The sequence below is a fragment of the Muscardinus avellanarius genome, assembly GCF_963383645.1.
Source record: "Muscardinus avellanarius genome assembly, chromosome: 6".
Classification (NCBI taxonomy): domain Eukaryota; kingdom Metazoa; phylum Chordata; class Mammalia; order Rodentia; family Gliridae; genus Muscardinus; species Muscardinus avellanarius.
In genome coordinates this window covers 101221688-101365866 of record NC_137791.1, presented here as the reverse complement: position 1 = coordinate 101365866, position 144179 = coordinate 101221688, and the positions used below count along the sequence as shown (strand labels likewise).

The window sequence follows — 144179 nt, the reverse complement described above, 5'->3', positions numbered from 1 at the left end:
ATACTGTGAATAACTGCGTGTCATATGGTGGTAGTAATTGGGAAAAAATGACTCAAATACTTCCCAAATTTGCAAAGTATTCATTGTCAGTTTCAGGACCCCTGCTCTTTGAGTGTTCTGGAGTATGCTTTTTAAAGCAACTATTTTCTCTGGCTATTGAGCTGTGAACAAATTTTCTATTTTAAATCTGTTTTCATATGGTAAAAGAACATTGGAAGAGAGTAGAAGAAAGATCAAATTTAGTTGAGACAACTTTATATTGAGTAAAATTAAGTTTTTATTACTTAGAAAATTTCCATGTTTTTAAACTGAAAAAATATACAATTTATGTTTTAGCTTATTTTTTAAAAAAGAGTTCTCTCTTTTTTTTCTTTTTTTTTTTTTTGAACCAGGGATCAAACCCAGAGCACCACACCTGCAAAGCAGGCACTTTGCCATTGAGCTACATCCTGGCCCCCAATTTATGTTTTAATATATTAAGAGAAGAGAAATTGTTATGTTATAGGGGAAAATAGCCTATTATTTTTCTGTGTGTTTTATTCTATTCCAGAATTTTCAGTGTTAAAATATGCAGTTTTTTTGTTATAATAGCTTACATTTATTGAGTACTTACCATATGCTAGGGATTATTCACAGTGAATTATATTATATGACATTTTATCAACATGACAATCTGTGAATTCTTTTTTATTTCTTTTTCTATTTTTATATGTAACCTATTGAAAATGGCATACATTCAGACTGTACTTGGTGCCCTTTCACCCACCCAATTGTCCTTTCCCCCCAACAATGAGTGTCCAGGTTAACCATGCTATATTCATACTTTTACACATATTTGGATGTAGCTCCTCCAATAATCAACCACCACCTTCTTCCTCTCCTATCCTTCCATTCTAGCTTTGCTGAGGTTTCCCCTCAATTATCTGGAGTCCCTCTGGTATCCCTAATACTCCCTAATTTGGGCATATTAGAAAAAAACTATGTCCCTTCTCTTTCTGTGCTTGGCTGATCTCACTTAACATAATGTTCTCCAGGTCTTTCCATCTTCTTGAAAACGACATGATTTTGTTCTTTATAGCTGAGAAGAATTCAATTGTGTTTATTTCCCATAATTTTGCAACCCACTCATTTGTTGATGGAGACCTAGGTTGGTTTCATATTTTGGCTATTATGAATTGTGTATGTTCTGTATGTTTTAAAGAAGAAGGGGAATGAACCTACAATATGATACAGCATTACCACTTCTGAATATACACCCAAAAGAATGAAAACCAAACTACCAAACTAATACATGTATATCTATGTTCATAGTTGCACAATTCATAATTGTCAAACTGTAGAATCAGCCAAGATGTCCACCAACAATGAATGAATCACAAAACTATGGGCTGTGTATAAAATGGAATTTTACTCAGCCATAAAGAGGAGCAAAATTATGTCATTTGTGGGAAAATGGATGAAACTGGAGAACATTATACTAAGGTTAGTCTGTCACAAAAAGTAAAAAAATCAGAAGCTTTCCCTAATGTGTAGAAGCTAGGAAGAAAATGGGTCGTAGGAACCTGGGCGTGGTGGTGCACACTTATAATCCTCGCCTTTGGGAGGCTGAGACAGGAGGATCCTGGTTTACGGACAGCCTCAGCTACTTGGTGAGGCCCTTTGCAACTCAGTGAGATTCTGTTTTAAAGTAAAGAATTAAAAAAAAAAAAAAAGGCTGAAGGTGTAGCTCAGAGGTAGAATGCCCCTGGGTTCCATCCACAGTACAAAAAAAAAATAAAAAAATAAAAAAATAAATCAGGAGAAACTCTAGACAAAGAAGGAGAAACTACAGATAAGCAAATAAGGTGACCTGAGAGCGATGAGATGGGGGTAGAGGGATATTCCCTAATGTACATGATGTATATTCACAAACATATCAATCACTAAGCCAAACAAAAAGCAGGGAAGAAAGAGGGAGTAGGGTGGGAAGTGGGAAGGGTTAAAGGAGTGATGTGAGCTTGTTTGCCTCCACCGTCTTGTACCCCACTAAGATGTATGCTTATAATGTACCAGGAATTGGTCTTAATATCTAGAGATTGCTCACTGTTCCTTCATTTTCAATTTTGATGATATAATTTTATGATTTAGAATTTGTTCATTCTCAAATGAGTACAAAAATATTTTGAGTTTCCAACAGATAACAACCTTAGAAAAAAGAGTAATGGAATATTAATTTTTAGGACTCTTAGGAAACTATGGCTAGTATTTAGAGAAATAGAGGAATCAATATATAAGCCTTTCCTTTCCATATCCCACAGCGATGATTCCCTGGCTCTGAAAGTGTTGTTTTGTTTTAGCTCTGTATTTTCTGCATCTGGACTTTTTTTTAAATTGGAGATTGAACTCAGAAATAGTCTAATTCTAGCTAAACCCTAGACCCTTAGCCCTTTTTATTTTTTATTTTGAAACAGGGTTCCACTAAGTTGCTGTGGGTCTCATGAAATTGAGGCTGGCCTAAAATCTGCAATCCTCTGCACCACCACGCCTGGCATTCTGTGACTCATTGTAAAAACAGTTAAAACCAAAAGATGCTGCAAGTAACCATAGCTTATGAACCTTTTCTTTTTAAAGTGTCTGGAGTCTGAAACCAAAAGCATCCTACCTCTGAGTTACACCCCCAGCCCGTTTTTTTTTAATTTTTATTGTTTTGCTTTCTTTTCAAATTTTTAATGCTGGTCTCAAATCTGAGATCTTCCTGTCTTAGCCTCTCTAGTACTGGGAATACAGACATATACCACTACATTCAACTTGCATAATTACCACTGCATTCAACTTGCATCTGAGTCTTGATAATTACATGCTTTTATATACATCAACATTGTCTTGTGAGTCTTTCAGGGTAGAATCCTTACCTGATTCTTTTTCTTTGCTCTTTTTTTCTTTTTTAACTCTCAAGTAATATGTGTTAAAACGTGGGAATTAAACACACTATATAAACAGTCAGAAATAGTGATGGTTGGCATGTTTTTTTTTTTTTTATATTGGGAGAAGGGCAATAAAAATGATTATATAGGCTGGGCATGGTGGCTCTCGCTTGTAATCCCGCACTTGGGAGGTGGAGACAGGATGATTCCGCAGGTTTGAAACCAGCTTCGCTGGTTTAAGAGACCCTGTTTCCAAATAAAAATATAAAATAGGTCTTGGGGTGTAGCCTGGAGAAGGGTTTTCAGGAACCCCAGTGCCACCAAAAAAAAAAAAAAAAAAGATTATATTATCAGAACCCTCTGGAAGTAGAGGTAATTTGGAAATGCTTTATTTAAATTCTCCATACTCAGGTTTTAAGGAAATAAAATTTGAGAAAGCTTAAAGGCTTTATCTGTGATATAAGGTTAATAAGTAGCATATTTATGTGTCCTTTGTAACTTTTTGAGTCAGTGATAAACTAATCGTAACAGGCAGATGAATATCAGTCAAATAAACACTATTAGATAAGGGTTTAAAACCAGTGTTTTTTTTCTACGGGGCACAAAGTTTGCCTGTTTTATACAAGTAGTATTATATAAATTTTTTTTTGGCTTTAAACTAACAAAGCTGGTTTAGAAAGCAGTTTGTGACATATGAAATGTGTGTGTGTGTGTGTGTGTGTGTGTGTGTGTGTGTGTATGTGTGTGTGTGTGTGTGTGTGGCTTTCTGGATAGCCTTTCAGAAAATGGTAAAATATGGTTTGTAAATCATTGCACAATAATCAATGCTATAGACCATGTGGGAAATAGTATTGTGTATATCAGAGCCATATGAGTCCAACAGGGTGGACAAAAAGAGTCATCTTTGCAAAGCTACTGCCCAGCAGGATGGCTTTTGCAAGGATATGGATGACACAGTTTTTTTCTTCTCCTGTGGACAAAGAGCTTGTCACCTCCTCAGCACATTCATCCTCCTCTGCATGGGGTTGTGCGATCCATGCTGATTTTCAAACCTTAACCTGAAAACAGAATCCCTTTTGAAATACTTCTTATTGTGATTATTTTTTAGAGAAACTTGCAAGTGGAATTTAATAGTGAGTCATAGTCCTTTGCTAACAGCTTACTCTTCCTTTTTATATTAAAGATACACTTTATCCAAAAGACTATGTGTGTAAATTACATTACATATCTGTGTCTTTCTCCTCTGAATCAATAATCATTTACGTTCAATATTCATTAGACAACACATTTTCTATTAATATTTACTACTGATGATTTTCAGAGTGCAGTTTTAGCAGCTTTATAACTGCAAAATAAGTCTCTTCGATCAATTTATTCACCTTTTCATTCAACTTTTTAAGGTTCAACAAGAAGTCAGACAATGTCATTTCACTAACCTTTATATGAGGCACTGCATTCCTGTAAGCCCAGTACAAGCGAGGCTGAAACAGGAGGATCGCAGGTTCTTGGCCAACTTCATATACTTATTGAGGCCCTCTGTAACTTAGTGAGACTCTGTTCAAAAAAATAAATAAAAACGCTAGGGATATAGCTCAGAGATAAATTGCCTCTGGGCTTGATCCCCAGTAACATTTAAGAAGAAAAACGAACTAAGATGCATTCTAGAAATTCTAATGTGTGCTCTTTATTTAGAATCTCAACATAAATGATGGCAAAAAACTATTGTGGACCAAATGATTGATGATATTAAAGAATTATTTTTATTCACTTTGGTATGTAATGGAATTATCATTACATTATACATCTCATGGTACCTTCTCAATATTTACTGGAGCAATTATATTGTTTCACAATAATCTGGTGAGCCCAGTTTGGTGGCACACACCTGTAATCCCAATACTTGAAAGGCTGAGAAGTGAGGATCTCAACTCTGAGACTAGCCTCAGCAAATGAGTGAAGCCCTCAACAACCTGGCAAGATCTTGTTTCAAAACAAAAATAAATAAAAATTCAAAGAATCTGAGGATATAGCCTGGAGGTAGAATAATTCCCTGAGTTGAATGCCCAGTGCCACACACAAAATACAAAAAAAAAAAAAAAGAAAGGAGGAAGATAAAATGAATCTGGGGAGGATGGAGGCAGTGACAAAATAGATTAAGTATCATTAGTCCTAGATGAAAAAGGAAATCCTATAGAGGAGCAAACAAGACAACCTAAAGGAGGAGAAAGGAGGGGTGAAGAAGGAAAATCTCTAAAACATGCAATGTACTTAAACATATTGAAGTCAACCACTAAGCCAAGCAAGGGAAGGAGATATAGGAAGGGAGTGGGGTGGGAATTGGGTAGGGGTTAAATTAGTGATGTGTACATGTATGTACACACAAGTTTTCTACCCCAATATGATGTATGAATATAATGCACCAATAAAAAATTAAAAACAAACAAAAAGCAAGTGTGAAAAAAATAAAAAAAGTTGAGGCTACATGCTGAGTTATGAGTTATGGTCTTTCATTATACTTCTTTCTCTTACTTTATATATGTTTTAGCTTATTTATAATAAAATGCTAAAAATTCAAAATTTGCATTCATGTAATATTGACTTTGAAGGCAGTTTAATGTGTATATGTTTTTAATAATTTGAGTATAGCATAATTTTCTATTGAAGGGTTCTGAAGGTTCACATTAAAAAAATCATTAGTTTTTATATCAGAGGAATTTGCCTTAATGTCTTGCACATGCAGTAACACATGCAACCCAAATTCTAAATATTATACTGAAAAATCCATCATTTAGGGTAGTTATTAGAATATAAAATGTAAAGAATAAGCTAATTAATTATGATTATTGGGATAATAATGATGATAATAATCACCAAAATAAAGTTTTTATATATGTTTTTCTCCTTAGTCATGATTTCTCCTTAACTAGGGGAAAATTATTTTGTGCTTTGAAAGTCTTATGCCCAATCTAAATTGTAGAAGCCATAATGAGAGAAGATGAATGAATAAATACATAAAGAAGGGAGACAAAACATACAGCAATGTGATTTAGACTACCATCACTTATATAAAACATACTGTGGTAGGTTTGGTAAGGTAACCAAATATTTAAGTAGACATAAGGCAAATATTTGAAATTCTAGAAGTTTTGTCATTTCAAAGGGTTTTACCAGAGCATCCTAAGTCTACAAATGTTGGGAGGTGGCTTAGTTTATAAGAAGTTTATCTAGAACTTTAAGTCAGATTTATGAATGCAGAAAATGTCTGTCTCATTCTAAACCACTGTGATTTCTCACCTCCTTAATTGAAGGAGAGCAAACAGAGTCTATAAAAACATAAAGATAAATTGTCTTCTCATGTTTTAAGAAATGTGTTGTAAAGTAAAAAAGCTAACAAACCAGAGGCTGGAGTGATAGCTGTTGAAGTTTTATTTGAAGAAGAGTGATCTGCCACCTCCATATTTAATACAAATACAACATTCAAATACTAACAAATGGTTAACAAATATTAACTAGGTATTTACTATGTGGCCAGCAACTTTCTGGGATCTGAATCTATTCACAATAATGCACAAGAAAAACAAAGCCCTTGCTTAATTTAAGTGTGGTTCTAATTTTGAATGTGAAATATAAGGAGGTGAAGATAGATAATAAATATTTAATAAATAATGTAATTACAGGTAATGATGACTATTATAATTTAAATAGAGTCAGGTAAATGACAAAGATTATTGGAGAGTGAGCGGTGGGAAATTGCTTTAGGTAGAAGTCTCCAGATGGGTGTTTCTGAAGGGTTTTACTAGAGGTGAAGTCTAGTGAGATGAGGAGCTTTCTTCTTAACTGAGGAAGAAGGTGTTGGAGAAAAAGAAAGTGAGTGAGGATGGCCAAATATACTTTTCCTCAAAGCTTTTACATTTTTAAAAATCTCTGTTCATAAGTAATTTGAGATTGGAAAGTGGACAGGGCTCTAGCATACCGAAACTTTTGGGAGTCTTTTCTTACTTAAAATACAAGGAGCACCACTTGTAGAGTTTTAAGACAAGAAGAAATAAGAGATTTTTTTTTTATTTTTGAAGAACATTTGGACACCTGTGTGAAAAATATGAAAAATATGAAGCAATCCATCAAGAAGTAGATAAACCTGTCTACTCTGATGAGAGAAGACAGGAACTTAGAGTGAAGTAGATATCTTCTGCAAATATATTGTAGATCGAGTCTAAGGAACTTCTGTGATTTGTTGGGAAAGGGCAGATATTGTGACAGTATGCAGTAATAAGTTCTGTGATCGAGCTTTTGGAAAAAAACAGTTGTCAGAATGTCTTAATATTGAATATGACAGCATCATCTGTAATTATGTAAAGAATATTTGTCTCCAGTAAGTAGAGCAAAGTGGAAATGTTACCAGTTCCCTGGAATCTAATCTGGGCAATAGTGTCCCCTCCAATTTTTAAAATTTTATATTGTATGCAAAACCCTGTTCCAGATGCTGTAAATAGAAGACCAGCTGCAAATTATTAATAGCTTCAATTTGACAGATGTTAACTTAAATGCTATCTGTTCATTTATTTTGTACTCAACACAAGCCTTAGGCATATTCACCAATACTGTTACTCCTATCTTAAATATGAAGAAATTGAAATGCAGAAAAGTTATGTGAACTTTCCAAAGTCCACCAGGCATAAAAGGTGAAGCCACAACTTAACCTTGACAATTTGTCCCTCAGGCACCACAGAAAACTGCCTCTCACATTACAGGATTAAGAACATTCCACATTTTTATCATGCTTCAAGACTTTTCTATGCATATTAAGTCACATTTTTTCATTTTATTCTCATCCTAATCCTGTTAATAGCCAGAATATCTCTCTGTGCATGTGAGATTTTATTTGGCAAACTAATGTTTCTGATGTTCTCTATAATAATTGCTACAAGTGCCATAGATGCTTGAATCTTCTCACACCTGTTAGGCAACATGAACTATACACACACACACACACACACACACACACACACACACACCACACATATATATATATACACACTTTTTTTTAGATTTTTCCCCTCAACTAACTGTGAAATAAAATTTATATCCAGTAGTCTTATCCAGTTTTATAAGTATAGAGTGATTTTTAACAAGGCTGTCACTTGATAAAGCAAAGCAGCCAGAGATAAGACTAAAACAAAATCAATAACTTTTTCCCATGAATTTGAAATAAGCAAATTAAAAGTATAATTATCATAATAATAAAAATTATTTATTATTTTCACATTAGTAACAGGAAGTCTCAAGTATTGAGCAAATGAATAGCCTAATATTTCTAATAATCTTAATGTGTCATTCTGGGAAAATGTTTAAAAACATTTAGGAAGAAATACATTAAGAAACCTGAATAAATAAAAAATTATTGTACTTATTGAAGAAAATCTCAATATTATGAGATAGAGATATCAATCATTTCTAAATTTATCTGTACTGTAAATAATCTCAATTAATTATGGTATGGAATTTTCTAAACAGTTTTAAAAATTTTTATTGAAGCATAATATTGATAATAAAAGTTCATAAAAGAACAAAGCAGAGTGACTTGTTCTACCAGATGACAATATACTGTAAAGCTATGGAAATGAATAATATTAGAACTTAGTATGTGACTGGACAACTATTTTAATAGAATAAAAAGTTAATATATAGTCATGTGTATGTATATGTAAATGTATATATTTAAATGTATATGTATCAGTAAAATAAATGAGAATGTAAAATATAATAGAAAAACATTTCAATGAATGTTAAGGTCATTATAATAAAATTTTTATTCATATCTTATATATAACTGACATCTAGGTAAATTTAACATCTAAACATAAACAAATAATTAAAGATAACTAAGGAAACAGAGATTAAGACAAGAATGGTATTAATCTTAACAAAATTTAAACAATTAATAAAAGCAGCTGTATGTGGGCTTCTCAGAAAAGGGACCATTCATACACTGAAGAGTAGTTGTGACTTAAAAATAAATTAGAAGGCATTTTGACAATATAATTTAAAACAAAAATTGCATTGACTTCATGTAAGTAATTTTCTCTTCATGTAAGTATTTTCTCTGTTTATTTAACATATTTTGATAAAAAAGTAATTTGCAAATATTTGTTATAGGATAATATAATTTATGTAAAAGTGAGCATCGTACGTACACTTTCTATTCACTATGATTAGGTATGCCAAAACATGCTAAGAGAGGCCAATGGCCTACACAGTGTGGGATAGGGTGGAATTTCCTTACCTGTTAGAGATAGCAAAAGATCCACAAATAACATTGCTGCCTCCAGTTTATTCCATTGCATTCAACAAATCTCCAACTTCTGTGTTAATCTAATCTGTGGATCACCATTTTCTAAAAGCCACATTAAAGTCTAAATTTCAAAAGCTCTAGGTGATTCTCCAGATGTGTTTATTATTATGTAACCAATATTTAATAAACTGTATGTTTATTAAATGCATCAGGAAACCAAATTTGCTTCCAACCTGTGTCCTTGACTTTGACATGCTGTTTGGGGGAAAAAAGAAGCAAAGAAGCACTAAAAATTACTTCTAAGTTAAAGACACTTAAGTACAGTTTTAATTCTTGAAGTATAGATTTGTATATCTGTTTACTTAGGGTGTTTAATAAGCATTTGTTTCTTGACTTATGCCACCCTCCTTGAAATTTCATATCTGGTCCTTGTACTATCTCCTCCATTTTATAAAATGGCATTATCATCCATCACATACAATTGCTCAGAATAACTCCCTAGGGATTATCAAATTTTTTAATCTTTTTCTTATGCTTTTAGTTAGCCGATCATTGAGTTCTTTGAGTTATTTTATGAAGTTAAGGTCAAGTATTGCTTTTAGTCATAATTTTCACCATTACTTCACTAATTTAGCCTACAAACCTTTGAACTATTGTAGTTAGCATCTCTACTTTCATTCCTGTACCACTAAAATTGATTAACCAATCAACAGTCTAATGTTTTATTTTTTAATTTTATTTTTAAAATTTTTATTGATGCATTGTAGTCATACATCTTGATGGGGTACAAGATAGTAGAGGCATACATGTACACATCACTCAATTAGCCCTTCCCTGATTTCCACCCCATTCTCTTCCCCTCCCTCCTTCCCCTGTTTGGCTGAGTGATTGACTTTGATATGTTTGTGAATGTACATCATGTACATTAGGATTTTCCCCCTTCCCCCTTTCCCATCACCCCCAGTTAGTTCTCCTTATTTGCTCATCTTTGGTTTCTCCTCTTTTGTCTAGAGTTCCTCTTATAATCCCTTTTCTTCCTAACTTCTGCATATTAGGGAGAGAATCTGATTTATTACTTTTTGTGGCTGACTAATCTCACTTAGCATAATGTTCTCCAGTTCCATCTATTTCCCTGTAAATGATGTAATTTTATTCTTTATGACAGAAACCAAACAGGAGACATCACAATACCTGACTTTATATTATAAAGCCATAGCAATAAAAACAGCATGGTACTGGCACAAAAGCAGACATATAGCTCAATGGAGAAGCATGGAAGATTCAGAAACAAATCCACACATAAGGTCCAAAAACATACGCTGAAATAAAGGCAGCCTCTTCAACAAATGGTTGGCAAACTGGTCAACTATATGCAGAAAAAATGGAAATAAACCTTATTTTCTCATCCCACATAAGAGTCAATTGAAGATGAATGAAAGACTTAGAAATCAGATCAGAGACCTTGCAGCTCTTAGAAGAGGGAATAGGTCCAATACAGCAATACATAAGCACAGGTAAAAACTTTCTCAACAACACCTCTAAAGGCATAAGAATTTAAGAGGCAGATCAGTACATGGGATTGCATGAAACGGAAGAGCTTCTGTAAAGCAAAGGAAATTATCAACAAAGAGGAAACAACAGAACCTCAACAGAGAGAGGACAGAATGGGAGAGAATTTTTGCCAATATTTTAAAATATAGACCAAAATATATTACTTTATTATTTAAATTTCTTCCAAAGTTTTTCCTCATATTACACATGGCCATCTTATTGGCCTTTGCTTATCTCGTATAATATGTCTCCTGCCCCTATCCTATTTTTATTATTCTCACAGCTTTGGTCCAGTTGAATTTCTTGCTCCTTCTTTAATAAGCTCTTTCTTCTTTCTGGGATTTTGTATTTGCTGTTTCCTCTGATTTTTTTTCTAGTCCTTTATGTACTCACACCATTCATATCTTCTCAGAAATTATTTCCTAAGGAAAACCTTCTCTAATAAGAGTGTGAATTTCATATTCATTTAACTATTCACTGTACAAAATGTACCTTGTCCACTCATATTATCACTATAGCCTTATTCTGTTTATTTTTTATTAGAATACTAAATTTTTACACATGGTTAGAGTATATACTGATTTATTTTTAATGTTTCCCTGTAAATTACAAGCACTGTAGGTCAGGAAACTTATCTTATTTGCTAAGTATTTTGCATAGTAAGCATAAGAAAATATTTGTTAAATAAATGAATAGGTACAGAAATTAGAACCTTATGTATCTGTGTGATCTATCATGAATAAAGGTTCAATTAAAATTAATATTTTAAATAAAAGCTTAGCATGGGCTTGATTAACCAACTTTCTTGGCCAATTTTCGGGTATCTTTCAGGTACCTACAAGTCAGATATTGGCCATGAATTTCTGAGATACAGGCTAGGTACATTTTGTTGGAAAGGATAGTCAGAAAATATCTGGAATCAAGTCTACTACATTAGTCAGAATATTTTTTTTCTGCAAGTAATGAATTTTTTTCACTTGCATTAATTTAAAGTTACCTTTAAGAGAGTGTTTCAGTCAAAGAAGACAATAAAAAAGTTCCAAGCTAAGCATGGTGGCCCATGCTTGTAATCCCAGCGTTTGAGAGCCTGAAACAGGAGGATCTGGGTTTGAGGACAGCCTTAGATACTACTTAGTGAGGCCTTTTGTAACTCAGTGAGACCCTGTTTCAAAATAAAAACTAAAAAAAATAAAATAAAATAGGGCTGGTGTTGTAGCTTGGAGGTAGAATGCTTCTGGGTTCCATCCCCAGTACCATACACAAAAAATACAAATGGTAGAGTTTCATATGTAAGTTATATGTAACAAATTCATTTAAAGAACCTTACTCTGAACAATTGGTTGAGGTGGATTTACCACAAGACTACCGAAACTTAAGTTTTAAAAAACTTCACTTTTCTCCAACTCCTTTTTTTTTTTTTTTTGGTGGTACTGGGGATGGAACCCTTCAACCTCCGAGCTACACTCCCAGACCTATTTTTTATATTTTATTTGGAAACAGGGTCTCTTAAGCCAGCGAATGGCTTTGAACCTGCATGATCCTCCTGTCTCCGCCTTCCAAGGTGGAGATTAAAAGTGTGAGCCACCACACCAGGCCTCCAGACTCCTTTTAATGAGCAGAAGTGGGCCTTGGAGAAAAATCTTAATCATGAAAAACTATTATTAATTTTATTTTATTTATTTTCTAATGTTTTTTATTGTCACATTGTAGTCATACATCTTTTGTGTGTGGGTGTGTGGTACTGGGGTTCCTGGAAATCCTTCTAACTCCGGGTTACACTCCCAGACCTATTTTTATGCTTTTTTATTCAGAAACAGGGTCTCTTAAGCCAGAGCAGCTGGCTTCAAACCTGCATGATTCTCCTGTTTCTGCCTCCCAAGTGCGGGGATTACAAGCGTGCGCCACCACGCCTGGCTGTAGTCATACATCTTAATGGTGTACAAGATGGTAGAGGCATACATACACACATCACTCAATTAGCCCTTACCCAAATCCCACCCCATTTCCTTCCCTCTTCCTCCTTCTCATGTTTTGCTTAGTGATTGATTTTGATATGCCTGTTAATATACTTCATGTAATTAGAAAATTTCCCTCTTATCCCCTCCAATCCCCCTCAGTTAGGTAACCTTATTTGCTCATCTATACTATCCCCTTCTTCATCCCATATTTTCATAGTTCCTGGGTTTGTGTTTCTGATGTCTTTTCATCATCTTCTTCCTCTTTGTGTGTGAGTCATGTTTTTATTTGCTATTTTTTAATAATAAGGTCTATGCTTGGGGAAAATATTCACCTCTACCAATTTGACTCAAATACTCAAACTTTTTAGTTTTTCCCCCGGAATCATTTAAAATAAATACAGTTCTTGATGCAGGTAAGCAGTAGTCTCATATTAGCTTCAGGTCACTGTGCTGCCCTGCTTCAAACTCCACAGGACCAAGAGTATGATGCTTTATTCAGGGCCTGCCATCTGCTGGTTGGATCTTCATGCATTTCAGATACTACTGCTATGCTGCTGATTGTGAGCCCATGTGCAGAGCGCTGACCTCCAGCTTCTGTGACCAGTAGGTTTAGGCTCAGCAAAACCAGAAATTGCTATGTTCCAAACTTATGCTATGGCCTACTGCTCTGATGGCCCCTGGGACACCACTCTATATCTACTTGTTATGGTCACATGAGGGGCAAACTCTGCTGGTTGTCAGAGTGTTGAATTCTCAGATCTGTGATCAAGCGGTTCCCTGGCCTCTTGGTACAGTCTGGCCCATACGACACCTTTGTCACAATCCAACCAAGGCCCAATGTCTGGCAGAAAGAGTGTGTGATTGGTTCCAAGCCAGGAGTTTGAGTGGCTCAGTTCCTTGTCTCCCTGACTTGGGGAGGTCACTCTCAGGTGCCTTTGCTGGATTCAGGTGCTGGCGCTTTGTTGCTCCCAGACACAAGTAAGCATGAGTTTACTGCTTTTGTAGCCTGCAACTCGGTAGGCTGTGCTATTTCTCCCTGGAACCACTAGTGGTTGTACCACAGCAATCTCTACAGTCTTTACTATGGCTCCCCAGACTGCAGGCTGTCTCTAAGAGCTATTTACTAATTCAAATTTTCACTACATCGGATAGAAAACACCCATGATCTCAAGCCTCCCACAAGTCTATTTCCTTGCCACATATGCTCCTGTGGCCTGTTATGGCCAAGTTTATTCACAGGTATGGTTTCTTAATTTATGTTGATGGGTGCTGCTCCAGAATGCGGCTGGAAGAGATGAGTTCAGGTACTGCTGAGGTGTCTGGCTGAATCTTCTATTCTTTTGGGTCAGTCCCTGCCTGCTGTGTGTAGGGCAGAATGCTGACTGCTTTAGATGATGGTCTGTTGTCAGATTCACAACAGTCCAGTTTCTTCCTGGATGTCTCTGGAATCTGCAGTTTTGGCAGCTGCCAGCTCCTCTGGTATAGCCTGTCTCAGGTGAGACTGTCACTGGTCTCCAGTCTCTGTTTCCTGGGCAGGTCCCGCAGAGCACTTTATAGGTTTATGTTAGTTATTCTGGTTCTGGTTCCACTGTTTTTCAACTTTTGTTTTTGTTGTTGTTGTTGTTGTTGTTGACATTTTTACTGTTTTTCTTCCCTGATGGAGAAGCAGTTTTTCCAGTGGTTTAGTTGTAGATCTCAGAACACTGAAGTGCTGTCTCAAAGTCATCATCTTGAATCTACTGGTGTTGAGCACCTCCCTGGATCTCTGGAAGATACGGTGAGCTTGGTAGCCACTGTTGCAGGTTGGGTCTGGGCAGGAGGTGCCAACTGCTTACAGTTTGGATGAGCTGTAGCCTCTTACTTTGTTTCCAGTCACTGGGTTTTTTTTTTTTTGCTGGGGGTCTCTGGCAGTCCCGGTACAGTGAGGCAATATGGTGCCACCACGGTGCCCAAGGCTGCAGCCGTTGGAAGTGGGTGAGGAACTTTTCTGCTCTCTCTTCTGCCTTCTAGCCTTGTTTTCAATTCCTTTCAATTCCTAGCAATCTGTTCAAATTAATGTGTATTTCTTTCTTTTGTCAAGACACTGTTTTCAGTGAGATCAATTGTCAATAGGAGCAAGAGAGATCAATTGTCAGTAGCAGTGATATGCGCTACGTCCCTCAGTTGCCATCTTCCCAGAAGTCCCCATCAATTTTTAAAAAGTATGATTATCAATGATTTCTGTAGGTAAGGGTTCACATTCATGTCTATTATTACTTACTTTTATGTCCTTTTATTTAAAGAAAGCTCACTTTGAACTGTGTAAGTCTTTAGCCTCTAAAGGACTTTCACCTGGTGATGAATGAGTATAATGTTATGAACGTTTCCATGTTATGCAATAAAATTGCTGTTCACGACTTCTGCTTGTCCCAGACGTGCAAAAACAAAGCGTGCAAACTAACTGTGGGCTATGGAACAGAAGACAGTTTAGGATAATTTATTTATTTATTTATTTTGGTGGTACTGGGGTTCCTGGAAACCCTTCTACCTCCAGGCTACACTCCCAGACCCATTTTGTATATATATTTTTTTAAATTTTGAAACAGGGTCTCTTAAGCCAGCGAGGCTGGCTTCCAACCTGCGCCATCCTCCTGTCTCCGCCTCCCAAGCACAGGGATTACAAGTGTGCGCCACCAGGCCTGGCTCAATCTAGGATTATAATTCCTGAGAAAACAAAGCACCCGGAAGTGAACCATGAAGCTCTCTTGCCTGGACGTACTTTCTGACAATAACAGGAGGAAGATGATTCTATAGAGTATGATGATCTCACCAAGGATGGGAGGCAAGGAAGGAAGGTGGAGACTTATGTAGCTGTAGTTTGCAGGGCAGGGAATCAGAGAACAGGGAAGAATGCAGATTTAAGTGGTGAGACTCCTTGAGGCCTGACAGAGAACAGCAGCAAATCGTGAAACAACCAAATAGGAATTCTATTTGTTGTATATTTCCGGGAGATGTAGAAGTTAAAAAAAAAAAAAATGGGAGTGGAAAATCTCACCAAAAACTCAGGACATTAAAAAGAGACATTAAAAAAGCTATGGACGATGGTCAATTTTATATGTTCACTTGATTGTGCCAGATTAAATTCAGATTAAACTTTTTTTGGGAATGTGTCTTTAAGTGTATTTTCAGGTGGGACCAGCATTTGAATAGTGAAAGGGCCTAATCATCCAAACTGATGGGCATAGTCTTATCTGTTGAGGCCCCATACAACAAAAACACAGAGAAAGAAGAAATTCTACCTTTTTTCTTCCTATTTGTCTGACTAAGCTGGGACATCAGTCTCTTTCCCTGGACCAAGATTTACACCATCGATTCTTTTGGCTCTTAGGTCTTCAGATTCAAATGTAATTTTTGCCACCAACTTTTCTGGTCTTCCAGCATGCAGACAGCTGGTCTGCTTTTAGGATTTCTCACCCTCCATAATCATGTGAGCTAATTCTTTTTTTTGTTGTTGTTTGTTTGTTTGTTTGTTTATTTGTTTTTTTGGTGGTACTGGGGTTCCTGGAAGCCCTTCTACCTCCAGGCTACACTCCCAGACCTATTTTATATTTTTGAAACAGGGTCTCTTACGCCAGCGTGGCTGGCTTCGAACCTGCTCAATCCTCCTGTCTCTGCCTCCCAAGCGCGGGGATTACAAGCGTGTGCCAACATGCCCGGCTACCTAATTCTTTAAAATAAAGTTCTTCATATTAATATATATAGGTCTATATATACATATGCATATATACACACATATATATATTCTCTTAATAGCTTGTTGGTTCTGTTTCTTTGGTAACTCTAATACATATTACAGCTTTAGGATTAAATTGTTTAGATTAGCATAATTAAACAAATAGCTTTTAAAGGCCAGGAGATCTGCCATAAAATTAGTTACTTATTGAAAAAGAAACACTATTTAGAATCATCCACATAGTTTCCATAATGCTCATTGTCCAATCAAAATTAAAAAAAGCAAGAAAACTAGTCGGACATGGTAGTGCACACTTGTAATCCCAATACTTGGGAGGCTAGACAGGAGGATTGCACAGGTTTGAAACCAGCCTCAGCTACTTAGTGAGGCTCTCAGCAACTTAGTGAGACCCTTTTTCTAAACAAGAATATAAAATAAATCTGAAAATGTAGCCTGGAGGTAGAAGGCCCCTGGGTCCCATCTCTAGTACTACAAAAAAAAAAAAAAAAAAAAAAAGAAGCAAGAAAACCTGTTTTATATTAGGAAAATAAGCAACAAAATCAATTCAAAAGATACAAAGTGCATAAACTAGCAACTTAAACCATTAAATAGTATTTCTAAATATATTAGGTGTTTTTTTTTCTCTTTTTTTTTTTTCAAAATGGCGACTGAGGGACATAGCACTTCTCAGTAGCTGAAGCAAATAAAGTTTAAATACTTAGAAAGCAGTGTCTAAATCAACAAAATAAATACATACCAGGAACCAAAACACATCCAGGTACCTCGGCGGAACCCTGAACTTGAAGAAGAAGAACAAAGATCGGACACGGGACCGGCTACAAATACATTCGGAACACTGGTCGGAACGCTGACGGCGGCGGGCTGCCTTTGCAGCTGCCCAAGGAGCTGCCTGCCCGAAATTACCACGGAAAGATAATTCGGGACTAAAAACGGGCTTAGGACCGCATCTTAAACAGCGAGCAGCAGCCTCCAGAATTCTGTGTGCCCACCAGCGACAAGATCACAACTGCATAGAGACTTCCACGGACTCCTGCACCAATTCAGGTACCTGAGGGCGCCCTGGTAAGTTGGGGTCCTAGCGTGTGCCCAGCACGGGCTCAAGCCTCAGACCCCAGCACTCTCCTCGCGCACCTTACCTGCGCCACGGTCCCCTGCTGGTAGTCAGTACCTGTACACTGCTGCCTCTAAATTGAAGTCTGCTTGTGTGTCTAGCCCCTGCCACCTTGCCAGAGCCGGCCTTCCAGGCTGCAAAAACCCTGGGTGACCCGGAAATCTCCGTGGGGCACCCCCAGCTTCTACGTCCCACAGGAGGCAGAGACCATTGCTGGACAACGCGCACTGGACCCTTGAGCACCTACCCTGCACCCCTGGCCCACCGCTGGGTGTTCCCACCCTCCTGGTAACCAGAGGCTTAGTGCTAAGAAAAGAACACAGCTCAATACACCTTGGAAGAGCATACCAGCAGCAATAGACAGCTGCATCCACTCTCACTTGGGTCCAGTATTAGCAGCGCATCCAGCCTGCACTCTTGGAATAGGCAGAGCTCTGGCAGTAAGTGTGGGCATCCAGGAACCAGCACCCATTTGCCCAGGGTACATCTTGGGACCACACCGGCTAGCCCAGCTGGAATTTCTAGAGACACAAGAAAATCCATCGGGCCACAAAATCTGCTCAGGACCTCAGGGGGAGGTTTCAACTATACTTTGGTCATTCTCCACCCCTGCTGTAGGGACGCTCAGGCTGGAGGCTAGGGTGGTGAGTGCAGAGGTGCTGACCACAGGTTAGAATTTCGCAGAACCTGTGAATTGTACAGAATCAAATAACAGTGAAATCAGACATCCGGACACATGAACCTAAAGCAGCTAAAGGAGAGAAAGGTGTCCAAACACCCAGAGTGACTTAAGAAGATAAAAATAGAGTAAAAAGAAAACTAAGAGACATTGGATGGTATTCTGAAAGCTACCAAAGCAATCAGATACACACATATTATTTGGACCTGACCCCAAATGCGTAAATAAGGAGGACTGTTTGTTTTACTTTTAATGTGGATGTTTTGTTGTATTTTGCTTTTATAGTGCTTTTGTTTTGGTAGGGTTATTGCTGACTTATTTTTTTTTCTTTTAACCCACACTTCTTTTACTTTAACTTGTTGTGATATATATATATATATATATATATATATATATATATATATATATATATATACATACACATTGGATAGTTTGCCTTATTTTTTTATTTCACACAGCTGCTAGTTCCTTTTACTTTTTTCTTGTTCTTTTTCCTCTTTCTTCCTCTTCCCTTCCTTTTTTTTTCTCTTCACTCTCCTCCTTTTATTGGTTTTCCTTCATTTTTCTTGGATTACATAAAAGTCTTGGTATCTTGGGTGGATTCTTTTTTTTTTTTATGTCTGTCTGCTCCTCCCATCATCCCTATTTACAAACCTACCCACACTAACCTACATACTTTTCTCCCCCCAAACTTTTCCCCATAATATACCTCCTGGTTTAATACTCAAAGTATCTCTTATATCCATAATTACTCTACCAACGACAAGAGCCCTAGTAGTTAACTCTCTCTCATTCCTAACAAGTTATTACCTTATCATACTTTAAGTCTTTCTCAACCTAACATATCCTCTACGTAACCCGACTCCTTTACCAATCACCCCAGCTCCTTGCACATCACCCACCCTCAACACTGGAAAGGCTCTGCTGACTAACCAATACCCCCAAACTCCTAATATTAAGATTTGACTAAGCACAGTACTCACGAACGATGGGTAGAAATCAGAAAAACAAGACAGAAAACGCTATAAATATGAGAACCAGGAATTATGAAGAGACATCAGAAATCACGAATACTGACCTACTAGAAATGCAAGAAGGGGAGTTCAGAATCTTGATGTTCAATATGATGAAAGGATTTAAAACGAGTATAGAGGAGGTTAAAGGTGAACTAGAAACACTAAAAAAGAATCAGAAAGAGGTCTGGAACGAAATGAAAGAGGCAATAAGTGAAATGAAGACAGCAATAGAAAGAAATTCTGGAAGATTAGATGAAATGGAAAACAGAATATCAACATTAGAAGACAGTACATCCCAAACCGAAAACACAGTCAGCGATATACAGAAATCTTTACAGCAACAAAACCTAAACATCCAGCAATTATGGGATAATATGAAGCGCCCTAATTTACGGATAATAGGCATCGAGGAAGGGATAGAGGTACAGACCAAGGGCATCTGTAATATCTTCAAGGAAATAATCTCAGAGAATTTTCCAAATATGGAAAGAGACTTGAATCTTCAAGTCCAGGAGGCATACAGAACTCCACTGAGACAGGACCAAAGAAAAACCACTCCACGCCACATAATAACCAAATTGACCAGCATAGAGGCCAAGGAAGGAATCTTAAAAGCAGTGAGAAAAAAAGGACTGGTGACATATAGAGGCAAAACAATAAGAATCACCCCAGACTATACAACCCCGGTTAGGAATGCTAGGAGAGACTGGTACGACGTGATTCAGACCCTGGAAGAAAATAACTTCCAGCCAAGGCTCATCTATCCAGCAAAACTATTATTCAAGATCAATGGGGAAGTCAAAGTCTTCCAGGATAAACAGAATCTCAAAAAATTCATGAATTCAAAGCCAACACTAGAGAAAATTCTTAAAGAAATAAATCATAAGGAAGAAAAAAGAAGCAGACTTCAGAATCAGAGAAGAGAGGAAGTTAATAAGTGGGCCATTTAAGTAAAGAAGAAAGATCACACCACCCAAGAGTAGACAGAACACAAAATGACAGAAAACAAAAATCATATTTCAATAATATCTCTTAATGTCAAAGGACTTAACTCACCAATCAAAAGACATAGACTGGCAATGTGGATTAGGAAACATAATCCAAATATATGCTGTCTGCAAGAAACTCACCTCACAGCCAAAGACATTCACAGGCTGAAGGTGAAAGGATGGAAAAAGATATACCATGCCACCAGTGACCAAAAAAGAGCAGGGGTAGCAACCCTGATATCCAACAAAACAGACTTTAAACTAAAACACATCAAAAGAGACAAATCAGGGCACTTCCTTTTATTAAAAGGAACAATACACCAAGAAGATATAATGATAGTAAATATTTATGCCCCAAATGTGGGTGCAACCACATTTGTAAAAGAAACCCTACTGGACATAAGATCCCAAGTAGACCCAAATACAATAATTCTGGGAGATTTTAATACGCCTCTCACACCACTGGATCGATCTTCAAGTCAAAAGATGAGTAAAGATGCTTTAGAACTAAAGGAAACCATAAACCAAATGGACCTAATAGACGTTTTCAGAGTATTTCAACCAGGAACTACAGAATACACTTTCTTCTCAGCAGCCCATGGAACCTTCTCCAAAATAGATCACATCCTGGGACACAAAGAAAATACCAGCAAATTCAAAAAATGTAATATAATTCCATGCATCTTTTCAGACCACAATGGAATCAAAGTAGAAATCAACAACAGGAAACTCAAAAGAAAGTACTCAAATTCATGGAGAATGAATGATACACTATTGAATGATGAATGGGTAAGGGCAGAAATTAGGGAAGAAATAAAGAAATTTATGGAAACAAATGAAAACAGAGACACAACTTACCAAAACCTATGGGACACCATGAAGGCAGTTCTAAGAGGAAAGTTTATTGCATTGAGTGCCCACATAAGAAGGACAGAGAACCTCCAAGTAAAGAACCTAATGACACAACTAAAGGACCTAGAAAGACTGCAACAGTCTATTCCCAAAGCCAGCAGAAGGCAAGAAATCATCAAAATTAGGGCAGAAATAAATGAAATAGAGAACAAAAAAACAATTCAAAGAATCAATAAAACAAAAAGTTGGTTCTTTGAAAAGATTAATAGAATTGATAAACCCCTGGCCAACCTAACCAAAAGAAAAAGAGAATCAACTCAAATTATCAAAATTAGAAATGAAAAAGGAGATATCACCACGGATAGTGAAGAAATTCAAAATATTATCAGAAACTACTTTAAAAATTTATACTCCAATAGATCTGAAAACCTGGATGAAATTGACAGATTTCTAAGCACAGTTAACCTTCCTACACTCAACCAAGAGGACATAGCAAGCCTAAACCAACCAATAACAACCAAAGAAATAGAAATGGCAATAAAAAATCTTCCACCAAAGAAAAGCCCAGGCCCAGATGGGTTCCCAGCTGAATTCTACAAAACCTTCAGTGAACAACTAATACCAATACTTCATAACATGTTCCGGGAAATTGAAAGAGAAGGAACTCTTCCAAATTCCTTCTATGAGGCCAGTATCACATTAATCCCCAAACCAAATAAAGATACCTCAAGAAAGGAAAACTACAGACCAATATCCTTAATGAACATAGATGCAAAAATTCTAAACAAAATACTAGCTATACGCATTCAAAACTATATCAAGAGAATAATACATCATGACCAAGTCGGTTTCATCCCAGAAAAACAAGGCTGGTTCAACATACGCAAATCAATACATGTTATTCACCACATAAATAGAACCAAGAACAAAAACCACATCATCATAGCAATAGATGCTGAAAAAGCATTCGACAAAATCCAACACCCATTTATGTTAAAAACACTGCAAAAAATTGGGATAGAAGGAAAATACTTCAACATCATCAAGGCAATATACTGCAAACCCAAAGCCAACATTATATTGAATGGGGAAAAACTGCAAGAATTTCCGCTTCAGTCAGGAACAAGACAAGGATGCCCACTATCACCACTCCTTTTCAATATAGTCCTTGAGACTCTTGCTGCAGCAATCAGACAAGAGAAGGAAATCAAAGGAATCCACATAGGAAGAGAGGAAGTAAAACTATCCTTATTTGCAGATGACATGATCCTTTATCTGGAAGACCCAAAGAACTCAACCAAAAGACTTCTGGAGCTGATCGACAAATTCAGCAAAGTCGCAGGTTACAAAATCAACCTAAAGAAATCAGTGGCCTTTCTTTACGCCAACAACGAATCCACAATGAAAGAAACAAAAACAACAATTCCATTCACTATAACCTCAAAACCTATAAAATACCTAGGAATAAACCTAACCCAAGATGTAAAAGACCTCTACAACAAAAACTATAAAACATTAAAGAAAGAAATAGAAGAAGATCTTGGAAGATGGAAAGATCTCCCGTGCTCATGGATAGGCAGAATAAATATCATCAAAATGGCCATTCTGCCAAAACTGATCTATAGGTTCAATGCAATTCCCATTAAAATACCAGTGACATTCTTCAAAGACCTAGAAAAATCAATCATGAACTTCATATGGAGAAGGAAAAGACCTAGAATAGCCAAAGCAATTCTCAATAACAAGAAACATGCAGGAGGCATTACAATCCCAGACTTCAAACTATACTATAGAGCAATAGCAGTAAAAACAGCATGGTACTGGCACAAAAACAGATATACTGACCAGTGGATTAGAATAGAAGATACAGAAACAAACCCACACATCTTTAGTCAATTAATCTTTGACAAAGGGGCCAAATACATACGCTGGAGAAAAGACAGCCTTTTCAACAAGTGGTGCTGGGAGAACTGGCTAACCATTTGTAAAAAGATGAATCTAAACCCCTATATCTCACCCAACACAGGAATCAACTCAAGATGGATTAAAGACTTAGAAATTAGACCTGAGACGGTGAAGTTAGTAGAGGAGAACATAGGTTCAACACTACAACATATTGGCACAGGCAGTAACTTTCTCAACAAAACCTCCAAAGCTCAGGAAATTAAAGCAAGAATAAACGAATGGGACAACATCAAACTAAAAAGTTTCTTCTCATCAAAGGAAACTATCAGTAACCTAAAGAGGAAGCCTACAGAATGGGAAAGGATCTTTACCAGCCACCATTCTGATAGGGGGCTAATATCCAGAGTATACAAAGAGCTCAAAAGGCTCTACACTAGCAAAACAAACAACCCAATCAAGAAATGGGCAAATGAACTAAATAGACACTTCACAAAAGAAGAGATACAAAGGGCTAATAGATACATGAAAAGATGTTCTTCATCACTGGCCATCAGGGAGATGCAAATCAAAACTACACTGAGATTCCATCTAACCCCAGTCAGAGTAGCAAGCATAAAGAAATCAAACAACAACAAATGCTGGCGAGGATGTGGGGAAAGAGGAACTCTTTTACACTGTTGGTGGGAGTGCAAACTAGTTCAGCCACTATGGAGATCTGTGTGGAGATTCCTGAGAAAGTTGGGAATAGATCCACCATATGATCCAGCTATACCACTCCTAGGTATCTTACCAAAGGGGTTGAATTCAGAGAAATACAGCAACGTATGCATACCTATGTTCATAGCAGCACAATTTGTAATAGCCAAAATATGGAACCAACCCAGATCACCATCAACAGATGAATGGATAGCAAAACTGTGGGAAATACACACAATGGAATTCTATTCAGCCATAAAGAAGAACAAAATTACATCATTTGCAAGAAGATGGAAAGCCCTGGAGAACATCATGTTAAGTGAGATCAGCCAAGCACAGAAGGAGAAGATACACATGTTTCCTCTAATATGCCCAAACTAGAAAACACAAAGGATACCAGTAGGACCCCAGATATTAGAGGGGAAATACTAGCTAAGTTTTAATGGAAAGATAGGAGAGGAGAAAGACCGATCTGGATTAATGAGGGTCTACACCTGAACATGTGTAAAATTATGAATAAGACATGGTTAACCTGGACAACCATTGGTGGGGGGGGAGGGGGAGGGGGGGAGAGGGCACCAAATATAGTATAAATGTATACTACTTATGTTCAATAAAAAATTGTTTAAAAAAATAAATATATTAGGTGTTTATAAAAAAAGAAAAATGGGAAATATGGAAAAATAAAACTATAGCAAAAATATAAATTTTTACATAAAATTTTATGGCAGGTAAAGCTGGCATAAGAAATCAGAAGAGGATTATGTAATTTCTGCAGATGGAGTGGAGATTGGACACCCCATAACAAGAGAACATATGTACCTAGATATCTACCATTTGTTTGTTTTGGTGGTACTGGGGTTCCTGGAAGCCCTTCTACTTCTGGGCTACACTCCCAGACCTATTTTTACATTTTTATTTGGAAACAGGGTCTCCTAAGCCAGCGCATGCGGCTGGTTTCGAACCTGCGCGATCCTCCTGTCTCAGCCTCCCAAGCGCGGGGATTACAAGCGTGCGCCACCACGCCCGGCTTTTGTTTTTATTTTAATCAGTAATTATAAAGTTGAAATTCCCATAGTCTCAACAGATAAAATGATTTAATCATAGTTAACTTTATATGGTGTTATCTAAAGTGTTTCATACTAAAAGTTTATGATCTGAGAGTGTATGTTGTTTTTGCTCTGAAGTATTCTATTGCTTGACTTGTTGAAACACTCACATGTTTATTTATTCAGTTGACCATTAGGAAAATGCAATGTTCCATTTTGAGGAATAATTTGATATTGCTCCTCACTCACCAATTACCACAATTCTAAACAAACATGCACTGTTGGCTTAATCCCCAATTCTAATATAATATTACTCTAGAAATGATTATACGGTGTATAAGCCTAATACTCTTCCCATCATTTTATGGCACTCAGATTTCATGCATTTTGGAGACAGCTTTTTGATGTCAAATGTGTTTTTAGTTTTCCCAAGCAGCCCATTTCTTGAAGGATGGACAAAAAGAAGCTATTCTGTCAATTTGGCTGAACTCATTGAAATTTCAGGCTGGGCCAGATGGCAAGATTCAGCGGTTGTGAGAAACAGGTAAAGGCGGCATTTGAAATGCGACTGGCAGTTTTCCTGAGCCTTGACAACAACAGGTGTTCCAGGTTTCCTTTTGCTAAAGCAGACTCCCAAATCACAAATTATGCATCATTATGTTTGTTTTGCAAACAAAGAAACCTTTACCCCTCTCCCCACTAGAGTGACAAGTGATTGTGATTGCTTTAATCATACTGTCAGAGCTCCACCTTTAAATTCAGTATGATTGAGATAGGGTGCAATTTAATTTGTTCTTCACTAGGATGAGGCTATGTAAGGAATATGGATAGTGCAATTCATTATTATGATGGGCCGTCAAAAATGATAGATGGCGATCATGCAATGCGATTGTGAGGGAGGAACTGTGTGTGGACTGTGTCCATCAAGGAACAGTCTCAGATGTGTTTTGTTTGTGAATACGTGTTGACATTGCAGCCAAGCCCTGAGATATGTCAATTTTTCACAATTGAATTGTATTTGTCATTTTAATCACCCAAATTACCAGCACTATTGGAGTTAGCTGGTCATTAAAGTGCCTAAATTAGATCAACTGCTCTTGGTCTGATTGCTCACTTGGAAATTGATCTTGCAAGAGATAATCCACGCAACTGTGATAACAAGCCATGATGATGTCCTGCCAAAAAGCTGGGGACTGGGAGCTCTTCTCATGAGCTTAGCTTTTTTTCCCCTCAGAAAAGAGCCATGGGAACTTACAAATGCTTTGTAGAAATTACCAAAGTTAACGCTTGCTGTTTTATGAAATCTTGGCTTACTGCAAGAATCTAGCTAGCTAACTGCATGTAAAAAAAAAAAAAAGTTCAGTTTCTATCCATTAATTCTTAATTTTCTTCTTTTATGTACTATTATTTTCTTCTTTGACTGACTATTTTGTGGAATAAAAAATATTCAAGAAATAATTCTAGCACTACTTGGTAAATCTTACTTTTCAAACTTCCAATCTCAAGGAGTCCAGGAAAAAAACAACAAAATAGGCGATAAGTAAACTATAATTGAACAGGTGCAAAGTTTAAAAGGAAGCTGTTAGAGGCATGACTCCAGGTTTGAATATATTTAATAATTAATCTTTTATTTCTTGTTGATTTTTTTCAAACTGCTATCCTCCCACGCTGTCACGCAGTTCTTCGCTGGTATGTGAACCCTCGGCCCTTCTTAGATCATCTAACTATATGTATTGTTTCTATTTCTGGGTGAACACATCTGCCATAATTGTCTAGGAATTTTGTCTGCAGAAGCAACTGCTGTAGTTTATCCTCTTCACCTTATCTGTTCTTTCTACGCATGAATATGGATGATTTACTGCTGTGCTGGTATCTTGAAGGACAAATTGACTATATTGCTGCTGATATTGATTCGTGATATTGGTTAAATACTTCAATACTTTTCGGCCCTTGCGCATGCTTTTAATTACTGTTTTATATAAAATTTTTCTTTAAATTAGATGGCCATTATTAACTTTCTTCTTACTTAGGGAGCAGATGACCTTCAGTAGAAATGTAGCTACTTTGCTTCAGCTCAGACCAAAGCTTTGTTTCAGACAGTAGCTCACAGCCAACTGTAGAAAGTGTTAGTTATTATGCTGGAAAAGTAGGCTTCTTTCTGGATTTAAGAGATTCTGAAAAATGCTGTTTTTCTTTTCCTGAGTATTTGAGCAGTTAAAAGACATAAAGGCACAAGACAAATAAGGGACAAAATATAATCTTTTTATAGATGAAGTAAATATTAAGAATATGGCTCCTATTTTCAGCTAAGTGAGATGTAGGCAGATTTACCTACTCAGTTCAAGGACAGAAAAATAGTTCTGTAAAATATCTATTAAGCTGCATCCAACAGAGCAGTAATTTTTTATCGAAAAAGGAGGGAGATGCACATACCCAGTTTATTCAATTAAGTTGTTCCTTGTCTCTGGGGAGTACTTTGGTGAAGGACCTGGGAATGAGGCCAGAAGGATTTAGAGGGTCTTCTACAGAAGGAAATAGAAGAGTGCAGGAGAAACCTTCTTTCCTCCAATAGAATCAATTATAGTCATCTTTTCTCTACCCTGTGGTAGGGGAGGAGGAGCTTCCACTTCTACCTATTTTGTTCTTTCCTAGAAACTAGTATTTCCCTCCCCAGCTTCCATTCACAGATTCTTGGTGGTAGTTGGGTGGAGAGGAAAGCTAGTCTAATCCAGGGGGACAGTAGTAGCCTTGGGTGCAATTGGGGGCCCTTGAATAAAAATAAGGGATGGTGGAAGTGTCCATGGGAATGCTGATTTTTTTTTTTCTTTTCTGAAAAACCAGTAAGTTTGCGGACCTCTGCAAAGTTAGCTATTAGTTTCATAAATTACCTTCTGGAAATAGGATTTAAGCCAAGACATAAATGATGAAAAGGAACAAGGCTTGAGAAAGTTTAGGTTGGTCTGGGAAGATGAACCAGAAAGTAAAAGGCTTTCTTAAAGGGAACACGAGGTACAGAAAATAGGCCTGCCTGCTTAGAGTTGAGAGCAGAGCATGCCATGAACCCGGAGATCAAACAGCAGGCATCTCATTGACTGTTAATTGAAGAATTGAATTTTTTTTAATTTAGAGTATGAAATCCTGGGAAGATAATAAACAGGAAATCTAAGGATGAACTTGCTATTCTGGGAATGCATTAATGAGAAGACATTGAGTACAAGAAAGGCAGACACTGTCTTCAATATCCAGCTGCATACTGGATAGTGAGAGTTGGTATAACACGTTTGTCTCAAATTCTTTGTTCTAATCACTTTCATTAATTTAATATCTGCATCTCTTACTATATTTTCTCAGTTTTCAAGGGAGAAAAGAAACTCGGGGTAGAAAAGGGAAATTTCTATTGACACATTTTGAATCAAGATGTTAGAAACTTCATCCCTCCCTATAATTGAACTGTATTTAACAATCTTAGTAGATCTTGTCCGAATATTCAGATATTTTTATTATGTTACAAAAAGATTCTGTCCCAAATGTGGAAAAATTTCAAACACAGTGAAGACTTTCCTTTGCCATTGGGCATAATTTCCCTGGAGAACATAGCAAACATTCATTCTGTTTATTGAATCAGCTAAATAATATAATCATGACCATATCCTAAGGGAATTTCAACAAGTAGAATCCAGTATAATATCCTTGACATGGAAAATGAATATTCATTAGTTGTAATAAGGATTAGTTATACCTCTGACTGTTCTGGGAAAACTTTAGCTTGAATTTAAATGTCAATTTGCATTCCCAAGGGTTTCTAAATTGAAAAAAAAGTGCAATATAACAGTTTAAAAAGAAAATCTACCTTTTAAAAATTGACATATTTAGGCAGTGTTCATGCCATCTGCATTCATTATCCTGAAAAGTTCATTCAAGTAGTTATACTGATTAAAAATGTGACTTTCAAAAGTGACCTTTGGTATTTTTTTTTGTGTGTGTGGGTCTGGGGATAGAACCCAGGGATATTCCAACTCTGAGCTACACCCCCTGCCATGTTTTTATTCTTTATTTTGAAACAGGGTCTCAATAAGTTGCAGAGGGCCTCACTAAGTAGCTGAGGCTGTCCGCGAACCGCAATCCTCTGGTTTCAGCCTCCTGAATGCTGGGATTACAAGCATGTGCCACCACGCCTGGCTTGACATTTGGTATTATAAGAATAGTAAGAAATATTTATGTGGTGGTGTGGGATGCATACATGTCCCTGGTCTGGCTATCTAGTTTTTTTGTGTGTTGGTCTGAAATCAGGACTGACAAAATCTTTTTTGGGGGTATGTTTAAACTTCTTTAGAATTCAGTGTCTCTGCCTGTAGAATATAGTGGCCTAAAACTATATTCAGTTTCTGATCATGGCATTTAACATTTTAACAAACTTTAACTTGTGAGGGATACTGTTCTGAAATATAATGCAATCAGATAATTAACCTAATATCTTCCTGGCCACCTGCACTAATTATGTGGCTGACAACCTGACCGAGACTTTTCACATAATGTCTCAATGAAGAATCCCAAGAATTTTATGCTTTAAGTATTATTTTCATATTATGAAGGAAAGAACCTAACCTCAACTAGTTCAGGTAGTTTGCCCATGTTACAAAGCAAACAATTTCTAGGCCCATTTAATATCCATGTCCATATACTGTTCTACCAACCTTCTATTTGAGGTCCAAAAATCCAAGGGTGGTGGTAGTATTGACAGAAACATTTGAAAGGGGATTGGGAAAGGTTGGCATGAAGGGAAAGGGGAAAAACTGGAAATAAAACAGACCAAATACTGTTACAGGCATATGTGATTGTATGACTGTTAATCTTGCTATCAGGCATGTGCAGAGGAGGGGAGGGAAAAGGACAATATGGGGAAGGAAACAGGCGAAATAATGACATGTGCACATATGTGTATCCCTATCAATTTAACTATCATGAGCAATTGCAATGCTCCAATAAAACCAAACTTCATGTAAAAATAATAAACCTTTTAAAAGACTTTAAGGGCTATGCAAATTTATTTGAAGACCCTTGGTGCAATCTTTAAAATAGGAAAATAAATTCCTTCTCTCAAATCTCTCCATAATTTTATCATTTTATCAAACTAAATATAAATGTGGGATTCCTAGAAGAGCTTATAAAATACAAATAAAGCTATTTAAGAGGTGAATATTTGTCCATAAATCCCCAATATTCCATTTCTGGGAAAGCAGAACTGTAAGTATACAATAGTATATATATATATATATATATATATATATATATATGTATACATTATTATATATATATAAATTATATATATACATTATTTATATATATACATTATTTATATATAATTATATATATGTATATAATTATATATATATACATATATATATATATATATATATATATATACACACATTATTATTTTTTTTTTTGGTGGTAATGGGGTTCCTGGAAGCCCTTCTATCTCCGGGCTACACTCCCAGACCTATTTTTACATTTTTTTTATTTGGAAACAGGGTCTCCTAAGCCAGCTCGCGCGGCTAGCTTCGAACCTGCGCGATCCTCCTGTCTCTGCCTCCCAAGCGTGGGGATTACAAGCGTGCGCCACCACGCCCGGCCCTACAATAGTATATTTTAATGCTGTAAGACAAATGAGGTTTTTATGAAGATTTTTGAGGTGAACTCCAAGGCAAGTAGCACAGTGGTCGGCCAGCACAGCTCTGCTCTGTGCCTCTAGTCAGAATTAGTGGTGGGGCAGGCTGCAGTCGGCTTTTTCAGCAAACTATGTCCTCCCATCTACATTCTGTTTCTAGAAAATAGTATGAATGTTAATACGGTGAGGGCCATAATGTGATAAAAAAAAGACCTAGAAGAAAAAGTGTATAGGTTCTGTGAATTAGAAAAAATTTCATATCTATATTGTCTTTGAAGAAGGCACATCTCTTGAATTTACCACCAACTGCATATATATATATATATATATATATATATATATATATATATATATATCTTTGGATATTTGACTCTAACGTTACAAATAAGAAAGCTCTATCACAGAGTACACTGACCATGGACGCTAAAGTATTTCTTGTTTACCACATTTGAGCAAACTTAAACAAGTCCAAGTCATTGTATTTTTCTATTTCTTTCTTCTTCAGATGCTTAGACAATATATTTTTTTGTCTTCTTTGAATCAACTTCTCATGCTTTTTTCTCTAAACTGTTTAATAAAATACTACCACTCACATCCAGGGTGCATAAAACATTCATTCCCATCTCTATGAGAGGTAGACGAAAATATTAAATTCTTCCAAGTATCAAATTAACATTAAATTTTAAAATATTAAATTATCTTCTTGAAATTTATACCAACCTGCATTGTTTTAAAATATAAATTTTAGCTGAATGTGGTGGCAAATGCTTTATAATCTCACTATTTGAGAGGCTGAGATGGGAAGATTACCAGTTCACAGCCAGCCTCAGCAACTTAGTGAGGCGCTCAGCAACTTGGTGAAATCCTATTGCAAAATAAAATTAAAATAGGGTTGGAAATATAACTCAGAGTTAGAATGTCCTGGAAGTTTTTGTACCCCCAAAATATATACACATACATACATACACACACACAAACACACAAACACACACCTTTTAGAGTTGTTTTCGATATACATAAAATTTTGGGTGTTAATATCAATTCTCATATGCCTATCACCTAATTTTTATTTATAATAGTATCTGCTATTAGTGTGGTATATTTGTCATAATTACAAGTCAATATTAATATATCATTATAACTAAATTCCATACATTTTTCAGCTTTCATAAGTTTTTACCTAATTTTTTCCCTATCCGAGGTTCCCATCCAGGATACCATTTACATTTAGCCACCATGTCTCCTTAGATTCCTTTATACTGAAACAGTTTCTCTGATTTTCATTACTTTTGATAATTTTGACTGTTTTGAGAACTATTGGTTGAGTACTTTGCAGAATCTTTCACAACTAGAGCTTTGTAGATGCTCCCCAGTTACATGGGAGTTTGAAAGCTTGGAGTTTGGGAGGAATATCACAGGTATAAAATTCCATTCACATAATTTAATGTTAAAGCTACATGACTTACCACTGTTTAAGTTAACCTTGATCACCTGCCTGAGAGAGAGTTCATCAAACCGCCTTACTATAAAGTTATTTTTTCCTTCATCCTATATAAAGTTTTTGGAAAGAAGTCATTTGTGAACTCCACACTTAAAAGAATGGGGACCTATATCCTGCTTGCTTGCTTGCTTTCTCTCTGTTTTTCTCCCTCCTTCTTCTCCTTCTCATTCTCTCTTCTCTCTTCTCTCTTCTCTCTTCTCTCTTCTCTCTTCTCCTCTCTCTCTCTCTCTCTCTCTCTCTCTCTCTCTCTCTCTCTCTCTCTCTCTCTCTCTCTCTCTCTCTCTCTCTCTCTCTCAATTTTTTTTGTAGTACCAGAAACCAGGGGCATTGGAATAGATGTATCCCAAGGACATTGTACCTCTGAGCTACACCCGCAGCCCTAGTTTTTGGTCTTTTTATTTTTTGAAACAGAGTCTCACTGAGTTGCAAAGGCCTCACAAAGTAGCTGAGGCTGTCTGTGAACCTCAGTCCTCTGTTGGGTCTCTGCCTCCTGAATGCTGGGATTACAAGCATGTGCCAGCAAGCTGGGCTTTATCCTGTTTTCTTGAATCAGAGCATCTACATATATACATATATTTTTTATGTAAGGTTTGTTATTCTTCCATTTTTAAAAAATTCATCCAAACATTTGCTTATATTAGTATAGCTTCATGAATTTCTCTTTGTGCTTTGATTTAATCAAGTAATACTACACTACACACATCTGTACACACACACACACACACACACACACACACACACACACACACACTTCTTAAATTGTTAAATTGGGAGGATTTTTCAATGCCTATGCCCCTTCAACACACCTCATTGTTTTGTGTTGCTTGTGTGTGAGTATGTACTTACTTCAGACACTACAAATTTCTCCAGGCTTGTTTTGCTGCCCGACACATTTCTTCAAAGAGCTCTGTTTACTATTGAATGTAGGCTCATTTTATTTCAAGGAATTTGTTTTCTTTTGGCTTCTGACACTGTGATTATAATGGGAAGCTAAAGAGATTGGTATCGAAAAGGCAGAATTCAATTCAGATGAAGAATTTTTCCAACACACACTATTTCTATTTTTTTCTGTAGAACAGGAAAGTAAAATTCATACAATGTGCCATGAATCAAAGAATATATATTGGCCAGCACAATCTGACTAAATAAGTATTCTGATTCATTACATGAGATAGAACAGTTATGTCAGTAGTAATTGAACGCTTACTACTTCCACTGAGTCGTTTTGTAGTGAGATGAAATTCACATACAGTATTCACATTCACAGTTCTAAAAAGTATAAATCAATGCTTTTTGGCATATTTACAAAATTGTGTAATTATTACCACTATCTAATTCTATACCATTTCATAATCCCAAAAAGACACCTCATAAAATTAGCAGTCAATCTAGATGGTCTCCACCCCTTAGCTCCTGGCAACCATTAATCTATTCTTTTGGAGTTGCCTATTCCAGAAATTTTATTTAAATGGGATCATACTAATATGCTTAGTTAAAGCTTTTCTTGAAGTTATTTAACAATATAAGTATGGTAAGAAACATTTTCCAAAGTATTGAAATAACATGAATAAATTAATCCTACACAAGTTGAAGTTTAAAATATTTAATTTTTAGATTTTAATTCAGATGTTCTTGAGAGATAATGCTTTTAAAAATGGGCTTGCAGTAGTATTCCAGAAATATTCTCCGGAGGAGATGATGGGGTATAGAGAGAGAATGTGGCTTTGTAGTACAAGAATTGACAATGGCAACAACAAAATCTCCTAGGGTCAATCACTTTAATTCAGTTCATTATCTATTAGAGATTCAAATATGTATCTCAAAAAGAGTTACACACAATTGCTATAATAATTGTATCTCTTCTAAGTTCTATGTGAAGGAAGAATCAAATTACGTCATTATCTAAGGAAAGCTGTGCCCAAACCTTGCTTTGTACGTACTTGCACTAAAATCCTTTGTTTTTTCCCAATACTTTGAATTTCCTTCCATTGTAAGTAAATCAGACCCTATTATGAAGATTATTAGGAGATTTTGGAATCAGCACTAGTGATGTTTTTAAATAAGGTTTGAAGGGGAAAGTTACATATTTTATTGTTATGGTAATCATGCCTCAGTTATATTAGCACTTAGTTATCCTTTCTCGTCTTTACCAAAAGCCTCTGATATCTATGAAATAAGCAAAATCTTTCTGTAAGCAAAAAAAAAAAAAAAAAAAAGGGCTGTAAAACATTTGCTTAATTGCAAACCTATGTACTTTACAGGCAGACAGGCCTCAAAAATCTTAGTCAGAGATTGGTATATTTTGCAGTCAGATTCAATATGTCTGTTTAGTGCCATTAAAATGCTCATAAAGTTTGATAAACAAGTGTCTTTTGAGGGTGCCAGATCAGAGCAGTGGTGGCCTACAAGGCTATATGTTATGTAAAGCACCAAATCAGCTGGGCGTTGTGATGCATGCTTGTAATTCCAGTAGTTGGGAGGCTGAGACAGGAGGATCACAGGTTCAAAGGCAGCCTCAGCTTCATGAGGCCCTCCACAACTTAGTGAGACTCTTTAAAAAAAAAAAAAAGTCCTGGGGATGTAGCTCAGAGGTAGAATGGCCCTGAGTTTAATATCCAGTAACACACACACACACACACACACACACACACACACACACACGTACGCAAGTACCAAGTCTGAATTCTAAACCTTTGGAAAAGAATAATTAAAGAATCATTTTCTAGCCAGGCGTGGTGGCGCACGATTATAATCCCCGCGCTTGGGAGGCGGAGACAGGAGGATCGCGCAGGTTTGAAGCCAGCCTCGCTGGCTTAAGACACCCTGTTTCCAAATAAAAAGTATAAAAATAGGCCTGGGAGTGTAGCCCTGAGGTAGAAGGGTTTTCAGGAACCCCAGTACCACAAAAAAAAAAAAAAATCATCTTCTGAAAAAAATTTAAATATCTATTTGTACACAAGCTACTTTCACATGCAAAATATGTAAAACTAGGAATATGAAACAAACAAAATCTTTTTGACTCCTTTCATAATTTCATAACCTTAGAGGTAGAGGCAGATACATTAAAGAATGTACAGATAGCCTAGCGTGATGGTACCTGCCTGTGATCCCTACTACTGAGGAGGCTGAGATAAAAGGGTCACAAGTTCAAGGTCAGTTTGAGTGACTCAGGGAGACAATGTCTCAAAACAAAAATAAATAAATAAATAAATAAATAAATAAATAAATAAATAAATAAATGTATGTGTGGGAATGCGGCCCCACATTGAAACTCACTATGATACATCAGAATAATGCACTATGAAAATAAATTTTAAACAATTATACCATTTAGCTAATAAAGTTTTGGGAATTATGAGTAAAGCTGCTTATAAACACCAGTGCGTAGGCTTTTGTATAGACATAAATTTTCAACTCTTTTGAGTATCTACCAATTTAGCATGATTGTTGACTGAATGGCAAGAGAATGTTGTGTTTAATAAAACGGTGCCACAATGTCTTCTTGAGTAGCTGTAACATTTTGCATTCCCACCAAAAATTAATGAGAATTCCTCTTGCTCCACATTCTCACCGACATTTGTTGTAACTGTTACAGATTTTGACTATTATAATATGTATGTAGTATATCTCATTGATTTTTAACTTAAATTTTTATAATTACATATAATGTGGTGGATCTTTTTATATGCTAGTGTTTTATCTGTTATGTCATTTGGTTAGCTGCTGTTAAGATCTTTGGCCTATTATTTGAGTTGTCATTTTCTTACTGTTGGTTTTTAAGAGTTCTTGACATATTTTGGATAAAAAATCTTTATCAACTATGTGTTTTCAAATACTGTCTCCTATTCTCTGACCTTTTCCATTCTCTTGATATATTTTGTATAGCAAAACTTAAATTTTAATGAAGTCCATCTCATAGATTTGTTCTTTCATTGACTGTAGCTTTTATTACATATAAAATTCATTGTCAAATTCAGTTATTTATAAAGTTTGTCTTATTTTTTTCTAGGAATTTTATAATTTTGATTTTAAGTTGAGTCTATGATTTACTTAGAATAAATTTTTGTTTATAGCACAAGATTTTTATGTAGTTTTATTTCATTGTATATGGATGTCTACTTGTTCTAGTACTGTGTCAAATAAAATATCTTTTCTCAATTGCATTATCTTTGATCTTTTGTGAAAGAGAAGCTGGTTAAACTTAGGTGTATACTTTTCATTCTGTTACATTGATCTATTTATCTGCTATTACATCATACCATGCTGTCTTAAATATTGTTGCATGATAATACAGATCAAAAATGGGTTGCATCAACCTTCCAAATTTGCTCATTTTTATCAGTATCATGCTGGTTATTCTGGATTTTTTGCCTTTTCATGTAAACTTGCAATCAGTTTGTCAACAGGTAAAAAGTGACTTGCTTGAATTTTAATTGGAATTGTTGAGTATATATTGGGAAGAACTACCATTTTGATAGAACTGAGTCTTTTTATGCACAGTCTTGAAATATTTGTTCATTTATTTCTTTTTTTGAGTTATGTTATCCGAATTTTGTAGCTTTTCCACAAATATCTTGTAGATATTTTGTTATGTTTGTAACTAAGTTTTTCATTTTTGGAGGTGCTAATGTAAATGGTACTGTGCTTTTGATTTCAAACCCACTTGATATTGCTTTTATATAGAAAGCAATTGACTTTGGCATATTAATTTTGAATTTTGATTCTTGGTTATAATAGCTTATTAGTTCTAGAAGATTTTTAAATTTTTGTTTTTAATTTAAATGTTCTAAATAGATGGTCATATCACCTATGAAGATATACAGTTATATTTCTTTCTTCTTAATCTTGTCTCCTTGCATTAACTACAACTTCTTTTCCTTTTATAAAGGAAAAACCCCTATGTGCCTTATTCCCAAAACTAAAATGTTTCTGTTTTCTCACCTGTAGGTTTCATATAGTCTTTATCAAGTTGAGGAAATTTTCTGTATTCCTAGTTTATTGAAAGTGATTTAATTAATTAATTAATTTATTTATTGTAGTTCTAGGGATTAAACCCAAGGGCATTCTGCCTCCTAGCTATATCCCCAGCCTTTTCATTCATTTGAAAATAAGGTCTTGTTAAATTTCTGAAAGTCACACTGTGTTGCTGAGGCTGCCTTTGAATCTGCAATCCCTTTGTCTTAACCACTCAAGTACTGGGATTATAGGCAGATGACACTAAGCCCAACAAAAGTGTATTGTATCACTAACAGGTACTAGATCCCATCCAATGCATGTGCTACCTTTATTGATATGATCATGCGATTTTTCTTCTGTATCACTTTTTAAGGAATTGCTAGATCATCTTGGCTGCTGTCTTGCATCCATGGCCAGAATACATGTTTAAGACTATAAAATGGAATCCAATCCCTACAGCTTCTTTCATTTTATTATTGTCCTTTAAATGTATTCTTGCAATTTTGTGATTTACCCATGTTGCATTTGTTGCCCTGCCTTCCCTTTCAGTTTTCTTTATTACACATGGACATTCCGATTTATCAGGACCAGCAACATGCCGTGGCTTGCTCTAGCAGGTCAATTGACAAACGGTCAATTGACTGAAAAAAACTCCACTCCACACATTAAGGTTTTCAAAAATTGTGGCCACATTCAAATCACTAAGTTATTTTAGTATAATCTTTTCAAATAATAATAAACCAAAGTTTGAATTAAAGAATTGGTTTTAATTGTAAGAATATTGAGAATAAACCACTTCAGGTGGATGTGTGTAGAACTTCTTGCCTATTTTGAATAATTCATAATTATACCTTAAGGATAGAAACCTCAAACTGGGAAAATATACAGATTTCATGTTTACATAGCTATGATGCCAGGAAAACAGATTTTGTGTTCCATCAATTATTGGTTAGGATTCCAGCTTACATAATTTGAATTCTAGAAAGAGATTTCCACTCTGAGGGCAGTGTTCAGCAAATTCAAAAGCACACAGTTAACCTCTTCAGTTCAGGTTCTTGGACACTGTGTCAGCGTGTGCTAGAATAGTAAGTGCCTGTGTTAATGCTCTTCATCTCTACCTTATGTGATTTGAATGCATTCTGTTTATACTGAAATAAAAATATGTCACTCACTGTTGAGTGCATCATTCTGAAAATGCAGTCTCAGTGCTATTCAATTTCAGGTGAAAACAATTCCAGCTCTTCTGGGCACAAAGAGGCCTCTTGTAACCATGGAGACGTACCGTGAGTTTTGGACTTTAACTCATACGGTCCAGATCAAAAGAAAATAGCTCTGGGAAAATCACAGAAGTCACAGTGCAGCATACAGAAAGGGGAGTGTCAGACAATACACACCCAAGATATTTTGGACTCACATATTTTAGATTCACACACATTGGCTCTGATGCCTGATGCTTTAGTTTAACTGTATTCAGAATCGCCACAAAGAGGCAAAGCAAATTGAAAAATTAAAGATTTATTTGAGTAAGAAAACATTAGAAGATAGTTACTTTTTGTTACTAAGGATATACTGAAGTAAAATCTATTACCTACAAACCAACCATTTCTTTGAACTACTTTGAAATAGTTCCCTTAATTTTATAGTCCATTTGAACTTTGATCTTTTCATCCATTCTACACTTGTTTAAAAATATTTGAAAGAAACTTATTAGTTACAAGATATTACATGATCTCACCCTCTAATAATTTTTTTTCTATCTTTTCTTTTTGCAACTGATACTGACTCTGCCTGCAGAATATTTTGCCAACTGTATTTACAGCTCATTTCCTCTATACCTCCATCATTCTAGTGTGTGTGTGTGTGGCAGGGGGGGGGTACTGGGGATTGAAGCCAGAGGCTTTCTATCTCTGAGCTATGCCCCTAAACATTTTTTTAATTTTGATTTTTTCAAAATAAAAATACAGGGTCTCAATAGATTGCTAACAGTCTTGCTAAGCTATGGAAGCTCATCCTGAACCTACAACACTCCTATTTTAGCTTCACAGATACTGAGATTACAGGCTGAAATGAATGATCACACCGCGCTTTCTCCATTATTCTTTGCCCTACTTTCTCTGTTCTGTTTATATGCTCCATTCTCTCCATTCTAACATTTCTCTAAGTGTGTGTATGTATGTGTGAATAATATGTGTGTATGTGTGTGAGTGTATAATGTTTTATTAGAGTTATCTTTTAATATACTTTTACTGGTACATTGAAATCTCACACTATTACAAGTATTTTAAACCAATACAGTTTATCATATTTTCATTATAACTTGAATTTGGTACAATTAATATTTCAGTAATTTAACTAAACTGGTTACTTATTTAGTGGATTGTTTTTAAGAGTTGGCTTTTTCAGCTCTATTGTTTGGTTTAGAGATATTACGTTATTGTAAAATTATTTCAGATATCATTTTTGCTTTTCTGTCACTACCCTGTTTGAAAACTCTTGAAAAACTGATGCTTTTTTACTCTCATCTGACTGCAGAGTATTATAACTGCAAAACACAATGACAATATTCAAATCACTCATCCATTCATTTAGCACATATAAATAAATGTATATGTATATATTCATTATTTAACACATACCTACTATACTCCCCCAAAAGAAAATTTTCTTAAGGGTAAATATCTTTTATGTATTGCATGCTATCACATCTTCATTACTTATAAAAATATTTAGCATATGATAGGTATTAAATATAGATTAATGAATAGGACCCCTAACGCTCAGGAAGTAAAACCAGAAATCCATAAACGAGATAACTTCAAGTTAAAAAGCTTCTTAACTGTAAAGAGAATACTCAAGAACATGAAGAGAGAACCTACAGAATGAAGGAAAATCTTTGTCAGCTAATTCTCTAACAAAGGTCTTACATCTAGAATATACAAAGAAAAAATAATCCAATTGAAAATGGGCAAGTGAATTAAATAGGAACTTTTCAAAAGAAGAAATACAAACAGACAAAAATATATGAAAATAGTGTTCAACATTATTAGCAATAAAGGAAATGCAAATCAAAACTATGTCAAGATTCCAAGTTAGAAATGAAGTCATAAAGAATACAAACAAGACAAATTTCTGGTGAAAATATGAAGAAATATAAACTCTTACACACAATTTGTGGGATTTTAAATTGGGACAACCACAGTGGAGACCAGTATGAAGGTTTCTAAAAAGTCTAGAAATGGAACCATTATATACCCAGCTACATCACTCTTTGGAATCTTTCTCAAATATTAGTCATAATACTCTAGTGATATATGCATACCAATGTTTTTACTAAAATAATTCACAATAGCCAAAATATAGACTCCATTTAGGTGTCCATCAATAGATTAATGGAGAAAATGTGTTGTATACATATATTGGAACAAATTTTATCATTTGCAGGAAAATGTATAGAACTAGAGGTCATTAATCTGAATGAAATCTTCCAGTTTCAGAAAGTCAAGGGGCATATGTTTTCTCTCATACATAAGAGAGAAAGGGAAAAAAATAAAAAAAGGACCCTGTGATAATGAATGACACAGTGGAGTAATAGCAGGCACCCAGTGGAGGGGAAAAAAGGAGTCTTGAAGAAGGAAACAGACCACATAGTATATATATATGCAGATTTCACTAATGACCTCACTTTTTCTCTGCTTTTGTCTCCACATACACACACTCAGTGTGTGTGTGTGTGTGTGTGTGTGTGTATGTGTGTGTGTATGTGTGTGTATGTGTGTGTGTGTATTCCTACATAGGGTGTATCACTTTAGTAGCCATAATGGCTAATATGAATGTATCACTTTCCATTCGCCATAATATATAATTATGCCACTCCAATAAAATTGTAATATATATAAAATATGTATAGCACCAAGTTATATTTGAATTTCAAATAAGTAGTACATACTTAGTACATATTAGAAATTAATCATATCTTAAATATGTCATGGAATATATTTTAGCTATAATTATTCAGATAATTTTCAGTATAAGAACATTAAATATGGCATAGTACATATATTTAAAGTACTCATCGTTTCTCTGAAATTTCTATTTATCATTTGACCTTTTTGTTTTATAAATCTGACAATTCTGCACTGGTTCCAATTCCTGAGAACAAAAGAAATCTCTTTATGATGGCCTGTACAGTCCAATGTGGTCAGGCCTCTGGGACCTGGCTGTGACTCTTCCTACTCTTCTCTTGCTTTGCTTACTGTTTCCTGATAGTCTGACACTCATTCTGGAGCCTTTGTTATAATTGCCTTTTCTACCTAGAAACTACACGAATAATACTTTTAATAATCACTTTAATGCAAGATGATGGAATTAACTGTGAATTTGAACTATAATTTGGTAATCTTTAGGCAACAAGTTGTAGGAAAAGATAATTGCTTATTCAAGTGATCATCAGGCAACCCAAAATGCAGAATAAGGTCAAGAAACATATGCCTGGCCAATAGATTTAGCTCTCTCACTAAATAAAACTCAAACTTCTTTTTTAGAAAAGGTAAACTGTTATGTCAGGAGACAGCAATACATAAAGATTTTGTCATCAGTTTTCACTGAATCGACTGTGTTTAGTTGTCTCAATTGTGATAAACACATTTACATAACCAGCTGAGCTTGAGCCTTCTTTGCCAGAAGCTTTAGCTCTGAGGTGCACTTGGCAATTTTCCCTTTTCTTGCTGTGCAGAGATGCTGTGCACCCCATGTTTTTCCACCCAGTATATCATGTAGTTCTGTTTCTTTCAATGCATTATATTCTGCACAAAGTTATAACAGTCCAGGCGATTCTTTACCTCTGTATACACTCCATTTAGCCATTCCAGACAAGTAACCTCCAAGCCCATAGTAATGTTATTTCTCTGGACATCAATAAGGTAGGGGTAGCCGGGCGTGGTGGCACACACTTGTAATCCCAGCATTCGGGAGACTGAGACCGGAAGATAGCAGTTCGCGGACAGCCTCAGCTACTTAGTGAGGCCCTCTGTAACTCGGTGAAAATGGTTTCAATATAAAGAATAAGAAATAGGGCAAGGGGTGTAGCTTGGAAGTCAAATGCCCCTGGATTTCATCCCCAGACCTGCCAAAAAAAAAAAAAAAAAAAAAAAAAAAGGTAGTGGTGCTTCTGAACCAAGGCATGCTGTGACTTTTCCATTTCAATTGCACCCTGAATTTGTTTGATGGATGCCTGCTTTACCTCTTGTAGTTGGACAATTTTTGCTCATTGAGTTTATCAATGAAGTCTACAATAGAGGCACCATGTTTTTTAGTTACATAAATAATTAACCCTAGTATTGATATGCTCGAAAAGGTCTCTAGGGTAATCACCTATATTTCTTTAAACAGAAAATACAAAAAAGTCAGATTCCAAGCATGTAGGGTCCTGTTACACCAGTTTTAAAAAAGAGAAACTAGAAGAATTTTTCAGGGATCAGCCCGTGATGTACTTTCCTTCCATATTCAGGCAGAGGTGGTTTACGGGCAAGTTCTTTCTGGTTGCCCTTTGTAAAAGATCCTTGTTGCCTGTAATAACCCTGGTGCTAGGAGGGCTGAACTCTTCAGACAGGGGGCCACTGTGGCAGCAGCAGAAAGTACCACTGGAACAGCCTGGCCAGAAAAGGTCTAGGCAGCGGTCTCAGTATCCTGGAGACCCAGAGCAGAGATTCTGATGGGCATAGTGGTGCCTGTTTGTAATCCCAGTACTTGTGAGGCTGAGACAGGAGGATCCACTTTCACAGCAAGCCTCAGCTACTTAGTGAGGGCTTCTGCAACTTAGTGAGACCCTGTTTCAAAATAAAGAATAAAAACATCGGGCTGGGAGCCTAGCTTGGAGGTAGAATGTCCCTGGGTTCAGTCACCAGCACCACACATGCACACACAAAATTAATGTCCCAAACCGTCCTTCCAAGCATTCCTGACTGTCCTTACTCTTTTTTATTCATTTTTACGTAGCATGCACCTTTTATTATAATCTATATTTATTAGTTTTATTGTTTATATTCTGTCTTTCCTATTCAAAAGAAAGCTTTACAAATGCAGAAATCTTTGTTTACCACTATGCACCAGTTGCCTAGAATAGTGTCTGCCATATAGAAGTCATTCAATAATTATTTGTTAAATGAATGGCTACTTAAATGTATGAATACAAGGGTTGCAAATTGGAAAATAAAATAATAATTTTTATATATTAGGGAGGTGTAGAATGTAAGTACTTATGGATAAAAATTAAAGCTAAAACACATACTGTTACTAACCTATTCATAGACTTATTTGTGAAGAAAACGGTTCTTATGTAAGAAATAAATGCCGATCACATTTTTTTTTCCATGAAATGTGATAAATACCACTTTGGAAACCACAGTTGCCTAAGTGTACCATTCTTTTTGTTAGATTTTTTTTCCTTTGTGTTTTTAGAACTGGAGTGTTTCTGTATGGCTTTATTGATGTCAGTAAAATAACAAAAATGTTCAAATGAAGAAAAGAGAACAGTAGACTTGTTTGATATTTCTACTCTAATCTCCTTTTTAGAAGGGTCACCATTATTTTTCTGGGCAAGTGTGGCAGAACAGTCTGTACTAAATGTTGCAACTTCTAAAAGTCCTCTATGTTTATGTTCAAATGTATTTGTGTACTGTAAAATATTATCATATTCATGTCTTAGAATGTAGGTCTCAGGACTAAAGATTAGACAACATTCTTTTAAAAGCTTGCAAAGGAAATTAAAGTCTTCATATTGCTGACTAGGGTGGGAGAAAAACAAAGACTGATACCAATCTACTTCTTAGAGAATGAGAAAATACTTTTATGTTTCTTGGGTATACAGATAAATCATACATTTATAAAGGTCAAGGCATTAACTAAGATAAATTGAGGTACTTTAATAAATAACTGCAGGATTATCTCATGTCAGTTCTTTTTATAGTTATCAGATGACAGGATATAGATTTAACTAATATATACCTTATTTTTAGGGCCATACAAAATAGGTAGGTGAAAAAAGGCTGGAAGGCAAAATAGAAGATCATTTAAGTGGAAGAATGAATGTTTTCTAGGTTTTCTAAATTTGCTCTTAAGTTATTGCTTGATATTGTAAGTTAAAATGATAAGGTGATATAAAACAAAAGTCACAGGGCAATGCCGGAGCTTATGGCATATGGCTCTTATAGCTCAAGGCCCTATTTGGCATGATGTAGTAATAAACTTCTATAGGAAAAATCTTGCACTTGCTGAGCTTTCCTGAACAAAGTTATGGCCGGCAAATTTTAGAAAGAGAGCCTTATGAATCCAATAAAGTCCTGTTTTCTTCCTTTAAAAAGAAACATTGATCAGGCTTTACAGATATATAAAGGCCAAATTTTAGTGATTTTATTTTAATTTCTTTATTGTTGCATTGTAGTCAGACATCTTAATGGGATAGAAGATGGTAGAGGCATACATGCACCCATCACTCATTTAGCCCTTCCTCACTTTCCATGCCATTCCCTCTCCCCCTTCTTCTCATGTTTGGTTTAGTGATTGATTTTGATATGTTTATCAATGTACATCATTTTTATTAGGGAATTTTCCTCTTTCCCTAGCATCTCCCTCAGTTATGTCGTCTTATTTGCTCATCTATGGTGTTTTTCTCCTTCTATGATTCTTTTTCTCCCTAGTGTCTGTATATTAAGGAGAACATCTGATATTTTCCTTTTTGTGACTGACTAATCTCAGTTAGCATAATATTCTCTAGTTCCATTGATTTCCCTGCAAATGACATAACTTAGTTCTTCCCTTTTTTTAAGATTTAAAGAAGTTTATTAGAAAGATAAAAATACAGAAAATAGAAGTACATCCCCATGCCAAAATGGCATAGGGGGTGACCCGAAATGAATACACCCTAGTTCTTCCTTATAGCTGAGTTAAATTCCATTGTGTTCATATTCCATAGTTTTTTAATCAATTCATCTTTTGGTGGACATCCTGGCTGGTTCCATAGTTAAGATACTCAGTGCCCAAATTTGCCAGATTTAAATGAATATAAAGATTAGTTATAGCATTGAAATATTTATATTATTTATATTTATATTATTTAATATAAAAGTATGGTGTATTAATTGGCTGTCCAATATTATAATGTAAAGACGTGAGACGATTAACTTACAAAGAGAAGATATTTACATTGGGTTATGGTTCTGGAAGTTCCATTCCATCCAAGATCAGGTGGCATCACATGCTTTCCATTCTGGTGAAGGTGACACATTATGTTGGGAATGTGTCAGCAAATCATTTACATCATAGGCCTGGAAACAAAGAAGGATTGGGTGACATCCCATGATCACTTTGTGGCTACACCCTCAATGACTTAAGGACTTCCCATAAGATCCTGATTACCACAGATACTACCACCCTGAAGACCAAGACATGGGCCGTTGGGGAAATTTAACATCAAAACCATAGAATACATTCATTATACCAGTTAATCATTCTATATATCCACTGGTCCATAATCTCTTTCTATACTTTTTCTTCTCCAAGAAATATTTGTTCCTAACCTAGCACAAAATCAGTTTTAAATCATCTTGAAATGATATTCTCTAAGAGTAGCAGTAATCATCATTATTTAATAGTATCCTCTTTTTAAAAACATGGCTAATACACTTTTAGTTGGAAAAATCCTACATATCAGTTTCTACATTGAAAAAATGAGAACCCTGAACTAGAGTTCTAAGTTAACTTTTCTTCTTACAAGGCCATTTATCTATTATTATATTATCTCCTTAGGCCTTTATAATGCAAAATCCAACTAATAATGGAGATTCTAACTTAAAACACTTCAAGAATATTAAATAAATAGTAAGCATTCAAAAAATAAAATTATAGCATACGCTAGTAATATGTGACAACAAATCACATTTAAGAAGAAATATGAAAATGTAATTGACAAATTAAAGGATGATTACATTGATTCTTTTAAAGAATAAAATATAGAACACTGAAAATATATTATTGTTCTTAAGAAAAGCTACTTATTTCAATACAAAAATTAGAAGTGTTTCTTACCTTATTCTTTCTACCAATACACATAGAAAGCCAGGCAGCTATACGAGGAACAGAAATAGACACAGAGAAAATAATCAGAGAGAATAAACCTACTGTACTTAAATTGGATTGCCCTATAATTCCAAAATAGAATGCCTTACTCCTGGCTTTAAAAATAATCTCATTCTTCATTTAAATTATTTTGAGCACTTTATATTCTATTAATAACATATCTAAAATGCATTGTAGAATTGTAGGAAGAACATGCTGTTACAATCAAATGATGTCTTTCATTCCATTATTACCACAAATGAGCTCCATTACCTTAAAAAATGACTTTATCACTTTAAAAATATGAAACTCTCTTTTGTAGAACACTGATTTTTGCTTTACTCGAAGAAATACAATTTCATTGACTTTGACAAGGTAAAACTAATGAACCATAAGCTATTTTATATTAGAATTGATATTTAAGGGTGAGATTGTAGGCTATACTTAATCTCAGATTGGTTCTTTTTGCCCATAAAAGTACTGAGAGTCTAGATAATCATAAATACATTTGTATGAAGTGCTTCTTTAGTTAATTGCCACTAATGGTGTTTGAAACATTCTTGATTTTGTCTGAAATGGCCCAGAACATTCAAACCAATCACATTCATGAGCAAGACTTGGAAAATTTGCACAATTATTCAAATTTTATTTAAATGTGTTCCTATCGCTTCTCAGCCTTTTGGCTAAGATCAAGTGTAAATGTGCACCTACATAGTATCTGGGTAACCAATACTTTATACAAGTTGTTTGTCATTCATCTTCAGTTTAACTAAGGCAAAATTTATTCTTTGTTTATAGAAAACATCTTTCCTGATAATAAAATCAGAAGTTTGATGGATATCCAAAGCTAATATTATATCTAGGTGAATAGCTATGTTTATAAGCAGTACACAAAGAAATAGCACTAAAAGCAGAAATATTTTCTACAAGAGAAGAAAACATGTCGAGCATTTGCATTATATTTATAAAATGTCCATTTTTATAATTTCAAATTTATTGTTTTTTATTATTTATGTATTTATTTACTTATTTATCTTTTTTGCAGTACTGGGGATTGAACTCAGGGGCAGTCTACCTTCAAGTTATACCCCTAGTCCTGTTCTTTTAGTCTCTATTTTGGAACAGGGTTTCACTAAGTTTCAGAGGGCCTAAGTAGCTGAGTCTGGTGGGGCAAACCTGAGATCCTCCTGTCTTAGCCTCCAAAGTACTGGGATTATAACGTGTGCCACCATACCTGGCTTCATTCCATATTTAAATAGAATAAAATGTCAAGCTCAGAAACAACTTTTACATTTTGATTTTATAAAAGGATCAGATAGCATAAAAAGATTATATCAATTATTCCTCATAGGGTATTTTTTATTATTACTGCAGAATGTTGACTGATTTCTTGTGACTATATTTTCTTCATTATAAAACCTGGGTTCAATCCCCAGCACCACAAAAATAAAATTCCATTGTGTACATACCCCATAGTTTTGTAATCCATTCATCTGCTAATGAACATCTTGCCTGGTTCTATAGTATGGTAATTGTGAATTGTGCAACTATAAAAATAGGTATGCATGAATTACTATGGTAATTTGGTTTCCATTCTTTTGGATAAATACTCAGAAGTGGTATAGTTGGATCATACAGTAAGTTCTTTCTCAGTTTTCTGAAGATCCTCCATACTGTTTTTCAAAGTAGTTGTACTAATTTGCATCCCACAAATGCATGAGTTCACACTTCTCCACATCCTTGTCAGCAGTTGTTATTGTGTTATTAATTATTATCATTATATGGGGTTAGGTGAAATCTCAGGGTAGTTTTGATTTGCATCTCTCTGATTTCTACAGATGTTGAACATTTTTTGATGCTTTATTGACTATTTGTATTTCCTCTTTTATGAAGTGTCTATTTAATTTTCTTGCCCATTTTGATTGGGTTATTTGGGTATTTTTGGCAGTGAGTTTCTTGAGTTCTTCATATATTCTAGATATTAGTATTCTATTAGAGGAGTAGCTGGCAAAAATCTTCTATTGTGTAGAGGTCTCCTTCACTGGTTCTTTTGCTGCATAGAAACATTTCAAATTAATGCAATACCACATATCAATCCTCTTTTTAATTTTTTGTACCTTGTTGAAGAAGTTTTTACCTGTGCCTATATGTTGGAGTGTTGGATCTATGCCCTCTTCAAGTAATTGCAAGGTCTCTAGTCTGTGTTCCAGGTCTTTTTGACCTATCTTGAGTTGATTATCAGAGTGAGAAAGTGAAGTTTATTTCCATTTTCTGCATATCAATAACCAGTTTTTCCAGAACCATTTGTTGAAAAGGCTATCCTTTTTTCTCTGAATATTTTTGGCCCCTTTGTCAAATATCAATTGACTGTAAGTGTATGGATTTGATTCTGAATCTTCTATTTGGCTCCATTGGTCTATGAGTCTGCTTTTGGCTAATACCATGCTGTTTTTATTACTATGACGCTGCCTAGTGAATGTATTTATCAAATACAAAGAGGAAATAAAAATCTTCCATGACAAGCAGAAGAGAAACAATCCAACAATTGGATATAAATGTAGTCAATATTTATGCTGTGAATATGGGTCCAACCACTTTTATAAAACAAACTCTTCAGGAAATTAAGTCTCACATAGATCTAAATAGATAATATAAAGAGATTTCAATACTCCTATCACACTATTAGACAAAATTTCTAGACAAAGATTAATAAAGATGCTTCAGACCTAAGGAACACCATAAACCAAATGGACCTACTAGACACATACACAATATTCTATCCAACTATAGCTGAACACACCTTCTTTTCAGCTGCTCATGAAACCTTCTCCAAAATAGACCTATCCTGGTCCACAAAGCAAGCACTAGCAAATTCAAAAAATGTGACCTAACCCTCTGTATCTTTTCAGACCATGATGGAATGATACTAGAAATCAACTATAATAAGACTCAGAATAACTTCATTACTACATGGAGACTGAACACCGCACTTCTGAATGAGGAATAGTCATAGGAGAAATAAGAGAAAAAGAAATTCCTATAAACAAATGAAAATAGAGACAATGTATCAAATCTCTGGAACACTTTCAAGGCAAAATTTAAAAAAAAGATAAAATTCATAGCACTGACTGTTCACATAAGAAGAACAGAAAATTACCAAATAAATAGCCTAATGAGACAACTCAAATTCTTTGAAAATCAGAAACAGAACTAACATAAGTGCAAAATATTGAGAACAACAAATGTGTAGATTAATATAAAAGATGCAATTAAATTGACATAGCTTCTGGCACATAATAAGAATTCAATGAATGTAATAACAATGAAGAATCCTTTATTAACATAATTTATAATTTATAAAAAGACTTATGAGAATATACAATATACTGTATTAAAACAGAGTAAATCCAAAGGTATAAAATGAATTTCTCGCCAGGCGTGTTGGTGCACACTTGTAATCCCCGTGCTTGGGAGGCTGAGACAGGAGGATCACACAGGTTGGAAGCCAGCCTTAGTTACTTAGTAGGTTCTCAGCAACTTAGTGATACCCTGTTTTCAAATAAAATATAAAATAGGTCAGGGAGTATAGCCTGGAAGAAGAAAGCCTCTGGGTTCCACCCCCAATACCACCAAAAAAAAAGAAAAAGTCTTCCTCACCCCAGCCTCATTTACAGATTTCACTAAGTGTGATCACAAGCCAAATGATAATATTTTTTTATCCCCATATTTTGAAATTTTAGATAAGGCCCTAAAATATAGAAAAGACTTCTTGTATCTAGCTTAGATCCAAATATTATTAAACTTATTCAATTTTTCTAAACTCTATGAAATATTTTTTATCCTTATGCATTTATGCATAACCAAAGGAAACAAATTAAATATGAAAAGATTCCATTGATTTTATAAAAATATCCCATGTATTAAAACAAATATTATGCCGGGCGTGGTGGCGCTTGCTTGTAATCCCCGCTCTTGGGAGGCAGAGACAGGAGGATTGCGCAGGTTCGAAGCCAGCCGTGTGCGCTGGCTTAGGAGACCCTGTTTCCAAATAAAAATGTAAAAATAGGTCGGGGAGTGTAGCCCGGAGGTAGAAGGGCTTCCAGGAACCCCAGTACCATATATGTATATATATATACACATATATATATATTTCAATATATATAAATAGAATTCAAGTTTATGATCTCAGCAACACAAAATAAATTTAAAGAATGTTTCATATCTTGGCCATTGTTATGTAGAATATTCAGCATCTAAACCTGCCTATGATGGAAAACAAAAGAGAAGAATGTGTCAGGTGTGGTGCTCATGCTGGAATCCCAGTACTTGGGAAGCTGAGACAGGAGGATCTGGGTTTGAGGCCAGCCTCAGTACTTAGTGAGGCTATCTGCAACGTAGTGAGACCCTGTTTCAAAATAAAGAATAAAAAGTAGGGCTGGGGATGTAGCTTGGAGGTAGAATGCTCCTGAGTTCAATCCTTGGTACTATAAAAGAGAGAGGGGGGTAGGGGAGGAGAGGAGAGGAGAGAGAAGAGAGAGAGAAGAGAGAGAGAGAGAATGGCTCTTTCAGGACAGCCAGTCCCAAAACTGTGGAGACTCAACACTTTTAACAAGAAATGTTTTTCTTTTGCTTTTGTTTTTGTTTTTCCCTTGAGATTTGTCAAGCCAGAACTTCTACAGATCCTTTGATAAAAAGTTTATTTGCACAAATGACTCAATTATTTTACTAATTCTAGAGAGTTTGAATAAGCGTGGCAAAGGAAACGCAGAGCACTACTGCTTCTCTTTTCACGTGGATACACCACACTGATAAAGGTATTGTGGTCAAAACAGAATCAAAGAAAAATGTTTCAGAAAAATCATCCCCCTGTTTTATAATTAATGATAAGGCATCTTTTCCATCATATCTCGAGTTGAGTTCTACTAACCAGGGTAAAATTTGAGGTGGAGACAAGATAACAGAAAATAAGAATGTCAAATGGAGAGTTTTATTTATGTGTTTATGATTAGCATGCTAAAAGTTTTAAATAGGTCTTGCAGCATTTCACATTGATTTAACATCTATAGCATATTAGGAGATAAGATTTTCACTTGTATCAAACCCCTTTAATTTAATCATTAGCTTAAAGAATACATATTGGGCCATGGTGGACATAGAAGCCTCTTAATTACAGAGCATCTTGTGATGGGTAATTTTGAGTCAACTTGACTGGGCCCAGATAGTTGGTTAAACATTATTTCCGAGTGCCTTTGGTTGTTTGTGGAAGAGATTAGCATTTGAATTGGTGGACAGAGTAAAGCAGATGGTTCTCCCCAAAGTGGGCAGGCATCATCTAAATCCACTGAGGGCCTGAACAGAATAGAAAAACAGAGGAAGAGTAAATTCCCTCTCCCTGCCTGCCTGACTGGTTGACTAGTTGATCTTGGCATTGATCTTCTGCCTCCTGTGTTTCTGAATCTCATGCCCTTAGGCTTGGACTGGAATCTATACAATTGACTGTATCTCAAGCTTTTGAACTAGCCTTGGACTCCAGCCTGAAGAGAAGAGATCATGGTATTTCTCTGCTTCTATAGTCATAAGTCAAAATCTCATAATAAATCTACTTTTGGACAAATGGACAAACAGATACACGCATATATGTGTAAGCATATGCATTAACACTGTTGATTCTGTTTCTCTGGAGAACCCTAATATACATATTTTATGACAATATAATAATTTATGGAAAACCATTTACAGCTTGTTATAAAATGGTTTAATCCAACGACTTTCCCATAAAATAATTAAAATGTCTTCTTGATACTATTCATTATATTAACATAGTATTCTTAAAAGTTTAGACAAATAGAACACACTGGAGACTTGGTTGCACAGCATGAACACAGGAGACACATTATGGTAGTCCAAATAGCACAATCCCATGAAATAGAAACGTGCACATAAGTAGAGAAAAATTCAACTGCAAGTGTCAACTTAAGCTTTGTGGAAATTTGAGTCCAGGGCCTATTGTGCACTCTGGCTATTTTTGTGGCTGATTAAGTCAATTCAATGGATTATAATGAGACAGATAAAATTTCGTCTGCACTGCCAGCGCCTATTCAATAAATGTCCAGTGCTGACAGATGAGGTGCAAAGCCAAGATGTGCCAGGTCACCAGCTTTCATGGGGTCTGATAGATGTTGCCATGTGAACAACACTCTGTCAGAATATGCTTGGTGAAGGACACTGACTGTTTTCTATGAAGAAGCATAAAGCCTACTGATATATTTTGTACCTAACCCCAAATAAGACACCCCAAGGGGAATTGCACTGCTAAATGTTTTGTTAATGGGTGTCAACATGCTTTTGATGAATTTGAGGGTATTTTAGTGCACACCTGCAGCAGATGGCTTGTGCTTTTTCAGCTGCTCTTATAATTTAGCTACATGTACTTTAAATCCCAGCTGTCAGCCTATAAGCACTGACCGTGAATGTTAAAATTCACAAGCACATTGCTCGTGGCAAAAAACCCACTTGTGAGGGTCATCTTGTTGTGGGAATATGACTCAGCTGACCTCTTTGCTCTGGGTTACTTAAAGATGTCAGGACACATTTTAAAAGAAAGATGACTTTATCCATTTCAGGGCACTTGCCAGGGCCATGTATAGATCTTTTCTCCTGAGAAAAGAACATTTTTTAAAATGAGCCAATAGAGCATTTTGGTATAGTTTCTAAAGTGATTCTAATTTTAATCATTTACATCTGCATAAGACTTTTGTCAGTCCCAAAATACTTTGTATATCAATTGTCTCATTTTATCACTAAAATAACCTTGCCAAATAAACAGGGAAAGCATCATCACTTCTATTTAATAGCTGAGAAAAGAGAGGCTCAGAAAGGTCTTCTGTAATTTTTTTCTTATTTTTTATTATTTTTATTTTTTAAAATTTTTTATTGGTGCATTGTATTCATACATCATATTGGGGTAGAAATCTTGTGTGTACATACATGTACACATCACTGATTTAACCCCTACCCAATTCCCACCCCATTCCCTCCCCATCCCTCCCTCCCTTGCTTGGCTTAATGGGTCTCCTGTAATTTTAATTCTTGTTTGTATTTAATGATGTTCACAAAGGCATCTTGAATAAAATAAGAGAAACCAAACTAAAAAGTCTATTTAGGATCCAGAGCTTAATATTTATTTATTTATTTATTTATTTTATTTTGGTGGTACTGGGGTTCCTGGAAGCCCTTCTACCGCCGGGCTACACTCCCAGACCTATTTTATATTTTTTTAAATTTAGAAACAGGGTCTTCTAAGCCAGCACACGCGGCTGGCTTTGAACCTGCGCAATCCTTCTGTCCCTGCTGCCCAAGCGCGGGGATTACAAGCGTGCGCCACCATGCCCGGCCAGAGCCTAATATTTAGAAAATTTCTTTCATAGTCATAAGGTAGTCATTTTCTTTAGTTTTAAGGTTTTGTTCTCCCTAATATAGTGCGTAAAAAATAACTTAAAGGAGATCATGAGAAAAAAGAGATGACCAAACCAAACCAAACAAAACAAAATAAAAATTTTAAAAACAAGAAAAAGATTTAAAAGAAAAGATTATTTACTTGAGACAGAAATTGCTTGTTGTCACTGGAATCTACCCTCTCCTTTTTTAGTGACAGAACTCGTGACTTTTAAGTTGGCTCATAGCCAGGAATATAGGGAGCCTATGTCCTGAAAAACAACAGTATTTTTCATCTTCCATTGCACTCAGTTCTTTTGAAAGTAATATGATTAGCTTCTTGAAAGTATCCTTAATGGGAATATATTACTCAATAAGCAAAAAATTTTCTATTTATTCCAGGAATTATGTAAATTATTGTGGAGAATTAGGAGCTTACCTGGTAACTGAGAAAGCAGGGGGAACAGAAGACAAGGAACTACCAGTGATTTTCTTAGCACAAAGTAAGAAATGGATTAGTTCTTCAGAGCTTTATAGAAAAGTGCAGAAATTATAGAGAATCTCTGAAAAATCCCTACCAGCTTTTTATTTGTCAGTAGCAGCAGCAGCAGCAGCAAAACAAGTAGGTGACAGCTCCTGAGGAAGCTGCTGAGAATACACCTGACACCCTGTCTGGCCATCATTGCCTCTAGCCGTCGTGGCCTTTCCTTTCTTTGCCCTTAAGTCTCAAATGAGCACTTCTCATTTGAAAACTCTAACCTCAAATCATTGGGAAAAGGCTTTAGGGAAAGGCAATTCCTGACTTTTCTTTCCTGTTGCAGAGAAACCTATAATAAGGTTGTGCCAATACTGTCTTGTCAGCAGACACTGCAGCACCTTCTACCTTCTTGTTCAACTCCACATTCATAAATGAAATTAACTCATTTTTAAACTTCCGAATAAAGACATTAACGAGGCCATACTCATACTTATCATAGTGCAACTCCCACGTGACACATGTCCACTTCCAGATTATGCTCACTGCTTGTCTAGATCCTTCACTCTCTAAAAATACTATAATTTAAGTACTTAATGTAACTATTATTAACATACCATAACTCGATAGAAAACAGGTATGAAAAGAAAAATCAATTTACATCTACAAATATGTACACATAATGGCATAAAAATATGCAGAGTGACTATCATTCTTCAGTTACTTAGCTGTAGTTTTACATTTAGAACTTCTTTGACTATTATTTTCTTTGTTTCAGATAGTACCTCAGTTGATTATGGCTCTTTTTCTACCAGGATAGCTTTCAAAGTATGTATGGCATTTGTCATCCTGTATAAATTGCACTGTTATGGCTTTTCATTACCTTTACCACTGGATATAAGAATGCTAAGTGGTTCTTTGGAGTTCTGAATTTTATATATGCCCCCTCTATTACATCATATGTGGTAGCAACTTTTTTTTTTTTTTTTGTCAGTACTCAGGGGCATTCTACCTCACAGTTACTTCCTTAGCCCTATTTTGTATTTTTTTGTTTTTGAAACAAGATCTTCCTAGGTTGCTGAAGGCCTTGTTAAATTGGTGAGGTTGGCTTTGAACCTAAAATTCTCCTGTCTCAGCCCTTTAGGTACTCGGATCAAAGGCATGTGCCACCATTTCTTCTTGTTAATCAGGATTAACCACCCAAACCAGAAGAATGACTCTCTTATTTGACTGCAGATTCAGTGATACAAAAGTCAAAAGTGGCCAAGTGAAAATTTAAGCTCAAAATTCAAAAGAGCTAATGTTGTTCCCTTTGGTAAACAAATTTCTCTTTTAAGAACTCCAGTCTCTAAAATCAACAAAGTTGTAGGGAGATAAAACAATTATTCTGCCGGGCGTGGTGGCGCACGCTTGTAATCCCCGTGCTTGGGAGGCGGAGACAGGAGGATCGCGCTGGTTCTGAGCCAGCCTCGCTGGTTTAAGAGACCCTGTTTCCAAATTAAGAAAATATAAAAAATAGGTCTGGGAGTGTAGCCAGGAGGTAGAAGGGCTTCCAGGAAACCCAGTACCACCAAAAAACCAAACCAAAACAAAAAAATAAATTAAAAAAAATTATTTTCCCAGTCAGGCCTTAAATTTACTAGTAGAGAAGTTGATCCCATTTCTGCCTTTTTATATCCAGATTCAAGATTTCTGACTATGGGGAACAGATCAAAACACCATTCAATGTTTCCTGAGATGTCATTGGGCAAGCAGGCATTAAAATTAACTTATTTTTTTTGCTCTTTTTTAGTGATCATTTTCACTTGAAACTGTTATTCATTTGCATATCAATGGTGAGTCATTGATGTTTTTGAAAATGTAGTGCTCTTATCCTGTAAAAAAAAATAAAAAATCCATTCCTGAATTCCTAAATTAAAATTTATTCTCAGTTTTATGTAAGAGTTATTAGTCTGATAAAGGGTAAGATAAGGTAATTGTTGCTATCATTCAGAATTTTTCACACTAATCTTACTGGTCATTTTTTTTTTTTCCATTTTAACAAGCCTTGGAAGAGGGAATGGAGTACCATGGATGGGTTCATGTACCAACCCCATAGGGAAAATAGTATTGGAAGAGGAGTAGATATAAAGCAGATAGAAGTAACATGACAATTCTTCTCATGTTTATTTAGATACAAATCAGCACTCTTATTTAAAAAACATGGATGTGGTGGTGCATACCTGTAATTCCAACACTTGGGAAGCTGAGACAGGAAGATCACAAGTTCAAGTAGAGTCTCAGCAACTTGGGAGACCCTCAGAAAGCTAGCGAGATCCTATTCCAATACAAAATAAAAAGGATTGGGGGGTGAAGCTCAGAGAAAAAAATCCCCTCAGGTTCAATTTCCAGTAACACACACACACACACACACACACACACACACACACACACAGTCATGGCCATTTATTATTCTCTCATTGAATCTTTTCATCCACAGATATCTTCCCATGATTTCAAAATAATTATATGCATAATTTATAATTCTGGCCAATCCTCTGAGATCAAGGGTTTTTATCTTTTAGTAGACATATATAGATTTTAATTATGACATATAATCAAATTCATAAATAATTATAAGTAGTGATATTCAACAATAGAGTGCTTTATAGGGCATTTAGCACACAATAAATAAGTGCTGGTTAAAAACGTTGATAAAACTATATTCATTGCTTTCAAATGCTATTATCAAAAGGCCTGAGCTTGTTATAAACATATATTTAATATACATCTAAAGTCTGACATTATCTCCTTTTAAACAAAGGCAGTTTGCTCAACTTTACATTACCTGTAAGGATGTAAGTTGAAGTCAACAATTCTTGGGGGAACTACTATTTTGGGGAAGCTTATTTCTTGGGAAAATTTTGGTCATGATCCTTTTATAGTTAACCTTGTTAGTTCTCACTGGGAGCCAAGTCCTATTTCTTGCATATTAATATGTTTTCTCATTTAATTTTCAAGTGACCCCTATGTAATAAGTAATATTGCTCATCTCATTTTGTAGGTGAGGAAACAAAAGTGTAAGGGGATCCTATAAATCAGCTTCTGTTACATAACAAATTCCTTCCCGACTTGGTGGCTTATATAACAGCCGTTTATTTACTTAGTTCATGATCCTCTGGTTCAGCAAATTAGTCTGGGCTCATCAGACTGTTGTTCTGTTGTGGTTGGGCTCCCTTCTGCTTTTGAGGTTTGATGCGCATGTCAGTTAAGGAGCTCTTCTTTTGGACTTTGGGGAGCTGTCAGCTGGGGTGACAATGAGGATTGGGATACATCCCCCTCATCATTCAGCAGATCACCCTGGGCTTGCTCACATGGAAGTACTTAGGAGAAGAAAACAGTAGATGAGAGCAGGGCCTAAATTTGGAACTGGCACAACTTCAATTCTACCACATTCCATTAGTAAAGAGTCAAAATGCTAGCCAAAACACAAGGGATAAAGCAATGTACTTAATACTTGATGGGAGGGGATGCAAAGTCACATTGGAATGAAATTTAGTACTGGGAAGAATGCATAATTGTGGCCATTTTTTTCTGTGCACTCAAGCTTAAAGGGGAACAGACAGAATTTAAGTTTATGTTGAATTCTTTAAGGTATTAAATCCAAATCTTTAAATGACCAGTCAAGAAACAATCTAAAAGTTATAGTGAAACAGATATCCTCTATATTAGCATTTGTCTTCTATAGGATTCTCTATCAGTACAGATTGTATTAAGTTTTCTCAAAGTAGCTTCCTAATTTTTAACATCAAGCTCTATTTCACAAAGCACAGATGGACATATGTGAAATAGATAAATGGAGGTCTAGAGCTAGATGAAAGTGTATTTCTAAAATAAATTAGTAATCTGTAGTTTTTATAGGTATATAATGGGTTTTCATAGATATTTTATTGCTACTTATAGGCTACATACTTTACACTGTCTTAGTATTATGTTAACTTTTTCAATACCATTAAATATTCTAAAGAACACATGTTTTTATAATGATACTATACCATTCTATCATATGATGATTTCATATTTTAATATTTTTTCAATGTATTTTACCACACCACTCTCTAAGTAAAGGATGGCCTATTTTTGACATTCATTCACCATTATTCTCCTTACAGAAGAGGATAGCTATCCTGTCACTTGTTGGGGTACACTTAAAGCATGCCTGACCTCTTGAAACACAAGGGTTCTGACTCTGTTTCTTCTGAAGCAGAATTCTCTGTTTTGAGTGGCAGGAATTGGACTAAGAAGAAAGAGATTATTTGACCTTCAATATCTTTTTTTCAGGTCAACCTTTTTTAGGAAAAGAGATTTCTTCTTATACTCTTAGATGTTGCATTACAAAGGTTGCTGGGCTCCAAGGGATCCATATAGATCATCTTCATATGTGACTACAATGTGACCTTGACCAGGTCACAACTCATCTGGGTGACAATTTCTTCATCTGTAAACTGAAAATGTTAGAATATTATTTTTATTTTCTCTTTAGATCACCAAACACTATTTGTAACCCACTCTTTTTAAATAAATGTGATAGGTTGCATGTAATTAATAGAAGAAAATATTTTTCTCTTCTATGAAAAAGCTGTATGAATATGAAAGGAAGTTTTTAATCACAAATATAATGCTTAATAAGTCATTACACAATTAGCATTAATTAACAAATGTTTTTTTTTCTTTTTTCTATTGGTGCATTGTAGTCATATGTCTTAATGGGGTACAAGATGGTACAGGCATACATTCACACATCACTCAGTTCTTCCTCACTTCCCACTCCATTCCTTTTACCCTCTCTCCTTCTCATGTTTAACTTAGTGATTGATTTTGATATGTTTATGAATGTACAAGAAATATAATATTGGAAATACTCCAGGAGCCTTCCCCGGAATAACTGTCCAATCACAAAGTCCTGGATTCTACCAAAAGATAACTGTTATCATCTTGAGATACTTGACATATTTTATATGTTTGTTTTAATTTAACTTCTAGGTGGGCAGCACTTAATATTTGATCATGTCTATATCAAATTAATATATATGTTAGCTCATAAAATTTGTTTACACTTTTACATTGTACATTTTGTCTTAGCTTCATATTATTTCCTTTGAAATTCATCCAATGCTTCTGTATTTGATTTTGAATATAGTAGTTGCTTTTATTCATATGGAACTACAGGTAGCTCATTTTAATAGTTTATACCTTTTTAATCAATATCCAACAGTATGCTTATCCATTCAAGTTTTGATGGGCATCTGGATTATTTTCAAGTTGTGATTAATAAGAATTATACTGTAATGAGCACATTGTATATGTCCTTTGCGCTTATGTACACATTTCTACTCTTGGATAGATCTTAGGTGTGAAATTGATTGCTACAGGGGTTTACATATCTTCAAATCTGACAGATAATCCCAATTTTTTTCTTGTATGTTTTCTTGATGAAGCAACTCTGTTTTGAGAGATATTTTTCTTAGTTGTTTTGATGATATACTTCCATCATCATCTGAAATTTTTATTTCTTTATAGAAAAGTATCTTAAATTTATGCATGGGTTTTCTTTTAAATATAATTATTTTAAATTTTATAAATAGATAATTTGAAAAATTTTAACTACTGTTTTTTGGATTTTTTATTTGTTCTGATTAAGGCTCATAGGACACATTAAACCTATAAACACATCTTTTATTAGGTTTTGAAAATCATCAATTTTTATTTATTTACATCGGTACTAGGGATTGAACCTAAATACATTCTTTATTTTGCTCTGCATCTAAAGCACTTTTTTTATTTTTTGAACAGGTTTTTACTAAGTTGCTGAAGCTCTCTTTAAGTTAGTAAAGCTGAGGCTGGCCTAGATCCTGTAATTCTTCTGTCTCAGCCTCCCAATTACTAAGATTACAGGAGTGTGCCACCATACCTGTCAATCAGATTTTAAAAGATTCAAATTTGAAATCTACTTTTTCTTCTTAACCCTCTACAGTTCCTACCTTCTATGTTATACTGATCATTCATTCATTTAACACCTGTTTGCAATTTTAAAATGCAAGCACTCATGTGTGATAACAGCATTTTTATGTGCTCCCTTCCCTGTTTTGACACACAACTGTGTTCTTCAGCTCCTTCCTGCAGTGCCATGTATGTAATACATGCTTAATATATGAGGAAGGTCTTGGCAAACACAAGAAATATTAGGGTAAATTACTCTGAATTCATTTAGCTGAGTGTACTTAGCTCTCTCCACTACCACTGTTTATATATATATATATATATATATATATATATATATATATATATATATATATATATATTTAGTGATTTTATATACTTAGTATTATTTATATTTATCTATACATTTACATACTTAATTTACTTAATACATATTTACATATTGTATTTATACAAATGTTCTAAAATGGTAACAATGATTTCTTTTGTAAAAAAATAAGAAGAGGAAAGAAAACATTAAACTATACTTAAGGGACAATAAAGTCTAGGATAAATACGGCCCAATTGCAAATTAGAACATATATATTGCATGCATACAAACATACTTATATATCAATACAAATAGGAATATATATTTATACACCTATGCAAATAAGTCTATATATATAGAGGGGGATGTAAATGTTGAGTTCTATCTTTAAAGTATTTAAATTAGTATCTCAATTTTTAAGACAAACTAGTTTCACATAAAAGTCAAGATTCTAGGTTTTTTAATTTGTGCTTTTATTGGTACATTATAGACTCACATTGTAATATATGCATATCCATGTTCATAGCAGCACACTTTACAATAGCCAAACTATGGAACCAACCTAGGTGTCCATCAAGAGATGAAAAAATTAAAAAATAGTGGAAATATACACAATGGAATTCTATTCAGCAATAAAGAAAAATAAAATTATATCATTTTCAAGAAAATGGAAAGATCTGAAGAACATTATGTTAAGTGAGATTAGCCAATCAACAGAGGTTTTTAATTTTTTCAAATACTTAGAAGATTCAGAAATCCTCTTTCTGAATTTATATGTTATAGTATGCCTGTATTACAGCATAGCAACAATTAGATAAAAATGGGTGGCTATAGTATCTCGAGCTTTTGTTCAATTTTTCATTCAGAATAAATTTTGAACATTTCAGTTGTTATAATCCACTAATTTTCACCTAACTTTGTTGGATCCTGTGCATATTTGATTCAGTAAGTTCTACTTTACATTGTGTCTCATGAAAAAAAGTGGGCATTTAGGGACAGAGAATCTATTTCTTTGGCTATCATCTACATTGATGTAACTGCAGGAAGTCAAAAAAACTAGCTAGTTCATTTATTTCAGTCACAACTTTTCAATTTAGAGAAAAGTCAGAAAATTTGATAGTTGGTCTAACCTGAGGAGCTGTTTGAATGGATAAGCTATTTTTGTCCAAGTACTAAGCTTTACAATTCTGTATGGATGCAGCCTACAGTTTTGTAGATAGAGTGACGATTTTACTTTCGTCAATTCTTGCACATCACTAAGAGTGATGATTTATGCTTAAAATTTGCCACACATGGAAGGGCATTATCTTAATTTAATGTTGTGTTACACTTTTGGCACCTATTCCATTTTCAAGTTCTTAGAAAAAAGTAATGTTTGAAACCTTGTTTAGATACACCATAGATTTTAAAATCATCTATGGTCCTCAGTTTAGGTGAAAGAGGGAGGAAAATACCGTAATAAGTAACAAAATTCTGTGCCTCTAGAATATGCTTTGAATTCAAACTTATTTTCTTACATGATTATGTTTTGCAATCTTATAAGATTTCATTTGATCCTTACTAGGTATCTGTGATTGGATCAAAATAGCTATAAATATGCTCTTTGATAATTATTCTGGTAACTACATGCTTTTCGGGTTGGTTCTTTTGTTCCAGCAAAAGAATAAGAATCCTTCATATTAAAGATGAGAATCAATAATGGTGGCCAACTACCATGCATTACAAAATCAGAAATTCTTACTCTTTTATCACAATTAATATAATGTTATACTCACAATAAAGACATCCATCTGAAAAACAAAGGTTCATGTTCGGCCTCTATGTGTCATAAAATCAATATTGGCAATTTCTTACAATTTCCAGACAAAAAGTAAAAAATTCCCATTCATTTCTTAAATTTTTACATTGCTCTTATTACAGATGTCATCTTTAACCCTAAGTTTTCTGATTTTAAAAAGAGTTTATCTTTTTTCTACACCCTAGTTCAGACTATTTTAATAGCTAATAATGTGTCGTATTCTATATTAAATATTAAGAAGGTTCACCACAAAGTATTACCTTATAATTTTATAATATTCATCATAAAGTATTCTCATCAAGCTATCTCTACAATATATAATTTAATTTACTTAGCTAATATTTTTACATGTTCAACAACTGTTTTTGTTCCTATCAGAGTATATAAAAATAAGACTCAGATTGAAATTTAAAGATAATAAACATTTAAAGGTAATTAACTTGTATTAAAATTCAGACAATATTAAAACAATGATGTAACTCTCTTCCAGCTCAAATATATGTGACAGTTTTGTTTTATACATTGAAACAAAGAGTAAATCTTTTGAATACCTAATTCCTGAATGTACTAACTTTGACATCTCTTTTACTTTACTGATTTCTTCCTATGATATTCTTTGTAGTATGCCATAACCATCTTGCCAAAATCCTCTAATTCCCTTAGTTGTAACTGTATTTTTATCTGTACAAGTTAGATATTTCGAATTTTTCTAAAATAATTTCTCATTTTCTGCTCCAAAAAGTACAAATTCATTGAAGATTTTCTTTCAGTGAAGTCACCCTTTGAATTCTATGAAATATATAACTTTTAAAAAGTCCTCACGTTTTTTATTTACAATATTATCAGTCTGTATATTTTTGGATCAAAATATATTCCTTCAAAATGAATTATAGTTTGCTTGTTGTCTGAAAGAATTCTGTTGACTTCATTCACTAGGAAAATAAGTGTTCCATACTACTGTGAACTAGCTCTGTCTTTGTGATTCTCTATCCTAGACACCTCCACAGTGCAATGTTATGCATAAGAGGACCCTAGATTGTAACATCCATAATATGACATAATACTTTAATTGTTCTCTAGAAGAAATAATATTAACATAACATGGGAGAATTTACTTCTGCTGAAGTGCAAGATTACTTTCATGATTCAATTTAAGGATGACATATAATTTTGGAAGATATGACAAAAGTGGAGGTATTGCATTTACGCTTTAAAAGATGGCAAGAGTAAGGCTGAGACAGAAGAATGACAAGTGTTCAGCCAACCTCAGCAATATACTGAGGCCCCCCCATGACTTAGTGAGACCCTGTTTCAAAAGATAAAATAAAATAAGGCTTGGGGTATAGATCAGAGGCTGAATTTCTACTGCAAATAAATAAATAATAAATAAATAAAATAAATAAATAAAATAAATAAATAAAGGGGAGGTTTAAAAACAATTGGAAAAGAAAAATATAAATAATTGGTTAGAAGAAAACATATAGACAACAGACTTTCAGTTGTAAATAAACAACTGCTACATCATTTTTATTTTGCTCATAATTTTCTGTATTTTCAATCTAAAAGTTTCAAGCAATTTCCTAAACAGTTGTCAATTTGTTTGTGACACCAAATAGCTATTTTATGGAGACTAGATTGGCACTGGCTTGTACGTTAAGTAAAATTTCTGCATGTTAATGCTAACTGTGTCACGAATAGCAAGATTGGGATTAGAGACATTTCTCAATCAAAACAACATTTGTAATTAACCTGCACAGTGTAAAAACTGGGAAATCATCTAGTGACTTTATGAAGCTATGTTGCATTGTAATTTCATTTTCATTAGTGATGAGGTTGTTAAGGAATAATGAGTGACCTTCGAGTGTAATAAGCTAGTCAAGTAAAAACAAATTGCTTCATCAGAATTACAACTTTCAATCATTTAGTGACTTAACATTTTTTCTTTAACAGATGCACTGTTGTTTATTTACATTGTTCCACTACAGATGATATACTACTTATATATACATATAAAGGATAATTTAATGTGACCATGTATTCTTAGATTAAATTATCATGTTCTGCATTTTCACTTAGGAAGTCAGTAATTAATATTTATCGGGCACCCCCACAAGCACCAGGAGCCTTACAATTGTTCTCTCATTCAATTCTCCCTGTAGACCAGAGATATTCTAGCTATTAGACACACTTTAAACTAAGAAGATTGAAATTAAGGGATATTAAATGAAATAGATTTGTATTAATTTAGGATTGCTTCTGCAGGCTGGAACTCACTTTCCCTCTTTGTTTTCGCCTTTTTGTAATGGTGATTGAACCCAGGAACCTTTTAACTTCAAGCTATACTCCCAGTCCACTTTAGAATATTTTATGTTGAAATAGGGTGTCACTAAATTGTTGAAGGCCTTACTCAGTTGCTGACGCTGGTATCAAACCTGCAATCTTCCTGGTTCAGTTTCCCATGTACTAGGATTATAGGCATGTGCCACCAGGCCCAAATCTCACTCCCTCTTGAACTGCATGGAATTGTTAAATATTTATCCCTTCCTTCTTCCCCCCTTAATCTTCAGATTTGATAAGAACAATGACTAATCTTCAATGTGAATTCAAAATTGTAGTATGACTAATAAATGTTCTTTTTCTAAGATAGATATAAGCAGTGTTGAAGAAAGTGTTCTTGCCTGTGATTCTTTTGCTTAATAAATTTTTATTGGTGCATTGTAGTCATACATCTTAATGGGATAAAAATCTTGTAGAGATATACATGCACACATCACCCAATCAGCCTTTACCCAATCCCTAACCCCTTTCCTCCCCTCCCTCCTTGCCATGCTTGGTTTCCTTATTGACTATGATATGTTTAAGTACATCATGTGCTTTAAAGAGTTTCCCGCTTTCCCCTTCCCATCCTCTCAGATAGGTCACCTTCATTGCTCCTCTATAGGGTCTCTTCTTCATCTAGAGTTCCTCCTGTTATCCATTTCTCCCTAGTTTTCACACATTAGGAAAAGCATCTGATTTCTTATTTTTTGTGACATTTCACTGTAAATGCCATAATTTTATGGCATTTTAATTTTGGCTGGGCAAAATTCCATTGTGTACATATCCCATAGTTTTGAAATCCACTCATCTGTTGAAGGACATCTTGGCTGGTTCCACAGTTTGGCAATGGTGAACTGTGCAGCTATGAACATTGTTGCTCATGCATTAGTTTGATATTTTGGGTTTTATTCTTTTTGGTAGATACCCAGAGGTGGTATTGCTGGATCATATGGTAAGTTTGTTTTCCTTCTTCTGAGGATCTTCCATGCTGTTTTCCAAAGTGGTTGCACCAACTTTCAGTCCCACCAACCATGTATTAGAGCTTCTATTTCTCTACATCTCCATCAATCACTGTCTTCCTTGGAAGTCCTTCTTTTAATTTCCATACTTATTCCCACTTACTGAAATCTTGAAAGCCAGAAGGTGAGTAACTTTGACAAGATGATCCACTCACAATCAATTTTTTTTTAATAGTGGTGACATGGATTTGGGAATCTGCTGAGAGATGAGGTGAGGCAGCGGCAGCTTCTAGTGCTTCCTGGCCACAGGGTTTCAGACCTGGCCCCACCAGATGGCAGGCTCTGGTCCTCATCACCATGGGCAAGATATCTACAGAGGTTCCCATTTTTCCTTCCATATTTTTTTTAGTAGGAAAAAACATCTGTGTCTTTTATAGAAGCTGGAAGCCTGAATCCCTAGCAACAATGGATTTTATCTCCCCAGTGAATGCGGAGGCCCACAGTCTCGCCATGGAGAGCAGGATCCACTGCTCCAAGCACATCTCTGCCCCAAGCACAGCGCAGAGAAGCATGGAGGCCATGAGCACCGAGATCTCCTAGAACACGTGACACAGTGAGCTGGCCTGGCCATATGGGCAGGGCTATCTCTGACTTGCCCCGGACATTTTTATTTCATAGTATGTTGTCCAGAATTCCTGAACATGTGTGGCAGGAGCAGTCTACTTTCAGGGAGATTTCTTCAAAAATTGAAGGTGGATTGGATTGGATCTGTCTGCTTCTCTTGAATACTGGTCGCCACCGTCGCCACCATATTGGTCTGTCTCTGTGAAACTTTTTCTTACATATTATGTTGTCCAGAGTTTCTGAGCATGTGGGGCAGGAGCAGTCTACTTTTAAAGAGATTTCTTCAAAAATTCAAGGTGGTTTGGATTGGACCTATCTGTCTTTCCTGAATACTGCTCACTGCCACTGCTGCTGCCACCGCCGCTGCCTTCTTGGTGTCTCCTAGAGTATGTTGTTAAAAATTCCTGTGCATGTACTGCAGGAGCAGTCTACGTCCTGATCTCTTTTGAGATGTCCCTCCAAAAATAACTTATTGCTGTGGTGGACATCATACTGCCATCTTGCCTCTAATTCCACCATTTTCCACTCTCTCTTATATTTCAGATAGGAAGCCATGACTAGAAATGTCTCCATGTGTTGTCCCAATCAGCCATTAGACCAAAACCTGTTATCCAGGATTTCTCAAGGGGAAGCATGTCCTATTCAGCCACTGCCAACCTACACCACTCTGGCCATGGTCACCTCTGGAGCTGCAGCCACCCTCATCTTCCTCTCTCTTTAATATTTTTTTAATAAAAGAGAGCGGTATGTGTCTTCTGCAGAAGTTGGGAGCCCAAGCACCTAGCAGCAATGGGTCCTATCTCCTGACCAAAAGCAGCGGCCCACAGCTTCACCATGGAGAGCAGGTTCCGCTGCTCCAAGCACAGCCTGTCCCCCAGCACTGTGCAGAGAAGCATGGTGGCCAGGAGCGCTTTTGTCTCCTGGGCCAACCCGGCTATGTGGGGCTCCATCTGACATGCCCCAAACCTTCTTCTTACATAGTATGTTTGTCCAGAGTTCCTGAGCATGTCGGGCAGGTGCAGTCTACTTTCAGGGAGATTTCTTCAAAAGTTCAAGGTAGATTGGATTGGCTCTGTTTGCTTCTCCCGAATACTGGCTGCTGCAGCTGCCTCCTCCATCTTGGTCCATCTCTTCTCTTATAGTGTAGATAGGAAGGCATGTCTGGAAACGTCTCTGTATGTTGTCTCAATCAGATATTAAATCAAAATCTGTTGTATGGGGTTTCTCAGAGGAATACATGTCCTATTTGGCCACTGCCAGCTGTTGCCGCTGCAGCCTTAGCCACTGTCGTCTTCCACGCCCCCTTGCCTGTGATTCTGAACCTTGCAAAATGTAATCTTGGCTTTTTTTTTTTTTGGAGTTTTGTTCAAATATGAAAAATTTTTTACCTAAAAATGTAAAAAGGAGAACATACCGCAGAACTGATAGATGGTGTGTATGTGGGGGGACTGGTTCCAGGGATATATGTGACATTTTATTTACCTAGCCACAAATAATCTACTAGTGAGGAGATAGATGTGTATATAAATAATATAAATACCCTGCTAAAAATCTGGATAGGCCATGTCTAAGAAATAAAACATGTATTCTTATTACTAAACTTTGCTCCATTTCACAAGTAGTGTAATGTCTAAATCCTTGAACAATTTAGGCCTTATTGAAGATAGCTGTGGATAATAACACAAATAATTTCAGTTAATAAAAGGAAAGTAAGTCTATAAAATGTGTTGAGCATGTAAACTTTAGAAATCAAGGAAAGAATTCTGATGGATAGTTTTGGGTCATTTTCTGGGTTGGGGAACACATTATTAATTCATACCACATTTACTGGTTTTGCAGTGTGTGAATTGTAAATGTCTCCTTCTGATCTTGCAAAGGAAAGTGGAAATATGAGTGTACAGATGACCCCCAGGGTAAAATCTATATTGGCCCTCAGATGTTCTAGCCCTGTGTCCTGGGCTTTGAGTGTCTCCTGCTACTCCCAGTCATGTTTGAATCTTTGAAGGGTGTTACTTCATGCTTGACATACACACTGTATACAGCAGTCCTGCGATTTTCCTGATGGTTTGACAGTGCTGTGCTCTGAAAAGAGTAGGTTTTGCCTCTTGGCAACTCACATCAGACAGATGATACTGATGACCCTGAATCTCCATTTTTCTGAAAACAAAACAAAACAAAAAAATACTGTTTTGTGTGTGCGTGTTTGTTTGTTTTCATGCTTGCTTATATTTCCTAGAAGGATCTTTTAAGAACTAGACCTGTAGCAACTGACAGCAATGCTAGCTGCAATTTACTCAGTATCTCCTAAATTCCAGCCACTGGGTTACAGATATAATATTGTTAATCTTTGTAGCCTTCTTTCAGGACATAAATGACAAGGGACTGAGGCTCAGCGATGTTCTAAGTTTAGAAAATATATGAAAACTAATGATATGGTGCTTATTAAAATAAGCTAATGTAAATATCACTCACAGCAGGTAATTAGTAATTGGTGTGAACCATTACCTTTTTCTTTTTTCTCTTCCTTTTCTTCCTATCTTTTCTTCCTTTCCTTGCTTGCTTTGTTGAATCTCTAACTTTCCATCTAGGCATCTCTTTGTGTCTTACAATGATCCAGTTTGGCATCCGTGAACTTTCCAAGCCTTTTTCTATCCTACATTTAGACCTATCTCAAATATTTAGTGAAATTTAGAGCTCTAGATACACCGAGTGCTATATATTGACCTGTTTACTAAGCACAAGAAATTCCCAGGTATTGTAGCTGCAGCGGGTTTTGCATTCTCGTCAGAATGAGCGAAAGTCTAAAAATAAATGTGTTCTCTACCTGAGCTTCTTCCCCAGTGGCTTTTCAACCTCTGATTTTGAGAATCAGTGATGCTGCTGAGAAAGAGAAGAAACCAGTAAGAATAACTCTGCAACTCAAAGTGAGAGTAAATTATATGAAAATTCTAATGTGCTCCGATATCTCCTATCATAAACTGCTACAGGTCATAGCAACGTTTTTAAGCATAAAATTACTAAAAAGTCAGATATTTCAAATTTATGTGTGTGACCATGGTTTGAGTGTTTAAAAGTCATGATTCAATATTTCATGCATATATAATAACCATAATCATATATATCAAAATCTTAAATATATACTTATGAAAATTTTTAGTACTTTTGGGAAATAATCATTTAAACTATCCTAAATTTTTCATTTTATAATCTAGTTCTTCCTTATTTTTTTTCTTTTAATTAAAATGAAACTCTTCAATTTAAAAACAAAAATCAGTGAATAAATTCAACATTGAAATTGTCATTGTTTTACACAAGGCATATCTGTATCCTTCTTACTATATCAGTAGTTGCTAATGTAAAGCAATAGCAATACGTCACTGAACCTGAGGTCTCACAGACCAATTTGATGATGTGTGCAGGTTCAATTAACAGGCTGGTGGCAGTGAGAACTCAATTGATATGCCTCATTTCTATATCTTTATATCTCTGCATGGCAAAAAATAATGCTGTACTGCAATTACTCATTTGCTTGTCTGTGTTGCCTGTTTGTGCTTTAGCTCCCAGAGAAAAGCACTGCTGTCATATTTAGTTTAGTGTTTCTCTCATGCCTCCTGTAATATTGAACATTTAATCTTCCAAACTCCCAGATAGTATGAACCTAGAGAAGCAAGGATGTAATTTGTAGGGTTCTACTGCTGCACAATGCTCCTGCAAATTCTTGTGTTTAAAAACTTGATTCTTGGCTTTGATGCCATAAAATGCAATATCCACTTCAATGTATGAAACAAAGACATGGGGATTATTGTTTCTGAATAAAATATATATTCTAGGAACAAATGTCACAGTAATCCTAAAACATATAATGATAATGCCTAATTAGTGTTAAATTTAATTTAATTTAGTAATCTAGTTCTGCAAAAAATATGGGAAAAGAGACAACTCAATTGAAGATGAGGCAGGTGGGAATTATTTTATCTTTTGTCTCCCTTTGAATATTCTGTTTCCTTTGTGTTTTCATTCCATGTTATCTGTGTCTTTATTATTTCCAAAGGCCTTTCTGCCATCATTCTGTCAACATTTATACCAGGCCTTAGAGGAGGGACTCTCACTGACTGTTGTATGTGGGTCCAAGACCACATCGTCACTCCCTCTGTGCATATCTCCCAGCTGAGGGGCCAGAGAAGCAGAAAACCATAGTGTAAAGGAAGATTTGGAATTTTTGAAATAAGACCAGAATATCATGATGGTAAGATCATGGCAATAGGATCTGACCCAGCTAGATCCAAATCCTCGATTTTTAAAGGCCAGTTGTAAATGCTTAAGTAGATCATTTAAGCTTCTGCAACTAGCATCATTTTTGGATGATTCATATATTAGGTTCCATTAAACTTTACTGAAAAATTTTAAGGCTATCATAATGCTCATTATCTATATAAAAAGACAGCATACCTTTAAGAGATTAGGGATTGTGCTGATTTATGCATTTACTAACTAGCATCAGTGAGATGGATTTGAACTCCATCTAACTAGTGCTAAATAATTTTCCATGCAACCTGCTCTCATCTGGAATCACTGAGATTTTATACAAAATATTTCTAATTATTGTTAAGCTTTTAAAGAAGATTATTAAAAGATTGTTAAAATTATAAAAAAAATTAGAAAACAGTGAAGAAAGTTTATATACTCTATAATTAGCATCTTTATTAGGAACATATTAGTTTTGGATATTTATGATAACAAATGAACCAGTGTTCTTAATGAAATCCAGTAAATCATTCAAATTTGTTTAGATTTGAGCTGATACCTCTCTCTTTCTGTTTCAGGATTCCATTCAGTATGTCTCCTTATGTTTAATTGCTGTGTCATTGTAGGCTCTTCTGGGCTGTGGCAGATTCTCAGGATTGTTCTGTTTCAGACCAATTTGATGGTTTTGAAGAGTATTTGTGAGGTAATTTGTCGAATTTTTTAGCTGTTAATTTTTAGGTTGTTTACTCATGCTTAAGTTGGCATTATGGATTTTTAGGAAGATCACAGGCAAAAATTGACATTTTTCATCACATCATATAAGAGTTAACTGTAAACAAATATGGCTGATGACTGTGGGTTGCAACCTTGGATGGGGCAGTGTTTTTCATATTTCTCCAATGTAAATTTACTCTTTTTTCCACCTTTATATATACTCCTTGTAGAACATGACTATGAGCAGACTACACAATTTAAGAATTCAGATTTTATACAATCCCGTCATGAGGGATTGTATATATATATAATATACTCCTTGTAGAACATGACTATGAGCAGACTACACAATTTAAGAATTCAGATTTTATACAATCCCGTCATGAGGGAGAAGTATTTACATAAATTGGAATTCTTGTGCATGGGAGAGTAATGATGATATCTATTTATAGATTTGATTTATTCTATCACTTATAAACATCAGAATAAACTCAAGAATATTAGTTTTGTATTTGTGTTATAATCCAATATGAATTTACTTATTCTGATGCTCATAGTGTTCCATCTTTGGCCAATGGGGGGGCCTTTCAGTTGACTTCTGTTTTCTTTAACATACCACCAACAATGTTTTGGGGTTTGGGTTGTATTTTTCTCTTTGTGATGGTTAATTTGATTGTCAACTAGAGTGGCCTGAGACCTAGAATTGGGAGACTTTGAGGTGTGTTAATGAGATAATTGGTATGTGAAACAACAAATTGGCGGGCAGGGGGTAGTCTCAAAATGAGAGTGTGTGGGGAGTTATCATCTAGTAGGTTGAGGGGAATGTAACAAACATCAGAAGGAGGAGGAAGTGACATTAAGGCAAGCTTGATTCTTCCTGAGCAGGTGCACCTGCTGCAGGTCTCCCCTGAGGACAGTAGGCTCCAGATTCACTCACCTAATGGAACTCTCCCCAGAGATTCTCCAGGGCCTTTCCATCCTGCACCCAGGCTGTATTTATCATTGATTCCTTGGATTCTGAGGTTCCAGCTTTTTGGAATGGGCAGCTTCTGGTTTCTCCAGTCTCTGGTGTGTACATATGCAGGTGGCTACTTAGAAGTACAACTTCAGTTTGTGTAAATCAGTTTGAAAAATATCCTATTATAAAATGCATATCTTGGCAGTTCTATTTCTCTATATAACTTGACTAATACACTGTTTTGGGGTACTTTCTTAAGTTTCACACTCTAAGATGCTCCAAAGTTATCTTATATAATTCTTTTTTATTTCAATTTTTATTGATGCATTATAATCATTCATCCTTTTTCTGCAGTACTGGGGATGAAATCCAGGGGCATCCTACCTCCAAGCTATGCCTCCAGCCCTATTTTTTTTTTGAAACAGGGCCTCACTGAGCTTTAAAGAGCCTCACTAATTTTCTGAGGCTTTTCATGAACCATGATCCTTCTGTCTCAGCCTCCAAAATGCTGGGATTACAAGGGAGTTCCACCATGCCCAGCTTTAATCATTCATTTTGATGAAGTTCATTTGAGCTCTCCCCCAGTCCCACTCCATTTTCCTCCTTCCCACCTTCCCATGCTCAATACATTGATTAGCACATAGTTCTCAGTTAAGTGTCTTCTTTACTCCACTAAGGTTTCTCCTCCTTTGTCTAGGGTACCTGCTGTGTCTCAATTTCTCTATAGCTTCTACATATGAAGGAAAACATCTACCTCTTTACTTTTTGTGACTGAAAAATCTCAGTTATCATAATATTCTCCAGTTTCACCCAGTGCCCTGAAAATGACATCATAAGCAACCTAATGACACACATAAAAAACCTTGAAAAGCAGGAGCAGTCTAATCCTAAAACCAGCAGAAAACAGTAAATTATTAAAATCAGAGCAGAAATTTATAAGGTAGAGAACAACAACAACAACAAATCAACAAATCCAAAAGCTGGCTTTAAAAAAAATAAACAAAATAAATAAACCATCAACCAACCTAAGAACAACAACAAAAAGAACCTAAATTACTAAGAGATGAAAAAGGTGATATTACAACAGACATCATGGAAATCCAGAGGATCATTAGAAATTATTTTGAAAAATATATTTCAATAATTCAATGAAAAAACTAGAAGAAACTGACAAATTTTAACACATATATAACCTTTCTAAATTGAATCAAGAAGATTTAGAAAAATTAACCCAACTGCAATCATAGAGATTGAAACAGCAATTAAAAGGCCTACCTTAAAAGAAAGAAAATCCCAGGTCCAGATGGTTTTACCAGAAAATTTTTATAAAACCTACATACAATATCTAATCTTACTACTTCTCAATATATTCCATGAAATTGAAAGAGACAGGACTCTCCCAAACACATTATATAAAGGCAGCATCACATTAATACCAAAACTGAATAAAGACAACTCAAGCAAAGAAAACTATATATACAAATATCATTGGTGAACTTAGATGCAAAACTTCTAAACAAAATGCAAGCAACATGCATTCAAAAATCACAGCAAGAAAATTATGCACCATGAATAGTCAGGTTCATCTCAGAGATGCAAGACTGGTTTAACATATGAAAAACAAGCCATAAGGTTTATCAAACCTACATAAACAGAACTAACGACAAAAGTCACACTATCATATCAGTAGACACTGAATATGCATTGAACAAAATTCAACACCCATTTATGCTAAAAACACTGCGGAGAATCAGAATGGAAGGGATTTACCTCAACATTGTAAATGCAATATACAATAAACCCCCAGCCAACATCATATTGAATGGGGAAAAACTATGAGAATTCTCTTTAAAATCAGGAATAAGACAAGGATTCCCACTATTACCATATTTTTCAATGTATTCAAGATTCTAGCCAGAGCAATAAGATCAGATAAGGAAATCAAAGGATTACAAATAAGAAAAGAAGAACTGAAACTATCTCTTATTTGCATATGACATGATCTTATATTTTGAAGACCCAATTAACTCTATCAAAACACTCTAGAACTAATTTGCAAATTCAGCAAAGTTTCAGGATACAAAGTCAATCTTATATAATTCTTGTCTCAGTATTTGAAGCAGCCATTCTTCCAAGGAGCTTCTAGATCCTTTTAAAGGAGGATGGTATTATAAAGTTAATCAGACCACCAGATGTGGGCAGTACTAATGATATCAACTTATCAGCTAATAAATCAAAGGGATATTTATTGTGTGTCTCTCAATATATCTATTTTCAACTATGTGTAACATGTTAAGCTAAACAACAATTCTTACTAGCATTTTCAAATTCATACTTTGCATATTTTACAAATTTTAAGATAAAAATCAGTATAAATTCTTTTCTAATTCATGATGATAATAGAATTCAGATATTGTCCTTAGAAATTTATTTGAACTGCTGCATTCAGATATCACAGGTAATCTAATGAAAGTAAGAATTCCCTTTAAAATGAATTTTTATTTCAGCAACTTACTGTGTACACAGTAAAGGTAAAAAATAATCTCAGAGATCTACAAGAACTTGGCTAATGTCATGAAGATAGTGAACATTGTTGGTTATATTCTTAGGTTAGCATGAAAGCTGCTTCTTCATGATGTGATGAGTGTTAATAAATTTTACAACAAATATTCATGATCCTTAATGCCGAGTACATATATGAATGTGGAGTTTCAGTTTGTAGGCTCCATCCTTGAGTTAAAATCTAAATGAATTACTCTTGCATGCCCAAGAGGAAATATCTATCAACAGATTAAATTGGGCCAATAATTGTTACACAGTATCCTCTAGCAGAATTTTACTAACAAATTTTTGTGGTTAAAACAATGAGTAGATCTGAACTCACTTGAAATTGAGTGTAAATACCTTACATTCTTATCAACTTTGTACATCTGAGTATCACCATGCTTATGGCCATGTATGCCAAACAAATTGCCAGTTTAGATGCTAATATTTCTTGCTTTGATAATGTATTATGTGTTCCTGAGAACTCCTCAAATTACTTATAAATTTTAAGGTATATAAAAATATTTTCATAAACTTTGAGACACAAATTCTTACTATGAAATTAACAGGAAATTGTTGATCTGCTATTAAATACAAAACGCTTTTATGATCACTTAACATGTGACCTTTCATTTAACCTATATGAGAATTTTACTGCATAGACATCATTATCACTTCCATTTTACAAATGATTAATGTAAAGAATGTTAAGAAACTGGCCCAAGTCTGTCTCTTTTATAAATAGCAGAGCTGGTACAAGGTGATTTGACTTCTTTCTGTACCTCTAGGGATAGACAGTAGGGCACACATATACATAAACTGCAATGACAAGCAATTTCAAATGTGTAGTGATTAAATTGAATGTAAGTTATTTTTCAATCATGTTACATGTTGGCAAGGGGCCAGTGTTCTGTGAAGGTCCCATTGATCTGGGCTAAAGGAAGGTTTACTATTGTGTACTGTACCAACTGTTATAAGAATTCTCCATAGTCATGTTAACAGAAAAAGAGAGTGAGTGATGAGTTCTGTTTCAGCTTTTTATACTTAGGCTCCCAAAAGACACGCATGCCTATGTCCCATTTAAAATGTACTGGGCTTGGAAATATATAGTAGTCAGAATAATTGGAACATGTTATGGACTGAATTGTGTCCTCTAATTTTGTGGGTTAAAACATTTTTCTCCACTGTGATTGTATTTGGTGATAGGATCTTTAGAGAAGAAGATGAAGTTAAGTGAGGTCATATGGGTGGGGTCCTAATCTGATAAAACTGCTGCTTTCATAAAAAGAGTCAGCAACATGTACATACACTCTGTCTGTCTGTCTCCTTCCCATCATGTGAGTCCACGGGGAAAAAGTGGCCTCAAGATGAGAACTCTCATGGAAACTGAGTTTGATTTCCTCCTTCCCCTTCTCCTTCTTTTTCTCCTTTTCCTCTTTTTTCCAGCTCATCCTTCTCTTACTCCTCTATTTTTTGTGGGGGCAGAATGGGTAGTAATGGGCACTGAACCCAGGGGCAAGCTCTGAGCTACATTTTCAGTGTTTTTAATTTTTTTTATTTTAAAAGAGGATCTTACTAAGTTGTTGAATCTCATCAAGTTGTTGAGGCTTGCTTCAAACTTGAAAACATTTAGTTAAAGGCTTTGAAGTGCTAGAATTACAGGTATATGCCATCATACCAGGCTGCTTTTTATCTTGATTTTGTACTTCTATCCTGGAGAACTGTAAGAAAAAAATGTTTACTTAGGCCACATATTTTGGGATATATTGTTATGGCAACCTGAGAAAACTAATAGAGATAGCATCACTATGTTAAACCAATCTGATACATATTCTAAGGTAGTTTGGGGAGAATGATATATAAAAAAGTGCTTCATTTAATTGTTAAAATAGAGCTGATCTTCAATACATGACCTTCAAAGACTTTTTGTGTATATGGCATAAGGCTAAGCATTTCTAATTTTTTGCTATTCCGTGTTTTTATTACTGTTATTTTGACTAACCCTACCATTCTTTTACAAATATATTTTACATGATAAGGGAATACCTTTTGTATGCAAGCAAGATAACTGAGAGCTGGGAACTCCTGGTTTGCCTTGGGAGAGGACTAGTCACTAGATGAACCAGCCTCACTTCAAAATTTTTAAGGAGAGGCGCAACCCTAAAAGTTACATTCAACAACAGTGGTGAATGATTAGTTATGTTTACATAATGAAGCCTTCATGAATGCTCAAGAGAATGGAGTTTTAGTGAGCAGCTGAATAACTGACCATGCGGATATACTGGGAAGGTGGTGAGCCTGGTGGTCAGTGGAGCTCAGTGTCCCTTCTCATGCTCTGTGCATACTCCCCTTTGTTTATTTCTGAATTATTTAATTATAAACCAGCAATATGATAAGCATACTGAGCTCTCACACAGTCCCCACCCCATTTCTTCTCCCTCCCCACCTTCCTGTGTTCAGCACAGTAATTGGCTTTGATAATACTGTATATGTACATCAGGTGTATTGAGGTTCATCCCATTTCAAGTCTTCCTCTCATCTCCCATGCCCCTCAGTTAGGTCCCCTCCTTGACTCCACTAAGGCCATTTCTCTATCTGGAGTCTCTCCTGTGCCCCAATTTCTCCCCAGCTTTTGCATATTAGGGAGGACAGCTGCCCCTTCATTTTTTGTGTCTGACTAATCTCACTTAGCATAATATTCTCCAGTTTCATCCAATTTCCTAAAAATGATGTAATTTTGTTCTTTTTATAGCTGAGTAGAATTCTATTGTGTGTATGTGTGAGTATGTGTATGTGTTCATATTTTTGTAATCCATTTATCTGTTGATGGACATCTCAGCTAGTTCTGTAGTTTGGTGATTATGAATTGTGCAGCTACAAACATAGATGTACATGGATTACTCTGGTAGTCTGGTTCAATCCTTTTAGGTAGATACCCATGAGTGCTATAGTGTGGGATTACAAGCATGTGCAAGCAAGTCTGGCTTATATCTATTTTTTGTTCTTTTATCTACTTTTGTTCTTTTAATAAAGTATATAAAATATTTAAAAAACAGAAATGGTTTGAATAAGTCCATGCATTATGATTGGATACAAATTTTAGATATGTCCTTTAATTAATAATTTTCCACCATTTATTTTAATTCACAGTAATTATTTCTGTTGAAAATAGATATTCTTTAGTTTCTATAGTTGAAAGTCTGAAATTTGCATCATTAGAGTATCACTGAACAAGCTCCCATTTCCTTTCTACTTTGAAAATTTGTAACTAGCTTTGAAACATTTAGAGGTGGGAGGGAGAAGTGCAGGAGATGGAATCTAGAGCATGATGCTTGCTGGGTGTAATAGTTTGAATTTCTAATAGTAAAGGTAGTAATTCTGGAAGTGGGACTTGGTTGCTAAGGAGGAATCCTTGGGAGTTTGGCCTAGGACATTATATATCCTTTCTCTTTCCCCTGCATTCACTCTGGCCTCTGGTCTCTTGGATGTATGGAGCACAGCCTGTGTGCTCTTCCTCTCTGCACTTCTTGCTCTTAGCTCTGAACTTTGACCTCACATGAACTGAACCTGGAATTTTCAAGAAACTGTGAGCAAATAAGTCTTCCTTCTTATAGTTATATGGTCAGGACTTTTGAAGTAGAGCAGTAATTGCTGACTGAGAAATGAAGCAAGTACTCTATCACTGGGCTACATCTCCAACTCTGAGATTTAGTATTTTGATAAGTTAAAAATACCCCATTTTTACTTTTGCTAAAATACTTTATGAGAGGTGTTGCATACTTTCATCAGGATGTACATAGTATCTGATTGCTTTTTTATGATATTATCTACCATATTTCATTAGTTTCTGCTAATAGGTAATAATTCAATTTTATCATTATTTCTTTGTTTATCAGTGGAATGCTGCCATAAAAAGAATTTGCAATTTTTTGCCCTTAGGCAGATATAAAACGGCACAAAAAGTGCTTTCACTTTTTAATGTAACTATTCTCAAAATTATGTGTGTTTCCTTAGTATCTTCTAAAGTTTTTTATATTAGATATTTTAATATTATTATAAAATCCCAAATTTAAATATATTTTATTTGTATTAATTCAAATGGCAGTCATTATCCTTTGTTGATGCTCAAATTATAACATCTTTGGCCACCAGAATATGTTTAGGTGTGTTCATAGGCCACATTTAGATACAATCATATTTAATTTTTGTTTGTTTTCCTGTATGGCAGTATCATGACTCATCTTATATATTTTCCATTCCCTAAACTAGAAACAGCCATTTCTCCAAGGGATTCTGATTTATATTAAGAGGAAATGCTTTATAAGACAGATCTAGGTTAAATGGGAACACATTGTAATTGGGCTTATCACTCCTTTGTAGGCCTTTTCAGTGGATAAAATAAGGAGACACTTATATTTTTATAAGTAATATATCTTTATATTAACATAATCAGTTCCTACTATCAAATAGATCTGTTTTAATATATTCAAATTTACCAGTTTTTTTTATTTGTGGTTACATATATTTTGTTTAAAATTAATTTTATACCTTGAGGTCAGAATGATATTTCTAGAGTTAATCTCTTTGGATGACCTCTTTCCACTATGCCTCCTTCACTACTATGTGAAAAGCAAATTTTGGTTTCTTTTTTGGCTTAAAAATAAACATTCATATTTCTACACCCTGCATTAGTCTTTGGACTTTATTGGTCAAAATTCACTGGATGAGAACACAATAAGAGAAGACATTCCATAACATTTTGGCACCCTAGATGGGACAATGAGGAAAGAAAAACAATGATGAATAATTCAGTTGCAGTATTATAGTAATTTATGAGATGCTCTGTGGATTAAGAAAATAGTATCAACAATTGTAATGTAGAAGTTATTCAATACCAAAATGATATCCATAACTATTCTCTAGTTCTATTTAATTTTTTTTTAATTTACTGGTGACTGAATTCAGGGCCTCACGAGTGGTAGGCAAGTGCTCTGTCATTGAGTTTCATCCCTAACCCCTTTAGTCATATTTCAAAACTGAAATTTTCTTGGACGCCATGACAAGGGTGACCATGATTATTCTAAGTCAATAGGTAGTGTGAGTGAGTGGGAATGGGGGTAAGGTAGAATATGCAAATGGAAGCTTGACTAGAAAACTAAAATTCCTACTAGAATATGGAGTCAAAAGAACTCAAATATTTTACAAGTTATCTTAGTCTTCACAGCAAACTTGTAAAAAAGAAATTTTGTTTTATTTTTTATCTTTACTAAAATAAAAATGAAAAATATTAAGAAATTCATCAAAAGCCACATTTTTGAGGCCCAACAAGTATTTTTATTGATGCATTGTAGTCATATATCTTAATGGGATAAAAGATGGTGAAGACATACATGAACATGTCACCCATTTAACCCTTAACCAATTCCAGTCCCATTTCCTCCCCCTCCTTTTTCTAATGCTTAGCTTAGTGATTGACATTGATATGTTTGTTAAAATAAATCATGTGCATTAAAGGATTTCTCTTTTTTCCCCTCCTATCTCTCAGTTCACCTTATTTGCTCATCTATCGAATCTCCTTTTTCATCTAGAGTTCCTCCTATGACCAATTTCTCCCTAGTTTTCACATATTAGATAGAGCATCTGATTTTTTCTCTTTTGTGACTGACTAATCTCACTTTGCATAATGTCCTCCAGTTTCATCAATTTCCCTGTAAATGATGTAATTGTGTTCTTATGGCTGAGTGAAATTCCATTGTGTACATATCCCACAGTTTTGTGATCCACTCATCTGTTGATGGACATCTTGGCTGGTTCCATAGTTTGGCAATGGTGAATTGTGCATCTATAAACATAGATATACATGCATTAGTTTGGTAGTTTGATTTCCTTTCTTTTGAGTAGATACCCAGAAGTGGTATTGCTGGATCAAATGGTAAGTTTATTCCCATTCTTCTTATGATCTTCTGTACTGTTTTTCAAAGTGGTTGCACTAATTTGCCTTCTGACCAACAATGTATTAGAGTTCCAACTTCTCCACATCCTTGCCAGCATTTGTTTTTGTTTGTTTTAAATGATTGCCATTCTAGTTGGAGTTAGGTGAAATCTCAAGGTAGTTTTGATTTGCATCTCTCTAATTGCTAATGATGTTGAGCATTATTTCATGCATTTATTGGCCATTTGAATTTCTTCATGAAGTGTCTATTTAATTAACTTGCCCATTTTTGATTGGGTTATTTGCTTTCTTAGTGCTGAGTTTCTTGAGTTCTCTGTATATTCTAGATATTTGTCCTGTATTGGAGGAGTAGCTGGCAAAAATCTTCTCCCATTCTGTTGGCTCTCAGTTGAAGTTCTTGATAGTTTCCTTTGCTGTACAGATACTCTTCACTTTCATGCAATCCCACATATTGATTTGCCTTTAGTTTCTTATGCCTTTTGGGTTTGTTGAGAAAGTTTTTACCTGTGCCTATGATTTGCAGGGTTGGACTTATATGCCCTATTTAAGGAGCCTCAAGGTCTCGGGTCTACTTTCCAAGTCTTTGATCCATCTTGAATTGACTGTTGTGCAGTTAGAAATTGGGACTTATTTCCATTTTTTTGCATATGGTTAACCAGTTTTGCCAACACAATTTGTTGAGCAGGCTATCTTTCTTCCAGTGTATGTTTTTGGCCCCTTTGTCAAAAATCAATTGGCTGTAAGTGTGTGGATTTATTTCTGAGTCTTCTATTCTGCTCTGTTGGTCTATTTATCTGTTTTTGTGGCCATACTTCCAAAAGTGATCTACAGATTCAACACAATACACATTAAATTACCAAGATCATTCCTCACAGACATAGAAAACTCAGTCCTTAAATTCATTTGGAACAACAAAAACCCCAGAATAGGCAAAGTAGTTCTCAGCAACAAAAACAATGCAGGAAGAATCACAATACCTGACTTTAAACTATACTACAAAACCATAATAATAAAAAGATCATGGTACATAGTTGTTTTTAACTTGGTATTCTCAAGGCTGATTTTTTTATGAGTACCCTTATAGAGAATAAATTATCCATTGCTATTTATGCCTCAAATGTTTACTCATATCCTTTATTTAATTAAGTCATTATATTTGGAGGGACATTGTTTACATTTCCCATTCAAATGAGTGTTCTAAATAAAATCAACTCATCTAATCATGTTAATAGAAAACCAGCTCATCAGGATGTGCCCAGAATGAAGCTCAGTGGACCCAATGCAGAGTATAGGAATAAGCATAGTTAAGAAAATTAATACAGAATAGAATGCTTTAAACGTATACTAATTTAAAACAAGTATTAATAGTATAAACTTCTATTTGTCAGTTTAACACAAACTTTAAGGTGATTGAACCATCCCTTGTATTTTTTCATGGTTAGATAATTTTGTATGGCTGAAACTCTTAAGTATTTCCCCCAAATACTTCTTTTCCTTCCATCACAGACAGCCATAGCACTTTTCTCAAATAGTTGTTGTGATATGCAAAGTTGATATCAATGGTGTGTGCATAGAAATGATATGCACCATTTCTGGGCCAAGGCTTTTTGGTGTGTGTGTGTGTGTGTGTGTGTGTGTGTGTGTGTGTGTGTGTGTAATTTATTTCCACTGTTTTCTTCCTATTTCAAGGGCTGAATACAAATGAAAAGGTACAGAAGAAGGGAGAAGAACCTTAAAATGGTTGGCTCCTGGGGCTCTAAATTATTTCCTAAAGAAGAAAAGCATACTCATCAGGAACAGCAGCTTTGAGGTATATTAAAGAAATTCATTTATACTTTACAAGAACTATTATCCATATTGGAGAGTCTTCATGTTTGTTTGTTTAACAGCTAATGCACTACCTAATGTTTCTCATACCTTCTTCCTGATATGTAAAGAACTGAAGCTCTAGCAGAAAATATAGCAGAAGGGTTAGAAGATATTTCTGAGTCCTAAATGTGTTAAAGCTTGGTCTACCATGAAGCAACTGGAAAATCATGGGTGTTTCTCAATGTTTCTTCTTTTTAATTTTCTTATGTGTAACATGTGAGGAATAACAACACCTGGAATTGAATTTGATATGTCTTATCAATCCTGACAATTGTAGTAATAATATGCTAAAATCGTTTAGAATATATTAAGCATATAAGATATAGCCACCATATGGTATCAGATATAACACTATAATAAAATTACAGCTATTCTTACGAAAAAAGGCAATAAATACAAACCTTTTTGGAATGTGTGATGGGCTTTTGATTTTCTCAAGCTGTTTGATTTTTAACTCTTTTGATCAAGAGTAAATCTCTCCTACAAGGAGAAAGGCAATAGTCATGTCTTTGAAGAACCCTGTTAGTTTTCTATTTTTCATAGAGCCACAGGAGGTTATTAATTTTGCCTTTTTATTCAAGTACTAAAGTTTTCTCTCACATGGTTTGAGAGGCATATCTGCTCAGTTAATGAAGCAAAGGAATGAGGGTAAGAATTATGGGAGTGAGTTCCTTCTGCCCTGCTCTTTGGTTAATGAGCATCTTCAGTCAATGATTTGACCTCAGTTCCTGTGGTGGGTGTCACATTAGGCAAACACCCAGTGCTATAGGGCTCCAGGCGGGCATTTGGTATCACTCATCTAGATCTATAAAACAAAATAGGGTAGACTCACCGCTTGGCTGGATATATCTCACTGCTTAAATGGTTCATTTGAATTAGCCATTGGTGCATTACTTTTTGTCCCTGGGCTTTTCTCAAGCTGTGTTTTATTTCCAAAATATATCCTTTACTTCACAATTTATCAAGATACCTTTTTTCCCTCTACTATTGCTTGTGAAATCTCATATTCTCCATGAAATATCTTAATCAGAGTTAGAGAAACAAAATGGGGCAATACTTTCTTGGGTAAATATGCACAATTCTATGTGCAGCTTTTGATTTGCACTAGATATAATATAAATATCGATAAATATATTTGTGAATGCATATATGGTGTTTATCTTTGTCGGGTTAGCTTGTTTCACTTTTAGCTCTGAGATTCACAATAAAGAGTTCTTAGCTTCTTCACTAGTAAATGTACAGTATCCCATTTTATAATGATACTTACTGAGATGATTATATTGATCTGTGCATGGTCATATTGGAGTATGCCATTTATTTGGATTTATCCTCAGATTTTGGGATGACCCTTGACAAAAAAAAAGTTTTAGAAATAGTGGTACTATTTTTTTTTACTGGGCTTGGGTCTTTGTTTATCTTTTATATTTATTTCTAGAGATTCACACATTCACAGAATGCCTTCCGGTAGTTTCAGGATGCCTGTCTTCTGATTCAATTGGAAGGTCACACTGGCCACTGTTGTCAAATGTTTTGAAGCTGAAGTCTTATGAATAGTGCCTGAATTATTACTATAACTGAATACCATACAAATGCAGATAAATTTTCTTGAAATAATATAACTTGCACATGGGAATAAGCAAGAGTTTACTTAATATGAAATATCAAAAAGTTTCCACTAAATGAATCATTAAGATTGTTAGTTGTCTACAAGAGTGTTTCCTCAGCAAGGCATAATATAGGATAGAAAATAATTTGGGCTAGATATTATTTAAAATTAAAATTTGGTGTCTTGCCTTAAACTACTACTGGTCTAGGTTTGAACAAGTGATTTGGCTACCAGGGAATTTAGCCTTTTATTCTTAAAGGGTAAAGGATAAGCCCTGCTTGTCATGAAATCTGCTGTGAAAATTAGGCAGTATTTCACTATTCTTGTGAAGTACTTTTTTCTAGAGAAAAATAAGTATCTGAAATGATATGATTTTTATTCATATATAAAATTCTTTTTTCTTTTTAAAATTTTTACTGGTACATTGTAGTCATACATCTTAATGGAGAACAAGATGGTAGAAGCATACATTCACACATCACTTATTTGGTTCTTCCCCCATTTTCACCTCTTTCTTTTTCTCCTCCTTCCTTCCTATGTTTGGCTTAATGATTAACTTTGAATATGTCATATGCAAAATTAATTCTAATTCACCTAAAAAATAATTTTCTCTTTGTAAATATGATCATGATCTGTGCCTTGATACTTATAAATATTAATAATTATTTACTTACAGATGCCATTTGGCAAAAGAATCAAAGTCTTCATGCAGTACATAAAATGTTTACTGTAGCCAAGCAAATCAGCTGTGGACCTTTGATCAATACATTAATATCTGGACTTTTTTAGCTTCTATATCTGTTCCATTCTGCCAGTCAGAGTACTTTATATAAATATGAAAAAATGAAATTTATATTTGATGTGTCATTCCAATGAACTTTAGAATGCTTAATATCATCTTGTTTAATTTCATGTTTCATAAAAGCATCTCAATTGCAGGATCAATTACTTTCAATCTCCACATCAATCAGTCCAGATGGTTCTCATTATTTGCTAAGGATAGCTGCAAATTGAAAATTTGGAACCTGTGATGCTATTGTGTTAATCCCTGAGATGGAAGGGCACTTCTGTATAATAGTAAGTAGAGCTGAAAAAGGTGTGTTTTACATTCACAAACTGAGTATTACATAAGTGAAAAAGATTCTTTACAGTGTTAAACCAGCATGAGCTCTAGAAAACAGTCCTCAGAAAAAATAAGTTGTTTCACTTCTGTATTCACTGATTAAAAAGAACATCATTTCATCTTTAATTATAATTTAATTTTCAACTTGAAGTTTAAAAAGGCATTTCAAAATTGTTTTTAACAACAGACTATAACTTGGTCTTAAACCTTTTGAAACTAGGCTAAAGTTACAAATTATTGTTGTGTCTGATACTATCTCTTTTTTCAATTTTCTATAACTTACAGGCAGAATATATTCCAATTTGAATAGTATTAAAATATAGCATATAAAACAATAATTTCAGTTTCACTGCTGATTTTATGACATTCAATTTTATTAGTTTCATTGTCATCTATTTTACTTTTTATATTGAAAGAAGTTATGAAGATACATTTGTATTCTTCTTACCCAACATATGAACAATTTACTGGTAAGTTGAATTTGGAGGGAGAAATTCTCTATTACTCATCTTTTTCCTAAATATTGAGCTCTTGAAGACATTTCTGTTAGACTGTCTTCATTAATTTAACTAATATTTTAGGGAACTCTGTGAATGACATGGGAGGACTTAACTTGTCTTTTCATTATGAGTATTATATGGGAATTTAGAGAGGAGGATGAGGGGGCATAATCATTATTTAGGTGGGTGAAATACTCACACTTAGAATCATTGTTTAATTACATTGCACATAATTGCTTGAGCAGAACTGATGGTTATAAAAGTGGACTGTGTTGATTGCATGAATTGTTCAGTTGTGGCAATGTCCATTTTATATCAATATATTTCACCGAAGTTCCTCTATGAAGCTTTTCCTTAAAACTGTAATTGGTTAGCATAGCTTACATATGAATAATAAAGACTATAATTCTTGAGGTCATTTATAAAGAAGTATGTATACCTAGCATTTGGGGACAAAATGTGAATAAATCAATATGACTAATATGGTTCTTCTGGAAAATAACATTAGGCTAAGTGAGAGGGTGTTTTAGGAAGATAGATTAGGAGTCTATAAACAGTAAATGTGAAAGAAAAATTCCTTTGCCTTTACCAAATTCTCTCTGACCTCAGTGGTACTCTCTCAAGTTGTAGTCTCATCATGATGATTGTCCCTAGAAACACTAAAACCAAAATAGCCCCTTCAAGAGTGCACAGTTCACATTTCTTTTTTTTTTGTGTGTGGGTCTGGGGATGGAACCCAGGGACATTCGTCCTCTGAGTTACAGCCCCTTCCCTATTACTTTTTATTCTTTATTTTGAAACCAGGTCTCACTGAGTTGCAGAGGGCCTCACTAATTAGCTGAGGCTGTCCGCGAACCTTGATCCTCTGGTCTCAGCCTCCTGAATGCTAGGATTACAATCATGCGCCACCACGCCCTGCTAGTTCCCAATTCTTAAAATTGTACTTAGGGAACTTGAGGGAATTTGGAGTGGGACAACAGAATAGATACAGCATTGTGTTTCTCAGCTTGCACCCAACCCACAACCCAAATCATTAACAATGAATAGGGTGCTGTGTAGTCAAGGAAGTTGAAAGAAGGAGCAATGCTTTGAAAAGTCTGCTTTTGTTAAGAGAGCTGTATGATAATATTATCTTTTGAGTAAATATGTCTTCCCCCTTCTTTCCTTTACTGCTCTCTTTTCCTTCTTTTTTTCTTTCCTTCTTTTGACTTGTTTTTGAGGAGACTACAATGTTATCATTGATTGTATCATTGGTAGCTAGACTCCTTGGATTAAAATCATGGTCCCTACTCATGCTAGCTGTATGTCCTTAAATAAGATATTAGGCTATAAATTAGAAATAATAATAGTATTAGAATAGTTCCTAGATTAATTAGATAATATAAATTTGTATACAGATTTTTATATGTCGAACATTGTATACATTTTAGTTATTACTATTTTACTTGTCAAAAACCTAGAATTTTTGTTTTACTTTGAAATAATTATAGATTCATAGAAAGTTTTAGATGGAGATGTATCAAGTATCCTTTATCCAGTTTACCTTAATAGCTACATTGCTCATAACAGTACAATATCAAAATCAGTGTATGGATATTTGTACAATGCGTTTTCATCATTCTATATCAGTTACACATATTTATTCATATAACAATTATTACAATAAAATTACAGAATGACTCCAAATAAATAATTACTTCATGTTTTATAGTTATACTCACCTCAATTTCAAAAGTTACATTAATGGAATAATTTACCATGTGATCTTTCATGATCAGAATTTGTCATTCAGCATAATGCCCTTAAGAGTTACAAAAGTTGTTGCATATTCCATGAGCATATTCTTTTGTTGCCATGTGGTAGTCTCTCATATGGATGTACTATTGTCTCTTTAACCATTCCTATATTCGACATTTTCATTGCTTCCCATTTTTTGTCTATTAAAAGTAAAACTCCTATAAAAGATTGTATATAATCTGGGTGTAGTACTTGGGAGGCTGATACAGAAGGATTGAAGATTTGAGGACAGCTTTAGTAAGTAGTGAGACTCTTAGAAACCTAGAAGGACCCTGTTCTAAAATAAAAATAAAATAGGGCTGGGGCTGTAGCTCAGAGGTTGAATGTCTCTGGGTATATATCTGGGAGTGTAGCCTGAAGATAGAAGGGTTTCCAGGAACCCCAGTACCACCAAAAAAAAAAAAAAAAATCAATTGAAATGTTAAGAAAAATTATCTAACAAAACAAAGAGTTAGAGAAATATTATTCTGCAAAAAGAAAATAAAAATTCCATAGTCCCAAAGAAAGAAAAAAGGTTGACATATCCCAAGACTGGAAAAACCATAAAGAAACTCTGGTGTCACTATAGAAGAAATACTATGAATTATGGCGAAAAGATGGGCAGGAGACTGCCAAGTTCACATCTATAGTCATTAAAAGGGAGATGGATTTTTCTTCTTTCTATTAGCAATGGAAAATCAATCAAGAGATCCAAACAGAAAGTAGAAAGTGAAGAGTCAAGATAGTATGTGATTTTTATTTTATATTCATCCATTGTAATCATACATCTTGATGCAATTCAGAGTGATAGAGGCATACATGTACACAGCATTAATTGTCCCTCCCCCAGGTCTCACCCCACTGCCTCTCCCTCACCACTGTGCTCAGCACACTGATTGTCTTGATAAGTTTGTGTGTGTATATTATGACCATTTACGTGTTTTCCTTTTTCACCCTCCTCTCCCCATAAGTTAGGTCCCAAACTTCATGTCACTAAAATTTCTTCTCCTTTAGTCCCGCCTGTGTCTCAATTTCTTCTTTTCTTCTGAGCATGAAGGAGAACATCTGCTTCTTCATTTTTTGTTTACAAAAATATCACTATTGTAAAATAGGTCACTGAAGGAAGAGGAGACACATAGGAAATAAAGAAGTAGATTTGCTATGTGCTGTCACATTCCAGAGAAGAGATGGGTGTGACGAAGTAAACTGAAAACAGAGGGAAATGAAAATTTGGGGATATGGAGAGTGAGGGAAACGAAAGGAACTAGGCTGATGTCTAGGCAGAGGTGTTAGCCAAATGGGCACACAGTGGTGATGTTTATGCAGATGACAAAAACTATTGAAGAATTCTGTTTTACTTTGTTTTGGAACAGATGTGGCAATTAACTTGAATTCAGAAATATTAAGTTTAAAATTTAAGTGTCCAGAAGATTTCAGGTAAGAAATCGGATATATTAGCTCAAGCATTGCTGTTTGCAAGTCTCTTTAACAAATTCTACATGAATTTATAAAGACAATAAATGAACTGAAAGAGGAAATTGATATGGAAAGAGTGCCTCATTAAACTTGAGCTTTAAGGCATCATGTTGGAAAAAATAAATGTATTCAATTTAATCTCAGTTTTAAAACTAAATAAATTTTCAAAATGAAACTTAGAACTAACTGGGTTCATATTGTGTTTTTTTCCATTTTTTATCATTGTGACTAGAATGAGTGAAAAAAAATCTCCAAGATTCACTTTTTTCATGTGTAGTGGTTATAATAATATTTATTGTCATACATAGTGTTAAAGGTACATAAAACTATCATGAAAAATACCTCCAGCAGTGAGGGTTCTAAATTAAGTCTAAACAATGCACATTATATTCTATATAAATTTCTTGTTTTGATTATAAAAATCATAGAGAGATTCTCCATTTCTACATGTTTGTAACATATTGTTTACATAGATTACTCAATGTGTAAATACAACTTTTTTAGTATTTCATCTTGAATATTGCTTTCAAGCCAATGTTACTAATTTATCATTTATTTTGACACTAGGGATTGACCTCAGGAGTATTCCACTTTGGAGCTCTATCCCCAGCCCATTTTATATTTTTATATGTTTATTTTGAACAGGTTGCTGACAGTCTCACTAAGTTGCTAAGGCTGGTATCATACCTGCAATCCACCTGTCAGCCTCTCAAGTACTGGAAACAATTCCATCTGTTTTCTCACTTTAAATATAGAAAATCTGAAACTCGATAACTACGTCATAAATCCTAGAGCCAAACAAAATCCTACTCACAAACCTTATTTGTAACATGATGTTAAGCTGACATAAGATTTTAGGCATTTGTAAAAACCTTTTAATTAAATCTCATTATGCATGGAAGGGAATATATTGTGTGTTTTAGGAGGCAACATTTCAGTAATCATTTGCTGTAGTGTCATTGTAAAGAACAAAATACATTTCACAAAGACACAGAATTGAGATGAGACTTTCTCTTAACACTTGGTCTTGTTTATTATTAAGGTGTTACCAAAAGAGAAAAGAAAAATAATCTCTTTCATATATTAAAATAATTCATATTTTAACAGTACCAAAAAGTGAAGAGTGCTCAACAGAAATGATATATTATAATCAAATTAAACAAGAACCCAGAAGTGTGAGTTCAGTTGCTGTAATCACTATTCTCTTAGGAATTTGAGAGATTTGCTCTTCTTGTAAATACACTAGAATGCCATTGATTTTTACTATTTTTTATAATAAAGCTTCAACTAGATAATACAAAAAAACTTTATGTATTTAATCTAGAAAGTAAATTATATTCGCTATTATATAAAGTAATGCCCTCCCAAGATGTCTTTACTTCAGCTTTGTGTGCAGTCAGCAAGACCACCTCTCTGAAAGTCTTAATCCAAGAAATTTTATTTTTTTAATATTAAGCGATGCCATTAGGATGATATTATTCTGTAAATTTTTTAAAGATTCACTATTAAAAGTGAATGATTATCTTTTATGACATGTATATGGTATCTTCCATAAAATAATATGTCATTCTGCTACATGTGAGACAATTTTGGTTACCCACATTATGAAAAAATCAAGTAGGCCATTCCTTTGCCCTTTACATGACTCACTCTTTGAGGGCACAACATATTAACATATTTCTTTGGAAGTCAAGATATTATTAGTATTAGGTAATTCCCTTTCCCAGAAGACTGAGAGGTCAGTTATATAAGCAACTTTGCAGAAAATGAGAATGGAGAGCTTTATTTTAGCCTAATTTAAAATTAGGTCCTATGGCTTAGTCTGGATATCTTAATTGCTTGCCCCTTGTTATAATCACCCCTGAACTCTTGAGTGTCTTAGTAATTAACAATGATCCTAAAACATTTTTGAATGTCCAGAACTAACAATTTGGGTAATTTGGAAATTAGTAATGACACAACCTGTGAGGGAGCAGGTCATCCATCCATTAGCATCACTTGTGATATCTCGCCATTATCATAGAAAAGAGTGAGAGAATCTGGAAACTGCCTGAGAGCAAACATAAAGGAATGATCAGCCATGTTCAGTGTTACTCTCCTATTGAATTAGGTACAAAGGCTTTGGGAGTGCTATATTGCCTATTCAAATGAAGGAAAGAATGAAAGATGTTTCTTCAGACAAATTGAAGGTTTTTTTTTTTTTTTTTTTTTTTGCGGGTCTGGGAATGGAACTCAGGGGCATTTGACCTCCGAGCTATATATATATTTTTTAATTCTTTATTTTGAAACAGGGTCTCACTGAGTTGCAGAGGGCCTCACTAAGTAGCTGAGGCTGGCTGCGAACCACGATCCTCCAGTCTCAGCCTCCTGAAAGCTGAGATTACAAGTATGCTCCACCACGCCCGGCTGAAGGTAATTTTTAATTCCAAGATATTACCCTATGTATCTGTAGTGCTTCAAAAAGTAATAAGAAACGTCTTAGACTTTTACTAAGGTTCTCTGCAGTTTGCTAAAATAAGAGAGAAATTGCATATCTTGATAAAATTAATATGTACACCACTAAAATGATTTTGTAGAATTCATATGTATACCATTTTATAATTATGTGACATGCCTTTACAAAATTCACATGTATACCATTAACATGCTTTTGTAGAAGCCATGATTTCGATTTATCTCAATTACCCATTTCTACAAAGTTTAGTTCATATCATGGGCAATTTTTTGTTCTCATCTTCTCTCTGCCCAATGTTCACCTTAATTGTTTCTGGTTTTTGTTGTGGTGATGGTGGTTTTTTTTTTTTTTTTTTTTTTTTTTGTACTGAGAATAGAATCCAAGGGAATTCTAACTCCAAACTCTCCAAACTCCACCCCCAGCCCTATTTTTTATTTTTTATTTTGAAACAGAGTTTCATTTTGAGTTGCAAAAATCCTCACCAGGTATCTTAGGCTATTCTCAAACCAAGATCCTTCTGTCTTAGCCTCCAAAATGCTGGGATTACAAGTGGGCACCACCATACCTGGCTCACTTTAATGGTTTTGTTCAATGTTTCTTTGGATCTTCTTGTCCCTTGGTCTTACTACTTGTTTTCTTTCTTTCTTTTCTTTTCTTTCTTTTTTTTTTTTTTTTTTTTGGTGGTACTGGGGTCCCTGGAAGCCCTTCTACCTCCGGGCTACACTCCCAGACCTATTTTATATTTTTGAAACAGGGTCTCTTACACCAGCGCGGCTGGCTTCGAACCTGCGCGATCCTCCTGTCTCTGCCCCCCAAGCGCAGGAATTACAAGCTTGTGCTACCATGCCCGGCTACTTGTTTTCTTTTTCCTGGCTAGGAAAATTTGGCCAAGTAATTGGTATTTTGGCCTCAAGATTGTTTTTATAAATATTCTCATAGAAATCTTATACAAATAATAGTTAATATTTTTGAATTATAACTTTCCTTACACCCATTGTCTGACTCCTCTTTTTAATGACAATGAAAGGTACACATTCTATGCATTATTTTCTATCTTAGGATAATGACCAGAAATTTTACCCAAGATCTATTATTCATTAATTAATAGTGACTACTGGATGATGTAGAAAATAATAATCAATCATTTATGTGTGTGAGAAGGAAGACGAGAGGTATATGCATAGTAACTCTGCATGTGCACTTCTAGCTAGCTCTTTTGTTATCTGCATGGAGAAAATTGTTAAATATTCAAGTATTTAAGGACTTAACTAGGTTAAAATCTAATGAACAAAATATAACAATGAATTCATGATTTGGATGTTTTTCTGCACAATTTCTTGAAAAATTGCTCAGTTGCCAACTATGTCTGCCTTCTTTGATAAAAAGACTAATATTTGGACAAAATGAAACAGAAAATCTGGATAAGATAAAGTGGAATTTCTTTAGGAAATAACTGTGGATCACCCTCAGGGAGAAGTGAATCAGATCAAAATAATCACTGTAGGAGTTTTCCTGTAGAGAATATCTTTCTAGCCCTTGGGGAAGATATGCCTCTGTCTGGCTGAGTTTCTTATCTGTTTGACTATGTCAGTTTTCTTCTTATTAGAGCTACTATCAGTTCCCAAACCATTGCTCTCCTGGGCACCCTCTTTTATTGAAATTATATTATTTTCTTGAGAAATTATATTGTGTTTTACTTCCACTTCTATAGCAAACAATATTCTGAAACGCATGCAAAAAGTGGTCTTCATTTGGGTCAATAGTATTGTCTTCTTTAGTTCTATTCATTGACCTTTGTAGAATATAGCCTTTATCTGGCATTCTATTGTATCAGAGTCTTGTCTCTGACACTCTTGGCTCTAGTTTTAAATTTATATTTTTATTTCTAAAATGTCTTGCATATCAATCTTGAAGCCCAAGTTGAATAAACAAGTGGTAACAGTTTTATTATTCAATCAAGACTTTTGGTTATTTTAATCATATCCTAGGACATCCATTCACCTACAAATTAGTTTTTAAATGATTGTCAATATTGTTTCTGAAAAGAATGTGTAGAACAGTAAAACAGTAAATGTAACCGAGTAGCCAGTCACATTAATGACTCCTAATGAACTAAACCTCCTCGTATTCACATCTTTGTACAGTTTGCTCTAATACTGGCTATATAGAGACTTGATAAGTGATAGTGAATTTAGGTCTGCCAAATGGAAATACCATTGCTTCCATGTAAGAAAATCATTCTTTATACTAGATAGGCTAAGTAGAAAAGAATCAAGACATTCTTCCAAGGTACGATAGTGGCCTTTCACACTTTATTCTGTGTTTCAATTATTCTATAAAGCAAGATGTTGTTTTCTACAGTGTATATGAAGATTCTCAGGCTTTTTTTTTTTACAGATAAGGTAGATATATATGGATAGTATGTGAGGTGAGAACAATAAGATGCACTGCTCTCCAGATAAGTATTTTTATTTAAATATCATAGTATAATAAATTGAAGACAACTTTATTTGATGTTTATTCTAACCTGTGATGTTCTTTTTATAGATGTTTTTACTCTTTCTTTCCTTTTTCATCAATTATCAATATAGATGAAGACACAGAATATAATCATATAAAAATGTATAGATATTACAACAGGAAAACAATATTATGTCTGAGAGTATTAAAATTCTAAAATATTAACACAGGTTGGAGTAATAATCCAATTTATCATGACAAAATCAAATGAATGTGGAGCATAAAATCCTGCATTGCTTTATGAAATGTTTGCTGCTTATTTTTTAAAAGTATCAGTTTTATTCAATAGTGAAATAGTTAGTGGTTGTTTCCAAAAAAATCATTTAAGTTTCAATGTATTTGCTGAATGTTTTCTACATTCTTATGGTTTGTACATACGGTTACTTATAAATTTTAATAATCAAATTATTTTATTATTGATTGTATTCTTTTTTAAAAATATACTTTTATTGGTACATTGTAATCATACATTAAATTGGGGTTTGGTATGATGGAAACATGCATGCAGATAGAACCTGCTGCATTCCTTCCCCAGATCCTGTCCCTCTCTCTCCCCTTCTTTATAATTTTTAAATTTGTTATATATAACTTCATGAGTATATATAGAATTGTTTAAACTGATTCCTCTGAAAACCTAATGTGAACCAGATGTAAAATATTTGTTAGAAAAAGAATTAACTTTCTGCTCTGTTCTACATATGTTAGATGGCATCCAAAGTTACAATTAAGTCTTGTGAACTGTTACATTGGACATTTGGGGTAAATATTCTTCAAAAGCTAAGTACAGTTTAGTCCAAGTTAGTTAATAAGTTAATAATGTGTATTATTCCAATTATACTCATAAGAACTTTTCAACCCAGGGCTTACATACTAAATAATATTTGGAATACAAAAAATATTTCAAAACAGAATGAAGTTTCACTAGAAAATTATCTTAAGTTGCTTAGAACTACCCATTTTGGAGGTTAAAAAGACATTTGATATAAGGTGACAAACATCTGTTGGAATCACTCACCAACTGCAATCAGAAAATTGTTAATTTGCATTTTATGTAAAGAAAATGCTATATAATTTTTAGAGACGATTTTAGTTTCAGCAAGGAAATTAACTTGAAATCATTGTTGCTTCCATGAGGATCTAGTTTTTTGATCTGTTTATAAACCATGTTGTAAGATACAGGACTAAAATGAAATAACTATGAATATAATATAAGAAATGACATTCTTACTTTTGCATCTGTTTCTGAATATCCCTCCTTCTCTTGAGAAATATTAACCTCCTTGTACCTGAAGAGATTCATGAATTAGAAAGAATGTGGGCTCCTTGAATGCTGAAAGTATCTTCAGACCTTAAATGTTGCCAGACTGTGATGCTAATTATCATCTCACAGGAGTATAATTAACTTCTTTAAAGAGGCATAGTGTAGTCCCTCTGCATTGTCCCCAGATGCCCATTACCCCAATTGCCGGGAGAAATGTCTAGCAATACACCTGGAATTACTCTTGATGAGAATGAGAGAAAACATTTTCTTATGTATTTGAAGAATACATATGAATTGAGGAATTAAGAAGAATTTGGTAGAGCTTATAAGCTATTGTCTATGATGTCCTGAAGAGCTTAGATTATGACATGTGTCAGAACACAGTATATTTTTCAAAACCATGGCACTTAGGAAAAATGTGAAATGTTTTATTCTGAACCCACATCAATACCAATCTCTGTTCCAAGACATATAACAAGATTATCAGTTATATTTTGCTTTATTATAGAGAATTTTGCTAAGTAATAGGTTATCCTATTAGGTAGAGAACGAGGTCTCTTTGATAATAACAAAATTCTCATCACTAAATTCCATTACTCTGTTTTCAAGTAAGCCCCAAGAGTTATTTTAAATGACCTTTCATATTAGAATGTATAATAAATTACACAAAATCACTGTTTTTTTATCACATTTTGAATTGTACCACTTTCATTTTTACCTAGCCACACAGCATATTTTTTCTCATGGTTGGTGAATGTGGTAATTTAATGATTCAGATAATCTATTTTGTGGATGCATTTAAACTCAGAAATTACATCTTAAAGCACCTCCACTTACAATGTTTTCTTTGTTATCATACTTATTTTTTCTTTTTTACATTTTTTTTTGTGGTACTGAATACAGGGTCATTCTAGCTCCACGCTACAGCCCCAAATCTTTTTACTTTATTTTTTGTTTTAAAATAAGGTCTCACTAGCTTTCTGAGAGTCTCATTCATTTACTGAGGCTGGTCTTGAACCTGTCTTAGCCTCCCAAGAACTGGGATTGCAAGTGTGGGCCGCCATGATTGACAGACAATGTTTTAATTTTTATTAGCATTTATACTAAATACTTTTATTAGCATTTATACTATCTATTTAGTATAAATGCTAATAAGGATTTACACTGTGCATTTAATTATTACACTGTGCATTTAATTATTTCTAGAAGAATGTCCCTTTAATTATATCCTTATATTTTCCAAAGTTCTTATTTTTCCTCATTTATATAGATCTACAATACATACTTCTCAATTAGAATTAAAATTTCTATTTGTTTCCAGTTACTGAAGCATATAATTATCTATGGGGATTTCAATTTTACCCCTTACAGCAAATTTAAATAGACAGCCTCAAAAAACAAAAAAAATTTAAAAGTAAGAGTTCTTAGCCTCAAAGCATCAGAATAAAACCTGAGAAATTTATCATTTAGAAATATATTTTTAAAATGTTAACATGTATATAAACTTTTGAAAAAATTTCCTAAGAATAATGATTTTCCTAAGGTGAAACTATTTTTGGCTCATCTAAACTTTGGATTTTGCTTAATTGATTTAGAGTTTTACTGGAAAGAATTATGTAGATAGTAAAATTATTGTCCTAGGAAGAGAATGGAAACATTGCCAACCCTGTTCTCAACTCCTAATGGTGGGTACAGCTGCAATTAATTTAAGTAGTTTTGAGATTAAGCCAACGTGACTTAATTAGTGATTGTCCAGTTGTTAAATACTGCTTTTAACTTAATATGTTTTATATCCCTTAATAATCATCTTTCTAGATTTCTAATGTCAAAGCCCCACAGGCTATCTATGAAGTTTGAAGTTAAACAATAAATAACGTGAAGAACTATATTAAAAAAATCAATGGGCATAATTCAGTCGAGTAAGACAGATGAGTCACTTTCTAATAGTAGGAAAAGAAAATGAAGGGTATACTTGAGCTTCTGATTGCACTAAATTCACATAGACTTGATGTTTATATCCTCCACTGAGAATAGGTTATCCTGTACTCTCAGTGTCCTGGCTGAAAAGATACCATTACTACACAATGCCTGGGATAATCTTAATGAATTAAGGGGTTTAAAGGCTCTGATAGATGCAAATTATATCTCTCAAGATAGGAGATGCTAACCGGAACTTCTAAACAATTAAATATTGCTGGGACATTTATTATAAATCTAATCTAATATATATCTAACAACTAACAAAAAAGTATGCAATGCCACACTAAAAAAAGAAGCATATTTCTTATTCACCTAAAGTCAAAATTTGGTCTTCAATATGGTAAATAGTTTTTAATCCCAGAGATAGTTTGGGTACTCTACTTCCTTTTTTCTTGTTATTCTACCAGGATCTTGTAAATCTTCGTGTTCATTTGTATCAAGTCAATAAAAAGAAAGGCACATAAAAATTACATCAGAGAGCATTCATATGGGCAAGCCCTGAAATGTAATGCACATAATTTCTGCCTACATTATTGGTTAAAAATCAAGCCTCACTTCCCTTCAGAGGCAAAGAAACCTGGGAGCTAGGCTAGAGGTGTGTCCAGAGTAACAGTTAAATAGGAGAACTACTAGTAATTGCTGCCACATGAAATAGCATGAATGTTGTACCTCAACATCAAAAGAAGTCCAAAGTGAAGAAAGATAAAATATGACTAAACACAGATTTTTTACTCCAAATTTATCACATAGAATCCCAAGATTTACCTATTGTATATAAATATGTATTTCATAAAATGTTGAATTGCAAAGTTAGTTTCTGCATTCTATTCTTGAATTTATATTGCTGTTCTGGCTTACCATCATCTCTGCATTGAAATCTTATACCATTATCCAATCTTAGTCACAAAAAGATAAAAATCAATGTTATTTTTATTAATGGAGAAGCTAAGAAAAAAAGAATCATAGGAAAAACTCTAGACAAAGACAGAGAACCCAGAGATGAGCACATAAGATGACCTGAGGGAGATGAAAGGGCGGGGGAAGAGGGAAAGTTCCTAATGTACATGATGTACATTCATAAACATATCAAAGTCAGTCAGTAAGCCAAACATGAGAAGGAGGGAGGGGGAGGGATTAGGGTGAGAATTGGGAAAGGGTAAATGAGTGATGTGTGACTATATGCCTCTACCATCTTGTACTCCACTAAGATGTATAACTGTGATGCACCAATATAAAACAAACAACAATTAAAAAAAATACTTTCAGTACTTAGTTTGATAACTCTGGAGATCACATAGCCTGAGAGCACCGTTAACACATAATATTGATGGTCTATTATTGGAGTGGTAGAGGAGTTCGCACACTAGGTGATTATGGAGATAATATTTTGTAAGCTCTATAAAAGCTACCTTTTTCTTGCATGAGGATTTTTCATCACAATATATACACTGATCATGCAATAGAATATTTTATCTTCTACAACTTCTACCTAAAGTGTGCAAACAGCTGTGAAACATAAAAAAAATCTGTAGGCATCTGCTCTACTTTATCACTATATTACTTTGGGAAAAGTCACTTCACCTATGTTTCCTCCCTCTTTGAAACAAGACAGAGTAGATAATGAGCCTTAATTTTATCCTTTTTGTCTCTCCTTCCATTTATAGTTCTGTACAAATACTTCTTTTTGGAACCTGTTTCTAAATAGGGGAGTTCTTACATGACCCTGTAAAATTGTGCCGTCATTTTGAAGATCTTTGCAATCTTTTTCCTGTCAGAATTAAGATTACGATTTTACAGTCCAAATGGGTAAAGATAAAAAGATTAAGCCAGGCGTGGTGGCGTACACTTGTAATCTCAGCATTTGGGAGGCTGAGGCAGAATGATCGCGAGTCATGTTCAGCCTCAAAGGTCCTTTGCAACTCAGTGAGACTCTGTTTTGAAATAAAGAATAAAGCTGGGCGTGGTGGTGCATGCTTGTAATCCCAGCATTTGGGAGGCTGACACAGGAGGATTGTGCAGGTTCGAAGCCAGGCTCAGCTACTTAGTGAGGTTCTTAGCAACTTAGTGAGACCATTTCCAAGTAAAATATAAAATAGGTCTTGGAGTGTACCCCGGGGGTAGAAAATCCCTGGGTTCCAGTCCCAGTACCAAAAAAAGAATAAAAAATAGGGCTGGGATGTGGCTTAGAGATCAGATGTCCCTGGATTCCATCTCAGTACTGGATTAAAAAAAAAAGAAAAGAAAAAGAAAAAGATTACTAAGATTGGAAATCTGGAAACAGTTTTGGGTATAGAATTGTGTGTATATAGACACACACACATGCACACACACACACACACACACACACACACACACACACACACATATATATATATATATATATATATATATGCACACACATTTATATATACTTTTTGAAAAATTATGGACAATTATTTTGAATCTAGAAAGCTGAATATCTTCATTACATTCTTGGACATGACTATTAAATATAAAAATATTTCTACCACTTAATAATTTGTCATGAACATATGCCTGTAACCTGGCTTCTTTTTAGAAATAAAAAGAACCTTTTGCTATGGTACAGTAACTGCTCTAGCTCCTCTCTTGCTGAGCTTCCAGCTCTGAGGTCATTAAGCACTGAGCTGGCAGCAAAGCTTCTTTTATGCAGCCCAGTGGGAAGAACTGGTTCTTGATGTGGGCTAAGTAGGAGTCAGTCTTGAAGATATTTGACTCTTTTCTTTGAAGTCTTTCCTTAAATAACCTTTTTTTATATGCTCATTTTATTCCCTGCCCTTTCACAGTAATTCTATTTCAATAGTTTTCTTTTTTTCTTCCATGAGCTATTTATCTTTTTTCTTTTAAAATTACATTGGAAATCCCTTGGCATGCTTTGGGAAATGCAGAGGTTAGTCTGCAATAGGATGAGCGACACGTTTTTTATGGTTTATTCATGCAAACGGAGTCACCGAAGACATCTACCCCAAACAAGTGCTGGCTATGGGGATTGAATGAGATACAAACAATATTCACATGGAGTGCAGCATATTGGGTTTTGTTTAAGTCTGAAGTCATCTGGGCTTTCTCCTGAAGCAAAACTCCATAGGAAGTCTTATCCACTGCAGAGGGAAGATTGGATTATGTAAGGGTAAACAAACAGTGCAGATTGCAGATATTTAATTCTGAAATTAAATAAAAAATTCAAATGTCAGCATTATAAACTAACTAGGGAAGTCTAAGCAGTGGGGAATTTCAGGAAGATAAAGAAACAACTTACCAATATTCTCAAGCTTTATTCCCTGTGCTATAATCTAGGAATGAATTAATAAATGTAAGATTTTAAAAATTGTCAATAAAGAAGTTGATATTAACAATCCTAATTGAAGTTGATTTATTAGAAAAATATATATTAAGAAGTTAGAAATATCAGAATTCCAAGGAATTTTAAAATCATCCTATTCCTTTATTTATTGTTGGAGAAAAGCATAGAAATTCTGAGTGAATCTTGACCAAGTTTATATCTGAGTGACATATATAGAGGTTTGGCAGGTCTCATGACTCTCATTATAATATTCCTTAATATTAAATACACATAAAGCAATGGAAAATTATTTTAAAGCTGGCATTCAATTTTGCAAATTGCAAAAGTGATTTTTTTGTGTGGTACTGGGGTTTCTGAAAGCCCTTCTATCTTGGAAACAGGGTTTCTTAAGACAGCGCGGCTGGCTTCGAACCTGAGCGATCCTCCTGTCTCCACTTCCCAAGCGCAGGGATTACAAGTGTGCGCCACCACGCCCGGCAAAAAGTGACATTTTTTTAAAGTCACAAAAACGTACTAACTTAAATGACAGAGTTTAACTTTTCTTTTCTTAATTGAATGAGAAAATGACTAAAATGAAAAGACATTTATTGAAATAACTAAATACTGACCTAGATTACTCACTGTAATTTATGTTAAAACCTTATGATATAGAAACTTAGTAGAAAAGAAAGATTAACCAAAAATTATCAGAGTAAAAAAAATTATAACATTGGCAGGCCACTTAAAATAAAGGTAAAGCCAAACAAAGAACTCAAGACAACTGAGAATGTAAGCAATTTATAATTCATAGACACAGTCTAACTATGGCATTATGGAGATGTAGAAATATGGAACATCATCTGAAAGCACCTAGTATATTGTATTTGCTCTTATCCCATACTAGCATGTGTATGGGATAGAAAACTTCTGAATTTTGGCAGTATTCTTACAGAAATTATCTGCAATGGGAATATTCATGAGTATGTCTCATCTTCACCTAAAATAATCTGGGAATGAGTAAACTGGTTCTTATCTCTGAGTTATGAGAAAATATAGAAGATAAAAAGAAGGATGAATTTTCTGATTCTATATCTAAAAATCTTGTTTTTTGGTGATATACTTCTTAAAATAACCAAAGTGTAGGGTAAATTAACTAGTTTGAAGTTCATCATGGCATAATTATAAAATATTAGTCATATAGAAGAAGTTATAATATTGATAAAAGATTACTTTCCACTGTGCAAGTTTGACTTCCAGAGAACATTGGGGAAAATATAGATGTATAAAATTATTCTCATTATAATGTACATATTTAACCTATATATTAGTATTTCTGATTGTTTTCATTTTCTTTCCAGTAGACACCAAAGTAAGGTGTCTAGACATAGAAATTTTAACAAGACTGAAATTGCATATTTATAAACTCTATAATACTCATATATGTATACAAATATTAATAATGTATATAATTAGTGAATATATAAGTATATATTAATATATATTAATATCAATTAATTTATATTAAATATATAATTAATCTGATAATGGGCCATGGGCATTCATTCACAATTTTACATTTTGTCTTATATTACAAAGAAAGGCAAAACTTTCATCCATGCTGAATTTTATCTTATTTATTATTTATTTATTTTGCGGGTCTGGGGATGGAACACAGGGGCATTCGACCTCCGAGCTACACCCCCTGCCCTATTGTTTGTTCTTTATTTTGAAACCAGATCTCACTGAGTTGCAGAGGACCTCACTGAGTAGCTGAGGCTGTCTGTGAACCACGATCCTCAGGTCTCAGCCTCCCCAATGCTGGGATTACAAGCGTGCGCCACCACTCCCGGCTCTGAATTTTATCTTAAAATGTAATAATCTGGTGGAAGGAATCAAACAATTTTATATATTGATTTCAGATAACCTCTTTAAATCACTGTCTCACTATCTTATTTCTGGTAAGGATAAATACCTGCATTAGCAAATGTGATATTTAAATCCCTATTAGGATTTTCTTGAATCAGATAGAGTGTGGGGAAATACAAGTTTAATTTAATGACACATACTCTTCAGTTTCCTGAATCCTATCAAACACTTTAATTTCTCCTAAAAAAAAAATTCCACTACAGAAAATCAGAAAGTGCATCAAAAAGAAATTTTGATGAGCATGTTTTTCTATGCGGCAAGAATCTATGCCTTAACTATGAATGTATCTACAGATTGGAATGAACAAATGAAATAAGTGCTAGGGTGTCACATTTCAATGTTCATGTTTGAATTGAAAAGCAATATTGATTGGATAATTTATATGATAAAGAATAAAGATGATTGGGTTAAGTTAATGAAAATTTGGTCTGCTGATTAAGATGCATATTATATATTTTCTGCAAACAGAATGTTAAAAAAGTGTAGCTCCAAGGCTGTGGTATTAATATATTTAAAGCCTATAAAGAGATTAGAAATTTTATTAGAATATGACACTTATAAAAATATACTTAACAAATATATTGGTAGTCTTAATTTAATATTATTTTTTGGCTGTAATAAAATGCTTCAGTTAAAATAACAAAAATTTGAAACTCTTTGAAATTCTTTTCGTAAATATATTATCATAGCATTTTTAAAAAGCATGTCATTGGGGTATGATTAAAATAAAGCTATGGTAGTTTTAGATTCTTACAATAGGTCTCTGTGTGCAGTTTTGGTGAGTACCTGTGTTCATTGTGCATAAAGTTCATATTTATGTCCTAAAATCTTAGCTTCATAGAGGTCTTGAAGTGATAGTGTATAGAAATAAGTAGAACTAGTCAATGAGCCAACTTGTAAATACCTTTTTGTTACAATTGTTAAGAAAAGTGCATCTCGGGTATGGAATTGTTGCACCTCTGGTCATTGGGTATCAGGACTTGTTCATCCAGCTGGCAGCAGAGGGACAGAAGGAAGTACAGAGAGGTGGGAGCAAGTGTTTCTCAGACTTACATTTTCATTTTGATTCGAGCCATTGGCATGTGTGGATCTTCTGTCCTGCTCCATAGTGATATCTTAATTCACTGGGAACATGCTTTCAAGCTAATATTTTAGTAGTAGAAATCTGATAACTCTCTTATAAAGATACTGGTATATTTTTGCTTTATATCTCATTTTAAATCGAGCATTAAGGGAATGTAATATTTTATTCATAACCTTCCAATATGTCTATCCAAAGGCCTGTCACTATTTCTGTCTTCAGTAAAATTTTTGTCCCAAGAAAGGCAGGATTGCAATTTTTTTCTAACAGATTGAGTTGGTGAACTATATCCCTAGTTATCTGAAATGCTGTTTTAGCTCTGGGATTTTTTAATTGAATATTGATGTGTGGAAAAGCATGGTACATACTACAATCTTGGTCACACAAATGGCATGTTGTGTATGTATGGACAGGAGTAGGAAGGGCACAGACAACTAAGCTGCTTGTGACTGCATGACTTTGCTCTTTGCTTCTTGTGTTTCCATTTTCTGTACTGCATATATTGACTTAAAAAAATAAAGATTATTTTATAAAACTGAATAAAATAAATAAAGCTATGAGTAATTAATGCTTAAAATTTGATGAGTTTGGGGATAAGTATACATCTGTGAAGCTATTACTATAGTCAATGATATAAATATATCACCTTAAGTTTCTTTTTCTGATATATTTAATATTTTATGATAAGAATCCTCAATATAATATCTACCCTTTCCCCAAAATTTTAAGCACTCAATACAGTAATGTTAACTATAGAAACTATGTTGTACCATTGGTTTTTACAGCTTACTGCTTTGTATAGCTGTTTGTGTATCCTTTGACAAACATCTCATTATTTCCAGACTGTAGATCTTGGCAACCACTATTTTACTCTCTGCTTCTAGAAGTTTGATTCATCATAGAAATGGGATCATGTAGTATTTATCCTTCTGTCTTGGTCTTATTTAATTTTAACATAATATCCTCCAGATCCATCTATGTTGTGACAAATTATAGGATTTCTTTCTTTCTTTCCAAGTCTGGATAATATTAGGACTTAAAATTACTACATAAGGCCAGGCATTGTGGCACATGCTTATAATCCCTGCGCTTGGGAGGCTGAAACAGGAGAATCGCACAAGTTCGAAGCCAGCCTCAGCTACTTAGTGAGGCTCTCGGCAACTTAGTGAGACCCTGTTTCCAAATAAAATATAAAATAGGTCTGGGAGTTTGGCCCAGAAGTAGAAAGCCCCTGGGTTCGGGAGTATAGACCAGAGGTAGAAAGCCCCTGGGTTCCACCCAAAGTACCACTTAAAAAAGAAAATACTACATAAGTTAGGGGCTTAAACTTAGTGTCCATTACTACAAACTTAGAGACTTAAAATAACATCCATTTTTTATCTCACATTTCCCATAGATTTTAGTCTAGCTGGATCTTCTACTTAGGGTCTCATACAGTGGCCAATAAGGTTTAGACTGATTGCAGCTGCAAACTCATGGAAGGCTTATCAGTGGTCCTCTTCCTTACTCAAAACTCATTGAAATAATTAATTTCCTTGTGGTTACATGATTCCTGCCTCCCTGCTAGATTTAGGTCAGGAATATCCTCAGCGTTTAGAACCTCTTCTCTGGTACTTGATATATAGTATTCATCTCTTAAAATGTGGTAGTTTATTTCTTGAATTTCTTTCCATGAAGGACTTAGTTTCTCTTTAAAAGATTTCTCAGGTATAGTAATGCAACTTAGGATAATGGCTATTTTTATTAACTCTATATTTGCTGTCTTAATTGCATCTGCAGAATGCCTACATTCTTACCATTTTTACCATTTAATGTAACATAATAATGAGAGGAAAATCCATCATCACACAGGCTGGCCTACTCAATTCTGCCTATCTTACTACATGTTTCAGAAATTGAGAAATAAAAATAATTTTAATGATTGGTAATAATTTTCAGTAGTTGACTATACTTTCAGCCAGTTGGTTTCCAATAGAGATATTAAACCATGATTGGAATAAGTGTAACTGATAAGTATTTGATATAAATTTTGATGGTCAGCCAGTATGTAAATTTTAACATAAAATTCAGAGAGTTCAGTGAACTGAGTGCCATTATGAAAACAAAACTTCTATTCTCATCTGTTTACATGCTTTGGGTCAATCAATAGCTGTTCTCTATTTTTTGTTGTTGTTGTTATTGTTCATAGATTTTTTGCTAGATGTGAAGTTGCCCAGATAAAAACTACATTTCTATTTATACTGTAGCCGAGACAGTCAAGTGAATTATATTCTCACCAACAAAATGTGAGAAGAATAGACAGATGCCATTTCTAGCTCTAAACTCATAGTATCAAGAGGAATATTCTCTTTATTTATTTACTTTTAAACAAGTTGAAAGAATGTGTTAGTCAGCTTCCTGTGGTTTTAACAAAATACCTGATAGGAACAACTTATTGGGAAGAAAGATTTATTTTAGCTCACAGTTTTAGAGCTTCAGGTCATGGCCAGTTGGTTCTATTGCTCTGGGTCCATTTTTGAGGCAGAAATAATAATGGGAAAACTTAGCGGTGGCAAAAGCTCACCTCATGGTAGATGAAATGTGAAAAGAGATATATAAATATGCTGTGGATCCCAATATTTTCTTTGAGGGCATTCCTTCAATAACCTAACTTCCAACCACTATGTCCCACCTATTAGAGGTTCCACCATCTCCTCATAGCACAAAACCTGGCAGCAAAGCCTTTAACACATGGGCCTTTAAGGACAATTCAATTTACAAACTATTAGAAATAAGAAGTGTCTGAAATCTTGCTTTGTAAATACTTAAATGACAATAGATTAAGAAGTACAGGATGTAAATCCTGGTCTTTCCTTGACCTTATAGATCAGGTTTACCTCATTCAATTGAATTCTTGTCAAGAGACTATTTGATAGAAAAATTCTCAAGTCTAGTCATTGTTCATTTATCTAAATTTTCAGTTTCTATATTGAGACACTTAATGATTTTGGATGAGTATTTTAAAGCAGGGTTAGTTTTCCTCTTGTGGTTTCTCATAAATACGAGTTGTAAATGACTTAGATTACTCACAGCATAGTTCTACTAAAGACAGTAGTCTCTAAAAAGCACCAAAGAATAAATGTTATTTATTATAATTTTTATAAACAATAAATGTTATTTATTAACATTGCTATTATTTATTAACAATAAGTGTTATTTATGACATTTAGTATATGTAAATATGTGAATTGGAGAATTTATAACTTCTTTCTTGTATTAGAACTGCAAAAGCAGTAAAACAAAACCTCACATTTTTTAATTATATTTCAAATAAGATTTAGGAGAATATCCATCCTGAACATGTCTATTATTGTATAGTTCAGAAACTAATAGTAGAAATAGCACTTCTCAGTCATGTAAGAAACTTTCTATTTGCAGTGGTGTCTGTGGATTAAAAATAAATGTCTATAATAGCAATTCCTAAATTCACATTATTGTTTCCTAAACATAGACAAAGTGGTTCTTTTGTTCACTCATTTTCTATTGTAGCTTTGGAAGTCTTTCCTGAGCATAATCTACATCTGTTTTTTCAGCCCTCCTAATGATTCAGTAAACCACTTAACAATCTGTAGTGAATTTCTTACTGCTTTAGCATTTACAGTGTATTTTTTCTTTGTTGTGGAACACTGCCTAGTAGAAGTGTTACATTCTTATTTATTCTGGTCATTCCTATTCTTGGAGAGAGATAAAGTCACACTACTATGCAGAATAGTAATTTAGCTGTTTTTCTACTTACTTCTCAGGCCTTTAGATATAAGTGGGTCGCTGCTACTCATTATTGAAGCTTTTGTTTCTTCCAATCTGAAAAATTTGGAAATGATCTCTTATAGTAATTCTATTTACATATATTCCTAAGTGGACCTAACAATATATGTACCTAAGGGGAATCTATTCTCAAATTTATTTATGGTAAAGAAAATTATGGTTTTTCCTAAACATTTAATGCCTATTTAAAAAAAGAAACCTCACTAATAGCCATTAGAACTTGCATTATTGCCAGTTGTAAATTTTTAAGTTTAATGACCTATTCAATAATTAAAACAAGTAGGTTCAATTGTCCATTTGCCCATGGTTATTTTTCTGTATCCAAATTAATCTTTTTGTTTGATTTCTTGTTTGCTTGCTGTTACTTTCTTGCTTGTTTCTATCTACTTCTTGTTCTTGATATGACCCACAATCTCTCTTGAATATATATATTTCTTGCTTTTCCCCAGAGGCTATTCACTCTTGAAAGAGCCTACATTCTTCCTTGAAAGTATTACTGCTTTTCCAAATAAATCTCTGTGCCTATAAAAAAATATTCCTATGAAATCTCCAAAGTTGCCTTAAAAAGAATGAAAATATCAGTGTCTGATAAATAAAGTTGAGTCCTTTATAAATGACAGTGTTAAAATTCTATTTTGCATTCAGCATCAATACAAAATAAAATGGACTCAATGTAGCAAAAAATAATACACTTTAATATAATAAGGACATGATGGAATAAAGTCTATTTCATGATGACACCTTTCTTAATGTCATGGCATGTATTCAGTGTGATTCAGTTTTCAGAGAATATTCAGTATTTACATTTTGATAATATTCTGTCCTATTCACTCAATTTTTTGCCTTTTAACCTTAAAATCTATTTATTAAACCATATCATGTGTCTGCTAACAATGCACTGTGTACTTTCTTTTCATAGAAGTAATTACTCTTCTAATCATTTGTGTAGTATTTGCACCCGTCACTATACTTTACCTTTAGTGAGTCTATAATTTTAAGACAATTTTACATCATTTGTGTTTTTATGTTTTTTGAAGATTGAACCCAACATTGTGCGTACTAAGCACATGTTTATTAAACTACAAGCCCATATTAAACTATAAGCCCAGCCAATTGTATTGGGGCTATTACTAGCTTATTATATCAAATGAATGACTTAAAAGATGACTTGAAAAATGTCCATATTTGTTTGAACATAGAATTAAGGTATATAAATGCTATATAATTTTAATATTCTATAAAAATTTAAGAAATTTTTATTGATATGTTGTAGTTATACATCTTAATGGGGTACACGATGATAGAGACATACATGCACAGATTACTTATTTAGCCCTTCCCCATTTCCCACCCCATTCACTTCCCTTCCCTCCTTCTCCTGTTTGGCTTACTGTTTGACTTTTATATGACTTTTAAATGTACATCATGTTCATTAGGGAATTTTGCTCTTCCCTCCTCTCAGCCCACTTAGTTAGGTCACCTTATTTGTTCATCTCTGGTTTCTCCTTCCTCATCTTGAGTTCCTTCTATGAGCCTTTTTCTTCATAACTTCCACATATTAGGGAGAACATCCAATTTTTTTATTTTTTATGGCTGAATAGTCTCACTTAGCATAATGTTCTCCAGTTACATCTATTTCTCCACAGACGAGGTAATTTGTTCTTCTTTTATGCGATATGTATACAATGAGTAAAATTTTATTGTGTACATATTGCATAATTTTGTAATCCATTCATCTGCTTCTAGGCATGTTGCCTGGTTCCATAGTTTGGCAATTGTGAATTTTGCAGCTATGAACATAGATATTCATGCATTCGTTTGGTAGTTGAGTTTCTATACTTTTGTGGAGATACCCAGAAGTGGTATTGCTGGATCATATGGTAGATTTATTTCTATTCTTCTGACGATCCTCCATACTGTTTTGTAAAGTGATTGCACTGATTTGAAATCAAACCAACAATGTATTAGAGTGTTATCTGGTAGATACTAGGGCAAATTGTGTTGTAGTCAATGGTGAATGTTGATGGAGAAGGAAGGTGATGAAGGAAGTAGTAGATGCATGAATAGTGTGAAGTAGCAGACAGGATCCAATAGAATGAGAGTTTGAGTTTGGTAATGTAATGTACATTAGATATTAGAGGTACTGAATATGTAGTAGGATTCTGTAACAAATGTATTTAGTACTGTGATATAAAAAGAATTTAATACAAGACATAAAAAAGAAAAAAAAAGAGAGAAAATAGTAAATATTTATGAGGGAACAAGCTTGTAGAAGGGGTGGGGAAGAGAGCAAACAAACTAGCATGCACACAAATAACAAAACAAAATAACAACAAAATAATACAACCATACAAATATATGAATATTGAACAGACTTGGTCCCTGCAGTTCCCCTTCGTCTGCATGAATTCTTTCAGCTGTTTAAGGTTCACTTCTATAATAGGCTCTTAAGCATGTTTCAAGCACTTTCATTTGCTCTAATAAGTAGAGTCATGATGTCAATGTATAGCCCTGCTTTTCGGTCTCTTACAATGATTGTGATCCTACCCTGGTGTCTCTTTTTATGCAGGTGCTAAATGACACCAGCTGCAAGCCTGGGTTTCTGAGTTCTGGGTTTTTAGAGTTCTAAAAAGAAACCTGTCTCTGGGATTCTCTCAGTCTACACAGGTGGCTGGTATCACTGGGGCTGTATCTAGTCTTAAGTACAGTTCTCCAAGCTTTCCACAAACACTAGTTTGCATCTCTCTCCACCTGCATAGGCAGTAGATGTCTCTGGGATCAGACCCAGTATATATGCAGAAGTCAAAGTTATCTATATCTAGGATTGAGTTGGTCTGACTCCCCCTCAGTCACTATGATTGGGTAATCTATGGTGATCCCCAAGGTTCTGCTAAAGTTCTGAACCCTGAATAATATTGGCCCTGTGGTCTGTCTTCTAATCTGAGCCTTTGCTGAGTCCACAGAGTATGCCAGGGTAAACCATAAAGTTTCAGACCCTGTGAGTCTACTGCTTGCTGCTTGAGATTTTACATCCAAGGTGGTTCACTTACAGTGTTTTTGCGTGTCACTCTGGTTCTCTGCAGGACTAGGTGAATTTGGCTGCCACTGCTACAAGTCGTTGCCAGGATTCATGCAGGAGGAACAGACCACTTACAATTCCAATTACCTGCAGCCACTTACTTTGTTTCAAGTCATCATTATTATTATTTTTCCCACTGGGGTCTCTGTAGGTTCAGTAACTGCTGTCCCAGCATATTGTGTCAAGATAGCACTTTTGTGGATGCCATGGCTGCAGTGGGAGGTGGGCATGGTACTTTTCTGCTTTTTCTTCTTTTAATTAATCTATTTTACAAAAAATACTAATTAATTTAGTATTAATTATACATAAGGAAAAAGAAAAGTTCTAAGTATAATTTAATATTTACATATTTTATCCTAAAATATTTCTTTAGGGCCAACACCACTTTAAAAATCATTTTATTGAAGTATAGTTGATATATAAAAAGCTGTACATATTGAATGTATAAAACCAAAAGGACTTGGGAATAAGTAAACATCTATAAAATTATCAGTGCCATGAAATCCATGAATATATCCATTATCTTATAGTATTTTCTCTCAGCCCCTTTACTATTATTATTTTCTGGGGTAAAAAAATATAACCAATACACTCATAAAAAGATGTTCAGCATCATTAGCAATTAGGGAGATGCAAATCAGAACTGCACACAGATTCCATCTAACTTCAATTAGAATGGCAATAATCAAGAAATAAAACAACAATAAATGCTGGCAAGGATGTGAGGAAATAGGAACTCTTCTACATTATCAGTAGGATTGTAAATTACTGCATCCCCCAGAGATTACTGTGGAGATTTTTCAGGAAACTGGGAACGGATCCATCATATCCTCTAGCTACAGCACTACTCATTATTTTTCCACGGAGAATGAACTCAGAAAAATCCTGGTAATATTATGCATATTCATGTTTATAGCAGTGCAATTTACAGAAGCCAAATTATGTAACCAACATGATTGTGTCCATCAACAGATGAGTGGATTAGAAAATTATGAGATATGCATATGATAAAATCCTACTCAGCAATAAAGAACAAAATTGTGCCATTTGCAGGAAAACTGGATGAACCTAGAGAATGCTATGTTAAGTGAAATTAGCCAGTAATAGAAAGTGAAGGGTCATATGTTTTATCTTATATTGCAGAAGTTAGGAAGTAATTGGATGTAAGAGAGGCTTTAGTCAATGGAGGAGAAAATCCTGTGGAGCTAGGGAGGTGGTGTAAGGGAAGGTGGATAGGAAAGGGGAAAATTAATGATGGAAACACTTCCATTGACATGCACATATATGAGAATACAAATGCCAAGCTCAATGTCATGTATGGGAAAGAGTAGGGAAGTGAATGAAGCCTGGGGAAAACTCGCCAAGTGCTCTGTGTGTATATGTCACTACCACTTATAATGAAGTATATTATAATATGAGTAAATAAGACTATACTGCACCAATAAAAGTATTTATATATAAATATAATTTAATATAAAATTATCTTTGTAGTAAATGTTAAGGGTATACTAGAATAATGTTAGTGCATACTATGCTATATAGTAGGTGTTCAGAACTTATTCATCTTGTGTAACTAGCACTTGGTACTTTTTGACAAACATCACCTTGGTCTCTCCACAACACACTGACCACCAACATCCTGTCCTAAGCTTCTATAAATTTCATCATTCCTTCGTTTATTATGGGGATTGAACCCAGAAACTTTCTTCTTCTGAGCTATACTCAGGATTCTTTTTAGTGTTGTTTTTTTTTTTAACAGTCTTGAGAAGTTTCTGAGTATGCCTTAAATTGCTGAGGTTGTCCTTCAACTTGCAGTCCTACTATCTCAGCCTTCTATATATTAAAATTACAGGTGTGTGCTACCCTGCCCAGTAAGTTTCACTGTTTTATATTGTACATATAAATGAGGTAATATGACATATTTTTTCTCTGTCTGGTATATTTCATTCAACTTAATATCCTCAAGGTTCATCTGTGTTATCATAAATTGTAGCCTTTTTACTTAAGGAGAAATATATAGTATATGTTATTAAATTTTCTTTATCCATATGGTTATTAACAGACTGAGTATTGTGGCTATTATCATAACTACTCTGAATAATACTGTAATGAATATATGAGCACAGGTCACATTTTGAGATTTTGATTTTAAATCCTTTAGCTATATACCCCAAAATGGAATTATGAGATTATATGGTATATTTTTAATATTTTTTATTGATGCATTGTAGTCATATATCTTAATGAAGTACAAGATGATAGAAGCATATGTGCACACATCACACATTTAGCCCTTTCCCAATTTCCATCCTTTCCCTCCTCCCTCCCTCCTTCTTATGTTTGGCTTAGTGATTAATTTTGATATGTTTGTGATTGTACATCATGTGCATTAGGGGATTTATTTTTAATGTTTTGAAGAATTTTCATATTGTTTTTCTTATGTAATAATTTACATTCTCACCAGATTTACAAAAGTTCTACTTTCTTCACTTCTTTGAAAATAATTATTATTTTCTTAATAATAGCCATTCTATAAAGCTTGACATGATATCTCATTGTGGCATGACATCTTTTTACATACCTGCTAACCTGGGGGTGGTGGCACATGCTTGTAATCCCAGTACTTGAGAGGCTGAGGCAGGAGAATTGCAGGTTTACAACCAGCCCCAGCAACTTAGTGAGGCTCTCCGCAACTTAGTGAGACCCTGTTTTAAAATAGAGAATAAAAAATAGGGCTGAACGTGTAGCTCAAAAGTAGAATGCCATGTAGTACATACCCATACCACAAAACAAAACAACACATACATGCTGGTCATTTGAATATCTTCTTTTTTTCATCCCATTCATTATATAATGTAATTAAGTAAAATGTTCCTCAAACTAACTCAGGAAGAAAGGGCCTGAGTCAAAATTCAGTCAATTTGAGTCCAGAGAGGAAGTTCTTCACAATTACCAAGAGCAATCTCCTCACCTTGACAGCTTCAGTTCTAGGACTCAGGACATCTGTACTAAAAATGGATATCAAACAACAACAACAACAGCAAATACACGCTATTAATGTAAATTATCTGCTTATAGTAGATAATGAAATTATGTCCATGTGAAGGTGGGTCCTAAGTATCAAACTCAGAACCTTATCCCCGCTAGCCAAGTGCCCTACAGACAAGATTTCCATCAACAGATGAGTGGTTTACAAATCTATGGAATATGTACACAGTGGAATTTTACTCAGCTATAAAGAATTGGATAACATTATGCGAAGTGAGATTAGTCAGACACAAAAAGTAAACCAAAAAAAATCAGATACTTTCCCTAATATGTAGAAGCTAAGGAGAAAAAAGTCATAGGAGAAATTCTAGACAAAAAGAGGAAAAATCATAGATGAGCAAATAAGGTGACCTAACTGAGAAGGATGAGCAGGGAAAAGAGAAAAATTATCTGATATACATAATGCACATTCATAAATGTATCAGTCAATAAGCCAAATGTGAGAAAGAGGAAATGAAGAGAAAATGGGTGGTAACTGGAGCAGGGCTGAATGAGTGATGTGTACACATAGGCCTCTACCATCTTGTAATCCATTGAGATGTATGACTACAATTGACCAGTAAAAATAAAAAATAAAAAATAAGAGGAAAAAGCATTCATTTTCTCAATCACATTATGGAAAGGAATTCATAGGTCTTCATTCACTACTTTCATAATTTAAGTTTTCTGCATCCCTAGAAGCACTTACATAATCATGAAAATAGATATCCACTAACACTCTCATTTTAAAATTGTAGTTTTTCTGGGGCAGAGAAGGATGCTTCTGATGACATTGAGGTTTCATGAGAAGCCCCTCCATCTTTTGCATCTGATTTGTAAATAATATCATGCACTTTAATATTATATTTAACCAAATCTAAGTTTATTTCCTACTACTAGGTGGTATCATATCTATAATTTTTAATTTTTTGATACTGGGATTGAACCTAGGGATATTGTAGCTCACAGCTATATCTCTAGCCCTTTTATTTTTATTTATTTATTTTTAACAACAGGTTCTCAGTAAGTTGATGAAGGTTTTGCTAAGTTGCTGAGTCTGGCCTCCAACCTGTTATCTTCCCACATCAGACTCTTGAGTACTTGAGTTACAAGTATGCACCACCATGCCTTGGTTCTATATTTCTTGATACTACAATTATGCAGTTCATAATGATATTTCCATCAATAACATTATATTTACAACCATGGTCTTAAAATGAAAATTGAGTTGAAATTATCTATTACTACTGACATTATAGTCATCTTAACATTAAAACACAATGCATTACTCTCATATCTTTGGTATGCTAGTGTAAACAAGCCCATTATGCTGCCATTCATGTAAAAGTAGCATACATGTAATTATGTACAGTTCATCTTACCTGATAATGATAATATAGAACTATGTTATTGTTTTATGTATTTACTACAATATAACTTTTGTCCTTTATTTTCTTTTGTAATTCTGGGGATTGAATCCAGGCGCATTCTACCTCCAAGCTACACCCCCAGTCTGATTTTTTTATTCTTTATTTTTTGAAACAAGGTCTCACTAATTTGTGGAGGGCCTAAGTAGCCGAGATTGGGTGCAAACCTGGATCATCCTGTTTCAACTTCCCAAGTATTGAAATTACAAACATGCACCACTGTGTCTGGCTGTCATTATTTTAAAGTATACTCCTTTTTAATATTAAGAAGAAGCTTACCATGAAGAGTCTGCTCTGCTGTGCCTCACATCTTCTTTTTGCCACATCTCTTGATTGCATCAAGATGTTACCTGAGGTTATTGGCCTATACCATCTAGGCTTGTGTAAGTGCAGTCTGTAATATTTGGACAACAAAACTGCCTAATGATACACTGCTCAGAATGTATCTCTATGCAGGACCATAATTATATGTTAAATAAACATGTGTTTATAATAAATGTTGTCAGGAAGCTGTTTTATTAATTTATCCCTTGGAATCTCGCCTTTCATGGTTTATGCAATTCATTCCTCTTATACTAGTAGTCATTACTTCAGTTCTAAGTCAATAGCTGGTAACATAAAAAAAAGTGTATCTGACCTTTCAAATTCCACTTTAAGACATAGACAAATATGTGACTTTCTGTTTCCTCAAAGGGCTGTGTGTTTTGACCACTTATGACAAAAATATTTTTGTTCAGAAAAACAGCATTGGCAAATATATGACTGCCTTTGACATATAGGATGCTCTCAAGAATGTAAATTATCATGATTAATTTATAGGCATTAAATCTTATCAATTAAGAGCAAATTATTCTGATAATTGCACTTTTACAAAATAATATTATGATAAGTTACAATTTATTATATACTAGACACTTCATTAGCTTGTTTAAATCTCATTGCCTTTATCTATACCTTATGTTTGTATGAAAATCATCATGATAAAGAAAGCAGGTGTAATGTTGGAATAATGATTTATCTTCCACCTCAATTTTAGATGTTAATTCAGATATCCAACCTAGACACCAGAATATTTAGACTAGGAACATAAATATTATTGTATAAGAGATAAATTTTAAAAAAACACTACTTCTTATTCTAACAATAAAGCTGAAATTGTAATTTGTCTGTGTGTTACTGAAAGCTAAACAAAAAATGTCACTTTTTACCAGCTAATTGATAATTAACCTTTTACATTTCTGCTCTTAAAGAATTGCATTTTGATAGAATTATTTTTGAAGCGTCTTCCACACCTTCTTAGGTAATATTCTAAACTGAATATTAACTGTTCTTGATAATAATTGCTTATACTGTGCTTATCAAGCTTTGTGGTCAGGTGTGAGCTAGGTGGTGTGGGATATATTACTGATGTGTCATCTTTATCCATGTTGGTGCTAAAGACTTTTTTCTTGGGAAATAATTGGAATGCTAGCACACTTGTTTTTTCTCTCTTTTCCTTTAAGGATGAGATAAATATTTGCAGCTTTAGGATCTTCCAAGTAAAGTTAAAAAGCTCCTTTCTTCCTTTCTTCCTTCCTTCCTTAATTCCTTCCTTCCTTCCTTTTTTTTTTGTGGTAGTGGGAATGGAACCCAGGAACATTATATCTCTGAGCTACACCCCCAAGCCTATTTATTTATTTATTTATTTATTTATTTATTTATTTATTTTGTTGGTACTGGGGTTCCTGGAAACCCTTCTACTTCCGGGTTACACTCCCAGACCTATTTTTTTAATATTTTTTATTTGGAAACAGGGTCTCTTAAGCCAGCGCGGCTGGCTTCGAACCAGTGCAGCGATCCTCAAGTGTGCACCACCACACCAGGCTCAATTTTTTATTTTTGAAACAGGGTGTCACTAATTTGGGAAGGGCTTCACTAAGTAGCTGAGGCTGTCCATGAACCATGATCCTCCAGTCTCTGCCTCCCAAATGCTGGGATTACAAGTGTGTGGTGCCATGCCCAGCTTCAAAAGCTTTATTTCAAGTTGGGCATGGAGGTGCACAGTTGTAATTCCAGCATTAGGGAGGCAAAGACTGGAGGATCATGGTTCATGGACAGCCCCAGCTACTTAGTGAGGCCCTCTGCTACTTAGAGAGACCCTGTTTCAAAATAAAGAATACAAAACAGGGCAGGGGGTGTAACTTGGAGTTTGAATGCCCTTGGATTCCATCCCTAGACCCACACACCAAAAAGCTTCATTTCTGTAAAAAGGATTTGTTCATGGAAAGCTGATGAAGAAAAATACATATCGAATATAAAAATAACTCATTATTACTTTTTCTAATTAGTGTCCTTTGATTCATCAATGCAACTTTCAGTATTAAATATTATTTCTTACAACTAACACCATAAATCAGAATGCACCTGGTATTCTATCTTGATGCTCTACATATTTAGATTGAATAGTCTTCATCATTTTAAATATTTATGACAATCTATTTCTGAATATTTTACTAAAAGAGTACATATTCTTTCTATTTATTATATTACTTTTTCTTACCTGATATTTCAAGCCTCAGATTTTTCTAAGTTTTACCTTTAAAATCAATATAAAGTAAAATTTATAATTGTATTTTTATTCTAAGAACAAGACTGAAAGACCTCTAATGGATTTTTTTATGTGGTAACATTTCACATTCAGAAACCATATACTTTGTCTCACAGGCTAAAAATATGAAGTAATACTAAAAGCTCAGGCAAATAATAAAAGGTTTTTCTCCAAGCTTGTTTATCTCCTTAAATGCTTCCTAGTATTAAAGATACAACAGAAAACTATTGAATTCTTACATATGTCAGGCATTGTGCTAGATCTATAGTAAAGAAAGATTCAGAAAAGAGAATAAATAACATTGTTATCTCTGGACAGCATTTATTTTTATAGAAAATACACAGGAAGGATAACATCAAGTAAATGTATTTCCATTTACCCATAACTAGTTTCCTTTCTGTTAGCATCAAGTAAAAGTGCATAACGTGGGTGTTGATGCCCAGTGTTTTATTATGTTTGAATAAATTTCAGTCTGCTTTTCTCTACTGATACCAAGTGAGATTTGATTTACTGACACTATCTACAAAAATATAATACACCAGGTTGGAAGGAATTTTAAATCTATTTTGAAGTTAAGTCATGTTAAAAAATAGAATATCATTAAGAACATACCCTATGTGTCTGTAATTGCATATGTTTGTCTGAGTATGTGTTTATGTGTCTGTGTGTGTGTGTGTGTGTGTGCATGTGTGTGTCTGTGTGTGTGTGTCTGTGAGAGAGAGAGAGAGAGAGAGAGAGAGAGAGAGAGAGAGAGAGAGAGAGAGAGAGGAGAGATTTAAAATATACTATTTTTGGTCTTGCTTTATTTCAACTTGAAATAAATCTTCTGAAAAGACAATCATATTTGTTTAAAATGATGTCTTTATTTTTTATTTTTTATTGGTGCATTGTAGTCATACATCTTAATGGGATAAAAGACAAGTGGAGATACAGGTGCACATCACCCAATTAGCCCTTACTAGATCCCCATCACATTCCCCCATTCCCTCCCCACTCCTCCTTCTCATGCTTGGCTTAGTTATTGACTTTGATATGTTTGTTTAAGTAAGTACATCATGTGCTTTAGAGAGTTTTCTTCTTCCACTCTCCTATCCCCTCAATTATATAGACTTATTTGCTCATCTATAGGATCTCCTTCCTCATTTAGAGTTCCTCCTGTTACCCATTTCTCCCTAGCTTTCACATATTAGGTAGAGAATCCAATTTCTTCTAATCTCACTTAGCATAATAGCCTCCAGTTCCATCCATTTCTTTGTGAATGATGTAATTGTGTTTTTCTTCATGACTGAGTAAAATTCCATTGTGTACATATCCCACAGTTTCATAATCCATTCATCTGTAGATGGACACCTTGGCTAGTTCCATAGTTTGGCTATGGTGAATTGTGCAGCTATGAATATAGATATGCATGCATTAGTTTGGTAGTTTGGTTTCCTTTCTTTTGGGTAGATAACCAGAAGTCATATTGCTGGATCAAATGGTGTTCTTTACCATTCTTCTGAGAATCCTCCATACTGATTTCCAAAGTGATTGCACTAATTTGCAATGCCACCAACAATGTATTAGAGTTCCCAATTCTCCACATCCTCTCCAGCATTTGTTGTTGTTGTTTGTGTTTTGAATGATTGCGATTTTAGTTGAGGTTAGGTAAAATCTCAGGGTAGTTTTAATTTGTATCTCTCTGATTGCCAATGATGTTGAGCAATTATTGGCCATTTGAATTTCTTCTTTTGTGAAGTGTCTATTTTAATTCACTTGCCCATTTTTTTTTATCAGTTATTTGTTTTCTTAGTACTGAGTTTCTTGAGTTCTCTGTATATTCTATTAGTCCTCTGTCAGAGGAGTAGGTGGCAAAAACTTCCCATTCTGTTTGCTCTTGATTGAGATTGTTGAAAATTTCCTTTGTCGTACAGAAGCTCTTCAGTGCAATGCAATCTCACATATTGATTTGCCTTTTAGTTTCTTGTGCCTCTGAAGTCTTGTTGAGAAAGTTTTTATCTGTGTATATAGTGTAGAATTATCAGCAATTATCTATTATTAATTAATTTGAATATGTCACTTTTATTTTAAAATAATTACATTGTCAATTATATTAGCAACAATAATAAATAGTAAATTACTAAAGAAAAACAAAAATTAAGCAGAGATGAATGATATAATGAGTAAAATAAAAATTATAAGACATGATAAAAGAAATTTAAAAAAAATGGAAAGATATTCTGTGTTCATGGAACAGAAAAATTATGGATTTAACAAGGATTCAATACAATCTTTACTAAAATACCAATGGCATAGTATATAAAAATATAATAATAAAATTATGAAGTTTAAGTAAAACTACAAGAAACCCCAAATAGTAAAGCAATCATAGGCAAACAGAATAAATGTAGAGGCATCACATTTTCTGAATTAAAATTATATTCTAAAGGTATAGCAATTAAAACACTTGTTTCTTTACATAAAAATATATACACCAATGAAACAGAATAAAAATTTCAGCAATAGACTGAAATATTTATGGTCCACTGATTTTCAACAATTTTGTCAAGAACAAATAATAAAAAGAGTATTTTTTTCATCAAATAATGCTAGAAAAATTGAACATCCACATGCAAAAAATGAAATTGAACACCTATATTATTACATACAAAATCAACTCAAAATATATCAAAGACCTGAACATAAATTTTGAAAGTGCAAAACCCTAAACAAAAGTGTAGCAACAAATCTGTTAACAATGATCTTGGAAAAAAATTGTTTCTATATCACACCAAAAGTACAAGTAATAAAACAATAATAGACAAATGAGTTTACACCAAACTAAGAAATTTGTGCATAGCAAAAGAAATAACAAAAGTTTTAAAAGCATACAGAAAATATTTTGCAAACCATATACCCGATAATGAGTGAATTTTAAAAATGTTTAAGGATGAGTAAAGTTTCATTATGTACATATCCTATAGTTTTGTAACCCATTCATTTGTTGATGGACATTTTGGCTGGTTCCATAGTTTGGCAATTGTGATTTGTGCATCTATGAACATAGATACACATGCATTTGTATGGTCGTTTGGTTTCCATTCTTTTGAGTAAATACCCAGAAGTGGTATTGCTAAATCATATGGTAAGTTCATTCCCATTTTTCTGAGGATCCTCCATGCTGTTTCCCAAAGTGACTGTACTTATTTGCAATCCCACCAACAATGTATTAGAGTTTCAACTTCTCCACATCCTTGCCAGCATTTATTGTTGTTTGGGTTTTGGATGATTGCCGTTCTAGTTGGAGTTAGGTAAAATTTCAGAATAGTTTTAATTTTGTGTCTCTCTGATTGTAATAATATTAGCATTTTTCATATACTTATTGCCCATTTGAATTTCTTCTTTTGTGAAGTGTCTATTTAGTTCACTTGCCTATTTTTTGATTGGATTATTTGTTTTGTCAGTGCTGAGTTTTTTGAGTTCTTCGTATATTCTAGATATTAGTCTTCTATCGAAGGAATTGTTGACAAAAATGTTTTCCCACTCTGTCCCCTCTTTGCTAAGGTTCTTGAGTTTCCTTTGCCGTACAGAAGCTCTTCAGTTTAATGCAATCCCACATATTGATCCACCTTTTAAATTATTGTGCTTTTGGAGGTATTGTTGAAAAAGTTTTTACCTGTTCCTATGTGTTGCAGTGTTAGACCTATGCACTCTTCAAGGAGCTGCAAGGTCTCTGGTCTAATTTTCAAGTTTTTGATCTATCCTGAATTGACTGTTGTACAGGGAGATAAAATGGGGTTTATTTCTTTTTTTTTTATATGATTAACCAGTTTTTTCAACACCAGGTGTTGAACAGGCCATCCTTTTTCCAGTGGATTTTTGACCACTTTGTCAAAAATTAATTTCCTATAAGTGTGTGCATTTGGTTCTGAGTGTTCTATTTTGCTCCATTAGTCTATGTGTATATTTTTTGTGCCAGTACCATGCTGATTTTATTACCATGGCTTTGTAGTATAGTTTGAAATCAGATACCGTGATGCCTCCTGCATGGTGTTTGTTGCTGAGAACTACTTTGCCTATTCTGGGTTTTTGTTGTTCCGAATTAATTTAAGAACTGTTTTTTCTATGTCTGTGAGGAATAACTTTGGTAAATTAATGGGAATTGTGTTGAATCTTAGATCACTTTTGGAAGACTGACCATTTTGATGTTATTTATTCTGCTTATTCAAGAACATGGTAAGTCTTTCCATCTTCTAAGTTCTTCAATTTCATTTTTCAATGTTTTATAATTTACTTTGTACAGATCTTTTACCTTCTTGATTATGTTTATTCTTAAGTATTTTATTTTTTGTGGGATATTATGAGTAGAAATGTTTTCTGAATTTTTTTCACTGTATTTTTGGTTGGCATACAGAAAACCTTCTATTTTTTAAAGATTGATCTTTTATATAGCCATTTTGCTGAATTTGTTGATCTATAATTCTTTTGGCTGGGTTTGTTGAGTATTCTGAGTATAGTGTCATGCCATCTGCAAATAGTGATAGTTTGTTTTCTTTTCCTATTTTTCTTCTTTTATTTTCTTCTCAACTTATTGCTTTTGCTAAAGTCTGAAGTACAATATTGAAGAGAAGTGAAGATAATTGACATATTTGTCTTATTACTCAGCTTTAAAGAACAAAATTACATCATTTGCAGGAAAATTGATGGAACTGGAGAACATTATCCTAAGTAAAATTAGTCTGTCAAAAAAAGTAAGAAATTGGATCTTTTCCCCAGTGTGTGAAGCTAGGGATAAAATGGGTCATAGGAGGAACTCTAGATGAAGAAGAAACTACAAATGAACAAATGTGACCTGAGGGGGATGGGTGGAGGAAGAGGTTAATTCTCTAACATACATTACGTGCATTCACAAACATATCAAAGTAAGCACAAGCCAAATATGAAAAGGAGGGAAGGGGGAGAAAATGGGTTGGAAATTGAGGAAGGGCTAAATGAGTGTTGTATGCATGTATGCTTCTACCATCCTGTAGCCCATTGAGATCTATGACTACAATGCATCAATAAAAAAATTTTAAAAATAAGAATGTATAAGGACCTCATATAACTCAATTTTAAGAAGTTCAGTATCCTGGTTAACAATAAAAGAAGCAGCTAAAAAGAAACTTCAAAATAAAAAAAATCACATGTTCAGCAGACATTTGAAAGGCACTCAATTTTAATTAGCAGGAACATTTAAATCAAAACTACATTGAGACATAACTTTATTACTTGCTAGGACAATCGTAACCCCACTTAAAATTAAAAGATACAAGCGTTAGGATATAGAGACAAAAAAAGAAGCTTTGGGTACTTTGGTGGGAATGAAAAGTAGTGAAGCTTTCATAGAAAATGTAAGAACATTTTTAATGTTTAAAATGCAACTACTGATGATCCAGCAATCATGTTGCGATTCATCTTCACTGTTCTGGTTTTCAATATGCCTGTGTTCATTGACAGCACACTCTCAAGCACAGCAAATTACATTAATCAGGGTTATTGCTTATGGGTAGTTATAAAAAGACAACAGAGAGTATTCATAAAGGGCAGGGTTTCAAAACCTCAGGAAAGTTGCCCATGTGGATGAAATTTTCTTTGCACATTCTATACTTGTACTGAAGCTCAAGAATCCTGAAGAATGGTTTTCCCTGGGTTTTATATCTTTGGTTTTATACTCTGGAGATTATATGAAATGCTAGGCATCAGTGTTGAAGGACAACCTAATTCTATGCAGGGATTGTAATAGAGACCAGGATATTCTTACCAGCTTCTTCTTGTCTCAGGATATTGTATTCCCAGCATATTCTACTGTTTTTTTTTTTTTGTTTTTTGTTTTTTTTTTGTAAGGGAAGGAAAATGGAAGAACTGGATCAGTCCAGGGCCACCAAGAGAAAGGTTCTCCGTATACTTTGGGTGTATATCAAAAGAAATTGAAAACAGAATGAGGAAGAAATATATCAATTTATATGTTTATTTTAACACTCTTTAATAGGTATGTTTTAAAATATTTTTATGTGTTGTCAATTTGCTAAGATACTTTAATATTACTGGTCTTTTATGGGGAAAAAGATTATAATACATAAAGTGAATGATTCCTGATTTGTCTAGTTTTGTTCTATTGTTCTATTGTTTGAGTCAAATTTATTGCCTAGCACATACCATTCACCTGCTTTATAGCTCATTATTTATTGTATTTTACTTGAGATAGCTAGGAGAGTGCCTGAGGAGAGTCCCTCAGAATACTGACCACTATAATTTCAGTAACATGCAAGAATATATTTAGTTCCTACAAGTATTTGGCCAATGGCTATAACTTTCCTTTGTTTTTTTCAGATGGTTTATGGTATATTAATACTCTCAATCATTTTTCACTGACATAATGCTGGGACATAAATATCAGATGTTTAGACAATCAAACATAACAAGTGTTTGGTATAAATAGCAATTTAAAATAATGTATTTATAGAACTGAGTTGCTGTCTTAATACCATCAAATGAGCAGCTAATAATCTTATGATTATATGTATGTTTCCTTTTGTGTTTCACTGACAACAAAATTTGCCAAAGAATATAAGTGAATATATATGTATGTGTGTGTGTGTGTGTGTGTGTGTGTGTGTGTGTGTACACATATATACACATTTTGGTGAAAATTATAACTTAAAATGATAATAACTCTAACATTTTAGAACACCATGAGAAGCAGAGTAACATCATTTTGGAGCACCTACTGTACTCACTACTTTAAATGTATTAGCATTTTCATTCAACATTGATAAGATAAAGAAGCTGAGGCGTGAATAGTTTTTAAATGAGGAGTGAGAATTTTTTTAACCTGCTTATGTTCACAGAGATAGTCAATCTTGCATCTTGTTGTAAAATCCAGATCTCTCTGAAATCAAATCTCAATGTTTTAATCATGGTTTTACATGCCCAACCTTACAAAACTTGTCTTTGTTCTAAAGTTAAAACAGCATTCAGAGCTGTATAAATATTTAGTTGTCACCGACAGCATCCTTTTTACGGGGCTTTTGCCTTTACTGAAACAAAACACGAGGTTTACATTTAAGTAAAAAATAAAATAAAAGCTACAGAAAATATGCTTCTGTAAGCTAGAAAAGCTACAGCAGCAGGATATTCACCAGTCTCGTACTGAGAGACCTCTAATAATATTTTCTAGATTCTCTAAAACAAACTTCTATAAAACCTGAATTTTTTGCTTACCCTCAATTTTTCTATATTGTAAGACATTGCAGAAGAATTAATGAAAGATAGGAATTTTTGTATCTAGCATTTATTTTGTACAGCCAGAAGAGTGACTTTTGTAAAGGAAAAGTATCTTTAAATATTAAGACGGAGAATGACTTCTTTTGTGTGTGTGGTACTGGGGTTCCTGGAAACCCTTCTACCTCTGGACTATACTCCCAGATCTACTTTATACTTTTTTTTTTTTTTTTTTTGAAACAGGGTCTCTTAAGCCAGCGCGGATGGCTTCCAACCTGCTAGATCCTCCTGTCTCTGCCTCCCAAGCATGGGGATTACAAGCGTGCACTAGAGAATGACTTTTTTAAAAAACATACCTAATAGACTTTTGTTTGTTTCATAATGGGGATTGATTCTAGGAAATTTTTACCTCCAAATATTATCTTTTATTTTGAAGCAAGATCTCACTAAGTTGCTGAGGATGGCCTCTTTTGATTCTCCTGTATTAGCCTATTAAGTACTGAGATTATAAGCATGTACTACTGTTCCAAATTACAAACCTAGTTTATAATATGTAAGAAGTGGCTACTCAAATATTTAGCCAATTCTGTTTAGGTTGTTTGGAAGCTTAATTTTTTGTGTGTGTGGTACTGGGGATGGAACCCAGAGACATTTTACCTCTGAGCTAAACCCCCAGCCATATTTTTTATTCTTTATTTTGAAACAGGGTCTCACTAAGTTGTGGAGGACCTCATAAAGGAGCTCACTAAGTATTTGGCCAGACACAAACCTGTGATCCTCCTGTCTCAGCCTCTCAAATACTGGGGTTACAAGCATGCACCACCATACCTGGCCAAATACAGACTTTAAAACTTCTGGATGCCTAATATAAAAATTGGTTAAAATAACAAAACAATTTCAAGTATTTCTCTGAACACACAGTTATTTCAGAATATAATCGAGACACAGAGTTGGGATGACCTGGCAGTCATTTTTACATTAGGTCCTATAATTGTTTCTGACATTGACCCATTTCTATACATTTTGCTGCAGTTTGAAGGCTCTATTAGGGCAGACAAAACCGTATTGAAATTTAAATAATGGCATTTAAAATATTTTGACAACCGTTAAATTTGAATTTAAAAACACAGGATTTTTCCATGAGGATGCTACGGTCATTTACACATTTTACACATAAAAATGAGCATTATTTTCATTTGATTTTGAAATTTATGTAACATGAAATATATAGTAATTTGTATAAAGTATATGTGTACATTTTCAGAGTTTTAATATTTTTTTCTTATAGATTTTTTGTCTCTATTCTCAGTGGATACTAGGCTTTATTTATCTTTGACATGCTTATTGCTTTGAGTTCCCTAAGTTGTACTAAACACAAAAGGTAATACCATTTTTAAATTATATTTCTACTATGAAGTTATTTCAATTCATTACTTTAGAATTCTACCTGGTTAGAATTCCATAAATCAGTTTCTCTAGAGATTGATATGTGAAACTATTGTTTTTCTTTATTAATGACAAGCAATTTATGTGCTACCTGAGCAAAGTTTAAAAGTTAACACTAATCTTACTGTGATTAAAGTATCTGAGAAGCACAACTTAGAAGAGGAAAGGTTTATTTGGCATTTATTGATTCTAAAGTCAATCCATGATTGTGGACTTTGAGGTAGAAATGGCTCAATGGCAGGCATGACAGAGAGGGAAAAAAATAAGAGGTGGATACAGGGCAGATACAGTGATCCTGCAGTGGCCCATTTCTCCCAGCCAGGCCTGGCCTCCAGTCCTGATTGTGTTATATAGTACATGAGCTCTGGGGGACATGTTATAACCAAACTGTGACACTGAGCATCATTTGTCTTGATTGATTCCTATGCTGTCAATGTTAAATTTGCTTAGTAGTTGATACACTACCTATTTTTTATTTTATTCATTTCTTTGAAACTATTACAATGAACTGGACCTGGTGGTGCACTCTTATAATCCCAGTACTTGGGAGGCTGAGACAGAAAAATGTAATATAACCTACAAATAAGTTGGAATGTTATATAATGTACAAATAAGTTTTGTTGAAACTAATTTAATGAATACTATAAATGAAATACTTTTTATGCTCATAATGCTACATGAGAGTCCTTTATCATAATATAGTTCACACTGATAATGACATATATGCACATAGCACTTGATGAGTTTCCCTCCAGCTTCCTCCTCAACACTCCCACCCTGTCCCCACACAGAAGACTAAGATTGGCATTGGTCTTCTCACCTATGTATATAATGCCAATTTAGGTGTTGCCTTCATTAATTTTCCTCATCCCCTTTTCTCCCACAAATCACCTCCCTCTTCCACTGAAATTTATACTCTATTATCTAAAGTCTCTTTTATATCCAAATTCCTCTCTAGCTTCCACAAATAAGAAAACATATATGTCTCTTCACTGTCTGTGACTTGCTAATCTCACATAACACAGTGTTCTAATCCCTCCATTTTTTGGCAAATTATATAAATGACATAATGTTTTCTTCTTTATTGCTGAATATATATATATATATATATATATATATATATATATCATAACTTTGTGATACATTCATATGTTGATGGACACCTGGGTTGGTTTCATAATTTGGCTATTGTGACTTGAACTGTGCTTCTCTGAACATGAATATGCATATATTCCTATTCGTTTTTTTTTTATTTCAGCCCCTTTGGAGACATACCCAGTAGTGCTATAGCTGGATAAGATGGTTGTTCCATTCTCAATTTTCTGAGGAATGTCCACATTGATTTCTATAGCGGCTGTACTAATCTGCTATCCCACCAACAGTGAAAAAGTATTCATATTTTTCTTACATGCACACCAGCACTTATTGTTCTTCTTTGACTTGATCACTGCCATTCTAATGGAGTTAGTTGGAGTCTGAGTGTAGTTTTAATTTCATCTCCCTTTTTGCTAAAGTGATTGGAGATTTTTTTCATGTACTTATTGGTCATTTGTATTTCTCTTTTGTGAAGTTTCTATTCTGCTCAATTGCCTATTTCTTGACTGTGGATTAGATATTTTAGTATTAAGTATTTGAGTAATTTGTCAGTTCTAGATATTAGTCCTGTATCAGAGGAATGATTCACAAAGAACTTTATTCATTCTGTAGGCTCTCTCTTTAAATTCTTGATGGTTTTATTTTATGAGTAAAAACTTTTCAATTTAAATCTATTTCATTAATTCTTGTTTTAATCTTCTAAGTTTTGGGGTCTTATTTAGGAAGATACTACCCATGTCTATATGTTGGAGTGTCAGACCTATTTCTAACCTATAGTAATTTCAATGTTTTTGGTCTAATTTCTAGGTTTTTGATCCATCTTAATTTGACTCTTGTGCAGGGCGAGAGTAAGAGATTTATTTTTGCTAGTTATTTAAAATACTCTAAGTTTTATAGCTTGAGTGTTATCTAGCATACTTTGACCTAAATTGTTAGATTTTCTGATGTGAAGTGTATTATTTGATGCTCATTCATAGTTAATTAGCTTTGGGAAAGCAGCCATCCAGAATCTAAACTTAGCTTACCTTTACTTAGAGAATTTCCTGATAAATTCCTACATGCTTTAACTTTTGAGTGTGGAAAAGAACCTTGTGACATCATAGAAAAACACAAATTTGGGGTGACATGACTTATTGGTCTTAGGACCTTGCAGCCCATTTCTCAATACAGAGACCAAACTCCAGGGGGGAAGAAGCTGTACTCTTCTGACCTAGGGCTTGGGTGGCTGAGTTATTTATTCCTATGGACACCACTAATGCTCTAAGCTTCTGTGGTCGTATGAGACCTAGCTGCCCACTGGCCTTCTTATTTGTGGCACCCAACAATGACCTGGTAATATTTTATAGCCTTCTGAACTTGTAGAATAATTGGCTGAGTTATTGTACCCCACAGACATAACCATTGGTGTCCTATAGTGATAACTGAAGACCCTTGGGGACAGGGAAAATTGCCAACCCTAGGTCCTGGCTGTGAGTGTACCTAGAAATTGACTGCTAGTTTACATTTCTGTTGTTTGTCTCTTACCCTTGCCCCCACCTTCACAGGAATAATTCAAAAACTCACAGACCCCCAGGGCTTTGTTCATTGCCAAGCAAGTTCTTGCAGCCATGCAGGCTTCCTTTGGAATGGCTTTTAAGCTCAAAGTCTTGACAGCACTGCTTGGGTTGCTGCAGGAGGCCTTTGTAGTTTCTCAGTCCCCATGAGTTCAGGTGCAGTCACTGGACTTCGGTGGTGGTTTAGTTGGTTGCTGTAAGGATTGACATTGTTCTTGATGCAGTAGGATATAGTCTCTGAGGTTCCTGTAGGAAGGACCTGTCATTTCTTGGTCCCACTGTGGTCAGCTTCAGCCACAGGAACCCCTTGGGTGGCTTTGCAGAAGGGCCTGGGGAATTTTGTTTTGAGGTATTCAAATGTGAGGAGAAGAATGTGATTGCTTTTGCTCTGTAACCACTAGCTAGACAAGATTTAGCTTCTTTGTTACTGGAGTGGGTTATGGAGAGATGCCAGATCTGAGCAGCCACCAGCTTCTGTGCTGGTTCACCAAGATGGTGCCCAACCTCTGCTCCCTGCTCACCAGATGAGATGCAAGGAGCCTTTTTTAGCCCTCTACTTTCTATGCTGCATCCAATTAAACCATGTTTTGAATGTTGAGTTCTGAGTGCTTTTCTTCTCTTGACAAGTAGAAGTCTTCCCACTGGTTGAGTTCTGCAGCTCAGAGCAGCCAAAACATTCTGCCTTCTCCTATTTTGCCATCTTTTTAAAAGCAATAAAACACTTCTATAATTTAGTATGAATACATTCAGTGACTATAAGGTCTATATTAGGATTTTCATGTGAATAATTCAATTTTTATATATAAATAGATTTTATAAACATTTAGTATATTGAAAAAGATTGTCTATATTCTAGTCATGTCCTATTTTCTCCCTCAAACCTTAAAATTCCTTTTTCATATAGATTTTATTTATTAAAGACTGAATTGGTATAGTGTTGCTTTTTATATTACTGATTATAATATCAGCTTAATATACCAAACTAGAAACTCATCTTAAATATAAAAATAATTTTATAAACTTTCTTTTGTAAAATTTAGTCATTACAAATTCATTTTATAGATATTTTTAAAAAGTGATCATCCATATTTTAATATTTGAAAAACATTTTCTGTATATTGAATATTTTCTAAGTCTTGTTATTGGAATAATACAGAATAAATAAGCAAATTTAGAAAATGAAATATAAAATTAAAAAGTAGTAACTACAATGCACTAATAAAAATATTTAAAACACTAGTAATAAAGAAAAAAATATATATAAGGTAGAAATATATTAGTGTTGTTAAAGAGAGGAAGGAAAAACTGAGAGAAAGAAAGCTTGAAATTTAACCTTGACTATTTACATCATATTAATAAGAGGAAACCAATATGTGTATGAAATGAACTACTTTTTCTTTTTTTTTTTTTTTTTTTTTTGCTGGTTTGGGAATGGAACCCAGGGGCATTTGACCTCTGAGATACACCCCCCCTGCCCTATTTTTTTTTTTAAATTCTTTATTTTGAAACCAGGTCTTACTGAGTTGCAGAGGGCCTCACTAAGTAGCTGAGGCTGTTTGCGAACCATGATCCTCCGGTCTCAGCCTCCCAAATTCTGGGATTACAAGTGTGTGCCACCTCGCCCGGCTGAACTACTTAATTTGTGCTGAGATTTGAAATTTCCAAGAATAGAGTTGAATTCTCTAGCCCTTTGTTTTGGAAGTAATTTCAGAATTGCCTAAGCTCAATATGGCTAAAAATATATATTAAAATTTCTAATATCAACACAGGGATCACTTCAATATATCATTCAAGATATAACCCAGAATGATTTGGTCATTTTTAATATTTAAGCACCATTAGAGGCATAGTAATACAACCTTTATTTTTGAAGCTGTGTTTGTATTATGATACATGATAATAAATAGATGCTTAGAACCCTATAAGTGTTTTAAATATAAGTTTTAAATTAATATTCATAAAAACTGTTGGCTAATTCATAATCATTTGGCAGATGAGAAAATGGAGACTAAGAAATTTAACTTATTATGATACCTGTTAGATCAAGCAACAATATAATGTGATAACAAAGGAAACTGAAATCTCAAGTATTTTTTTAAGATTTAAAGAAGTTTATTAGAAAGATAGAAATACAGAAAATAGAAATACAGCCCCATGCCAAATGGCATAGGGGTGTGACTCGAAATGAATACACCCTCAAGTATTTTAATACAAGAAAAAATATCTTTCTCATAAAAATTACATTACAGATTCAGTTATTCTGCAGGGCAAATGTTCTTTTATTGACAATCCAATTACCCAGGCTAAGGAATTTTCCACAGCATATAGTTTCCCAAATATGTGGCTTCCTGAAGAATCACTGGATTTGAAAGACTCCCACTCATAACAATTATTACTTACTGCATCTGTTCATACTTCATTAGTCAAAGATAAACTTAAGTTAATTTTTATCCTCAAGAGATAATAAACAAAATATTTTACTGCATAGAAGAACAGAACTTTGTCATTGAAGATTAGCAACATCTGTTGCACATGCTTCTGATTATCTGACTAGAAATTAGAAGAACTAAAATTTCAACTCAGTTAAATCTCCAAATAGTGTGCTCTTAATAATTAGGCTACTTTTTATTCATTTAAATAAATAATTAGAAAATAATTTTTAAACTTATGAAAACACAGCAAAAAATATTTAGAATATGTAGAGCCAGGTATTGTGGAACACACCTGTAATCCTAGTACTTGGGAGGCTGAGACAGGAAAATCACAGGTTCAAGGTCAGCCAGTAATGTTGTAAAACTTTTGGCAAACTAGTAGGATCCTGTTACAAAATAAAGCATAAAAGGGCTGGGGTGTAGCTCAGAGGTAAGTTTTTTCTGGATTTTATTTACAGTAACACACACACACACACACACACACACACACACACACACACGGTAAAAAACTAAGAAAGGGTTCATGAAAAATAATTACTAAAGGATTTGTAGAATAATCTTTTATTCTGAAAGTATGATGAATGTATTATACATACATTATCTTGCATTTCTACATTACCCTTTGATGAAACCTAAGAATGAAAAGTAAACTTAATAAATCTGGAAAGATTTAGAAAAGGTATATACTCAATATCTAAGTTGATTTTTATTGACAAGATTTGTCTTCTAGCAAAAGGCATTTTTTTTAGTGTGAGACAACATACTCATACTAACTATGGTGGTAAAAATGAATTCTGTATCTCAGACAAGAGCCTTTGTGTATTGAGTTCAGATAAACAAGCTACTAAGATACTTGGCATTCTATCAAAGTGAAAATGGAATCTCCTCAGATATTTGTCAACAAAAAAGAATATCTCTGTTAGGATAAAAAGTTAATTATTGATTGATTGGCCTGCTAAAATGATAATTGGGATATCTGAGATACAGCTCACGTTTGCTGCTTGGTTGCTTGGGTATCCTCATTTCACTTTGCTATAAAATGGATGCTTTACTATTCTGACTTTTTATATTGACATTATAGACATGACTGGAGTTACAGCTTTCCTCTTACTGAACAATGCTGTTTAATAATATTTTATTTTAAAGGTGAAATAGTAAAAAAGCACATCATACCAGAGTAGAGCTTCTAGACAGGTAAAGGTTATGTGAAGTAAACAATCTAGGATTTAATTATGCTTGTTTTATTTTTTAACAAATAATGACATACAAATACAAAATGATCTTAACTTTATGATTTTACTGGATTAAAGCCTTCATTTTACCTTTTAACACTGAATTTTTAAAATATAAAACATTAAATATATATTGAAAAGCTATCCACAATTATAAGTATTAAGTTTTGAATAGGTATGAAAATGAATGGAACAAAGACAGTTTTCAAATTGACTTGATTGGCAACAGGCATATTAATTTTTCAAAGTCTATTGTTTGTGTGATATCAGGACAATAAGTAAAATGACCAAAATATTTTATGAATAATTTTGGGTAACATATAAATTTGCATATTTTTAACCATAACAAGAATGCAAATAAAGTTTAAAAATACTTTTCTAACTTGTTTGTGGGAAATGTTGACACTTAATGCAGCATGTTAGTACCATGATTGAAGAAAATACAGCAAGGGAAAAGACAATCTGAGGAGAAATTCATTTTCACTGTAAGCAGATATAATACCTAGTAATTTACCAGAACTCATATGAGGAAGCATTCAACAGTGCTTAAAGCTTTTAGAAAAATCCGGGAACGAGCAGGGTAAGTTTTCTGGGATTAGTCACACAGATTAATTTTTCAATTAGCTCTGCTTTTTCAGTATTAGATTACTTTTTCCAAAGGGAAAATATATATATATATATATATATATATATATATATATATATATATATATATATATATATATTTAATTTGTGACACTCCCAAGTCAGTAAAAATATGTGGGTATGGTACCGTATTATAACATATAAAGAAAATATAAGATTTCAGTAGAATTTTTAAAAATATTAATTAGATCTGAAAATCAACACTAAAAGATAAAATTTACAAAGTGAGATGGATGTGGTGACCCATGCTTGTAATTCAAATACTTGGGAAGCTGAGACAGGAGGATTGCAGGGTTAAGCACAGCCTCAGTACGTACGTAGACTTGCAACAACCTAGTAAGACCCTGTTTTCAAATAAAAATAAAATAGGACTGGGGGTGTAGGTGGAACATAGATGGTTCTTGGGCTCAATCTCTAGTGCCACCAAAGAATAAAAAATATAAAAAGTAAATTTACAAAGTGCTTCCATATGTATGTATTTATTATGCTTACAACAAAAATTTTGTATTGTATCTTTTGGTGCTTCTCTCTTTAATATCTATTTTGTAATTAATACATATTACAATACATATTCATAGTATTCACTATGATATATCTATACATTCAAACAATGTGCATAAATCATCTGGCCAGATCTGATGACATAAATTAAAAAATAATAGAGTAAAATATAAAGCTAAAATACATGAATATAAAAATTATATGTGTAAATACACTCAATATTTCAAAAGTAATAATGCATGCCAATAAGTGCATTATTATTATTATTTTTTTTTTTGGTGGTACTGGGGTTCCTGGAAGCCCTTCTACCTCCGGGCTACACTCCCAGACCTACTTTTACATTTTTGTTTGGAAACAGGGTCTCCTAAACCAGCGCGCGCGGCTGGCTTCGAACCTGCGCGATCCTCCTGTCTCTGCCTCCCAAGTGCGGGGATTACAAGCGTGCGCCACCACGCCCGGCGCAATAAGTGCATTATTAAAGTGCATTATTTTCCACTTCATCTTTCTTCAGGGCTTTTATTGACTGAGTCTAAGAGATTAATATATATGATGATGGTTCACAAAAAGCATTTGACATCTTTTTGGAATCTATTTGATTATAAATTCAAGTCACAGAATGTATAGAGGGTCGTGATTTTAGAAACCAGAAAAATGTCAGTTAGCACTTACCAACTAGACAAAAACAATAGAGCTTTAAACATCTAGCAATAATTTCACTATACTTGTATTTCTGTATTTACCCAGTCTTTTCTTTGATGGGCTTAGGACTGGTTTACAAAGAAAAAGTATGGAACATAATTTTAATCATGATTCCTTTCACATGAGTGGCAGAGCATAAAATAATATAGACATGTATCAGAAAAAAGTATCATAGCCCTGGTTCTGATTTGTTTTGCCTGTTTGAAGTTAAATAATCACTGAATGCTTTCAACCTCAATATTCTGCTATAAAATAGATATATAGTCTTCCTAAAACCCAATTGTGTGGCAAATAGGTAAAGGAGATAATATATAAAAAAACATTTTCAAAATTGAAAATTGTTGTACAAGTAAAATTCCACTGAAAATACATAATTTTAAATATATTCTGTATTCTCTTTACCTCTTGTTATAGTTTTGATTTAAAATGTCCCCTTAGACCATACAGAAATAAGGCAACCATGCTGCAGGTGGGGATTGGTGTCTCAGGAAGGTCACCTGATGTGGCTTTGGGGATTATACGTGGTCACTCATATTCTCTCTCTCTCTCTCTCTCTCTCTCTCTCTCTCTCTCTCTCTCTCTCTCTCTCTCTCTCTCTGTTGTGACCTACATAAGGTGAGAACAGATCCCTTGGTCTCACTCTCTTCCTCTCTCTACCTCCTGCCACCTTGCCCTTAACTTCTCAGTTAAGTTAGCTAGGTAGGCCTGGCATGGACTGAACCCCTTAAATCTCAGGAACTGTGAGCAAGTAAATCTTCTTTTCTCTAAGTTTTGTGGTCAGATATTTTAGACCACAACAATGACAACGCTGACGAAAATATTTCTACATTCTCTTGAATTTTATGTTGGCCAGCAATGCATTTTATTTGTTTATATATTTATTTTTTTTTCTAACCAAATCTTGATTTAGAACAAAGCTCCTCATTTTCTCATTCTTATATTCAAGCAGTTTGAAATCCTGTTTTACTTCTAAACCTGAAGTTATCCCATGGGAAACAGATTAAAAGAGGTTATGAAACATGAAGAATTTACAGTGAACAGCTTTTAAGTTCTTAAATCCCTTTTCAATGAATAAATATTTTTTGCTTTTGCTTCATAATCTTTTCTTTAATGTTTAAATTAGAATTTAAAAAAATATTTTAAAGCAGATATTTTATCTACAACTACCATGCTGTCTACCACCTCCTCTCTTTCTGCACCTCTTTCTTCCACTTTTGCCAATGTTATTCTTTGCTAGTATGTTTCAGGCACTGACTGATCTCTCCACTTTATATTTATGTCTTCTGAGATAATAACATCAAACTTATATAGAATTTTTATTACTGTCCCCAATTTGCAGTCAAATAAACTGTGGCTCAAATAGATTACCACATTCAAAGGTGACCTATTTGACCACACATTCAGAGGTTCTACATCCTCAGAACCTGTGATGAAATTGGCATTTGAGGGACAATCGAGGGTTAGAGAAAGCAGGAGCTCAATATAGCTGGACATGGCATGCACCTTATATGGAGCAGGCAAGTGTTCCTGTGAAACTCACCTTCAGCAGTAGGTGTCATAAGTCTGTAGTGTATGAAGGTATGGAAAAACAATAACCAGGTGCTTCTACTCAAAATACAGTAGAGTAAATATTACTAGGCAAGATATTATTAATTTTTCAATAATGGAAAAGTAAAGATTTCAGACAAAAGAAAAATTTATCTCGACTTTCTAAAAAGTTGTTAAAAATGTAATATTTTTCCCTATTAATCATTACTAAGGCATATGTTAAAATTCTATCTTTTGTGATATGTGAATTTAGTTTTACTTGGCTCTACCTCTTCAACCTTCACTTTTGTCTAAATTGTTTAGTTGTTATTTTGCTTGTCAATAAATGAAAGTGATGAAAGTACCTAGATACTTAGAACTCTTGTGAAAATTTAATTTGACAACTCATTTCATCAGACCTGTCTCATAATTACTTTTATTGGTAATGAGGAAAATTCTAAGAATCTTCATTATTCTTTAGAAAAATTTTTCTAATCCCAAAGGTTCATGGCCTTTAAAGACAAAGTGACCATCAGATTAATTTATAGGATGTTGATATAAACATAAATCCAATTACTTTTCCAAATATCTTTCCTATAGACTAATAGAAAACCAGCTGAGAACCTGGGTCTTGTGACTTTTCTTATAATGGTTCAGTGAACTAATGCTAAGATGGAATTTACTATCTAAAATCTTTCTTTACAGAAAATTTCTCATTTTGATTCTTTTTATATGTACTCAGGTGAATAGTCACAATTTATAAATGTCCTGTGGTGGCAATATGTCACAAATTCCCCTCTCTGTAACAAGATTCAGCCAATTAACCATCTTTGAGTAGGAAATTGTGGAAGATTTTTCTCAACAGGAACAGTACCTACTACCTGTATGGTTAATAATAATTTCTTCCCTTACCCCCTACATAGCTTTTGAACTATTATATTTTTTCTCTTGATCACTGGACCCAAAAGTCTAATTTTTAAAATAAAAGGCCAAGTGATCTATTTTTTTTGAAATAAAGATCTTTCTCTGTTTAATACATTATGAGGGACTTTGCCCTGAAGAATTCAAAATCCACTGATGTGTGTCTCAAACTTAAAAATGAGTCTATAAAGAACAATTGTCTTACTGATACTCTCTAGGCTAAAAAATTGCCATGCTGTGGCAAATCAGTAGCAATAAAACAAATAACGCTTCAGTGGGGAAATCAGCAAGGAATTTCAAAGAATAATAAGATTTTCTTGACATTTCAACTTATCTGTAAATAGCCACAATCTCTGTTAATGTTTATTATTCAGAAATGACTGAAAGAAAATAGTCTTAGAGATGAATACAAGTGAGCTATAATCTGTGCAAAATACTTTTATAAATTTAATACTGAAATTATCTCCACTTTAAAACAGCTCCTGTGCCTTTTATATCTTTTGAAAAATTACAAGACAAAATAAAAATACCATTACTACTTATAATAAAATTTGTACAAATTATCCCATTTGTTTTGGTTCAAATGTTCTAATCTTACAACCAAAGTTATCTTTTATATTTGAATTTTGGACTTACTCAAAATGTACATCATATCTTCAAATTATAATAGATCCCTGTATATCTCCTGAGCTCTTGTTAGTTTATATGTCTACATGTTTCTTCAATATTACCTTCTGAGAAAATTGCATATATCCAGGCTGGCTTTCATTTTATCTCCAATTATTTTTTGAGTAATGTCCCTTTGTCCTTGTAGTAACATTGCTGAACTACTTCCACTCTTGGATAGGTACCTGGGTTTTTCTTCATTCATTTTCGACCTACATTTATTTCGAACTACATGTTGGCCCAACATGTAGTTGATCTTTTCATTTAGACTTGCTCATTTTTTTTTTTACTCTAGTTCTGCCATTTCTAAAGCTATCCTGGAAAAGCAAAGACTTCAATAATTTTTAACTCCATTATAAAATTGAGTGATACTATACGTCCTTTATGTAATTATTATTTTTTACCATATACTTATGTTAAATTTCTTCATTTGATGAATTTTAATCCTGCTTAATTTAAAACAATTTTTTTGTATTTGTCCATATGATTTATAAATATGAAAGATTTTCTGCTCATTCCTAGGTTATCTTCCATTCTCAGTATAATCTTTGGAACTGTTTATAACTTGTATAATTCTGAAGTCTCTGTCAGTGAGATTATTTCCACATAAAATAATACTTCTTTGTTTCAAATTGTTCAAATTAAAGATATCTCTATAAATGTTCCTGAGATGCATTGACCCTATGGTGTTAATAGGCACCCAAACCATCTCCATGTTGAGTGACTCCCCATACCATGAAAAATCAGCAAAGGGAAAGATATGTGGAGAAAAGTCTGTAAAGATAAATCACATGTAATCCCTCTACCATGACAATGTAAGATGTGAGAGAGTTGTTTACTAGAGAAGCTCTTTGGAGACTCAATTCCCAAGAATTTTACTGGGGACTGATCATGTAGACATCTTTGGTCTAGCATGTACCAAAATTTTAGACTGGCAGAAGAAAAGGAGGTGTTTATATACACCACAGTGGAGGCACCATAAGCTATTTTTCCAAAATAGTAGTGAGAACACTTGCAAAATTCAAGCTCCTTGATGCCAGAAGAGGGACAATCCTATAGGAGAGACTAACCAACTATAGTCTTTAAACATACATACTCTTTTCTGTTTGTACTAAAACTTTATGTTCCCAATCCTGCAGTGCCCTAATAGCTTGCTTCTTAAAGTCAGAGAGCATGTCCCACTATAATAATTACTCTTGTATAACCTTTCAACTCCCTTTATACTTTCTGTTTAGGTGATGTTACTGGGGATTCTGATTAAAGCTAAATCCTTATTATTTATTTTAGCTGTATGTAATAAGAAAAATAATGAAACCCCTCACCCTAAACTCATGATCAATAGACTACATTTGCTGTCCAGAAATTCTACTAAAACTCCTCCATTTATGAGTTCTTAAACTGGTTGCTGAATCATTAGGATCAACACCACCTGGAAACCTTTTAGAAATGTAAGTTTTCAGGCTTCATCTCAGATACTCCAATTCAGAGGCTCTGAAAAAGGACCCAGAAATCTGTGCTTCAGCAAGATCTGTAGGTGATTCTGATGAACACCTAAATTTGAGAACTATTTTTCTAAAATCTAGGCCATCTATCCTCATAATACAAATTTGAGAACTATTTAGAACAATAGTGCAGATCATCTATCCTTACATTCATTAGACACTATATCACCTACTTTGCATTTATTACTTATTTATGGTTCGCAAAAACTTTGTAAATTATTTAGATTCCTATTTTTTAATGGTGAAACTTGAAATTTTTTCCCAGTAAGTGAGCAGCCCTCCTTTAAGAGTTCATATTTGAGACATTTTTGTCTTACATTTATATTCATATATGTCCATCAACAATAGACTGCTTTCAGTCTATTTCAATTTAGTTTTTTATTTTCAGGGAAGAAATTACTTCACTGAAGCTGTTATTTGACAACGTGCCACCCACTCTTATGCCTGTTGTAGGCGATTAAAGACATTTATGCAACTGAAAATGAATAATGTGGGAAAAATACAGTGAACTCTCTTAGGGCTTTTTACTTGTTTTTGAAACATTAATACCATTTCAAGTTTGCCTAAAAGTTGTCTCTCCATGAAAGTTGAAAATATTAGTATATATTATATTTTATAATTGCATAATATATTAATCTATGTATAATGCTATATATAAATTTGACATACTAATATATATTAATGTTACATGATATAGTATTATATTATTTATATGTACATAAAATATATTATGTATTTATATATTATGAATATAAAGAGAGTGAGAGGGAGGGAATCAGAGAAATGGGACATAGAGTTGTTCTTGAGATTTTATTTCTTAAAGTTATAATATTTTTTTGCATATTTGTGGTACTAGGGATGGAACCCAGAAGTGCTATAACATCCCCAGCTCTTTAAATTAGTAATTTAAAAAGAAAGTTTCAAGCTGGGTGTGGAGTGCATGCTTGTAATCCCAGCATTTGGGAGGCTGAGACAGGAGGATCATGGTTCACGAACAGCCTCAGCTTCTTAGTGAGAGCTTCTTTGCAACTCAGTGAGACCCTGTTTCAAAATAAAGAATAAAAAAATAGGCCTGGGGGTGTAGATCAGAGGTAGTATGCTCCTGAGTTTTATCCTCAGTACTGCAAAAGAAAACAACAGCAACAACAACAACAACAACAACAACAACAACAACAACAACATCTCAGTAAGTTATCATGTTTGCCTGAAACCTGAGATCCTCCTGACTCAGCCTCCCAAGTACTGGGATTAGAGGTATGTACCACGACACAAGGTAATTTTTCTTTAAATAACCTATATTAGAAAATATTGGTTAACATGTAATGATTACACATATTAATGGGGTATAGTGTGATATTTCTTCAACCCTTTCTTATATATATACTCATCAATTTGAAATTAGCATTTCCTTGACCATTACTATTATATAAAGCATTTATGTTGATAAATAAATTCATAGGAACATATTCATAGTTCCTAGAATCCAGACATTCATATATCATAGTTTTTAAACCTGTTTAAAATAATAGGTACTCAAGTATTTACATATAGTGTTTGTGTGTGTGTGTGTGTGTGTGTGTGTGTGTGTGTGTTATTGGCAATTAGACCCAGGGGCAATCTACCTCTGAGAATACCTTCAGCCTTTTTTTATATTTTGTTTTTGAAACAAGGTCTTGCTATGTTTCTGAGAGTCTTGCTACCTTCTGAGGCTGTCCTTGAACCTGTAATCCTGATATCTCAGCCTTCCAAGTACTGTGATTACAGGAGTGCATCACCACAATCAGTGCACAAACATATTTACTCTGATGAACCTCACTGATTTTGGAAAGCCCACCAAAAACTGAGAAATAGAAAAGATTCAAAATGGCAGCTGAGGGACACAGCACTTCTCAGTAGCTGAAACAAATAAAATTCAACTACTTAGAAGGCAGTGTCTTAATCAACAAAATAAATACATCCCAGGAACCAAAACAGATCCAGGTACCTCAGCAGAAACCCTGAACTCTAAGAAGAAGAACAAAGATCGGGCATCAGACCTGCTGCAGATACAACCAGGCAGCCTGCTGGCATCAGCGCAGAGTGCACGGGCTGCCCACCCAAACTGCATCCCCTAGTTCTGACTGATACCACCACGGCGAAATAGCCAGAGACTGAAAATGGTCATAGAGCCTCATCTTAAGCAGCGAGCGGCACCCATGAAAGAATCCTGTGCGCCCAACAAAGAATGGACCACAGCGACACAGGGACTCCCACGGACGCCGGGACCAAGGAAGCCAGGTACCTGAATGCATCCAGGTAAGCTGCGGGTTCTAACGTGCACCCCAGGTCCAGCACTGGCCCTGGGCTTCTGTCCCATGGCACAGAACCCAGCACTGTCCTCGTGCACCCTGTCTGCGCCCCAGGACCCCTGGTAGTTACCTACGCCCACACCACCCCTACCCCTAAACTTGGCGCTCACCTTGTGTGCCTAGTCCCCTCACTGTGCTGGAGCCCGGTGGCTGGAGACCGAGAATTTACCTTGCCGGGGGCCTGCTTCCCAGGCGGAGAAAGCTCTGTGCACCCATGTGATATCCTCAGGCCCCCAGCTTGTACGCCCCACTGGAGGCAGAGACCATTGCTGGACACTGCACAGCTCCTGTGCCGCCGGACCTGTGTACACCTACGCCGCATCCCTGGCCCACCGCCAGGAGTTTTTGCCCACCTGGCAGCCTGAGACTCAGCTCTAGTCTAGAGCACAGCCCAGTGCACCCTGGTGGAGCCTAGCAGCAGGCACTAGGCATCTGCACCCACTCAAACTGGGGCCAAGTAATAGCAGTACACCCAACCTGCACTCTTGGAACTGGCAGTGCTCTGGCAGTAAGTGTGTGTGTCCAGGGACCAGCAACCCTTTGCCCAGGGTACATCTTGGGACCACACCGACTAGCCCAGTTAGAATTTCTAGAGACACAGAAAAATTCATTGAGACGCAATATCTGCACAGGACCTCAGGGGGAGGTCCCAAATCTACTTTGGACACCCTCCACCCCTGCTGTAGGGAAGCACAGGACTGCATCTAGGGTAGTGAGTGCAGAGGTGCTGACTACAGGTTGGAATTACACAGAACCTGAGGATTGTACAGAATCTATTAACAGTGACACCAGACATCCTGACACCTAAACCTAAAGCAGTTAAAGGAAAAAAAGGTGTCCAAACACCCAGAGAGTGTGACTTAAGAAGATGAAAATAGAGTACAAAGAAAATTAAGAGACATTGGATTATATTCTGAAAGATATCAGAGCAATCACTCAAATATTATATGGATCTGACTCCATATTCATAAATAGGTAAGACTGTTTTTTTTTTCTTTTACTGCTGATGTTTTGTTTTTATATTGCTTTTGTTTTGTTATGGTTGTTGCTGTTTTATTTTTCCCCCCATCCTTCTGTTACTTCTACTTGTTTTTTTATATATATTTGATAGTTTACTTTGTTTTCTGGTTTTACACAGCCACTAGTTCCTTTTATTTTATTCTTTTCCTTTTTTTGTCTTTCTTCCTCTTTCTTTTATTTTTCTTTTTCCTCTTTTGGTTTGTTTTTTCTTTTTCTTTTTCTTTTATTACATAATAATTAGTCTTGGTATCATGTGTTGATATTATTTTATGTTTGTTTGCTCCTTTTCCCCAAAAAGTTTTCCCCATAATATACCTTCGTGTTTAATACTCAAAGTATTTCATATCTGCATACTTACTGTACTAACTACAAGAGTCCTACTAATTAACTCTCTCTCATTCTCAGCAAGATATTACCTTATCAAACTTAAAGTCTTTTTCAACTTAAACATATCCTCTGCCTAATCCAACGCCTTTACCCATCACCCCAGCTTCTCCCCCATCACCCACCCTCAACATTGGAAAAGCTCTGCTGACTGGTCGAGACCTCTAAACTCCTAATACTAAGATTGGTATAAACATAATACTCACAAACAATGGGTAGAAATCAGAAAAACAGGACAGAGAACACTATAAATATGAGAATCAGGAATATTGAAGAGACAACAAAAATCACGAACACTGACCTACAAGAAATGCAAGAAGGGGAGTTCAGAATCTTAATTTACAATATGATGAAAGGATTTAAAACAAGTATAGAGGAGATGAAAGATGAGATAGAAATGCTAAGACATAATCAGAAAGAGGTCTGAATGAAATGAAAGAGTCAATAGATGAAATGAAGATAGCAATAGAAAGAAATTCTGGTAATGGAAATGGAAAACAGAATATCACTGTTAGAAGACAGTACATTCAAAACCGAAAACACGGTCAGTGATAAACAGAAATCTTTACAGCAACAAAACCTAAACATCCAGCAAATATGGGATAATATCCCTGAAGAAGGGATAGAAGTACAGAGCAAGGGCATCCGTAATCTCTTCAAAGAAATAATCTCAGAGAATTATCCAAACATGGAAAGAGACTTGGATCTTCATGTCCAGGAGGCATACAGAACTCCATTGAGACGGGACCAAAGAAGGACCACCCCATGCCACATAATAACCAAAATGACCAACATAGAGGCCAAGGAAGGAATCTTAAAAGCAGTGAGAACAAAAGAACGAGTGACATATAGAGGCAAAACAATAAGAATCGCCCCAGACTATACAACCCAGGTCATTAATGCTAGAAGAGACTGGTACGATGCGATTCAGATCCTGGAATAAAATAACTTCCAACCAAAATTAATCTATCCAGCAAAATTACTATTCAAAATAAATGGGGAAACAAAAGTGTTTCAGGATAAACAGAATCTTAAAAAAAATTCATGAATTCAAAGCCTACACTAGAAAAAATTCTTAAAGAAATAAATCATAACGAAGAAAAAAGAAGCAGACTTCAGAACCAGAGAAGAGAGGAATTTAATAAGTGGGCCATTTAAGTACAGAAGAAAGACCAATCCATCCAATAGTAGACAGAACACAAAATGGCAGAAAACAAAAATCATATTTCAAAATATCTCTTAATGTCAAAGGACTTAACTCACCAATCAAGACATAGGCTGGCAATGTGGATTAAGAAACATAATCCAAATATATGCTATCTGCAATAAACTCACCTTACAGCCAAAGACATTCACAGACTGAAAGTGAAAGGATGGAAAAAGATATGCCATGCTATTGGTGACCAAAAAAAGAGCAGGGGTAGCAATTCTTATATCCAAAAAAAAAAAAAAAAACAGACTTTAAACTAAAACACATCAAAAGAGACAAAACAGAGCACTTCCTTTTATTGAAAGGGACAATACACCAAGGAGACATAATGATAGTAAATATTTATGCCCCAAATATGGGTGCAATCACATTTGTAAAAAAAAAAAAAAAAAAAAAAAAAAAAACCCGTCTGGACATCAGATTCCAAATAGACCCAAATACAATAATTCTAGGAGACTTTAATACACCTCTCACACCACTGGATCGATCTTCAAGGCAAAGGATGAGTAAAGATTCTTTAGAACTAAAGGAAACCATAAACCAAATGGACCTAACAGACATTTTCAGAATATTTCAGCCAGGAACTACAGACTACACATTCTTCTCAGCAACCCATGGAACCTTCTCTAAAATAGACCACATCCTGGGACACAAAGAAAGCACCAGCAAATTTGAAAGA

The 144179-nt window shown here is 34.4% G+C and overlaps 1 pseudogene across 1 annotated transcript; it reads right to left on the bottom strand.

The window, feature by feature from the left end:
* Positions 1-41503: 41503 nt before the first annotated feature.
* On the bottom strand, positions 41504-137241 carry LOC308264123 (ATP synthase F(0) complex subunit B1, mitochondrial-like; annotated as a pseudogene). Its single transcript has 5 exons — positions 137102-137241; positions 135463-135485; positions 134818-134897; positions 42012-42508; positions 41504-41763 (listed from the first exon to the last, which is right to left on the bottom strand). The product of its transcript is annotated as an ATP synthase F(0) complex subunit B1, mitochondrial-like (transcript).
* Positions 137242-144179: the final 6938 nt, after the last annotated feature.